We start from the raw sequence: 121,896 nt of genomic DNA, 5'->3' as shown, positions 1-121,896 counted from the left end.
AAAATAAAATAAAGATCTCTCTCCCTCTTTTCCCCCTCCCCCTCCCCCTCCACACCACACCACACTTTCATCAAGGACAAGATGTGTGAATTAGTGAATGTTTTGTGTGCATCGCCCACCTTTGTTGTGGGATATCCATTAGTTAGCAACCCAGCAGAACCATGTGGCATTCAATGTGAGCTGTCTGGCTTGCCTGTTCTGCTGTGAACTTCAGAGAGCTCATAGAATTATAGATGGCTGGGAAACTGACACTGTAAGAATCCTACCTCTGGCCTGCCAGAACTCAAAAGTGATAAATATAGCAACCCTCCAACTGCTAAAGAGATTTTGCAAGCTTTGTACATGGTACCCCCCTGACTGACAGGGACATATTGGCACACATATTCAATCTCTCTTTGCTTACGTTTTGCTGCTTCGTAATATTGAATTGATCCCCAGCCCCCACGGGCAGAGACAACAATGATTCTTTCCCCCGAGAGACTCTTGTTTTCCTGATATTTCTCTTAAAGTGTTATTCAAGTCTCCAATTCTGCTTTTGAAGAGGGTCTTCATGTCTATCTGGACTCCTATTGCATGATCTCATCTGCCTAATGAAAGCAATTCCCTTTCTGGCGTTCCGCTTGAAGCTTACCTCTTCCTTGCAACTTTGAAAAAGCAACACTTTTCACCTGCTGCTGGAGGTCTAAGAAAGAGGTCTCTTCTTGGTCATTTGTATTTGATTTCACTTCTCAGCCTGTTTCCCATAAATCTAAGCGTGCGATTGGAGTTATGGGATTATTCCAAAGAAAGGGTTTAGTTTAAGAATTCTCCAGGGTTGGCAGACGTGGTGGAGAGAGCAGCATGCACCGTTAGCCTGAGATGTAGTTTCATCAGTACTAATTACTCCATTTTTTCTGCATTTTGTACAAAGCCAGGGAAATGAATGCCACCTCCAGAGATGCTGAGGACTACCAGGGGAACTATAAGCCAAAGATGGTAAGTAAGTGATTCTCAACAGCAACAAGGAGGGAGAGTCAAAGATAGCTAATTGCCTTTCATGCCCAACTGCATACGGTAGATTCATATGTGGGACTGAATCATCCTTGCTTATGGTTAGTCCTTGCCACCTTCTGAACGGAAGAAATCAAGAAGATGTATCAGGGAAAATACAAAAATGCAGAATGCAGAGCTTGATTTTCTGGTTGTTGATAAGAAAATGCTGGCTGGCTGGAAATGACTAAGTAAGAAGAAATTTAGCATGATTTTAATCAAGCAATTCTGATGAAAAAGTGCTCCATCCAGATAGTTCTTATGCATATATAACATCTATGTGAGCTTAGCTTAGCTGGAGTCTTCAATCTGCTCCCACACAGGTGCATGGGCAATCTGAGTCTAGCTTGGCCATGTGTCAACCAGTTGTACAGATCTTGTTGTGGCTGTGTTGTGGCTTCCAGAGATGTATCAGTGCTGATTTGCATAACTGGCATACAAGTGGAACAATGCATGGACCATATCTAATGTGATTGATTCCTCTTGTGGAAGGCAACAATGAAAAAGTTTTTTTCATAGAGGAGGCCTAAATTGCCCTGGAACTATCAAAATGGTGGGGAAAACTCCATACTATTTAGCATTCTATCTCTGGGTCACAGTAATCACGTGATTCCAAAGTGCTGGAAGGGGAGTCTGAGGTCACATGAAGGAGTGAAGAGGAATCAATTCTTACACCAAAGGGCAATAACTGGGATGCAGTGGTTGTGTTTTGATGATTGCCATATATCTGGAGGAATGCTTCATCCAGATCATATCAACTAGAAGCTACAGGAGATTTAGATTTCTGATGGGACATCTTTTTATTTCCTATGGTTGATCTGTGGATGAGTTTGCCTCCTGTACAGGTTTGGCTAGATAGCTTCCTGATTCTTCTGCACATGCATATATGTACCTCTCTTTGGTTGCTCATCAACTGATGACTCACTGCTAAAAGTGCGAGCTGACTCCACTGAGAAGCGTTGTCACTAGGGGTGATACAAGGTGATATGATCTTCCCATCAGTGTTACCCAAAATGCTGGGGTCTACTGTTTTTAGAGTTGAAAATTATCAGGGTCAGACTTTGCTTAGCAAGAGAGGGCAACCAAGATCTTTCTTACCTGTTTTTACAGTAGGTTTTTTTTTCCAGAGTCAGGAATAAAGTTTAAAGTTTTATTAAAGAAGTAAAATAATAAAAATTACACACACAAATGGCAAAAATACAGGCACACACAGAGTGTTCACATAGTCCTTGGATTTAGAAAGAGGTGAGGGGAAAGATCTGGAATAATCAGGCCACTGTGGGGAAAAGTGATAATTACCTTATCTTGAAGAGGAATGGTCCTGAGAGGCAGAGTTCAATGCCCTCATTGAGCTCTGAAGAGTCAGGGTGAAAGCAGCTGGCAAGCAATGCAACTGAACTAAAAGACAGTCCAAAAAACACTGGGCACTAACTGCAAGGTGTGCAGCCGATTTATAGGAAAATGTGACCATCTACCCTGTTCAAGATACAGAAGACAGGAGATTTGTGAATTCATCCACCATTTCCTGGACTATCTTTGTTCTAGAATGCTTCTTAGGTCTCACTGCCTACCTAGTTCTGTCCCCAAGGCACTAGGTCCCAAGTGAAGCATTCTAAAACAAAGATGGTCCAGGAAATGGCAGATGAATTCACAAATCTCCTGCCATCTTTATCCTGAACAGGGTATAGCAACATTAAGAGAGCTTAAACTTCCTGGACAAAGACAGCACTTATCCTCTGAAAGAGAACAGTGAGACAAACACTTGGCTTAATGTCCCAAGCCTGGGGAGCATCTGAGGATTATTAGATTTTAGGGTGAGCTGATTGAATCACAGCTCTGTGGCTTTTCCAATTCAAATGGAGATGGTCTTTTCCTAGTGGTTAGTCAGGAAAAGGAAGATAGGATTAGTGTATTGAAGAACAACTGAAAGGAAGTCTTGATGATATCAGCATATCCTTTGCTGAACCGAAGGCAGCTGCATTGCAGTCCCTGGTGAGGACTGGTTTCTCAGGCATAGGCTTTTGTCTTTCCTGATTGCTTTAGAAAAGATGAGGCTGGTTGTTGTGCATTTCAATGTCTGGCAGGGAGATATGCCCAGGCAGGTTTGATCCTAGGGGTACCACTGAGTCTGCATAGGAGATAATGCTCAACTTTGGCCTTTATGTTTAGTACACCCTATAGGGGAGACGTGACAAGTAGAGACACTGTTTTTCTGAAAACAGCCCCCCCCCACCCCCATCCTCCATCCCGCCTCAGGTCTGACTGGTAACATCAGGGGTAATTCATTCACATTAAGTGGCGAATATGCATGTATGAACCAGCTCTATGAATCAAATACTTTCTGTCCTTTGTGAAATAAGAAGCTTTCACACTCGGATTCAGTTGGGTGGGTGGGAGTAAAAAATACTGCACCTGAGCTTCATACTTATCTCTACTGTTGTAGCAGATTCTGATTTTCTACACCAGGGGTCTGCAGTCATTGGATCTAGAGTCAGTATGGGAACCAAATGTGGCATTGTAAGAAAGAAAATTAAATCTTTGAGTTACAGCATGTTGGAGAGGAGGTGGGATGTGAGAATAGCTGATATGTGAAGGGAACAGCAGGCAACTAGTTTTATAGAATCAAAAAGCTTTTCAACAGTGCCCTGAAAAATTGTGCAGGGTACGCCAGTGTGTATTTGTTTTCTTTTTGTGAGACCTTGGTATGCAGCTTCCTAATAACAGATTTGCAATATCTGGTGTTTGGGCTGCAGGGATTTCTTGGCTTATTTCAATATGCTAATTGTCAGTAATGTTAAGTTATTTTCAATCATCCAAACAAGTTTCCATGTGCAGGTTCTTTGTTGCTCCCTTGCTCTGACTTTTCATGTCATTTTCAAAAGCTGTAATTGTGAAAGGTTGCAGAAACTTGTCCCGTGTGGTCCTTTAGCAGTGAGGAAATGATACAGAAGTGAATGATCATTTTTGTGTCTATTTCAGTGTGAAATCAGATTCCACGCAAGCAGAAGGGAAGTTCAGTCTGTTCCCCTTGCAAATGTCACGAGGAACTGACATGACAGCCTTCCTGAAAGATAGTGATAAGATATGCCAGTGGCCAAGAGAAGAGGCAACTATGAAAAAAGAAACGTTCCTCAAATTTTTTGACCCTGTGGGCATTTTTGGGATTCCAGCACAGGCTAAGGGACACACTTGCAAAATGGTTGCTGCAAGAGAAGGAGCCAGCCACATAGAAGAAGGCCCAGTGCAGGGGAGGAGAGGTGTAAATTAAAAAAAATGCTAGGAAAGTGGGGTGAGAGACAAAACAAAGTATGGTAACAGCTGTCACTGGAACAAGATGCTGCTTGACTTGACTCTTCTTACTCTTCTACTGCAAAGCAACACATTTATCCTCTGAAACTATCTTCAGTGTGTATTGTGCCTGGTTTAACAACACTCCCAAGATAATTCTGCTCTCCTCTTCTTTAATTCCCACATAAGCATTTAAAATGATTAAAGATGCACTTTAAAACTTTGCAAATACATACACTGGCTTCTGTCTTGGTTGTCATGAATTTTGAACGGTCGCTTGAATTGCAACAAATACATTTTCTAAATAAATATGCAGGGATGTAAGAATAGACAGGGAAGGATCTTAGAGAATGATCTTGAGGATGTTCCAAAGAGATGTAGTGGTTAAGAGTGGAGTACTGGGTTTGATTCCATGCTCCTACACATGAGTGGCAGACTTTTATCTGGTGAACTAGGGTCATTTTCCCATTCCAACATATGAAGGCTATTGGGTGATCTTGGGCTAGTCACATTTCTCTCCATTCTCAGCCCCACCTACCTCAACAAGGTGTCTGCTGTAGGGAGAGGAAAGGGGAGGAGTTTGGAGCTGCTTTGAGACTCCTTACAGGAGAGAAAGACAGGGTATAAATCCAAACTATTCTCCTAATTTATCTGGTACTTTCAGCATTCAAATCAGTTCAAGTATATGACCAGAATAACCCTTACATCAGTGTTTTAAGCTAGGCCAGTTCTATCATCCCTACTGTGTAACAGGACACTGAGAGGGCATAGATGACTTAGGGTCACCTAGAAGGGAATGACCAAATTCAGAAGGTATTGTTTTAAATATTCCTAACGCTCCCTCACAGAAATATAATTCCTAGGATTTTCTGGAACGAGGAAATAACTGAACCAAATTAAATCTGCAAATTCGGTATGCTTTTTTATGCATCAGAAATGTTAAGACAAAAGACAAATAAAATACATTATTAAGTGGCTGAATAAATTGTTTGGATTGAGTCATGATTTCCTAGGATGCACATAGACATTTAAAATTTCTTGTGATAAGAATGCGTCCCAGTCGTTGACTTTGCATCCTTCCCCTCCCCCCCAGTATACCACACTGGCATTACAAACTGGGAAGTTTTCAGCAAATTGCAATTTGTTGTGATATCTGAAGTAAGGTGCGTGCAGTTTGATTCTTAGCAACAAACCAGGATTTCTAAACCGTATTTTAATAACTCTGGTTCAGAATTCTGATTTGTAAACACGTGAACGCTTCCAGTATCACAAGAAACGTGATGTCACAACAGAACTGCGATTTACCGAAAACTTACTGAAGACTCTTACCACCGAGAATAAGGAGAGGAAAGGGAAAGAGAATAGAAATAAATTTTATTTGTTTAAAACGTTTGTATCCTTTCTTCAATTTAAGCAGTTCAGGATGATGTCCATAGTTTCCCTTCACAATTATCCAGTGAGGCAGATTAAACTGAGAGGCAGTGATTAGCCCAGGATCATTCCATGAACTTCCATGGCAGAGCGAAGGTTCAGTAGCTCACAAAATAGTCCACCTGGTAGAGTAAAGCTGCAAACCCAAAACATTTGGGGTGGTTCTCTTACAATAATCCTTGGCAGATTGCATCCAGCTACAGTTGTTCATGTGTACTCAACAATTAATTAACCCAGATGGGCAGGGGTTGTGAATTTTGCCTTATTTTGCTACTTCCCTCATTTCCTGAGGCATCTGTTGCCATAGCAACAGATCCACTTCTTCCATAGCCGCCTCCCAGCTGCTCCTGGATGCAATATAAATACCCATCCAGGGTGACTTAAGGGTTGCCAATTTCCATATGGAGGTCTCCTGAAATTACAATTGATCTTCAGACAATTGAAATCTCTTTCCCTGGAGCAGATGGCTGCTTTAGAAGATGAGTGCTATGCCATTATTATACTACTTCCAGACTCCACCCGCTCCCCAAATCTCCAGGAGTTAGCAACCCTAGGTCTTATGCTGTCCTTACAAAGTAAAATACAATATTGTTGTCATCCCCGCCCTCCCCAAATATGATTTGCTACCACAAGTCCCTGATAGGGACAAAATAGGGACAGCAACCAGATAATGGAGTTGATTAAATAGCGATCGTTGAAGCATATGGGAGAGCAGGAACAGATACCATTAGTATTTGCCTCAAAACATCTTGGACTTGCTCTGTTTGCTAGCACATTTATAGAGAAGTTTCCCACTAGAATAAATTCTTCCCTTTTGGTTCAAAAGAACTGGAAATAAAATGGTGTCACAAGTAAATGGGATGTCAGGATGGGAAGTGAAGGTTAGAAAAATCATGGGAGAGCTACCATGGTGAACAAAAAGAAAATAATTGGGGGTGGGGGAGAAAGTTTCTGTAGTACAATGAGCAACACTGAGAAAATGGAAAATGGAATTACCTCCAGATTGTAAGTTTGGTGACATTTATTTTTGGACTGATGGAGTATTCATTCTGGAGGGGGAAAAACTGCATGCTGGGGAGTTTGCTTTGTCGTCATTCCAGGATGAAGAGAGAGCTCAGCACCCAGAAGAAGAAAACAGAGAGGAAAGGAAATCACCAGAGATGGCCAAGAAAACGCATGGTGACAGAATGAAAGCGATTAAAATCTTCATGTGGAATCCAGAGACAAGGGAATTTATGGGCAGGACAGCTCACAGCTGGGGTAGGTGAAACATTTCTTTCTAGTCTGGGGGTGAGATTTGCATTCAGCCTGATGTCTGTTTTCCGTGATGCATGCACTATCCCTCCGCACTTCTGAAAGAAAAACCTGGACAATCTCTGAGTGGCCAAAAGCCACTTCAAATGTGAGCCTGTTATAGTTTCCAAGCCCAAACGCAACTAATACAAGGGGACCACCTCAAACTCAAACTGTGGGTTCGTGGTGGCTTGTGCTTGTGGCCCCAATGTGACAAGAGTGGTTCATCACTGGCTATTCAAAATAAAGCAATACTCCAGCTTAGAAGTGTTGGTCTTCATATGCAGCTGAACCAGGGATAACAGTGGAACATTTAAGGAGTTAGAACATTTTTCCCCTGAGGTTTTCCAGATGTTCATGGGTAAAAAATATTCTCAGAGACAGGAAAGCTTGTTAACAACTGCTTAGAAAAAGACAGGACAGCTGTGGATGTCTGAAGTCTATTCATATTACCTAGGACAGAGCTACACATTACACATGACATGTGACTGCAGTGGGAACTTACAATCAGACATGTTCTCCACTGTGAAGAGTATCCCTACAGTAGTCGTGTGTCAAACATAAAATGTTGTTCAGCCATTAGAGGGGTTTCATATAACCATCAGGAAAGACTGTCTAATGCAGAAAAATAATATGTGGTGCAAGAATGCTGTAAAGATAAAAGGAAGGTTCAGTGCAGAGATTATTCTTGACAGTCAGGAATATTAGAGTGGTACTGAAAGTTCTTGCTGGCGAATGATTAAACATAGCAAAGGCAATACTGTCAATAATCAATATACTGATTCTCACCTGAGGGAAAGAGTGGAGTTGGAAATGTATAGACAAGTGGGTTTTGGAATTTATGAAACCTGTCACACTTGTTTGCCTCTTCTTCTAAGGGACACAGTGTGATGCATCTGTTTCACTATTTTATTCACTCAACAAATCTGTGAGGCAGGTTAGAGCCTGCCTGTTGTACTGGTGTGGTGGTTAAGAGCGGATGGACTCGAATCTGGAGAACCGGGTTTGATTCCCACTTCTCCGCATGAGCGGTGGACTCTTATTTGGTAAACTGGATTTGTTTCCCCACTCTTTCACAGGAAGCCTTCTGGGTGACCTTGGGCCAGTCACAGTTTGTTGGAACTCTCTCAGCCCCAGATGCTCCCCTTACAGGATGAGCCAATGCAAATGCAGTGCAATCCTAGACAGGCTTGCACTCTTCTAGTTCCACTGTTGTCAATTGGCTTAAAAGGATGTAACTCTGGTTTGGACTGTCACAGATTTATTTGCTTTCCCAGATTGTTCTCAGGACTAAAAATTCCTTTCAGTGTAAACACCTCAAGAATGCAGAGGGTGAAAGTGCACATCTGGGTTCTCAAAGCTTGTTCTGAAACTGGATTTAGACTCATCCTGGGAAATAAAAACAAGTTATGTTTTGGGCTTTTTTATGATTATCATCACTACTTCAAGCATTGGACTTCATTCCCCTCAGACTGGCCAGATGCCTTCTCTTGCCTCTGTCTGCGACAGAATCAAAGACAACACACACTTATTAATGTCTTTATTTAATTCTGCGTACCTTCTCACAGGGCACTTGGGGCGGTTTACACTGTTAAAAATATATTTGACATACAATAAATACAAATAAAATGGAAAATGCAGTTTTGTGCTACTGTGCTTCCCATTAGCAGTTGTGACATCACAGAAGGGTTATTTAATTTTATGCCCCTAGTATTTCCCCCTCCCTCTACATACCTTTGATATGCTTTGAACACCACCTGGCCCAATTTTTTTTAAACAACCCTCCAGCCATACCACTGATTCTTACAAGACAGAGACATTGAGGTGCCAGGAACAGCATAAGCAATTTCCTAATGCAAGGCACCTCACACTCAAATGGGTTCAAGGGCCAGATTTGCAGGTTAGTAGTTGTTGGTCAGTCATTGCTCCCACTAGCTGGGAGGGAAGAAGGCATGGTAGAGCCTGATCTCATCAGCTCTCTGAAGCTAAGCAGGGCCATTACAGGGATGGAAGGCCATCAAGGAAGACTCTGCAGGGGAAAGCAATGGCAGACTATCTCACTTGTCTTGAAAGTCTCTTGTGGGGGTCACCAGGGGCATACCAGCATAAAAAGGCATCCAGGGACAAGGTCTTGTTTTGTGCCCCTGCCCCTGATAGAGGTGGGGGGTGAGCAAAAACAAGGCCCAGCTCCAGCGGCTGTCGCCCTCCCCCCCACCTACCTCTATCAGAGGCTGCACCCAGAGTCATGGCCGGGCGCCAGGCTGGTCCAGAAGCCAATGGGATGGGCACCCCCTGGCAGGCTGGCCAGTGGTCGCAGCACTCCTGCCGCCAGCCCAGCTCCTCCTGACACTTGGCGGGCGCGCCCTGACCTCAGACATGGATGGGGCTGAGTTGGGATGTTGGGAGGCGAACCGTGCTCGGCAGGACTGCTGGTGCGCCCTCTGAAAGGGGCTGGTCTTTTCTTCCCTCTGGCTGGCGGGAGGCAGCTGTCACGTGGTTCCCCATGTCAGAGGGACCACAGTGAGAAGCCGATCACCCACTTTGGCCTCTCCCTATGGGGCCGAGCCAATGGGCACCCGCCAGGCCCGCACAGGCTTTGGTATATAGGGGTGATTTCGCACCGCCCACATGACCAGATAGGTGGCACCTGGGGACATGGATGACCCCATGTCCTTCTGGCAGGTACGCCACTGGAGGTTACCATAACTTTAGCTGTGACTTGATGGCACTTATATATGTAGTTAATTACCCAGGGATCATGCTCATAAGAGTTCCTTAAATAAGATAAAATCCATGCAGATTTGACAGCAAAATTTCAACTATACTAAAGTTGGGGGGAAATGTTCTACATACTGTTATTGCAGTCCTAGCAAGTTTTCTTTGCAGAATGGATCTAACCCAAGTTATTATACATGAACACATTTCCCTTGCTGGTCCCAGATATCCAAAGAGAAAGCATCCTTCCTCTCAAAAAGGCAATCCAAACCAAAGCAAGGCATCCAAACCCACCAGTGGCTGCTACCACAAGCAAATAGAAGCAGGTCCTAGTTAATTAATTTGCTTTGTCTTCAAAGAACATCAGTTTCTTAACCCTATTAGTGTCCCAGGATTTTGTGGAAAGAGTGAGCCACACTGTTATTTGCCATAAAGAATGTACATCAAAAAGTAAATTTATGTAATGTATTTTAAAAGTTTTATTTAAAACATAACAAAGAAATTGTTCAGCTCCACTGTCCTACCAGCCATGATATAGGGAACTAAAAATTAGTCAACAACAAAAATGGAGGAGGAAAAACTCCAAGAGTGATCAAATCGTACATGTCCAAAATGTTGCTTAAGGTAAACAAAGAAATCCTGAAATGTGTGGGAATAATACAGATGGTGTGTAATGCAAAGCAGAGATGGGTGTGTGTGTGTGTCTGTGCAATTTGTTGTCAAGACCATGTGTAAACAGACTCACCTTACTGACTGGATCCCCAGAGACCACAAGCAGGCCACTAGACTGGTCAAAATGTGCTCAGCTGGCCCAATAACTAAACTTTTCATCCAGAAATGGGGGAAAATGTGCTCACATTTGAGCATAATGGCGTGATGACAAAGACAGTGGAACGAAAGGATTTAAAACGTCTGTATCCTGCATAAACTCTCAGTACCAGGACTCCTGAGGCAACATCAATAATAAAGCAGTAGTAGCTAGCCGGAAAAAATATTGAAATATTTAGTTATTTTTACTAAAATATTTATAGTGGTGTAGTGGTTAGGAGCGGCGGACTCTAATCTGGAGAACCAGGTTTATTTCTGCTCTCCTCCACATGAAGCCTGCTGGGTGACCTTGGGCTAGTCATAGTTCTCTCTGAACTCTCTCAGCTCCACCTACCTCAAGATGTCTGTCTATTGTGGGGAGGGGAAGGGAAGGAGTTTGTAAACTGCTTTGAGACTCCTTACAGGAAAGAAAAGTGAGATATAAATCCAAACTTTCCTTCTGTTGTCTCAAGACAGCTTTCACTAAGAAAATATAGCCAACCTGAGAAATCAGCAACAAGTAAAAGCCAGCAACACATAATGAAACTAATTTTTGAAATCCCTGACTCCCACCCACCCAAACAAATTAACTATTAGAATAACATTGCTTGGATATTCCACTATGCCTCCCTGTTCATTGTTCTGTGTACCGTCTTTGCAGAATCTTTCAAGGAATCTTGGTGTGCACAGGTTGCAGATAAGCAGAACAGATGAACAGATTCATTGCTGCATGAGCCCATAATTGCCCATGTGGAATTAGATGCAGTAGCAATACAATGCAAATTGTTAGCCTACCCTCCCTGGCTGGCTATTCCCACATAGCACAGGAGCAAATGTGTATATACATATCAAAGGACAACAGATGATATCAGACCTGCCTATCTCTTTCGTGTGGGAATATTTCTGGGCTGATCCTAGCTGTGTTTGCTCTGTGATTCTATAGAACCAATAAGGTTGTGATTCCTTGGCATCTCATATAATTTTATATAGTTGTTGTACCCCAGCTCATCAACAATGTTTGTGTGCTTTCTGTCTTGCAGGCCTAATATTCCTATTTTATCTAGTTTTTTACCTTTTCTTGGCTGGAATGTTTGCAGTTTGTCTGTATGTAATGCTGCTTACCCTGAGCCCATACACACCTCGGTACAGGGACAGAGTCGCTCCACCAGGTGAGTGTTTGAGCTGAACAGATTTACCTTTCCATCTGTCTGTCTTAGTCCAAAGTCCAAAGAGGTGTACAATGAAAAGGTTAAAAATAAACAAAAGAATATATGGAAAAGCAACAAAACAGAAACAGCCACAAGAGCAGATGAAACCAGGAAAGAATCAAGTACATAGTAAAGCAGAAACAGAAATCAGTTCTCAATCTCTCTGGGGAGATGACTGCATAATGGGGCATTACCCTTGAAAAAGGCAACCTTTCTCTGGCTGTCATCTGCTTGATTTCCAAGGGTGAAGAGATCCAAGGAAGGGTATATCATTCAGATTTCAAAGGCTGGGTGTGCGGTCTGTATGGAGAAGGCAGCCTTTCAAATCATGCAGGACCTGAAAGTTCAAAGACAACCCTTGAAGTGTGGCCAATAGTGCATCCCGTTTCATGATAGGGAAACACGTTTAAATTGGTCCATTCAAGTTAGTCATCAGGTTGCTGTAGTTTGAAGTTTCCAGTTGTAATTTACATGGAGCCCTCCAAGTGTGTAGTTTGTAATTACACCAAAACGAAACCAAACAAAAGCCTCTTCCCCCCTATTCTGAATGTAATGCTGAACTCAGTCTTGCAAGGAACCTGTCCCAGAATTATTTACTCACAAATGGCTTCACTAGGGGAAAGTTACAGGGGAAAATCTGTAAAACCTTTTTGTCTTGAAGGTGGTTCTCACTCAGCATCCCTGTCTGGGAAAGTGGCTATTTCCAAACTTTATTAAACCCCCCTTGCCCTATGCTCAGAATGTGAATCCTTATCAATGCCACTCTATGTTGCTTTGGTACTACTGTGTAATCCAGAACCAACAGGCTTTTCAATATCAAGTTCATAACTAATTTTCCCTTTGGTATTACAGGAGTTATGATTAGACCACACATCAATCATTCATTCCTCATTTCTTTCAAGATGTCAGATCCCCAAACATGGCATCGTTATGTGGAAAACTTAAAGAAGTTCTTAGAAGGTAGCTTCAGATCTTATTCTTTGTCACTTTGAATCAGTTACCTTTGGAGTGATGCAATCTTGGGGGTTACATGATTAAAAATGCCTCCTGGTACGCTTTGCAGGAAATCATGCTCATAAGTTGATAGATACTTTATTTGTGGTCAGTGAACAATAATAACAAATAGTGACAATTGGCACAAAAAGGAATAAAATACAAATAACCACACCTGTGTCATTACAAAATTAATTAAAATGAGTGAATTGATTAAGTCTTAAAAATCATAAAATGTAGAAAGAGGCATTACCAGACATACATTGTCCTTATATTCTTCAAATAATTCTGCTGCTGTTCATGAGCTTGTTGTATATTATTCCAGAACATTTCCAAATCATATATCAAAAAGCCATCAACATACATTATGGCAGTCCTTAATATTGTATGATGAATTCTTTATTTTGATCAATGACAAATAATAACAAATAATGACGACTGGCATAAAAAGCAACACATTCTTAAAGAAAAGTCTCAACTATTGTTGATTTCTTTCGGCTTTTCCTTGTGATTGTATAATCACAATCTTCTGTTTCAGTACAAAACCAGAAAGATGATCTCTCTGTATTTTAGACTGATGAAGATAGGCTGTGAACAAAAAAAATCCTATACCAACACTATTGTTGAAGGCTTTCACGGCCAGAATCACATACAGCCTGGAAACCCCACAACACTCCTAAACCAACACTTTTTGAAGCATGTCAAGCATTACAGGATATCCCAGTGGTGGCAAACCTTTGGCACTCCAGATGTTATGAATTACAATTCCCATGCTGGCAAGGACTGATGGGAATTGTAGTCCATAACATCTGGAGTGCCAAAGGTTTGCCACCACGGGGATATCCCCTCTAGTCCAGCTAAGGGTCACCCACTTAACTATATGGATGCCTAAATGGAATCATCCCCTCAATCAACTTGCCAGGACTTCATGCACAAATCTCTATTAGAAAATGACTGGCACAAACATTTTAGCTGTTCAAAAAAAGGTGGCAGGTATGAGGATCCACAGCCTATTCTGCCATCCCTGATGAATATCTAATAGGTACAATTTAGGTTGCCAACTCCAGTTTGGGAACTTCCTGTAGATTGGGATAGTGTCTGGGGAGCTATGTGATGCCATGAAGCCTGCCCTCCAAAGCTATCATTTCCTCCGAGGAACAGATATCCGGAGATCAGTTTTAATTCCCAGAGAACTCCAGACCCTCCCTTGAGGTTGGTAACCTTAGGTACAACGGCTGCTTTCCTAACAGGGCTCCACATGCACCATTCAGGCTGCTGGGCAAGAAAACGTTGGCTCAGAGTTATCATGTTTAAGATACCAACCTGACCAAGTATCTGTATAATGGATGCCTGTGTGAACAGAGGTTTGATCCTTAACTTTGGTACCCAATCTAACAAAGATAGCAATCTAGACTGATTGGGTAAACTTACCTTTCTCTGTCCAGCTTTCAAACTTGTTTCATAGTAACAATATAAGAGGGAGAAGATACATGGGTGTCATAGAATAGTTTAATTTTGCTAACACCATAACTGCAAAGCAAAAGACCCATTAACTATCTCTATTACTTTTAGCTTATGATGACAATGTTCAAGAAGCCAAAAATGCAGTGTGCACACCTGGTGATTATTTCATTCAAAATACTGAAGAATCTGCCATGAAACGTGCTTGCCAATTCAAGCGATCCATGTTAAAGAACTGCTCAGGGCTGGTGGATGAGACTTTTGGCTACTCTGCGGGACAGCCGTGCATCTTGCTGAAGATGAACCGAGTATGGGAAATTCTAATTTACTTTATTCTCATATGATGTGTCTTGGAATTGCAAATTATCTCCCTGGGACTGAAGGACTGGATCAGTCCAGGGCAAAGGTGCTGGACTGAGGGTGCTGGATTGGTCCAGGACTAAGTTTGCTGCTGTGGCCAGGTTGCTCCCATTAGAAGACTGAAAGCAGGTCATGAAGATGACAGCCCTCTTTTATGTTTATTCCCAACTTCTGTGAGCCAGATGATACTGACTTTGACCATGCAGGTTCCATTTAGCTCTTAAGGCTAACATCCTCTGTGCCTGGCATCCTTTTCTTTTAGCTGTTCAAAAAGCCCACTGTATAGTGTCCGTTTCCCACAGCAAAACGGGAATTGATAGCAACTCTGTTGCTGGATGGTGTCTTGGGTTATGGGGCATCATTAAATGTCATTATTCGATCACTTCATGTGCATACCAAAATAATAACTACTTAGTTTTACATCTAAATCAAACACAAGCACTAAAGCTAAATCAATTGCTCATCTCTGTAGCAGTTTAAGCCAAGCCACTGGACTCTTGGTGTACCAGCAGCAGGAAGTATTCCTTTTTAACTTGGACAGGTATCCAGCACTTTCATTCCTACATACAAAGGTTAAAATATTAGGATAATATTTGACACTAACATAAAATGTCTGTGTTTTCTGATGCTTTACAGCTGACTTATCCTATTTTGTGAGATTATTTGTGTTCTTGTAGTTTTTTAAACAAAGCAAATAAAAAGCCCTCCTTTTTCACAGATCATTGGCTATCGGCCTGGTTATGAGACTCCAGTGACAGTGGATTGCAAAATGCAGGTAATTTCCCACTCCAAAATGGGGCACATAACAGTTAAAAGAAAGTGCCTGGAAACAGTTATGTTGTAGGAAGGGGAGGGGGCTATCTCATCCAAAGCAAAAGGTCTGTGTGATCTACCAGACCATGGCCACACAGCCTGGAAAACCCACAACAACCAGTCTCTGTGTGTCTTTGTGGAGAAGGGGGAGATAGCAGACTGTCTTTTATTATTTAAACTGCATGCTGTTACAGAAAACATATTTGGCTCATTTCAAACATTTAAAGCAGTTTCTGTTCATTGCCTTGTAATTCTTTATTTATTATGTGATTTCTATACCGTCCTTCCCCTTTTTGGCTCTGGACAGTTTCCAACTTGTAGAAAACATTGCAATAAATACAATATAAATATAATTTCATGCTTAGATTAAGGTTAAGATTAAAACCCAATTAAGAAATTAAGCAGTACACTTTGGCCACATATAAAGTCAGCAGTCCCATTTTCTAATAACGTTTGTAGTTGGGGTTGGATGGGAACAACAATGAAACCCAGTGGGAGTAAAAAGAAAGTAGGGAAGAGAAGCAGGAAAGAAGAGGAGGAGGGGACCTAATGATAGTACCACCATAGCTACCTCAACTATATGCTTGGTGGAACAGCTCTATCTGGCATATCATTAACAACTGCTTTGGGCTCTCTTTAGGAAGAGAAGAGCTGTGGTTCATCAGTACAGCATCTGCTTTGCATGCAGACAGACTCAGGTTTCAAAACCTAGTATCCCCAGTTAAAGGTTCCTCAGTAACAGATGCTGGGAAAGGCCCTTGTTGCATCTGATTAGTGAAAGTTCATTTAAGAATAAATGCTATTCATCTTTAAGGTGCCACCAGATTTATTTTTGCTATGACAAACTAATACAGCTGGGCTGGACAATACTGGCCCCAAGAGGAGGTGGTGTAGTGGAAAAAGTCAAATACTATAGCAACCCTACTACACTTAGGCTACAAGTAACATGCATTTAAACAGTACAGCTGACAATAGATCTTGACAAATTCTCCAGGTAAACACATAAAATATAGTCCAAGTCCACTGTGGTGTACAAAATAGCCTAAACAGGGACAGTAGCTTGGCATAACAGATGCTTGAAATGGACCTTCAAATAGAGGGCAAGTGACAATGATGTCTTACTGATGAAGTGGGCAACCCACCCAACAGGCTGAGTACCGTAAACCCTTTCTTAACTCAGTTCTAAGCATCAGTCCCCTCCCGTCTTAAGCTACTGTCTCTGCCTAGGCTGTTTTGAACACCACAGTGGACTTGGACTATATTTTATGTGTTTACCTGGAGAATTTGTCAAGATCTATTGTCAGCTGTACTGTTTAAATGCATGTTACCTGTAGCCTATGTGTAGTAGGGTTGCTGTAGTATTTTACTTTTTCCACTACACCACCTCCTCTTGGGGCCAGTATTGTCCATCCCAGCTGTATTAGTTTACCTGGAGAATTCATCTAGCTCCAGTGTCTGTTGTTTGTTTACATGCATATGGACAGTACTGAGCCAGGTGATTCTCACTTGGCATAAGGCAGTTTCATATGCTGTGAAATAACACAGTCATTGTGTTCTACAGTAAGTGTCCTTGAACTGGAGCATGTGTAGAGAGCAAAAGGTAAAGACTTCCTACCCATGACCCTCTTGCTCTTGTTCAAATGCCCCCAGATCCTTCTCAATCTGCATCAGTGTCACATATCTAATGATAGTTTAGACAGGGATGCCGTTGTTCAAAACCTTAACCATCTGTAATTACACGTGTGCAAACTTGGGCCAGCACTTGTCAAATCTTCACAGGTCGCTGTTGTGAAGGATCCACTCAGCGCTGTAACAGCACTGAGGGAAGCCGACCACTTCTGTTTTCCCCGTTGTTCCTGCCTTTATCCATTTAACATCCAAGGAAGACATACCTGTGCATTGTGCTGAAGCTTTATGTGCATTGATAGGTTTTTGATGTTACTTCAGGCCTGGGTCAATGGCTTTAGGTGCCTGGTGGAATGAAGCACGTCTCGGATGCATTTTGATGCCTCAATTGAAACAGAGCGATAGTTGGCCAACATGAAGCAATTGGGTATGAATTTGTAGTCAAGTGGTTGAATCCTTTCTAGACGTACCTTGCCAAAACTAACATTTCAGCAGGAAGGCTTTTGTACCTTTTACACACCCTCCCACTCATGCCTGTATTTTTATTTTGCAGAAAGGTAATGAAAGTGCTATCGAAGCAATAGATTTTTATCCAAACAACACATTTGATCCAATGTACTTTCCTTACTATGGCAAACTAACACATGTAAGTAGAACTACAGCTGTTGAGTTAATACACCATGCATTTTCTTGGCTGTTTTTTTAAATGTAAAGGTAAGCGAGTCATTAAAGACAGACACAGCAATAGCTGTTGTGGCAATGTTATATGCTGGACAAAAACTTCACAGGACTTTGCTTTGCTCACCAATTGAGGGTTGGTTTTTTGGCCATCCAGTCATAGTTGACTTATGGTGATCCCATAGGGTTTTCAAGGCAAGAGATGTTTGGAGGTGGTTTGCCATTGCCTGCCTCCCTATCACCCCCCTGGTATTCCTTGGAGGTCTCCCAATCATTTACTAGCTGAGGTCAGGGGTGAAGGTGCTTCCATTGTATGAGTGGATATTCAAACCTAGTTTTCTCAGGTCCTAGTAGGACACCTTAACCACTGTAGCGTGCTGATTCTCAGCTGAGGGTTATCACTCCTTGAAAAGCTCTGTAGCTGTATGTTGAACAGTTTTAGAAGGCATTTTTTTCCTACATGTTGTTCGCTATGGTGTTTTAAATTCAGAATCAGAATCCTTATTACGGTCATAGCCCAGTATAAACCAGCATAAGGTAAATATAGTATACACAATTTTTTAAAAAGCAAAAGGCTTAAAGCTAAAAAAGAATAGGCACAAAGAGACAATGAAATTAACAGATAAAATCACACTGTACTTGCAGTTGCAGCTGAAAGTACAACTAGTGCAGAACTATGGCAGGGGACTTCATTATGAGCCTACTTGGGGCAGGGTTGGGGGAATTTCTCCAGCAATGTATCCCTTTCCTGACTTCCAATTTGTTTCAAGGGAGGCCTGATTTATAGGCCTGGTGGTGGCCTATGAAGCCCCAAGGGCTTTGAAAGGCTCATTCACCCTTGTTAACCTCTTGGGGCCTCTACGGTAGGCAAGCGTGTGGGACAGAAGTTTTTTAGGTGTAGTACTCAGTTTCCAGAAGTGCCTACCCAAGAACTGCCTTTTGTCTTCTGGTCTCATAAAGCCCATACATTTTTACTTGGACGGGCATTTGGAAGTTGCTATTTTCCCCCTAACTCTCCAATGCTGTCATTTTGGCCTATTTTTTGCTCACTAGTTTCACTGCAATGGATTTATTGTTAAAAATTTGTGATTTTTTAAGGTTAACATATCCTGATAATTGTTTTAAATGCTTAAAATGCAGGATACAGCAATTCCAAGGAAATAAGGAGAGAGCCCATGGTGACTTCCTCCAAGTTCTAATCTACTACATGTATATGGAGCTATTCTGAATGGGACATTCCTGTTTGACTGGCTTACACCTTCTTCTCTTTTCCCAGGAGAACTACACATCCCCACTGGTGGCCATGCAGTTTACTGTCAGAAAGAACCTCTCCGTTCCCATTCAGTGTCGACTGAATGGGTTCGGCATCATCAACAATGCACAGAATGATCGATTTTTAGGACGAATTACTTTCACATTGACAGTCACTGACTAAACCAGAGAAGCCCCTATTAGTGGAAAATGGCCATTAACAAATGACTGGAAAGTTCAAGCTTGTTCTAGAGGACTATTTACATTTTCTTTTCTTTTTTTAAGCCCTAAAATAATAACATTTCCTAAATTTTAGTGTATCTAAAAGTCTGCCTCCATGTCCACATTCCCCAAAAGTGGCAATGGCCTCTCTAAGTACAACTTCTCAGGACTGCTTTGGTGCACAGAAAGGCAGTCAAAGTGGTTCCTTATTTCCCTCTGCAGACTCACCATAGCCCAAGTCAGGGGTTTCTTGGGAATTTTGCAATATCCTTTACTTTCCTATTGGCTTCTGGTAACCCAAGAGAGGCAAGATGGGGCTTAATCAACGCAACTGGGAGGTTTGTCAACATGCTTTTACTTGCTGCATATGCTTTGGATGAGTTGGCCCATAAATAAAAATAAATAAATCTCTATTAATGCACACATCTTTCTTGATACAGCAACTTACTGCAGGAGATCGGAACAGGCTTGTGACCCACTAGGAAAAGGGGATGAGGAAATATGCCAGAAAATAACTTAGTATTGTAGTGAACCTGCTGCTTCTTGTGTGTAAATGCAAATAAGTTTTGGGGATCATGGAGGCATTCTTATGACTTGCACATGATATAGCACAAGAGTGCCACACAAGATTTGCTGGCAGCTTAGACTGAGCAAGAATAAGACAGAATAAGACAGTTGAGTTGTGACCCTCAGGAGCCTATTTAAATGTGGGGGTCTATAAGGGATTTTACTGTGGCTCAAGACACCAAAGCTGCACAAATTAGTGAACCATCTTCTGGACTAGGAAACTAGAGGGAGAAGAAAGACTATGGAGTCCTGCAAAAAACAGCTGTAGGCATTTGACGTATTCTGGGTTTGAACTACCCTCTGCTAGAAACATGAAAACAGATGAATCTATTTTTTTTCTTAAATGGAAACTTCAGGATTTTCAGGGAATGGCATTTAGCCCCCCCCCCCCCTTCTGTGTTTTACTTCCTGAGAACTGAAACATCCATCACTCAAGAAGACTTGCTCTTCATATTTGCACTTCGACACCATCGTTCTTGAACTACAAATGGCTCAATGGGGTAGTTTAGAGGGAAAACATCTGTGTATGTAGTCGCACATGGCTTCTGCTTTTCCCATAATCAAACCTTGCTGATCTAGGTCATGATTGTCTTTAAAAATCAGGATTTGGAGATAAGGTCATGTGAACTGATCTGAAAGAAAAACTTGAATTTGCTCTAGATCTCTGTGGAGGTAAACTTGGATTGAAGGCTAGGTGAACATTTGAAGGTGATGTCAAAAATCGCCGTGAAAAGAGCAGCATCAGTAATGTCTACCCTAATGAGAGAAGGTTCTTCAAGAGGTTTTGCTTGATAAATATCCAGCTTTGCTGGGCCATCGCCCAAAATGATGTAACAAGACACAATGTCCCTTGAAACTCTGGTGGGTCCTACCTGCTCAACCAGGGCATTGTGAGAAGACTGTGTCCTGGGTGGATTCTTGAAATCCTGCTTCAACATGCATCTGGAAAAGAAAGTATCTGGCCCTGTCTGGTACCTAGGCTCCTGCACTATTATATTACCAGGACTGACATTATTCCTGTTCAGTGGTTTCTTTTTAAAAAAATAAAGGGAACAGTAAAGAGCTGCTTAGAATTTCTAAGAACTCAGGAGCAACTGGTGACCTTGCTTTTTCTTGGAATACACTTCCACCCTCATTTCAAAACCCACTGATGTATCATGTGCTATTCTGGTAAACCCCAGTCAGTTTCAGAAACTATTTGCCAGGGGCAAGGTCAGAAAATAGTAGGGACACGCTTGCTCCAGGAACTCAAGTCCCAAAGCTTCTTCAAAAGGACTCAGCTAGTAGCAGTCCAGCAGATTCTGGCTGAACCACTAAATAGTCAAAGCAAGGAGTAAGTGCATGTTTAGGTAAAGCACTGCAGAAGTTCCGTGGATTTTCTGGAATCTAACCTCCTTCATTCAGGCCCTCAGCTACAAGCCAACACAAACTGTTATAACGCTATGGCATTATAGCTGTAATAATACTGATAGCAGGATATGTTTCTTCAGCACAAAAAAACAAAAACTTTCCCATGTGGAAAAGCAGTCGAGGTCAGCAATTGCTCTCCCAATCATAAGCACAGATGCAAACAACTTGAACTTTTTTTTTTACTGTTATAAAAACTTTTTTTTACTGTTATAGCATACATTAAAAGATGTGGGGGACAGCGGGGAAACAGCAGCAGAAGCAGAAAAGGTCATACAGATTGATAGTTAGAACTCTTTTTCCGTCTTGCAATCATGTAAAAGACACCACCGAGAATGACCAGGAGGCCAAGCACCACACCCACCGCCAGAGGGATGACAAAAGTCACGTCAGAATTGCTACATTCTTCAGCTGCAGAAAGGAAGATGTTTAAAAAGGAAGCAAAGAAGACTGAGTTAATGAAAATCAGCACCAGACAGGACGAATTTGGCTAACATGGGTATATAGCTGCTTAAAAAGTTAACTTTTCCCCAACTCACTTTATTCCTACTCCAGCAACTCATCTTTGGGAATGAACAGAATTATAGAAGAGCAAGAGTCTCAATTGAGCTTTGGGTCCCCAAACAGTCTTTAAAATAAGAAACCCCCAACCATTCAGAAAATTTATCATTTAAACCTCAGGGCTTTGCCGCTGTTTCTTCTGTTGTAGCCCACAGACCTGATGCTAGTGCCTTCAGCTTGAGCCAACCAGGGTGTCAAAGAGATCACTGTCCCATCTATCAGAGCACAACATTAGGAAAAAAAAATCTGCGTTACAGAAAGTAGCATCATTGTTAAGATCTGCCAAAGGAGAATTTAGTATCCTCTTTAAGATATAATGAAAGGGCTCTGTTGAAAACATCTCTTTGCAACAACTGTGCGGCTGGTAAACATCAGGAGATGATCCAGCTGTGAACTGGTCAGTTGCTCCTTTGGATCTGCATAGGAACTCAGAGGCTGGGAAGGTTTCAGGATTTGGTTTTTGTGTGTGTGTGTGTGGGGGGGGGGATAAGATGCCACTGGGGAATTCTTCATCTAGTGAGAAGTGGAGGTGGGGTGTGAACACTGAAGAGGCACCTTACGGTCCCCATCCCAAATGACTTGCACAAGCTATTCTCACATCACACAAACACAACATTGTTCTGGAAGTTTCTATATACACATGAGGCAACAATTGCTTTCAACCAGGGCCAAAAACCAAGCCTAATTAAGACGACAGGGAAAGCAAAACCATATTATGTCTCTGAAGATTTCTGTCCAGTTACCTCAGACTCCCAGTGTGTGTGTGCCTTGTTGACCTCAAAGTCCCATTCTAACTGCCCCATCTTGCATCTGTCCAAGTTGGCTGTGGGTGATGCATCTGGGGTTGTGTTGGGTGCTCTGAGCTATGATAACTCATCCACAGAAAGCAAAAATTTCCCCCTAGCAAAGAAATCTAGCCAGAGAACCAGTATTGTACAGGGGTTAGAGTGTTGGAAAATTCATGTTCCACCTTCCCATCCATAAATCTTATTGGGAGACCTTTGGTAGTTACTTTCCCAGCCTAATCTATGTTACAGTGTTATTGCAAGGACAAAATGGAGGCACAAAGAATAAAGTACACTGCCATGAGATCCTTAGGGAGATGCTTGTGGACTAAATAAGGAATCAAATGAAATGGTTTCTTTCTATGCCAGCAATACTAAATAAACAAGTCTGTTGGACCACAGCAAACGTTGGTGGTCTAATATCTATGGGTATATTTGCAAAGCTGTGCTAACTGCCCTCTTCCCCTCCACAAGCTGTTCTTCACTAAGGTAACTCAAAGTTTGCAAAAAAAAAAAAATCACAATGTCCCAAAACAATGCAAATCAATTTAGACTCTAGTGTTAGCTGTGGGCTGGAGAAACAGTCACCCCCAAATAGCAGTGTTTAATTCTCCACCAGCAATTCACTTCTATCTCCACAGACAAGGCAGAAGAAAAACTGGCAACTTAAGTCACCATTCTGCACACAGTTTGTCTGACTTGCTGCCGGCAGTCTCCTCCACATCAAAGAAATGCCAGTGCGTGATCTATGCCACGTCAACCTTTGGCCTTCACATCGGACTGGCAAACAGACACAGATGCTCTTCTGTGGTGAAATGAATGCTAGCCAATGCTTCAAAATAGCCAGGGGTTGCAGCTCCAGAAGGCAAGTTCAGGGCAGAGTCTCAAAGAGGCAAGTGGAAAAAAGTACCACCAAACATCCTACTCCAGAGGTTCAACTTGATTCCCAAGCCAAGTGCATAAGTGAGGAGGTTTGTTTCAGCATTATCAGCTTTTAAAGCATGACTGGAGACATACGCTCCGAAGGGCAACCCAGTATTTGCAATGCCACCCATTTCTTTAGAAGCGTTTTCTGCACAGATGCTCATGGTAGAAGGCAACGTTTACAAGCTTATGTTAAAACAATGTGTTGTAACTGTAACACAGCTTCTAGAGTTTAACCAAAGACGTCAGAGAACTAAGGGTTGCTTTGCAGAATGGTGACTCCTGTCAAAAAGGATAATAGTTGTCCTAAAGGACTAATTGCTATTGCTGTTTTAATTGTAATTTAAAACTTCTGTTCTGCTTTTTAGCCTCTCCTAGCAGCTCTCAAAGCAAGTATTTCAGTAAGAGTGTATACTCCAAGTGTGTGGAATTAGACCGAGCAAAAACCAAATAAAAACAAAAACCAAATAAATCACACAGGCAATAACAGGGTATGCATAATAATTAGAGACATTTTGTAATAAGGCACAACACTGGCTGTTGTTCACAAACATCAGAACAAAGTTACAGTGCTCTTTATATAATGGCAGCAGGTACAACATTCTGCAGAAATGAGGACTTCAGATATTCACATTGGTAATCTCTACGCTTAGCTCCACATTTGAAGAATGAAGCCTTCACATAATCAAGGGTGTTGGGTTACAGTGGGAAAGTACCCATTTGCTACACCCACCGCCTCCACCCATTGAAACAGCATACATACACGTACACATCTGCTCCACAAATCTGTTAAAATGTTCATACATTTTGAGTGCAAAGCTCATTTCCTATGGAAGGCAAGGATGAACAGAGCTTATCTGACAATGTCCCAATTGTCAGAATAAACTTTTAGCTCAAAGCAGTTGAAGAGAACCCCAAACTAGCCCTTCACTGCACATCTGATTCAAACAAGGTGAAGACCCATTTGCTTATTTGGGTTTTAAGCTGGTGCAGTCTTTCAACAGGCCACGGTTTGCAAATTGGGACATGACTTTGGGAACACGTGCTCTGTTCTGCTCTTTGGAGCACCTTCCCAGTCCCTTCACCAACCGCATATTACACATGTGCCAATGTAAACAATGGTTGGAATAAAACAGATTCCAAAATAATCATGACTAAGGGTGCTAAGTGAAAGCCAAGGTCAACACTTGGAGGTCAAAGGGGTGGAACTACATTCCAGGGGACTGGAGGGAAGCAAGCATTCACAAAGCTGGGTTCCAAATGCCTGAGCCGTGGTTTGCAAGGAGCCAGCATGAATTCTGTACCAGGCTTCAAAGAGCAGGGACACCTGTGGGAGCCCTTCCCACCACGGTGTTCAGCCACTGCAGTGATGTTCTTTTGAAAAAAGTGTGTTTGGCTTAAGATCAGCCTCTAGCAATTCAACATAAAATTAGTTCAAACTTATTCATATGACAACTCAATAAGCAACCATTGTTTTCTCTTTGAATCCCCACATGTCCACATGCATCTTTTTAAAAAATCCATACATAAGGCCTAAAAACTCTGCAGGTGCAAAACACTTCTCAGGTGGTTGAAAGGGGAAAGCGTTCCGCCCGAAGAATATTCTGTTTTTAAAGCTGCTGATAGCTAGAGCCACGACGTTTTCGGAGACCAAAAAAATAAGCCATGAAAATCAGAGACACTAATCCTGCCAAGGATGCTCCCACCACAATAGGCACAAAGAAGTTGTCCACCTCTGGGCTGCAGTCTTCAGCTGAATAGAAAAAGGGTAACGAGTAAAGTTAAACCATTGAGTGTCCCTCATAGAGGATGAAACAGTTCCGCCCGCCTCCCACTTAAAATCTCAAGGTTGGTTCACGATAGGAGGCTGCTCACCCTGGGTATCAGAATATGCTACCCTCCAAAAAAACTCAGCTGGTTAACTCTGTAACACCAGGAATCTCTAGATCAGGGGTAGGGAACCTGCGGCTCTCCAGATGTTCAGGAACTACAATTCCCATCAGCCCCTACCAGCATGGCCAATTGGCCATGCTGACAGAGGCTTATGGGAATTGTAGTTCCTGAACATCTGGAGAGCCGCAGGTTCCCTACCCCTGATCTAGATACCTGAAGGCAATGTCTGTGAAAGGCTCTGGCCTCTGGAGCCTGTTGGTTAGCCCTTCAAGGCAACTCATTGGCTACTTTCTGAAACAAAATGCTGGACCACTGGTCCTACCCAGCACGGTTCTGCAATGGCACATTTTAAGTGGAGCCGCTCACTTCTGCAACTATGGAACATTCACAAGCCTACAGCTGTGGTGGCCAGATCATATGAAAGGCAACCATCCCCCTTTTTTTATATTTGACAAAAGAAAAATACTAATTTTACCGTTAAGGCTGAAGTACTGTTTGTGCTTCCACAACTTGCAGCTTGATTCCCACTTGCTAGTTTGAAAGCCACTTCTTTCTGAGCAAGAGACCTCCTCACTTGGGACTGGTGCAGAGAAGTTTTTGTAGAAAGCCCACCCCCCCCTCCATTAAGCAATGTGACCAAGCTTCCTTATGAATAGAAGAGTCTTTATTAAAGCATTTTTGTGCAGATAGACAATTACATCCACAAGTAGAAATATACTGTACAAATAACGTCAACAGATTAGAGTGGAAAGTGATGTTGGAGAGGTTTACATGAGCCAGTTAGTGCTTAGTGCTTGGTGAGTGGCGTCAGAAAATAAGCCTTTGCTACCAAGCAGTTCAGCTTATGCTTCCCTCCTAAGAAGCAGGTGAAGAGACAATGACTACAACAGTATGCGGATAGATGGTCCTCTTTGTGTCTGCAAGCCAAGAAGCAGGTATCTAGGAGAGTTAACTACAAGCCAACTATTTGTTGAAGAATGCAAGGAGAAAGAGTTGCCATAAGCAGCCATCTTGTTGTCTGATCAAGCCACAAAAGGATGATTATGTAAAGGCTGAAAAGCAGCCTAATTTTAAGTGGAATTTAATACCTACAGAGTATAAAAAACACAGTTTAAGATAGAGCCAAGTTCTCAGCTAAATGTAAACAATTACTGGTGCAGCAAAACACAAAATGGTCAGGTTTAAGGTCCCTTTGCTGAAATTGTCCTCCTTAGAGTTCATTCTAAGCCACAGCAGTTTGTCAAACTCCCAAGAAAATTCTTTAATAGGCAACTCCCTCACATGTTAGTCACAAAAACTATACATTTAATGCAGCTTGTACAGCATAATTCCTACTTGAACAAATACAAATTCAGCAGTAGATCTGCACTCTCACAAACTGTAACAATGTAAGGTGGAATTTACCATTGCTCAAGCTCTACCCCCCACCACTGCTACATACTTCAAGTTTACCCCAAGTAACAAAACTGCAGTAATCAGCAAAATGAAGACGTTTAAATGCACACCCAAGCACACAAACCAACTAATATCTGCTCTGTAACAGATACACTATAGACACTCATGCTGATCAGCTGTTTTTAACAGATGCTGAATTGGACAGAAGTGTTTAATTAGGAATCCAGTTACTCTGCAACTTAAGGGCACTTCAAGGAATATGACCTGTCAGTTTTGGTTCTGTTATTTTAAAAAGAGGGCTAGCAAGATGAAAGGTTTTGCCTGCCGCTGTGGATAGTGAATAGTTACACCCACGAGATTGGATTCTGCAGTTTTCTAGCATACCAAATTTCTGCATACCAAATGCAGGTATTCTGGATACAGGAACGGTAACAGTTACTACTGCAGCACTACTAGTAAAGGAAGCTAGTGCGCACTTGTCTAGCAAGCTTATTGATATTGAAGGGCTGTTGAGTTTTTCAGTGCATGATGCCATTAGCAGGAAGAACACCACATGCACTGCACAGTGCACTTGACAAGTTCTGGGATTTCAAGCGGTAGTCACCAAGGCAGCCAGGTTATCACTCAGTTGTAAACAACGGAATGTACCAATTCCAATTCTCCATTGCTTTCTCCAATATTCTGATTTCACTTAGGATAATTTCCTTTTTGAGACTTCTGCCTGTTTAACTGGTACATTTTTTATGTGACATTTTTACATCAAAAGATCTTGTTTAAACTTGTCGCCTAGATTTCACCATGCCCATACTCCAGTTTCATACATCTTTCGAAATCTTAACAGGTTTAGAAGACACATTCTGGATTGTTGTAGGGTCTCTGTGCACACATCTTTATGTTTTTTCAGAACTGTTAATCTGGATAGCTGGGCTTCGTTTTTAGAGTTTACCCTTGCTTGAATCACAATCGAGAGAGAAGAGTCACAAGATTTACAGTGTCTGATATCCAGCATAGCCTTTTCTTCTGCCAATCACGTAAGCTAACACTATAAAGACAATCAAGATTACAAGAGCAGTGCCAACTGCGATCGGGATTAAAATGGTGTCGTCATCCAGTGAACACTCCTGCGCTGTAAGCAAGAAGGTGGTGACAAAAGGGAAAAAAATGTTTGCCAAGAATAATTCAAAAAAAGACTCTGACTTAAAGTGGTTAGCAGTAAGACTAAATCCTGCAACATAAAAAGCCTACTACCACACCCCTCCATGGATTAGAATACAAATAGTCAGATGTCTTCTAGGCAACCAAATTATTAACGCTTTATATCTCTTGGAAATCCTTGCAAGATTACTAGGAAATAGCTGAAGTATTTGATGTATAATTGTAGCATGTCCATTAACTGGATCAATGCCAGACTCCACATAAAGCACAGATCTGGACAGCCTCTCTGTACTAGGATGCTAGGTGACACAATATCCTGGGAGTAGCAAGGATTGTGGACCACAGAAAAGACTTTTTAAGGAGGAAGCTCGTTTAAAGCATGGGAAAGCTCAGACAGTCCAGCACTACATGCTGAAGATCCTTCATCCTGGGCATGCTAAGTGATGATGTGACTAGTGAAATTCATATATTCGTATTACATTCCATGATCAACCCCCCACAGTCAGAATTAGACATGTTTGCAGCAAAATCTGCTTTCACTGTGTAGCTTATTAAAGGAAGTCTGAAAAGAAGACTAATGGTCCTATGCAAAGGGGAGGGGAGGGCATATCTGCTGCTAGAAGCAGTGGGGGCCACACCAGTGGATTTGCCCTCCCCATTGGGGAGCCATCGTGGTCCTCCTTGGTGGTGGGACACAGTGCTGAACACCATCAGTGTCCCTACAATGGGGGCGGTCTGGGGGAGAAGCCAATGCTAGCCAGCTTCCACCCAGCTGTTGCCCCTGTTGCGCTGGTATTCAGGGCTTGGGACACAGCTTTTTGGTGGCAGACGTCCATTCAACCCAATGGGGGATTTCCGGTGGCGGGAGGCTTTTTTCTGATTTTTTCCCCCAGTCCTTTGAAAGAAGCTGGGCAGCCATATCCAAAATGCTAGGTGCCCAGATGCGGCGCTGGGACCACACAGGCCCACTGCTTCTGAGGAGGCTTTCCAGTTAGAACACAACAGATCTCAATGCAAAACGAATACTAAAATTTAGTCTGACAAGCTGCTTGGAAAATTGTCAAAGGCTTTCACAGCTGGAATCAAGTAGTTGCTGTGGGTTTTCCAGGCTGTGTGGCCATGGTCTGGTGCTTTTAGCTCTGATTGTGTCGCCCACATCTATTGCTGGTATCCTCAGAGGTATGTCACCATAAGATGAGTTTCTGTGGCCCACATCTTACAGTGACATGTCTCTGAAGGTAGCCTGGAGAACCCACAGTAGGTTGCCTGAACATTTCCTTTAAAGGATGGTGTGTGGGATGATGCCTTTTGAAGGACTGTAAGGCTGGGCTGGTAGGAATTTCTGGTATCGAGTGGGTTTGCTCTTCTGTATCTCTTTTGTTGAGAGCTAATGGCATAGATTGCTTACTAAAATCATAACTAGCGTTTTGGATAGCACCTGCACCTCTAGTTCAATCACAATTTGAATTCCACTTAAAATCCCAATATTCTGTACATACATAAGGCTGGTCACTTGGGTGCAGAAGCTAACCACTGGCCAAAAGATTCAGTGGGCATCTTTATTTTGTTCCTACGAGAGAGCGTAAGGATTCATAGCAACCCTCCTCAAGCCTGCTTGGCTGGAGATTCATTCTTACCTGTAGAGAACTTGTTTTCTTTTACATTGAATGGCTCAACTCTCAGATCAAAGGTCATTATTCGATATCCCTCCGTCACGACAAGAGTTTCTTCTTTCCTGCACATGTACGAACTACCCAAGGAGGCTTCCCAGGAACTGAGATTGTTGTTGGCAGCGAAAAGAGAACCTGTAAAACAATTTAATATAATCGTACCAATGATAGGTTTGGGATTGTAAAACCCAATTATGATTTTAAAGCATCCTGAAGCTAGGAAAGTTTACCTTCTGTTAAGTGCTTGGAAAAATGCACAACATGATATTCCAGGCTGAATTTCTAGACAGTCAGGTAAACCCAATTCAAGATGAACTGAGAAGTCAGGAAAGTTATTTGCTAGGTCATATTTGATTGTTTCAAACCAACTAGCATCTTACCATTGGCAGGACGAACGAGAGTGATGTTCACGCCTTTCAGGTAGAACTTATCCGAGCTTGTGTTCTTCTGTTTAAAAAACAGACCCAACCAAATTTAAGTTACAAGTAGTGGAGACAGCTTTACGACTATTTGTATGAATGTTGAATTGCCGGTTAATGCCACAATTATGAATGTAGAATTGCTAGATAATGCCCCAATTGTGTTCCTACACATGGCCTGAGGACTTTGCCCTTTATCAGTTCATGATACTTCCCCTCACGTTCAAGTTGAGTGCTCACTGGAATGTTACTGAGCTCAGACAAGTTCAACAGGAGCTGGATATATGAGGAGGTATTTACATAAGAAACTTGAATAGCAGGCAGAAGGGTTTTCCCACCGGCACTGTCAGCCCATTTCTATGCCACTTCCAATTGTTTCAAGCACACGGAGAGGCAGGGTCAAGTTTTTTTAAAAACAAAATATTTGTGTTCCCCATACTCTGCGGGCCAACCAACTCACCCATTGCTTTAAACCAAGTGAAACAGATGTCAAACAGGAATAACAACACACAAAGCTGCCTTTTACCAGAGCAGATGATTTGCATACTTTGCCCAATAATGTTTATCCTAGCAGAGGCTATCTATGATCTTGGATAAATGGTTCCCATCATCTGCCACTCAATCCTTTTACACAGAGGAACTGAGCCTGACATTTGCAATATGTCAAGCGTACTCAGTACTATTGAGATATGGTTCCCTTCCAGTAATCCTACCTTAGCATTAAAAGGGCCAAAGGAAAAGGTAATTCAATGCACATTAAAAGAAAAAAACTGAAGGCATCTCATATGCACCCAACAGTTTACTTACAATTGCAAATAAGAAATCAATAATTGTGTTGTTGTTATCATTCAGCCTGAGGTCTGCTGTTCTTTCACCACATTTACCAGTAGCCACAGTAGAATTTGGATCAATATTAATCAACCAATGGCCCTAAAAAAATTAGAAACAAGTTTTAATAGCCTTTCTCACAAGTTTGTGCTGCCCAACAACCATCATGACAAGCTGTGGAACTCCCCAACTGCAGCAGGTCAGTATTACCTTATTTCTACCGACTTTTCCTAGCTACAAGGGCAACCTCGTGGTTGCCCAGCTAACAGGCCTCATTACTGTATCTCAGAAGCTTTGGGCTCCCTCTACTGGAGAACAGTGCTTCAGCAGCCAAGACAGCACTTCAAGCATAGCAGAGTAATAGAATATAGTTGGAAGATTTTTGCCCCCTCCCACTGCCCTGAGGAGGTACTTTTAACCCTGCTAAGCCCATGTACTCTTCTCTATTCCTTTTGTGAGTAGCAAGTACACAATGTTCAAGTGATCCACAAACCCTAATATTACAAGGCTATAGCTAGAAGGTATGTTCAATATAAAACCTGTTCTTTAGAGATGTTCAGTTGCAGGCCCATGCTTGCCAGGAGACAGCTTGTGGTACCAACATTGACTGAGTAGTTTCCCGTGACAGGCTTCTCCCCTACTTTGACAACCGATAGAGGAACATGTGACCAAGCTGTTGTTTTAATAGTAGTAGCTGTAGTTATAGTGGTGGTGGTAGGGACGGTTGTAGTAGGTACAGTAGTAGTAGTGGTAGAGACTGTTGTAGTAGGTACAGTAGTAGTAGTGGTAGAAACCGTTGTAGTAGGTACAGTAGTAGTAGTGGTAGAAACAGTTGTAGTAGGTACAGTAGTAGTAGTGGTAGAAACAGTTGTAGTAGGTACAGTAGTAGTAGTGGTAGAAACAGTTGTAGTAGGTACAGTAGTAGTAGTGGTAGAGACTGTTGTAGTAGGTACAGTAGTAGTAGTGGTAGAGACTGTTGTAGTAGGTTCAGTAGTAGTGGAAGTGACTGTTGTAGTAGGTACAGTAGTGGTATCCGTAGACAGAAGAGAAGCTGCAGCATCTTTATCACAATGAGTATCTAAAAAGGAAAGATAAGTACATTCCAGTAACAGCAATAGTCTTGGACATTAATACTCAAATGGAGGCAAGCATAATTCTTTAAGATGAGGTCATTCATGAAAAGCTATACCTAGTGCAGTGGTTCTCAACCTGGGGGTCGGGACCCCTTTGGGGGTCGAACAACCCTTTCACAGGGGTCGCCTAAGACTCTTGGCATCAATGTTCTCCATCTGTAAAATGGATAAATGTTAGGGTTGGGGGTCACCACAACATGAGGAACTGTATTAAAGGGTCACGACATTAGGAAGGTTGAGAACCACTGACCTAGTGGATAACTAATTTAAAATATGCAATACCCACGGCTTTAGTTATTACTTTATTACTGCTTAAAATGGCAAAGGTCAGCCACCAACTTTAACCAGGTGAAGCAGCAGAAGCAGTCCAGGAATTTAGTCCATGTTTCCTACCAAACCTGTATTTGACAGTTACAGTTTTAAGCCGTATGTCTGGACTCAGACAGGGTAGACAAAGTGATTAAATGTTCAGAGACTGAACTAGGTAGCAGCTGTCATTCACTGCTCTGTATAGTGTTAGAGAAAATACTTGCACATGGCTGACTACTCACGTTTTGTACTTAAGGAGCCATTCTGAAGGAAAGCCTGAAGACTGATGTTCCAGAAGTCATTTGTGACATTGCCAGCTTGAACAGAATCCACCTGCCGACAGGTGAATACTGTATTTAATTGAACTGGATGCACAGGATAGTATGCAGAGGTAATGATTGGTCCTGAAGCGAAAGAACCATGCAAGGAGAGGTCATTTATGCATTCTGGGTACAAAGCAAAGAACCGCACACTTTATTCTTACACAGTACGCTGACAGGGCAGGACTTCTTTTTGTGGGTCTCCTTTTGGCATTGATAAATGAAGCTACCTTACACCAAGTCAGACCATTGTTCTATTACAATCAGAACTGTCTCCTCTGATTGGCAGCAGCTCCTCAGGGTTTTTCGTAACAGCTACGACACATTAATTGGAGAAGCCGCTGACTGAACTTGGGGATTTCCTGCTTGCAAATCAGATGTTCTACCACTTAACCACACCCCTCCCATTCTCCATGAAGCTGGAGGGGAAGGTTCACAGTTATCTGAAGAAGAGTTCAGATTTATACCCTACCTTTCTCCCCTGTAAGGAGTTTAAAAGCAGCTTACAAATTCCTTCCCTTCCTCTCCACCACATGTTGTGAAGTAGGTGGGGCTGAGAGAGTTCTGAGAGAACCGTGACAGGCCCAAGGTCACCCAGCAGGCTTCATGTGTAGGAGCCAGGAAGCAAATCCAGTTCACCAGATTGGAGTATGTGACTCATGTGGAGGAGTGGTGAATCAAACCTGGTTTTGTTACAGTCCACTGCTCTTAACCATCACACCACATTGGCTCTGCAAGTTATGCCAGGGTCAATAGAACTCAAGGTACAGGAAGGAAGCCCCAACTGTGCTGCAGGTAGACAACCAAGCTGATGCAGAACTCTAAGGCCCAATCCGATGGGATGCAAGAGATATACTACCAGCTTTGCCAATAGGTTATTTCAAAGCCGCTGCTTAAGGCACTGACTTGATTAGGCAGTTGTGTAGCAGAGTGTGTTCTGAAGCGTTTGTCATGTGCTTCCTCCCTTCCTTTGAACTAGATTAGCCTCTGAAGCCAGTACCCTGTATATCTCATTGTGGGGCTAACAGATTTGGAAGATCATCTAGTTCAAGGAAATGACACGGGGGAAGTGGAAATTAAATGCACATACCCCAGCTGTGCTTTCCCAATCTATTTAAGTAGTGCTACACAACTGCTTTGTAACTGAACTGGGACATCTGATCCTGATTTTCCAGCATTCGTTTTGGACCAAGGAACGCTAAGCCAATGAGCTTTTGTAGGCAATACTGCATTTTATGTGTAGCTGGGTGAAGGTATAGCCCAAAAAGGAACAGATGCGCCGCTTACTACATTCTAAACTGTTTCAATGGAAGATAGCTTAGTAGCTCATCATGATTTTCCAACTGCTAGACACAGAACATAAATATATCATCACTTCCAATATGCTGACTCGTGTTATTGAGAACAGTTCTGAGATTCTGTAATCTGCCAGTCAATCTAGAGATCACTTTGCTTACAGCAATTAGGATCACCCAGAGCAGAAAAGGTAACATGGTTGCTATACGTCCTTGAGAAAATCACATAAAACTTTACAGAACATTCCAGCTTGGGTGGCCAGGAAGATAATGCCTTCATCTCTAAGAACAAGATTATTTTACACAGAACAGTATATACTGCAGTTGTGAAAAAAGAAGTAGGAACAGAAATGTGATAGTAATCTTGAAGTTCTCCAAACAGGTTTTTTTTGGGAAAAAACTATTTCTTTCTCTTATTAATACAAAGACGATTGAAGTGGGAAGCACCTGCCAAAATCTTAAAATACATGGGAATTTTAAGATTTGGCAGAATGGGCTGCCCCTCTTGGGATTGCTATATCTGAATTAGGCAGAAGAGAAGGTACACAACATAGCACAATCCCTAGAACATTTTTACAGATTATAAAATTCAGACACTTGGGTGTACAATATGTACTACTGCGACTTAGCATTTTAGCAAAAGAAAGCAACAGTCTAGTGGCACCAAACAGATTATACACTTTTATTACTTAAGGTCCCGCTGGATTTTATTTTGCCATTACAGACTAACATGGCTATCCTTCTGCAATTACCAGAGTTTGAGTCCTGATTTCAGTCTTATCAGCAACTATGGCTGATTCCGCATGGGCCAAAAACAGCGGTGTGAAAACAGTATAAACCCTTTTACCCTGTTTTAAACTCCTTTACACCATTTTCACACTGCTGTTTTTGGCCCATGCGGAATCAGCCTATGAAAAGAAACACAGCAGCAAAATTACAGAACCACCTGGAATCCCATGCTTACCTTTCCTTTTAGCATCTGGAAATAATTCCACATCATCGGTATTGTAGATAAACGTGATGTTTCCTTGGTAAGTATCATGCGTTTTCGTAAAGTTGATGCTCCAGATGTTTCCAGTTCCAAACTCTACTGATAGCTGAGGGCCACTTGTTTCGTCACCACAACTGCTTCCATCATAGTTCACATTTTGTGGGAGCATAAAAGCTATGTTTTTCTGAAAGATAGCAGAAATAATAACTGACATTACCGACATTACCAGCAGAAGTACAACTAATCTCCTTCAGATAAGATCGACCAAAATGGCATACTTCAGTTTCTGTTCCAGTTCTGGGTTGTCACGCTCTGCACATGCGTTAAAGTGAGAGCGCAAGGTGGTTAGTTGGCAATAGGGAGTGACTGAGTAGAGTCTGTGTTGAACTGAGAGTTGAACTGGGGAGAGAGACAGCAGTCTGTGCTGGAGATTGACAGAGCGTCAATCTGAGCTAAACTGAGTCAGAGTGTGTGGAAACACTGAGAGACTAGAATTGGAGTCAAATCCTAATAGGGTCTCAGAGATGTACAGGAGTGAGAGTGGATTGATGTAAAGTGAAAGTTACCTACAGATGTTGTTACATCAGTTTATTTTATTTACTGTAAATTATTTCCTGAAACATGTAAGCTAAAGGACAAACGTAAATAAAATTTTAATTTATTCAATGTAGCCTGGAATTCCATACTAGTAATTTCCTCAGGACCGTGTAGCCTTTTGAAACTGCTTTAAAGCTTGGACACACTATTACAGGAGGAAGTATAAAGGAATTTGGAATTAGATTCCTGTGGCTGCAGAATATATATAGAGAAAGAAAGGAATAAATAGACATTTTGAACCTATTCTAATTATTTATTAAGAAATAAGAGTGGGTACTGCAAACTCTCTAATCAAAAGGAACATCTGCAACTTTAAGAGATGAGTGCCCACCAAGACCTTGTAGGACTGTGTTACAAAACCTTTGAGGTCTTGGAAGAAGGTTGCTCTGCAGCCACAGCAATACTGTTGAGCTTTCCAAGTTTTGGTTTCAGTCATTCAAAGGAGAAGGAAGAAGCAAAGAAATGGAAAAGAAGAAAGGCTGCCAGAGAGAGGGAAAGCTGACAATGGTGGGGATGGATAAAGGATGGTAGGAAGGAGAGCAGGAGTCAGTCAGGAAAAGGGAGAGGAAGAGGAAGCAGTGTGGGGAGGAGGATACAGGAGGAAATATTGTCCAGACTCCTTGCAGGTCCCCTGCCAATCAGCTATTAAGTTACCATATTGGTGTGTCTTCTTAATTTGAAAACAGCATCTTATTTTAAATAGTTTGCTTCAAATACATCATTTACTACTTTAGCCTTGGACATAACAGCTATTCACAGTACAGACTGTTCTATAACTTTGCATAAAAATATACTGAAACAGTACAAACAGCAAAGTGTATGAAGGTTTACTTACATATTCACTAATATTGGATTCATACGTTATTGAGAAGTTCATCATCCATTTTGCATAGAGACATGTGATGTTGGAAGCATCCTTCACTTCTACATCGACAGCATACGTCTCCGATGAAGCTAAAATATGATTTACTTGTTAACACAACGCTAATTTTCATTTGTACTACTTATAGCAACTAATTCCTTTTTAATACACATTTCTGCTTATATTTGCATGAAGTAAGATTAAGGTTTATGCTGTCACAAGTTTCATGTTTTACCGCTAGTTCCACAATAATTTTAAAGAAGCTCCTCAAATGCAAGGTACAAAACATTGCATGTCTTTTTCCAGACTTCACTAGAAAACAAACTGAATGATTTAAAAGCTTGAATTGGAACAAAATTAATGGTTTAAAAACACAGTGTGATACAGATAAAGTCTTAGTTCCCACCAGTAGTGCCCAAACTATATCCCTTCAGAAACCCCTTTGAATGTTGCTTATTCTGCCAAGGGATCGCTGTACATCTGTCACATGACCATGTGTATTGTAGAATATTCTGGAATGTGCACTATGGTGTGCACTCAAGTTCTTTCTAGCTCTTTCTAATTCTGCTTGGCTGTTTCATAGCTTGCTGGAACGATGGTTACCAATTAACCCCCCAACCGTTTACTGCAGTTACACATTTAGTTGTAAAAGGAACCTTTGCTATTTTATCAGACCCCTCCCTAAGCCCATGGATCTGAATATGGCTTTTTATGTACAGGAAAAGAGATTGCACCTAAACATTGAGAAGAACTTCCTGATGGTAAGGGCTGTTTGACAGTGGATTATACTGCCTTAGAGTGTGGTGGAATCTCCTTCTTTTGAGGTTTTTAAACAGATGCTGGATGGCCATCTGTCAGGAGTGCTTTGATTATGTAATCCTGCATGGCAGAACATTGGACTTGAGGGCCCTTGTGGTCTCTTTCAGCTCTATGATTCTCAGGCAGGTCATGAAAACAAGAGGGCAAAAGAAGTGTCTTGATAGCAGATTTGGTTCTGTTGTGTGAAAAAAAATCACCATCAAATTCTGTTTGCAACTCAGTAATACTATAAATGTATAAATACTAAGCATGAACAATTGTAAGTGAGCTCATTAACTAATATTCCTGTGTTTTACGTGTTTGTTGGATAGAAAAACTATTCTTTGCAACTGTATCCAGAGAAATTCAAGCACTAAGTCGACAAGTGGGCTCCACTAAGTTTGAGAACCAGTACCCTAAGCAACATTTGAAGGACTAGTGTGCTATAGAAAATCCTGGGGAATGCCTAGATATGTACACGTGAAAGATACTGACAGCCTCCAGAACAAATAATCCATTCATTTTGCACACTACTGAGGAATACCAGCAGTACTGAACAAACAGCCTCATTAGAGATTTTGTCACATAAAGACCCCCAATAAACCTAGGAGGAACCACAGGTTTTCTTGAACACAAGCTGAAAGCCACTGGATGACAGACTACTTGGGCCTAGACTCAGAGGCGTAGCTAGGTCAGAGTGCGCCCGGTGCACACTCTGGCTTTTTCGAACCCCCCCCACGGCCCCCCGCCACCCGCAGCACCCCATTCCACTTACTTTTAGGAAAGGAGCAGGCTGAAGAAGCCTGCCTGCGTTGCCTGAGCCTGGTGGGAACTACATTTCCCAGGAGCCCCTGGGAAATGTACTTCCCACCAGGCCCAGGCAACGTAGGCAGGCTTCTTCACTGGGATGTTCCATTCCTAAAAGTAAGTGGGGGGTGCGCCATGGGGTGCGGGGGGGGCGTACGGGGGGCCGTGTGGATTTTTCTGCCCCCCACGTGACCAGAATCGTGCGCCCAGTGCGTTGTGCACCCCCCGTCCCCTGGTGGCTTCGCCACTGTCTAGACTCTAGAGAATGCTTGAACCACATCCTCTGAGTTGCACCACTATTTGTTGCCTCGACCCTCAATGTATTTCATGACGCTCCTCTTTATCAGAACGCATGAAGAAGATACGAGCTGAGGAGGTGGGCGTGCTCATTTAAGGAACTAAAAGATCTATGCTTGGCTAGGGGAAGGAACAGTAGATAGCTCAAGGCAGTGCAACAACCAACCACACCTCTGTGCTCGCCTTCGACCTTCAGCAGTCAAGTCAAGCTTGGAACAGCCTTTCTGCAAGAGCAAGAGGAGGCTTGAATACTTCTGAGTCAGCAAAATGCAGCTAAGCCCAGAGATAATTAGAACCTATCAACCCATATGACTGAATGCCTCTGGTCAGCAACTAACACTGGCTATATTTTCAGCAAAGTGAGAGCTGGAAGGAAGGCAGTATCAGCTCGATGCACAAGCCAAAAGCACAACCTTTTAAACCCTTACCCACTTAAAATAAACTTGCTCGCATGGTGAAGTATGAACAGCAACAGTGTCTTCAGAGGTACCCTTAGACCTCCTCTGTACCTAATTACCATTTCCCCTTGCAGCTTGTGAGAAACAGAATTGTTGACCAAGTGAAGAACTTTGCTGTTTGTAGTTTACAAGAAGGAAGCTGAAGTCTACTGTCTGAAGACCGGTCCCTTTCTTGCAAGCTTTTTAGCGTGGAATCAAAAACAGCCTGGGGTGTTACAGCACTTCCAAACAGCAACTTTTATTTTTAAAATACCCAAAGCAAAACGCAAGTCACATAGGAACATATTAGAGCCATTGGAAATATCACAAGAGTGAGCAAGTTTTTGAGCTCCCCAGAGCTCTGTCATATTGGAGATTCAGTATGTAACACATTAAGAAGGCTGTTTAAGAATGTCTGAACGGGCACACCTCTCAAAGTGTGTAGGATCTTAAAAGGGAACATGTTGTATTACAAAATTAGTGATGGGTACAACATGTTTCAAAACCTAAAAGCCAGCAGCCAGAGTAAAAGAATGCTGTTTACCATTTCACCCAGTTTGAGAATAAATAACTCTTTTCATTTACAGCATGTATTTCTTAAGTTCCCGGAGACACTTCATGCTTTCAGTTTATACAAGCAGGAAAGATAGGCCAGTAGTAATCTCCATGGTACAGGCAGGAAACCATTCTGGGGTGGTAGCTTGAAGAGAGCCATATTCCTATTTACCTTTTTTTTAAAGGTAACGCGTGGAAGCAAACAGTTCTACTAGAAACATCATTTTTCAGCCAGCTGATCACCAGCATGTTTTTCCTAATGCCTCTAGAACAGGTCTGATGCAGACAAGATGAGACCGCAACCAGGACCACAACTGCCTATTGTTATTCTTACCCAACTGCAAGTTAAACATTTATTTTAAACGTGTTTTGACTCATGATTCCTTCCAGGCCTGCTGCTGAAATATGTTGAGAATCTCTGCTTTAGTCCTGAAGCTAGCCTCTTAAGTTTCATGGATTTGTTCCTAACAGGACATGTTTCAGATGTCTACAAAAGGAGGTCACTGAAACAGGAGCCACCTTCAAAAACCCAGCAACTCCCCCCCGCCCCACCAAACTTTCCAGTAGAAGTGGGAAAAAAAGAAACCAATTTCCACTTTCAAAAACCACACACTTAGTCATATTTTCTAATCTACTGTTAATTTAAAGCTTATGCAATAATGCACTTTCCTTCTTGGTTCCTAAAAGCATTCGAAGGACTTGAATCATAAAATCCCATGTCCATACTTGCAGAAGATATGCTCCCATTCCAATTGTTTTATTTCAGACCCTCAACTCTTACCTAAAGATCTTGAATTGAGCTTTTAATGCCCTTCTTAGAGCTGGAATCAGATGTGGGGCAGGATTATTTCCCCATGAAATTTTTCGTGTTTTATTTTTCTCATGGAAAAGTTCTCATTTCTAAAGACTCAGTATCATTACACAGAATATGCAATATGAGGAAAGCTTGGCAGTTTTAAAGTTGTAATTAATATCTTGGGCAATTATACCTAGTAACCATGCAAAAAGAATACATTAATGTTTTGCTGATTTTTAAACAGGACAAATTAAACCACCAATATATTTAATAATTCAAGAACAAAACTCATAAATTCACTGGTTTGGGTTTTTTTTTACTTGCATTCTTACATATCTCTTCTCACATGGGAGAGAGAGAACTCCATCTCAGATTGGTGATTAAACTAAGTATTGCCACAGAGAGTGACTGTGGAAGAGAGTTAAACCCTAATTGCTGTGGAAGAGAGTTAAAATCGATCAAAACAGTATCAGCATGTTGTTGGAACATGTTTCCATCATCACAGTGCAGTCTTACAAGGAGCATTACTCCAGTCTAAGTACTCTGAAATCAGTGGTCTTAGACTGGAATAATGCTGCACAGGTTATCACTGTAACAGGTCAATAATTTTCACTGAATTTACACTTTGGTTTTTCACTGAACTTTGAACAAATCACATTTAAAAGTTTCTTTTAAAAGTATTACACTAACAACTTTTACAAAGAACTTGCAATTTTGTTTCAATTTTGTTTAAGCAACATGGCTAATCACTTCCTAATCAGAGATTTCAGTTTACATATTGGTAAATACTAGGACACAGAACTAATAAGCTTTGTTTACTAAATGCAAGAAAAAACAAGTATATTACATCGGCTCATATTCTATTTAAAGAACAAGAAAATCCTCCCCCACCCCGCGAAAACCAACTAGACCAGAAGATCTGTGAACAAGCGTGGGGGAAGAGAACGTGTCCCCTCCTCCACTAAGGTAACAACCACTTTTGAAGGAGAAAATTCAGTTTAAGACCCCCATCCTTCAGCACAAATTTGCCTCATAGAGCTACTCTGCTATCTGGAAAACCCATAGCTCTCCTCTAGGCAGTAACAAGAAACGTTAACACAAACATGAGCTGTGTTCGAGTTACACCACTTCTCCCCACCTCCCAGTCTCAGCCGTAAACTGCCCTTTGGTCCAGTTGCCCAAGTAACATGTGTCAATACCCTTGATCAACTCTGGTCTTACAAATACCTCTTCCTCCACCTCTTGGCCAGGTCTCTTCCTTTTATGCAGCTGCCTAGTCAAGCACACAGAGGGGACCAACTACTTCCCAGCTGACCTCAATCAACCCCCACCCCTGCAATTGGTTACCTCGCTTTTAAATAGCTCAGTTACTGACAATCCAGCCTGTCATCACTGGGATTTCACTGGGGAAATGTTGTTAGAAGGCTTTACTGCACCTGCACTAGTCAGACTCTTACCCGCATTTAATTGCTTTATAGAGAGGAGGAAAAAATCAAGCAGCACTAATTGGTCTGCATTCAGTTTTCAGACCTGCTACATAAATGACAAAGGAGTTTCTTTTAAAACAGCCTAACTGTTCTTTGATGACTTCAGAAACTCCCCCACAACATTTTTTTAAATTAGTGTCAGAATAATTCTGTCATTACCCACCAAAGACAGCACTAACCAGGGAAATGACAATAAATATTCTGTTTGGTATTCTCCTTGAATATTCTTTTGGGAATATTCTCTTTGGGAAATAGCAACAGAAAAGGTGAACTATGAAACAAACTGGAGCTGTAACTTACGGGCAGAGCTTTCGAACGTCATCAACTTTATAGCTTGGGGAAGAGGTCTCTGTTGGGGCCTTAAAAAGGTAAAGGTAGTTCCCTGTGCAAACACTGGGTCATTACTGACCCATGGGGTGACTGCCCATCCCAACGTTTACAAGACAGACTATGCTTACAAGATAGTTTCCCACTGCCTTCCCCAATTGTATACACACCTCAAACCAAATGTTAATTCATGTCCAGATTAAAGATCTGTCCACTGTATTGATGTCGCTAGTTATTCCAAAACTATCAATGACTCAGGTGTTATTTTTTGCTCTCCTTTTTACTGGACTGAGAATCCTTCATCTTATGTCATGCTGAACTGCTTTTAATCACTCTTCAGGGATCAGACTCAAAGAAAACAAACCGTCATCCTTCTGAGACTTGTGGGATTCCACAGGGCTAATTCTATCTATGCTCTATGTAAAGCCCTGCCATCAAATCATTCATAGTTTGAGGGCTGCTTGACATCAATATGCTGACGATCCTCAGCTGTACAGATCCTTATCCAAAATCTGCTAATGATAAGGTAGAAGTTCTGATTCACTGCTTGGTCATGCTTAGTTAACGGACTAAGAACTGACGTTAAACACTGAAAAGACACCGTAACTAACGTAACGCGCTGTACATCAGCCTTCCCTCAAATCAGCTCTGAAACTCCAACTGGTCCAGAATGTTGCAGCTTGACTATTATCGGGAACTAGATGTAACGTATACATTATTCTCATTCTGCAGACTCTGTTGGTTGCCAATTTAATACCGAGCTCACCTTAAGGTATGGGTTATCACATACAAAGCCTGCCATGGTCTTGGCCCCTCTTATTTACAGAATTGCCTCTCTCTCTATGCTCCACCGCAAGTTAGGAGAGGCTTCTGCAGGTGCTAACCTGAAAAATGGCCGAAAATCAATAACTTTCTCGCCTTGCGGAATGGCCTGCCTGAGGAAGTCAGGAAAGCTGCCTGCCCCCTGGCCTCCCACAAACTATGCAAACAAGCTGAACTGTTCAAGAGGGTACAGCCAACACACTTTTCTGCGCAGATAATATGGCTGAACTGTACAAAATGGTTCACAAACCTGGACAAATTATTAGGATTTAGGGTCTATACTGGTATGTATAGCATATTCTAAGGTGGTTCCCAAAGAAATGCCTGTATCGCTTAATGTGTCATGTTAATACTCATTTCTAATGCATTAGTTCTTGAAAGATTTCTAATGCATTAGTTCTTGAAAGCCCAACTTTGTTGACTATACTAACTCAGTAAGTGTAATCTACCTGCCTGTGAGAAAGACAGACTATAACATAAACAAATGATAAATTCTAGTTCTTGATTACTAAAATTACACCGAGGAGTGTGACTGCATGCTGTAGGAGGTTGTGAGCACAGATAATGTGTTCTTTCTTAAGGGTAGCAGGAAGCTGAATATATCAAATGCAAGCCTCACCTAGCCAAATGAATCAAGTCAAGCTGCCAAGCGTTTTTGGGATTACAGCTTTGGCAAGACTTTTAAGAAGTGCTCGAAAGTCTGTGCTACTGCCTGGCAAGAAGGTAATTCATATTATATATCACTGGTGCTGTCCTAATAGGAAGCATTATATGGAATGTACAAATTTTGGTTTTGGACCAATATGACTCTAAACAACTTAATTTCCAGAAAATTAATTAATGTAGCATATTTATTTAAGCAGCGTACGCACAGGCAAGAAAAGATTAAACACTCTAAAGACCCCACAGACCAAGCCCTCTGAAAACAGGTACTTTCATAGCATCGGTAAAGACAACATAATGAACCAAGGAGAAATTATACATGCAGCAATTCATTTTGCTTCTTACGAGCCACATCGGGCTACTAGAACAGCCCGCCTGTTGCCTTCAGTGCAAGAAAAATCCCAATAATTTAGCTGGAAGGTACAGACAACACAATGACACACAGAGACACAACAGGCACCCTCATCTCCTGAAGAACTAGAAACTCTTTAAGAATTTCGCTCATCAAAGGGCAGCCTGCAAGAACGACTACCCAAACTTCACTCTGTAGTCAAGCCTTTTTGCTTTTTAACTTGCCCAAGTGTCGATGGATGGATGGAAATGATCCGAATTGCACCCCACCCTCCCCCGCAAGAACCCGCTTCCCTCCAAGGCGCCTCTCACCGGAGCTGTCGAGTAGGAGGAGGACGAAGAAAAGGAGACCGCAGCAAAGAGGACACAGGAGGCGGCCGAGGATGGAGCGACAAGTCTCCATGCCCGCGCCGCAACCGAGACGAGAGAACCGAACCAGCGCAGCCACAGCTCACCCGCATCAGCAGCCCGGCTAATCGCCGAAGCCAGTCATATGAGCTGAGCTTGGGCAGAGAAGGGGGAGGAGCCTTCTGGAGCCAGCCAATCACAAGGTCCGTCCCTCTAGGTAGTGGATTATGCGGTTCACGACCCCAGCTTCCTTCAAGATCAGGCGCGGGAGGGCATTAATCCTTAACGCACCGTTGTGATTCAGTACGGCATATTTATAACGATTGCAACACGTTAAAAATATGCCGAACGGAATCCACCGCGGTTAGTTTTATACACCGCTTTGTAAAAATTCCCGCGCGGGTTGTAAAGCTTTGATTGTCTTTTGTAAACTTTTTAGTTGTTTATTGTAATCTGGGGTTGTTGTTGGTTTTTGCTTTTTTTTTTTGCTAAAAGTTGCCTCGAGAACCAGAAAGATCAGGATAGAGAAGTTTGGACTAAATAGCAACCGTTTTGTATTATATGTGAATTTGTGATGCACAGCACGTGGGAATCACGCGTTGGTTTGGCTGCAAAGTGGGGTAAAACAGCTTTCTATCTATCCTCCCGATAGCCGTTTTTTTCGTTTTGCTTTGCTAACTGTTATGTATTCCCGCTATTCATCTTTACTCCGAAGGAAATCTCACTGAGCTCAATGAGAGTTTTAGAACAAACTTCTCCAAGAATGTATTGTCCAGAACCAGTTCCCCAAGAATGACAACTTTTCCCTCGGAAAGCATACTTCGTTGAAGGGAACGGATCTAGTAAAACTACTTAGACGGGGCTTGTTCCTTCTCAGTCGATGTGCATAAGACTGAAGCGCACAAGGGACCTGTTTAATTTCTCGGATGAAAGCAAATAAAAAGACGCAAAATCAGCCGCCGGACAACCCCGCGTGCGAGCCAGCGTTTGGAAAGGTAACTCTCGTGAAGGCGGCGGGGACGGCAAACCAAATAATTAAGTCGAGCCGGCCCGGGCAGAAAATGCTGGCAGAGGTTGTCCCGTAAGTCACGTGAGGGCTTGTAATAATTGCAAATAAAGGAGCTGATGTTTGTCGCGCAGGCAGGGATAGGAGGCGGTGCAACGTGTAGCCTCGCATATACCGGTACTGACATATGGCAGCGTGTTTTGCAGCTGTCTGTACAGGGGTGTGTTTAAAGATACACGTAATATTTAGATAGTCTATTATCTATACGTTTGAAATAGCTGGGTTTATTTTACATCTATCTATCCAGTGTATTTTATGTATAGTTAATGTGCGGCTGCATGTTATCTTCTATTTTTATTTATTTATATTTTACATTTGTACCCCGCCAATCTCCCAAGGGACTCGAGGCGGCTTACCTATCAATACATAATAAATACAATAATATAAAAACAATACAAAAATATAAACATTAAAACCAGTTAATTCTAGCTGCCTATTTGAAAATGTTGATGGGAGAGGCCTTTGGTGGCTTGGCACATGAGGGGCACATAATGAAGACCATCCCCTTTATTTGCTCATACCTTTTTGTGTTCCCAGTTTTCTTTTGCTGGTGGATTTTTTTTAGATCGATATTTACAGTTTTAATATATTTATCCTTTTAATTGTACCTTGTTTTTGCTATACTGGCCTCTGACCATAATAAAGATTGCTTGCTTGATGTAATGAAGACAGAGGGAAGCCCAGAAATGAAAGATTCTTGTGTTCTTCCAAGTTTGAGTCCTTTCAATGACTGACCTTTTCTACCCAAAATAGCTTTTTTAATTTTTGCATTCTAAGCCAACTTTATTTGAAACGTAAATTCAGGAATGTGTTTAGATATTCAAAAACACAGGGGATTGTTGCAAAATACATTCCTTGTTTTACAGGATGGGATTACAGATTAAAAACTTGTAATGACCACTTCAATAATTAATAGTTCAGTGCAGTGGTGGGATCCAAAATTTTTTAGTAACAGGTTCCCATGGTGGTGGGATTCAAACAGTGGCATAGCGCCAATGGGGCTGGGCGGGGCACGACGGGGGCGTGGCTGGGCATTCCAGGGGCAGGGCATTAATAATTTCTCTGTTACTGTAAAAAATTCTTACTGTAAAAAAAGTTCCTAATTTCCAGCTGGTATCTTTCTGTCCATAATTTAAACTCATTATAGCAAGTCCTATCGAGTGGAGCTGCCAACAGAAACAACTACTTCACCTCTAATTGAATGCCTGTCAAATACTTAATACTTTCAAATACTTAATTTTGTTTCTAGAAATCAAAAGAAGGATACTTTCCTTAAACAAGGAACTTTACCATATTTCTAAAACATGTTTTTAAAACAGCCCAACAGGGAGAATGATTCCGTTTTCTACCTTTGCTAACCAGCCACATAGGAAACAACAGGACTTTATGATTTTTGGACCTAATGGAATTTCTAATGGAAAATCAGACCCAATTAGTAACCCCCTCTCGGCACACACAAATAATTAGTAACCCACTCTCGGGAACTGGTGAGAACCTGCTGGATCCCACCTCTGGTTCAGTGCATTATTGAACTCTTCTCGTGTGCCTTACATGCCTTTAAGGTTGGTCACCATTCTGCTGGTTTTGCAGATGAGAAATGAAGAGAGGTGGCTTGCTTAATGACCCCCAATGAGTTTGAAGAAGGACAGAATTTGAACTAGGGTCTTCTTAAGTTATAGTCTACATTGCCATTCTAAGTGGCTTTGTTTCTAAACCCACTGACTTTAACATATTTAGAAAGATTGTCACTCTGTTTAGGATGGCATTGCAAGTTTCTTGGCTGCAATGGCACACCAACAGTAGAAAGGGGCTGTTACCCATGCCACTTTCTCAGAGGTACACTGGGGGGAAATGGTGCCTGGGGCAACACCTATGAAGCCTCCCCCGCACCCCACTTACCTTAGCCGGTGGCAACAGTCCCAGACAGCCTGGCGGGGCCCAGGCCGAGCCGAGGGGCGCCCTGTGGGCCTGTGGCAGGCTCTCAGCTGGGAGCTTGCGGGGGCCCACTGGGGCCCCCCGCGTGATCTAATTGGGAGCACCCGGGGTCAGTCGACCCCCCCATGTACCTTTGGTGGATACACCACTGCACTTTCTTAAACAGTCCCTTGTGCAAGATCCCAGTGTTTCCGTGCCAGGTGAACGATCCTCCTTTTGGGTGGCTGGACGTTTGTGATAGATTAAAAAAACCCTCCCAAAGTGCAACCCAGGGGCAGAGCAAGGGGGAGCAGCACCTGAGACATGTGTGCGCCCTGCACCCCTGCCACGCCCATGCCAGGTGCATCCCCCACCCCGTTGGTGCTATGCCACTACTGCAACCCTAAATACAATAATGACTAAAATCCACTTACTTAGCAGCAAAGAAGTTTAGGATTGCATTGTAAAAGTATAAAATATTCAGTATATGTACTGCCAAAGCAAAGTATACAGTATTATTTACAGTGAGGCTGGGGGAGTAGATTGTATTGATAAGATTTGGAACAAGTGAAAAGTGATTGCATCTCAGATTGTAAAGCAGCCTGTTAGCCAGGGTTTTAAAAAGTGATTGTGGTTGTCTGTACTCTGACTCAGATGAAGATGTTAGCACTGTCAGTTGAGGTTCATTGGTGGATAAAATTGTATGCTTCTGCATTAGAATATAGTCCCAAAATGAATATGAGGATGATCATTCATTTTTATGTGCTGCCTTTGTCAAAAACCATTATTTTGTGCATTATTGAACGTGATACTTTGATACAGGAGCATTCATAGTTTATTGAATGACTGTCACCAACACTTGCTTTTTGCAAACTGGTGGGCACTAGGATCCAGGCGGAGCATTCTAGAACAGAGAGGATCCAGCCAGTTGAGTTCTGTGGCAGGGGTACACAGTGCTACTTTCTGAATCAGAATACAGTCAACATTGATTTCCCCAGTTGTACAGCTCTGATTTATTGTCCTGTGCCAGTAGTAATCAGTCCTTGTATATACTTGCTTGTAGGTTGCCAGCACAGAGCTATTGAGTAATGGCCTGCTGTTGTCTCTAACAGTACCATCCTAACCAGTTGTATACCCTTATAAGACATTAAATGCAATGAGCTTACAGGGATGCAACTCTTAGGATAGCACTGTAAGCCTCCTGGAAAAGCTGATGTTCTATACAGCTCCTTAGAAAACACTAATTACTACATACTGAAAACATCCTAGTTTACAGTTGAAGCCTGTTTTGGTCTGCCTGGGTCTGCATTGAACAAGCAAACTCATGCAGGACTTCAGTACCTCTTCTATCCAAAGGAAAACAGCAAGCTGCAACTTTCCTCTTCATGGAAGAAGAGAATCTACACTTAAGAGTTAAACATTAAGAGGGCAGAATCTGATGGGAGAAGCTCATTGTAGGTAACTGCATAAAGTGCTAAGAAAATCAGGCGGCAGGTTGGGGTTGTAGCACTTAACACTGTTGCTGAACCTTCTCCAACATTAATACAAGTAAAATCCGGAACTAAACACTTTCAGGCTGACTTGATCCTCTTACGGGCAAGCTCAGCCTTTTGGGATAATTGTCTTTTGCTTGTTCTGAACTGCTGGGCTTTGCATAGCTCTGTGACCTCAAATCCTCTGCACTGGCCTGTGTCACAAAGGAGGGCAGCTGGTGGGCTCTGCTCATTTCCTCTCCCTACAGCTGTTGGAACATCACTAGAAGCTGAATGTGGGACATCCTTTGTGGCACGTGGGAGAGGAATCTTGAATTTCCCTCACAGAAACAGCTAGGTCTTCTGAGGTTAATGTTAGACTGGACTTGTTTTTAGTCCCACTGCTGTGATGAGAACAGGTCTGACATGACTATGTGCCGGTGAAGCTGCAGCTGCAACAAAGCCCATGTTAATTTTTTCCTGTATATATCAGAGAAATACAAGGCTCAAACCCTTCAGCGGCTCAAATAAATATGAGAAGTGCCTCCAAACCACGTTGCCGGTATACTTGTCCAGCCAGAACATTCTGCAATTCTAGACTTAGCTGAAAAGCCTTGTTCTGTCTTCAGCCTTGAGAGGAATCAACTGTGTCTAAATCAGCCCTGCCAGATGTTTACCCCATTTGTTTGCTGTCTTCCCAGAAGCCCTGTTTGTTGCCAGAGCAACTTCCTGAGTGACAGCCCTAAAGAATGTCATAGTGATAACACAGATTGAAGCACTGTTTCTTCCAGCTATGGAAACGTATCCATATTGCCACACTTGTTGGCATAGCACTCCTTACTGTCAGCAACCAGAAAAAAAAAAAGGGGGGGGGTTCCTAAAAAGTCATGGTTGCTGAAGAAAGGGTTAAACAGAGCTGATGTTATCACCTATTACAATCAGTAAGGTCACTGTATTAATCTTGTATGCCTTATAGTTTTGCATATTATTGTTAAAATCTCAATTTCACAATTATTGCTCCTTTTCCTTCTGCCTGTATATATTTTGCTGATTGGGAATGCATCAGAAAAAGCAAAGTAGGCCACCGAAGCTGATGTTCTGGTATAGGGGCCCCCAATCTTTTTTGAGCCAATGGGCACCTCTGCAGTTCTGATATGGAATGGTGGATGCAACTACAAAATGGCTGCCACTAGAGGCAGAACTACACACAGAGAGGAAGTGTAGGGGCAAATGGGGGGTAATGTTTGGAATACACTGGGAAAGATGAGTGAAAAAGAATAAAATCAACATGGTGCAGGCAGCTGCTACTGAAACAACATTATTTTGATCTGCCCAACCAGTCAGAAGCTCTGCTGGGCAAGTGCCCCATCAATTTGGTGGGCGCCATGAAAACGCTGACTTTGTTTTGCATTGTGATACAAAGCTGCGAGAAATTCACCCTTTCAAAAGATGTCGAGAATGACGATGACACACTCAACATACATGAAACACATTCCACAAACATTAACAAAATGAAGAGTTTAGCAACACAAAACTGTTTATTATTTATTAAATGACACAAAATACCTAGATAACAGACTCACTCTTTTTAAAGGACATGTATTTACATTATTTACCAAAGAAGAGACTTTTCTGTACCCATCACTGACTTCTTATGAAACATTAAAAAGATTTTTTCCTTTTGCATTAAAGGACGCAATGCTGACATGCCCCATTTGCAAGATCTGGGTGAAGTTGAACATTTCTATGCAGTGAACAAGCACAGCCTCGTATTCTAAATGGCCTTGTGAAAAGGCTTCTGAAAAGGAACAGGTTTATTTCCCCTCCCATGTCTGCCCCTCCCTCCCTCCCCCAAACTCCAAAGGTACTCTTCTGAAGAATTTACTTATACAAAAAGTATATTACATTTTTGAATGCTGCTGTACTCTTACAACTTTAAACTCTTCAAAAAGGAGATGCTCTTCCTATTATATGAAAGCACTAAAATTAAAGAGTGGTATTTTCAAATGCACAAACAAAAAAAGTTCTTTTAAAGAGAAAGCATTAGGACAGATGATATGCTCGGAAGAAGTTAAGGAGACCAGGACACACATATACACAAAACGCGCACATGCGCAAAAGACACGAAATGAGCATCTGTAAGATCAAAAAGATAAAACCACTGCTAAAGTAAACTTAACAATTTTCTACTTTTTTATTAACTATATGTACTTTGGCACCTTTGTGTAAGCTATAGAACAGAACAATCTTTACAACACATTTGCCATTAGTTTTGAAACAAAATGGTCACTTTTATTTGTTTAAACTAGCCAAGAAAGAAAGAAAAATAATCTGTTCTGGGTATAAAGATTTTTTTTAAAAAACCCAAAAAACTAAAATATTCATCAGAATAAATTGTAATTTCTTATAAATTAGGCTGCTATAAACTGCATGCAATAGAATGAAAGATTTAAAAATTTATGATCAGACAAGCTGTGTGGGTCACAATCTAAGCCCACTGGAAATAAAGGTATATACTATAAATATATTTATGGCTCAATAAAGCAGGCACATGATCTCAGCAAAAAGTTGCTGAACAGTATGGCTGAGAAGTTTTTTGTTTTGTTTTGCCATAGCTATCACCAGTCCAGGGTGGGGTGCAGGAGAACTTGTGATATTTGCTGGAAAATAAGGGAATGAGGGCAGAGGTGTTTGTTTGCTTCAGATCTAATCTGAACTTCTCCTAATGCCCTTGTTACAATACTAAGTGCTGCCTTGGGAAACCTTACACAGAGTGCAAGAATTCAATAGAACAGTCCAAATTGTTGATTTACTGTTGAGATGTCCCTGGACGCAACTCCAGGATCAAAATACTTTCTAGTCCAAAACTGCAGATTACAGTTGGAGTCTTATTTCGAAGTTTAGAATAGTTTCCAACAAATGTATTTAAATCATGTACTTTGTTTTACTGCGCTCATACACCAATTGTCTTTTTAATTTCCATCTGTCCCCCATGCATGACTTCTTTTTTCTGCTGAATTTCTTTGCCATACACAACATAAAATGTTATTCAAAGGGGAAAAGTATAGCATTATCACATACCATGGGGTAACAGAGAGCATGAAACTAGAACGTAAAGTTTTTAAATGCCCTTCCTGTGACAAATTCCTTGCTACTGTTGACTAAATGTTTCCACTGTGGGGGATAAGAGATAAATAAAACCTGAAGGTAAACTACTGAACACTCTTTGTTGCTGGTGCTGGTTGTGAAGACCTGTGGAAGGTCAGCACTGATGGGCGATAGCTATTATCGGTATTGCTTCATGCAGTGATAAACTGCTTCGCTTTTGTTCAACAAGAACCCTGATGTTGGAAGAGAATAGAGAAACATTTGGAATAGCACAGGTTTTAAAGCCACGTTGGGAAAGGATCTCCTGGACATAATGAATACAATACAGTACAGAGCACAGGGTCTTCTTTAGGATGCTGGATGAGATGATCTGAACAGCTAAACTAACACTGCTCAGTCTACAAGTTAAGGATTTAAAGAAAATAAAAAAAGAAAAGGGGAGGGGGTTGCTTTCAGATTAGAAGTTTTGAAAAAATTTCTTTTCATAATTCTCTAGAATACTTTGCAGGTACTTTTTGCTCTTCTAAATTAAGGAAGAATTGGGGGCCTAAACAGATACACCAGGCCTTAAAACTGTGCTATTGTCAAGCAAGGGTATAGTATCCAGGGCCAGCGTGATCATGGGCTAAAAACAAAGGATTTGGGTGATGGGGAGGATGAAGCATTGATCCCTAATGTTGGTTCTCTTGCAACGGCCGTGGAGGAACAAGAAATGCTGAACTAATACCAGAAGCATTGCCCACTGCTGTGTTCATTCAATGAGAACTTTTCTCTTTGGGAAAAAAATAAAGGGGATTGAGAGAGAAATTTCCCCATGGCAGCTTTTACAGTAATATTTATATATTTGCAAAGTATTTGGGAATGGAAGGAGTTTCAGCAGTCTACCCCTAGTTTTAATGGCAGTCTTTGCAGCACAAACCCAAGCTGTTCAGGATGCCAACAACAAACATGAATAAGCTACTTAAATCTCCCAAGTCCACTTGCAGGGGTGCAAATTCCCTTTCCAACAGTTGCAAAAAAGTTTTGGTATACTCTGAGAGTACGGTGGAGACTTTTGTTACTTTGAGTGACAGCCAAATCCATATATGCTTTTGTATTTTGATAAATGCATCCAATAATTCTTTATAGCAATTAAGAGATTTGCATGCAGTTTAAGCATTTCTTTTTTAAAAAATGACTACAGTTGTGTTAAATGTTTACCTTTTTATTGTTTTGAGATGAAAAAAAAGGGATGATAGCTTTGCACTAAAGAGAGACCCTCTTTAGATCTGGGGACCAATAGAAATCACAAAGACCAGGTACTTCCTTACAGTTTTCTGCACATCATACCAAATATCATGCAAAGAGTTCAACAGCATTCTTCTTAAAATGTAAATACTACTCTTTTAAATGGGCATATTAAGCCTCTGGAAAAGTCCATTCTACTATTCCCACCCCCCTCCGTTACGTTGCTTTCACTCAGTCATCTGTAGTAGAAAAAGTTAATTTAATGGGACCAACAGGCTTGTTTATCCACCAGCAACCAAGTAGAACATCAAGTGTGCAGAAAAGGAAAACAAAGGCCCATTGTGTGTGTTTTATGCAATGTAGTTGTACTGGTTGGGATTCTCCTTGTCTCTTTCCATGTAGTCTCTGTCAATTAACGACTCTATTCTCTTCTTAAGGTCAGCGGGCTGCAAAAGCAATTCAGATTATCAGCAGCTGTTTTAAACCTCTTTTAATAAAAAAACAATTGAGAGCTAGTGTGGAATAGAGGTTAAGAGTAGGTGGACTCTCATCTGGTGAACTGGATTTGTTTCCCCACTCGCTCCTACACATGAAGCCTGATGGGTGACCTTGGGCTAGTCACAGTTCTCTGGAACTCACTCAGCCCTGCCTACCCCACAAGGTGATTTTGTGGAGAGAGGAAGGAAAGGGGTTTGTAAGAAGCTTTGGGACTCCTTACTAGAGAGAAAGGCAGGGTATAAATCCAAACTCTTCTTCCTCCCTTGATTTTGCCAATGTACTCTTCAACCCAATTCCCTCAGGCGTGCAAATCTTTATAAATAGAGGGCAATTAGATTTGGTATCTTATCTTCATTAATAGAATAGGCAGTCGTAAACATGCACTTCTCTTGTCCACAGGATCTTTTCAAGGTTGGCTCTATAAACAATGGCCTTAGCTAGTGGATTGGAGGTGGGGTGGCTGGTCACCTCTGACACCCTGCTAGCACCACTTCCCTCTCATTCCTTACCCCTACCACGGGTGTGAAGCAGCTAATGCTTGTCCCCTCCATGCTCTGCTAGGCATGTTTAAACTCAGGGCAACAAACTGCACATACCTAACAGGGCTTCTTGAACTTGTATAACATTCCTCTCACAGGTAGAAGCAGCAAGCACCAATAGCTGAGCTGCTGCTGGATCTTTCTATGTACGAGGGAAACATTTGACTCCATGATGCACCAAAGTATCTACCTTGAGCATTCTGGTAGCACACCAACAGCAGCTCACTGCGACCCTAGTTGATCATCCATTGGAAATTATTTTCACTGTCTGGCTGAATAACCTGAAGCTCTGATATGCCGAACATTAAACTGAAACTTTTTCAAAAAGTGCTGAGTTAAAAGAGTATTAACGATATGTTGCTGAACACCGTTTACTCTCTTACCTTTACTGGGAATTTCAGCTGGTTATATACCTCTGACACAAGCAGATTGTGACTAAGCGTCTTGCGCATTTTCATGATTCTCACAATTGCGGCATCTATTTGGTATTGCCGATCCTGAAAGACTCTTTCTGTAGTGCTTGCTTGTTCCTCCACCTGAGCATGTATAAAAAAAGTGGAGAACAGGAAAAAAAGAAGCACGTCAGGAATCAGTCTATTATTGTCATCTCTAATGTGAATGGAGTAAATTCAACTGGCTGTACATTTTGGGTAGGGAATGTATTGATGCTTATCTGCATACTGTACTCTCAGACTAGGAGTCTCTCCCACATAACTCAAGATACATGAAACCACCTGTTTGAGTAGGAAGGGGACATTGTGTAGGAAGGGAAAACATTCTGTACATGCTCAGAGTCACTTCATACGCTTCAAGAGCCAGCATGGTGTAGGGGTGTGTGTTAGGCTAGGATCTGAGAGTCCCAGGTTCAAATCCCCATTTTGCTGTGGATGTTTGCTGGGTGAACTGGGGCTAGTCACATATTCTTAGCCTAACCTACCTCACAGGCTTGTTGTGAGGATAAAAAGCAGAATGAGGAAAGCTGCTTTGGACCCAGGGCCATATTAACCCACGGTCGGGCCCCAAGGCTTTCACGTACTTTGGGCCCACTCCGGAACTTCAATCTTTTATCCCACTCCAGCTGACAGCCTGACCCTGGCACAGCCTAATATCCGTTTCGAGTCCCCTGAAAAATTTTACTTACAATTTTAAAATACTTTTGTGTGACTAGAATTCTTCAGGGAAGTACATTCCGGGAGTATAATTGTTTAATACTTTAAAGTGAGTAAAGTAATATTTTACAGTGAATAAAATTTTTTATTATTTATGAAAATAGGTAATTTGGGGATAATCTTTAATATAAGAGACATTTTGTTTCACAGCAATAAGGAAGCAGATAATTATCTCTTTGTGCAAAGAGCACTTGTCAGGTCAGTGTCCATCTCTGTGTCAAATTTACAGGCAGACGATTGGGAAGCAGAGCTTATGCCATCATTTACCTTTTCAGTATTCATACAGGCATTGATGCCCAGTTGAAATGAAGTCTGCTGACCTCTTTTCTCACAGCACAATTGTTCTTCCTTTTCTCTTTTGAAATCCTGACTTGTGCTTGTACATGTTGGCTACCATTTGTTCTTTTTAGAAATGGATAAATAATTAACTGCTTTGGCAGGTCCCAACGGCTTGTGAGAACGTTCAAGCATATGAGATCAAGGTCATGACAGTATTACTCATGAAGGTGTAATAAGGGAGGCAGCGGCATGATGTCACAACCCTGACGCTAGCGCACTATTGGTTCACAGTTTCCCTCCGCTCCTCATTGGCCCAAAACAAACCTCAAATTTAATATTGCTGATTTCTCTCTTTCACCAGCAGGTACTGAAATCAACAGTGCGGTAAAGAAGACTGTAGCAACATTCAAGTAAATATTCTATTTGAACCATTTTGTGACTGTTTCTTGTGTAATAATATTTCAAAACTCAAAACTTTGCATCTGATATATACGCCTCTTACATTCAACCATGGGCATTTATAATTTCGCAGCAACATACAAATTAGTAATCTCTTTGGGCAATAAAACCTCTAGATAGGTTTGTATTATGTGTAAACTTCCTCAAGCCCAATACCTATAAATAATACAAAATGAAAGAATAATCAGACCTACAACAGTTTTATTGCCCAAAGAGATTATTAATTTTTTATGTTGCTATGAAATTTTAAATGCTCATGGTTGAATGGAAGAGGCATATAAACACAAATGCAAAGTTTTGAGTTTTGAAATATTGTTACACAAGAAACAAGCACAAAATGGTTCAAATAGAATGTTTATTTGAATACCATTATAGTCTTCTTTATTGCACTGTTGACTTCAGTAACCTATTGGCGAAAAAGAGAAATTGGCAATATTAGGATTGAGAAATTCTTTGAATTGATCTGGTTCTTACAAACTTAAAAACAATTTGGTGCAGAGTGGTGTTGCTTTGCCTTTGGGTGCATCTACCCATTTTTTAATGGTCAAAACAAACCTCAGGGACTGCAGGGATTCTATAACATTCCACAAGTAAATGGAGAAGTTTACAACAATAAACATTTAATAAAAACGGACTAAAATAGGTGGAAGAGTGAATGAAGCATCTCCTATCTTTTATTACTCTCGCCTGAATATTGGAATACAAATGTACAAATGAAGCATCTCCTATCTTTTATTACTCTCGCCTGAATATTGGAATAGAGATATTGACAAAAAAGGAACCGTAAGCAGTATGGCATTAAAATAGTATATGTATGTGGGTGTGCGCGTGTGTGAGAGAGTATATATATGACATGTATAGATACATATGGATACATACATTTGTACACATATTGCTATGGCACAGACTGCAAAGTGCGTTTAACCACTGGAGCCTCAGGGTGCTGGTAATAGTGCCTCAGCAAAACAACCTGATGGGCCCTTAGTCCCTGCAGACTCCGAGGCTTCAGCCTAGTCAGCCTTATCGATAATATGGCCCTGTTTGGATCCCTGTTGTGGAGAATGCCAGGGTATAATGAACTAAAATAAATAAGGTAAAACCCTTATTGTAAACATGAAGCCCATTCAAAAGAAGTAGGAAGGACATTAATCTTTATTATCAACTCAAAAACATGTCTAGAGACAGTGCACTATCAAGCTCCAACTTTGATGCCTGAAACATGAGCTTTCTTCCCAGGTTACTTAAAACAGGAAGAGAATTGAGGGGCGGGGGAAAAAGAAGATATTAACATAGAATAATTATATCTAACAAGCCAGCTGCCAGAAGATTCTAGCTCTGACTAGCATGTATGCAGTATAAACAGGTACCCAAACAAACGTTCAGAAATAACAGGTCCAATGTCTTTTAACCCACAACATAAGAACATAAGAACATAAGAACAAGCCAGCTTTGGATTCAGACCCGAGTGCATCCTGGTCCAGCTCTGCTACTTTCATGGTGGCCCACCAGGTGCCTTTGAAGTCCACAGTAGCCAGGATGTGAGCCTTAATGGCCTTCTGCGGCTGTTGCTCCCGATCACCTGGTCTGTTAAGGCATTTGCAATCTCAGATCAAGGGATCAAGATTGATAGCCATGGAGTGAGCTTCTCCTCCATGAAATCTGTCCAAGCCCTTTTTAAAGCTATAAGGGTTTGTGGCCTCACCACCTCCTGTGGTATATATTCCAAACACCAATCACACATTAGGTGAAAGTGTTTCCTTTTATTAGTCCTAGTGCTACAGCATTTTCAATAGAATGCCCCTAGTTCTAGTATTGTGAGAAGAGAAAATGTCTCTGTCAGCATTTCTACCAATACATAATTTGTAGGCTTCAATCCTTATCCCCCCTCAGCCGCCTCCCTCTCAAACTAAAAAAAAAGGTCCCAGCACTGGGAGGACGAACCAGTCCCTCAATCACATCCTTGTTTGCCCTTCTCTGCACTTTTCTATCTCCTGTATCCTTTTTTGGGATAAGTTAAGAACTGGACACAATTACTCAAGTGCCAGTCACTTCCCTTTCTTTATATAAAGAGACATGACAATCTTTGCGGTTTTCATTATCAATTCCTTTTCTAATGATCCCTAGCATAGAGTTTTGCCTTTTCACAGCTGCCATGCATTGAGTTGACATTCCCATGGAACTATCAACTAAGACGCCTAAATCCCTTTCCTGGTCTGTGACTGATAGCACTGACCCCTGTAGCGTGTATGTGAAGTTTGGATTTTTTGCCCCTATGTGCATCACTTTACAAAATGTGCTTTTCAAATATTTGGAAATGAGGCTCATCCCACCCCACCATATCAAATTGTTCCAGCTCACTCAAGCTCCATAGAATAGGCAGTCAGAGCCAACTGTTTTGCTACTGTGTTGCCTTTGGCTGATTTGGGACCTGCTGAAATATCTGGGCCCTGGCATCGATCACACTAAACTAAAAGGAAAAAAACCCAAAATAGTACCGTTTCTTTCATCTGGATTTGATTGATCTTTATCCGGAACAGCTTATGCCTGAAGTCATCATTACAAGTGAATTTGTCTCCATCTTCCACATCCTTGCCTTTGGGGCTTTTGGTTAGTACTCTTGCCTTGCCGCAAGCTAATGATTGGAGGGTTCGCCGTAGCTCTCCATCTTCTGCAACGCAGAGAGAGAGACAGCTTAGGAGGTTAGCTGACAGAATTCAAAAGCCATGAGCAGCTTCCCATACTAACCTATTCCGGTGGCTTGTTTTATCTCCTCTAAACTGAACTCTTCGCCTTCGTTAAACATGAGGAGCACTAGAGTCTGGAACAGGGAGACCTGTAGTTCCTTTTTGCCCTGTCAGGGAGAAAGTGATCGAACGTTACAGTGCCACTTTTGAAAATACAAGGTAGATCGCAGCATACTTCCACGTCTATTCACAGGGAACACGCAGCTTGTGGAAATATTGTTTTGATAACTGTAGAGCCAATCACTTTGGCTCTACATAAGCACAACGTTTAGCCGTGGTTTGTCTTCATCAGTATAAATGCTCTACTGGAACATAAACCATAGTTATGATGTGGCCACAAAATCAGGATGTGGAGCTATTGTCTACAGTGGGTTTAAGAACCATTGTTAGTATTCACCTTTTTTTAAAAAAAATCAGTGATTAATCCCCATTAAGACCCTTCCCCCAAACTCTTAATCCTTTCCGCTTGCAAAATGTCATCAGTCTCTGTGGCGCTTCTCTACATTCACCCTCTGCACATGGTTTGACTCAGCAAGCTGCAAACCATGGTTTCATTGTACGTTATAAATCTTAAATAGCTGTAAGGTGAGAAACTATGGCTAATTATGTTTACAACAGGCTTTAAAACTATACTGAATGTTTTCTGATGCATACGTATAATCCTCTTTGAAGGCTATGTCGCCGTAACTGCAGTGCAAAATTTTTGGGAAGATGACATCATTCAACTATCACGTTTCATGACGACCAGTGTGGTATAGCAGTTAGAGTGTCAGACTAGGATCTGGGACCCCCAGAGGTCACTCTGCTGGGTGACTAGAGCCAATCACACACACTCAGCTTAACCTACATCACAAGATTGTTGCAAGGTTAAACAGAGAACAGGAGAATGATGGAAACCACTTTGGGTCCCCACTGGGGAGAAAGGAGGGGTAAGAACAAAGCAAAACTGAATAAAATTGAAAAACTCCATGAATACTGAGCCAAAAAGAGAGAAGAGCATCATTTCTACAAGTATATCTGGCTTGGCCTGTGACATTTGCTCATTTCCTTCTGAAGCATGGGAAGTATTACACTTGCGACTATTCACACAGCAAAAGAACGCATGAGTAAGATGAAAAAAGAAGTTCAAGGGAGCTAGGAAAAAGCATGGAGATCTTTATGAGAGTTTTAGAACTGAAATGGCTTAAAAGCTCCAGTTGTGTTTCAAGTCTACATTATAGTTTTGAACAGTCATAAAGATACCAGAAAGAAAAAAAATTACCTCTTTAAATTCTGCTTTGAGTACACAGTGACCTAACGTTGACTGCCACTGAAGTTTCCTGCCACTGTGTTTTCCTAGGTAAAACGTCTTAAATATCTCTTGCAGTTTTACCATCTAAAAAGGAGAACATAAATTCTATGTAAATTGACCAACATTTTCTATCTAGGTTCTCTTCTTTTCTTCCTTTTAATTCACAAAAGCTGCATTAACACTGTAGTTGAATCCAAGGGAGCAATCTCAAGCAGGCCTACACGGCAGCCAATCATTGTATTCAGTGGGGCTTACTCTCAAGAAGGCATTCTTAGGACTGCAGCCTTAATTATGCAGTAGCTTCTCTTCGAGTACATCATTACTAGCAGTAATGTTGTGGCCAGCCCCCCACACCCAATGACTTATCGGACAGCGAGGGGACATTCTATGGCTTCCAGAGAAATGCCAGCTTCTTGTGCTTGGCCCTTGACCCCTTGTTGGACAGCAGAGACACATTTTATGGCTTTGAAAGCGAGGCCACCTCCCGTACCTAGTCCTCAACTTTTTAACCGACAGCAGGGAGACATTCCTTGGCTTTGAAAGTGAGGTGGAGGCAGAGCCAGAAGACGGTGGCAGCAGCCTGTACGAAGAGGAGGCAGCAGCTGCCAGTAAAGAAGCGTCAGGCCATTTAGATCTGCCAATGGAAGACCAGCTGGCCATGCAAGTGCACCAACTTGACCAGGAAATGTCACCCGGCAATGACAGCTCCAAGCCAGGACAGTCTTACGGGCCCTTCAGTAATCTTGCCCTCTCTCAGACTGGCCACTATTGCCCAAAGGAAGCCCCCCCCCCCCCCTCGCAGTCCGCCATCCTCACTGGAATGCCATCACTGGCTCTGCTCCAACCTGACTGAGTGCCAGCAGCCAGACCACAACAAGTAAAGCCCATTTTATGCTCAAATAAAATGGGCTGTAGATGGGGGAAGGGAAAGGGTGGGATAATGGGAGGCTGGTGCCACTGCCCTGACAGACCCCAGCTTGGTGTTTGGGGTGTGGGGAGGCTGGACAAGGAAATGAGAGGGGGAGGCTAGGCAGAGGAATAGGAGGCTTGTGCCAGGGGGGGTGGGGAAGTGGGCGGTAAGCCGTCGCTGCCCCAGTGGGCTCAATTTGGTGTCTGTGATGGTGGGCCAATTGCTGCACAGGATTCAGTTCCACACATGGCTGAGTTCTGCATGGCAATTGGCTAGGAGTGTGTTGTTGCAACATTAGGCAACTGTATGTTTAGACATATATTCAACTGTCATAATTATTTCTTTTGTAAACTTTAGAAAAGGAGCATTAAAAATCAAATCAATTTTTGTCACTGAATCTTTTAAACTACAGAAGCATGCCAAGAAACTGACATTATCTCAGACATTCTTGGAACTTGAACACACAGAGTTTTGAAAAACATTAACTAATTAAATTTTAACTTCTAACCACTTGTATTGATCAAAGTCAGGGAAAAAGAATAACAGTTTTTCATGCTGGCAACATAGGTAGCCTTACCTCTGATGGTAGATGGACTTCCATAGGCACATAGGTTGGCCAATAGCCCATAGTCAAGATATTCACGGTGAGTTCAATGTTACCAGGTACATTCTGATTTTGCATATACTGCAAGCATAACAGAAGGAACAACCCTGTGAGGATTTGTGTCAGGCATGAAGACAGTGTGTCATGGTGCTCCCTCCCCCACAATGAACATGGAGTATCAGAGAAACCTTTCTGGTTTTGGAAGCCTTCAATCAAATTAGTTTGCAATGACATCTAGATGTGGGCATCTGACAACCAGTTGCGTTTGTGCTTGCAATGAATAAAATAGCTCTACACAATTCAATGCCGCTTGTAATGGAGTTTCATAGCCAAGTAGAATTTAAAACCAGGTCTCTTCAGTCATTCAATTCACCCATTACACCTCCACACAAGCTCCACCCCACCCCCCCAAAAAAGGGAAGAAAAGAAAAAAGAAAAAGCAGTACTGCGCAGGCATACAGAATGCAAATCAAAAGAATGAAAATGAGAGATAGATACTAAAATGAAATGCTTGGGAAGGCCCTCTCAAGTTTAATTACAAATGTTTGCTTGGCCAAAATACCAGAAGTGCCCAGACATCAGCCCACACCCAGAAAGTTATAAACTATGGCAAGTTTTGTATTCATACCTGTTTAAATTGTATCATGATGTCTTTAGAAAGTTCCATGTCCTTAAACATTCCTTCAAGTTTGCTAGTGAAAGCAGCTCCACATTCTATGAAAGGATATTTTAATTGACATTGCAGTTAGGTTTATTTTGTGGCTTCCAGCAGAAAGTTTAAAAACATGTAATTAACCAGATGTCACAAGGAGGTTCCTTTACAGCATAAAGGGAAGACTGTGCAATTACAACAATGCTGACTGAAAACAGGGCATGGAGGGTCAATTTGCAGCTATCAGAGTGGTTCTAGAAGACAATTATTTACTGTATATACTCGTGTATAAGTCGAGGCACTTAATTTCACCACAAAAAACTGGGAAAACTTATTGACTCGCGTATAAGTCGAGGGTGGGAAATGCAGCAGCTACTGGTAAATTGCAAAAATAAAAATAGATACCAATAAAATTACATTAATTGAGACATCAGTAGGTTAAATGTTTTTGAATATTTATTTCAACGAAAAACAGTAAACTAGCTCTGTAAGCCCTGATTCTCCCTTTAAATCCACTCAGAAGGGGTGGGGGGTGATTTAAAGGGAGAATCTGGGGAAAATGTCAGGGTGCCTGTCAGGGGAGGAATGTTTATGTTAGCAGTACCAACATTTCAGAGTATCTTTAGGAGACCCTCCTGATGATACCACCCAAGTTTGGTGAAGTTTTGTTCAGGGGGTCCAAAGTTATGGATCCTCAAAAGGGTAGCTCCATCTACTATTAGCTTCCTTTGGAAACAATGGGGGATGGGAGCACCCACTTTGGGGATCCATAACTTTGGATCCCCTGAACCAAACATCACCAAACCTGGCTGGTATCAGCAGGAGATTATCCTGATAATACCACCCAGGTTTAGCGAAGTTTGGTTCAAGGTGTCCAAAGTTATCGACCCCCAAAATGTAGCCCCATCTACTACTAGCTCCCATTGGAAACAATGGGGACACCCCCTTTGGGGATCCATAACTTTGGACCCCCTGAATCAAACTTCACCAAACCTGGCTGGTATCATCAGGAGTGTCACCTGATGATACCCTGATATTTTGGTGCTGCTAGCCTAAAAACTGCGCCCCCTGGCGGCCAACAAAGTAAAAACCCTAAAATATTTTTTAAAATAAACCTCACTCTCGTATAAGTTGAGGGGGGCTGAAAAATTCGACTTATATGTGAGTATATACGGTAAAAGCACTGCATCAAACACAGAGTCCTGTAGCACTTTAGAACATTCATAATTACAGCAGTGAGAACTTCCCTCAGTCATAACCTAAGAAGGCCCACTAAAATAACTGTTTCCGAGGACAGATCACAGAGTTAAAACCTGCCACCGGTATGTGCTGATATCAAATAAACTGTTTTTGCATCAACCTTATATAAGCATGTGCGCTTTAATGCAGACAGTATTGGGAAGGAACTTTGGTGAAAACTTCTCATTAAGCGCAATGTCCCCATTCAGGGCAACAGTCAGAACCGCTCCTTACCCCAAAAAGGAGATATTCTGCTGGAGATGCCTGTGCCTAAACCGACACTGCACAGGAAAACTCTAGCACAAACGGGAGCACCACATATTCCTCAGAACTTCTATATACAGGGTGTTGTGGGGTTTCTGGGCTGTATGGCTGTGTTCCATGGCCATACAGCCCAGAAACCCCACAACTCCCCGGTGATTCTGCCCGTGAAAGCCTTTGACAATACTTCTATATAACAGTTTGTTTTCCCACCCATACTCGCTCTACTCCACAAAGCCATCTTTCTTGATTCAACATTTTTCTAAAAGGTTTTAGGTTACCTACATTCACTATTTCCTTCTTTCTGAATTTAGCTGCTTGTTAACGTAAAACCCTTTAAGCAGAACATTTTAAAAGTCATTCAGGGCTGCTTCATATGACACTTTTTCATATGACACTTTTTCTTGCAATCTCTGCATTGGAAACATACACCAAGGCCTGTGAAGAATTATTTAGTGACCCTCCCCTACTATTACGGATGCTGAGCAGCTTCAACTGTGTGCTCTACCCCTGCAATGAAAAATGCCAGTATAGACACAGTGTGAGGGAAACTGTTCTCAGACCATTTGGTTAAAATACTGCTTCTTTGCAAATACACCCATGCACATACCATTCATAACAGGTGAGAAACATGGAAGCAACCTGAACAAGGAGAATTTAGAGAACAAAAAAAAATCTTACCATGTTTGAGTTTAGAAAGCATAGATTTCTCGGCATCTACTGATGCACTTTTGCCCACTAATAGCCGCTTAGCTAGATCTTTTTTGTAAAAGGCCTCAAAGACATCCTTGCCTGTAGAAGACAGAAGACACATTTTTTAAAAGCCCCCATGGAATTTTAACCGAAACCCTCTCACCATTAGCAACTTGCAGAAGAGGACTGAGAACTTGCCAGGGAGACATAAAGCCTGCCAATATCTAACTTCAGAAGACAACAGGCAATATCCATGTGCGTACTGGGGGTAGTGCATTTGAAAGTGGAGGAAAATAATTTCTTCAAAAGTCTTTAGACTATACTGGGGATGCATACAGAGGGACTCAAATCTGTTCAGGGTGATGAATATACCTGATTTTTATTTACCCTTTACTTGGACTTTACTCTAGCCTTTGAGACCCCCTCAAGAAAGCAATCATCCACAATCAATTGAAAGGATAGCAGCTACACAAGTGTGCATTCTTTAAATCTTATGCAAAAACTACAGCCAAGGTTGCTCACTTGTGTAGCTGCTCAATGCTAGAGAAAAGTTCAGCTCTTACCGTATATGAACCTAAATATAATCATAATTTTATCCAGCATCTTTTCTAGCTCTTCATCAGTAGCCTCTTTGTTGCCCGCACGAAGCTTTGAATCTACATACTTAGCTGAAACAAACCAGAACAAAGGGTATGACAGGATCTTAGCATGCAGTTTACTCTAGAACAGTTTACTCTAGAACAAGCTATATAATCTCCACCAGACTGCTACTGCTTATAATCAAAAGGAATGCCCTGCAGGAATGTTCAACTCTGGCTCTGACAACATGAATATCTCTGTAGAAAGAATACGCTGAACCTAATACTCAGATCCTAAGAACACCCAGAAACATTTCTCTCTCCAGCCTACCTATTTACTCACCAAAGTATAGCTGAAGTGTTTATCTGGTCTGATTGGAGCTGGGCCCTAGTTTTATTTTACATTAAGCCAAGGGTGCAAAGCCCCCTAGAGAAACTGAACTGAACGAAAACCAGAAAAAAGGCTTTAGTAGTTATGATACAGATTAACTGATTTTGCAAATGCAGTCTACAAAAGTGAATACAGGCAGTGGACTCATTATTAGGCAACAGCCTATTTTGAGAATGACAAGTCATTATGACCTGTCAAATTGTTCTTGCCATTAGTTTTAATTATTCATTGATATTTCTGCTTTTGGATACATTGGCTGTTTCAGAATTGCACTATTGCTTTTTTGGTTTTACTAGTTCTTCTAGGAACTATGGGAAATTGTCTGTTTGTAAGCGTAAATGCTTTCAGTACAACAATCAAATGCACACAACCTTGAACAGCAAGGGTAATGCCACAGAAATTAGACAGAGTTCCACCAGGAATAAACAGATCCCAATGCTGAAGAATTTACTACAAACCAAACAAACTGTCTTTCTCCCAAGCTCCAGCGACTGATAGACGTTCTGAAATCCGTCAACAGACCATGATTTTGACTTTCAGTCATGAAAGCCATAACATGGCTTTGACTGAGAAATCGTAACACAAGATTAAGTATTCATGACAATTTCGAGTATACCTGTGTGGTAAAGGTTGGCACTCAGTAAACTTAATATTTTCAAATATTCACATATTTGAATATTTTCAAATATTCACATATTTGTTTCAGTTTTATTAAATGTGAAGCATAAGGTGCTTTCTGGTTGTAAAAAGGAAACCTAAAGCAGCATAATCAGCATTCTTCATACAGGAGATGCACCAACAGCACACTTGTTATAGGGCTGGAAGCCATCATTTTCAGGACTGAGAACTAATGGTGCTTGTTGACATCCTAGATCAGGGGTCTGCAACCTGCGGCTCTTCAGGTGGTGGGGGGGGGGGGGGGGGGGGGGGGGGGGGGGAGGGGGGGGGGGGGGGGGGGGGGGGGGGGGGGGAGGGGGGGGGGGGGGCTTTAAGGGGGAGGGAGGGTGGTATGCAACCGATTTGTCTGGTAATTGGTTTCGGATAGGTCTGTGAAGCATCAGGGACATGTGAGGAGAAAGAGAATGTATTAACTATCTGTAAGGCTGGACACAATCGGACAAAGTCAGCTTTAATAAAAGGAACGTACTTTACTGAGTTGCGTTGCCCTAGATCAGGGGTCTGCAACCTGCGGCTCTTCACATGTTCATGGACTACAAATCCCATCAGCCCCTGCCAGCATGACCAATTGGCCATGCTGGCAGGGGCTGATGGGATGGGGGTGGGGGGGGGGGGGGGGGGGGGGGGGGGGGGTTGGGGGGGGGGGGGGGGGGGGGGGGGGGGGTGGTGGGGGGGGGGGGGGGTGGGGGGGGGGGGGGGGGGGGGGGGGGGGGGGGGGTTGGGGGGGGGGTGGGGGGGGGGGGGGGGGATGGGAGGGGGGGGGGGTGGGGGGGGGGGGGGGTGGGGGGGGGGGGGGGTGGGGGGGGGGGGGGGTGGGGGGGGGGGGGGGTGGGGGGGGGGGGGGGTGGGGGGGGGGGGGGGTGGGGGGGGGGGGGGGTGGGGGGGGGGGGGGGTGGGGGGGGGGGGGGGTGGGGGGGGGGGGGGGTGGGGGGGGGGGGGGGTGGGGGGGGGGGGGGGTGGGGGGGGGGGGGGGTGGGGGGGGGGGGGGGTGGGGGGGGGGGGGGGTGGGGGGGGGGGGGGGTGGGGGGGGGGGGGGGTGGGGGGGGGGGGGGGTGGGGGGGGGGGGGGGTGGGGGGGGGGGGGGGTGGGGGGGGGGGGGGGTGGGGGGGGGGGGGGGTGGGGGGGGGGGGGGGTGGGGGGGGGGGGGGGTGGGGGGGGGGGGGGGTGGGGGGGGGGGGGGGTGGGGGGGGGGGGGGGTGGGGGGGGGGGGGGGTGGGGGGGGGGGGGGGTGGGGGGGGGGGGGGGTGGGGGGGGGGGGGGGTGGGGGGGGGGGGGGGTGGGGGGGGGGGGGGGTGGGGGGGGGGGGGGGTGGGGGGGGGGGGGGGTGGGGGGGGGGGGGGGTGGGGGGGGGGGGGGGTGGGGGGGGGGGGGGGTGGGGGGGGGGGGGGGTGGGGGGGGGGGGGGGTGGGGGGGGGGGGGGGTGGGGGGGGGGGGGGGTGGGGGGGGGGGGGGGTGGGGGGGGGGGGGGGTGGGGGGGGGGGGGGGTGGGGGGGGGGGGGGGTGGGGGGGGGGGGGGGTGGGGGGGGGGGGGGGTGGGGGGGGGGGGGGGTGGGGGGGGGGGGGGGTGGGGGGGGGGGGGGGTGGGGGGGGGGGGGGGTGGGGGGGGGGGGGGGTGGGGGGGGGGGGGGGTGGGGGGGGGGGGGGGTGGGGGGGGGGGGGGGTGGGGGGGGGGGGGGGTGGGGGGGGGGGGGGGTGGGGGGGGGGGGGGGTGGGGGGGGGGGGGGGTGGGGGGGGGGGGGGGTGGGGGGGGGGGGGGGTGGGGGGGGGGGGGGGTGGGGGGGGGGGGGGGTGGGGGGGGGGGGGGGTGGGGGGGGGGGGGGGTGGGGGGGGGGGGGGGTGGGGGGGGGGGGGGGTGGGGGGGGGGGGGGGTGGGGGGGGGGGGGGGTGGGGGGGGGGGGGGGTGGGGGGGGGGGGGGGTGGGGGGGGGGGGGGGTGGGGGGGGGGGGGGGTGGGGGGGGGGGGGGGTGGGGGGGGGGGGGGGTGGGGGGGGGGGGGGGTGGGGGGGGGGGGGGGTGGGGGGGGGGGGGGGTGGGGGGGGGGGGGGGTGGGGGGGGGGGGGGGTGGGGGGGGGGGGGGGTGGGGGGGGGGGGGGGTGGGGGGGGGGGGGGGTGGGGGGGGGGGGGGGTGGGGGGGGGGGGGGGTGGGGGGGGGGGGGGGTGGGGGGGGGGGGGGGTGGGGGGGGGGGGGGGTGGGGGGGGGGGGGGGTGGGGGGGGGGGGGGGTGGGGGGGGGGGGGGGTGGGGGGGGGGGGGGGTGGGGGGGGGGGGGGGTGGGGGGGGGGGGGGGTGGGGGGGGGGGGGGGTGGGGGGGGGGGGGGGTGGGGGGGGGGGGGGGTGGGGGGGGGGGGGGGTGGGGGGGGGGGGGGGTGGGGGGGGGGGGGGGTGGGGGGGGGGGGGGGTGGGGGGGGGGGGGGGTGGGGGGGGGGGGGGGTGGGGGGGGGGGGGGGTGGGGGGGGGGGGGGGTGGGGGGGGGGGGGGGTGGGGGGGGGGGGGGGTGGGGGGGGGGGGGGGTGGGGGGGGGGGGGGGTGGGGGGGGGGGGGGGTGGGGGGGGGGGGGGGTGGGGGGGGGGGGGGGTGGGGGGGGGGGGGGGTGGGGGGGGGGGGGGGTGGGGGGGGGGGGGGGTGGGGGGGGGGGGGGGTGGGGGGGGGGGGGGGTGGGGGGGGGGGGGGGTGGGGGGGGGGGGGGGTGGGGGGGGGGGGGGGTGGGGGGGGGGGGGGGTGGGGGGGGGGGGGGGTGGGGGGGGGGGGGGGTGGGGGGGGGGGGGGGTGGGGGGGGGGGGGGGTGGGGGGGGGGGGGGGTGGGGGGGGGGGGGGGTGGGGGGGGGGGGGGGTGGGGGGGGGGGGGGGTGGGGGGGGGGGGGGGTGGGGGGGGGGGGGGGTGGGGGGGGGGGGGGGTGGGGGGGGGGGGGGGTGGGGGGGGGGGGGGGTGGGGGGGGGGGGGGGTGGGGGGGGGGGGGGGTGGGGGGGGGGGGGGGTGGGGGGGGGGGGGGGTGGGGGGGGGGGGGGGTGGGGGGGGGGGGGGGTGGGGGGGGGGGGGGGTGGGGGGGGGGGGGGGTGGGGGGGGGGGGGGGTGGGGGGGGGGGGGGGTGGGGGGGGGGGGGGGTGGGGGGGGGGGGGGGTGGGGGGGGGGGGGGGTGGGGGGGGGGGGGGGTGGGGGGGGGGGGGGGTGGGGGGGGGGGGGGGTGGGGGGGGGGGGGGGTGGGGGGGGGGGGGGGTGGGGGGGGGGGGGGGTGGGGGGGGGGGGGGGTGGGGGGGGGGGGGGGTGGGGGGGGGGGGGGGTGGGGGGGGGGGGGGGTGGGGGGGGGGGGGGGTGGGGGGGGGGGGGGGTGGGGGGGGGGGGGGGTGGGGGGGGGGGGGGGTGGGGGGGGGGGGGGGTGGGGGGGGGGGGGGGTGGGGGGGGGGGGGGGTGGGGGGGGGGGGGGGTGGGGGGGGGGGGGGGTGGGGGGGGGGGGGGGTGGGGGGGGGGGGGGGTGGGGGGGGGGGGGGGTGGGGGGGGGGGGGGGTGGGGGGGGGGGGGGGTGGGGGGGGGGGGGGGTGGGGGGGGGGGGGGGTGGGGGGGGGGGGGGGTGGGGGGGGGGGGGGGTGGGGGGGGGGGGGGGTGGGGGGGGGGGGGGGTGGGGGGGGGGGGGGGTGGGGGGGGGGGGGGGTGGGGGGGGGGGGGGGTGGGGGGGGGGGGGGGTGGGGGGGGGGGGGGGTGGGGGGGGGGGGGGGTGGGGGGGGGGGGGGGTGGGGGGGGGGGGGGGTGGGGGGGGGGGGGGGTGGGGGGGGGGGGGGGTGGGGGGGGGGGGGGGTGGGGGGGGGGGGGGGTGGGGGGGGGGGGGGGTGGGGGGGGGGGGGGGTGGGGGGGGGGGGGGGTGGGGGGGGGGGGGGGTGGGGGGGGGGGGGGGTGGGGGGGGGGGGGGGTGGGGGGGGGGGGGGGTGGGGGGGGGGGGGGGTGGGGGGGGGGGGGGGTGGGGGGGGGGGGGGGTGGGGGGGGGGGGGGGTGGGGGGGGGGGGGGGTGGGGGGGGGGGGGGGTGGGGGGGGGGGGGGGTGGGGGGGGGGGGGGGTGGGGGGGGGGGGGGGTGGGGGGGGGGGGGGGTGGGGGGGGGGGGGGGTGGGGGGGGGGGGGGGTGGGGGGGGGGGGGGGTGGGGGGGGGGGGGGGTGGGGGGGGGGGGGGGTGGGGGGGGGGGGGGGTGGGGGGGGGGGGGGGTGGGGGGGGGGGGGGGTGGGGGGGGGGGGGGGTGGGGGGGGGGGGGGGTGGGGGGGGGGGGGGGTGGGGGGGGGGGGGGGTGGGGGGGGGGGGGGGTGGGGGGGGGGGGGGGTGGGGGGGGGGGGGGGTGGGGGGGGGGGGGGGTGGGGGGGGGGGGGGGTGGGGGGGGGGGGGGGTGGGGGGGGGGGGGGGTGGGGGGGGGGGGGGGTGGGGGGGGGGGGGGGTGGGGGGGGGGGGGGGTGGGGGGGGGGGGGGGTGGGGGGGGGGGGGGGTGGGGGGGGGGGGGGGTGGGGGGGGGGGGGGGTGGGGGGGGGGGGGGGTGGGGGGGGGGGGGGGTGGGGGGGGGGGGGGGTGGGGGGGGGGGGGGGTGGGGGGGGGGGGGGGTGGGGGGGGGGGGGGGTGGGGGGGGGGGGGGGTGGGGGGGGGGGGGGGTGGGGGGGGGGGGGGGTGGGGGGGGGGGGGGGTGGGGGGGGGGGGGGGTGGGGGGGGGGGGGGGTGGGGGGGGGGGGGGGTGGGGGGGGGGGGGGGTGGGGGGGGGGGGGGGTGGGGGGGGGGGGGGGTGGGGGGGGGGGGGGGTGGGGGGGGGGGGGGGTGGGGGGGGGGGGGGGTGGGGGGGGGGGGGGGTGGGGGGGGGGGGGGGTGGGGGGGGGGGGGGGTGGGGGGGGGGGGGGGTGGGGGGGGGGGGGGGTGGGGGGGGGGGGGGGTGGGGGGGGGGGGGGGTGGGGGGGGGGGGGGGTGGGGGGGGGGGGGGGTGGGGGGGGGGGGGGGTGGGGGGGGGGGGGGGTGGGGGGGGGGGGGGGTGGGGGGGGGGGGGGGTGGGGGGGGGGGGGGGTGGGGGGGGGGGGGGGTGGGGGGGGGGGGGGGTGGGGGGGGGGGGGGGTGGGGGGGGGGGGGGGTGGGGGGGGGGGGGGGTGGGGGGGGGGGGGGGTGGGGGGGGGGGGGGGTGGGGGGGGGGGGGGGTGGGGGGGGGGGGGGGTGGGGGGGGGGGGGGGTGGGGGGGGGGGGGGGTGGGGGGGGGGGGGGGTGGGGGGGGGGGGGGGTGGGGGGGGGGGGGGGTGGGGGGGGGGGGGGGTGGGGGGGGGGGGGGGTGGGGGGGGGGGGGGGTGGGGGGGGGGGGGGGTGGGGGGGGGGGGGGGTGGGGGGGGGGGGGGGTGGGGGGGGGGGGGGGTGGGGGGGGGGGGGGGTGGGGGGGGGGGGGGGTGGGGGGGGGGGGGGGTGGGGGGGGGGGGGGGTGGGGGGGGGGGGGGGTGGGGGGGGGGGGGGGTGGGGGGGGGGGGGGGTGGGGGGGGGGGGGGGTGGGGGGGGGGGGGGGTGGGGGGGGGGGGGGGGGGGGGGGGGGGGGGGGGGGGGGGGGGGGGGGTGGGGGGGGGGGGGGGTGGGGGGGGGGGGGGGTGGGGGGGGGGGGGGGTGGTGGCCATGCTGATAGAGGCTGATGGGAATTGTAGTTCCTGAACATCTGGAGAGCTGCAGGTTCCCTACCCCTGACTTAGAGGAATACTATTTTCATCTGGCCCTCTGCTGTTTGAACTGTATCCAGAGAGAAAAAAGTGAAGATGGACAAGCCTGATATTCACACTTCACATACAGAACTCAGAAATTTTTCATGCCTGATCAGGTTGTCAGGAACTGTCACTTATACAGGAGCTTTCCAGATTTCATACAGACTAAACTGATTTACATAGAAAACACATATGTTAGAACACTCAAGGTCACCACATTAGTTATGCAGCAACACCCATGGGTATATTTATGCACATGAATTATGTACACTTATATAGATGGAAATGTTGATAAATACTAAACATTGAGTATTCATTCAAACAGAAGGCATGCTTGGAGAAAAATTAAAGTAGGTCCGCCTAAAGTGTTCTGCCTCAGCTCAATAGGTTCAGTTGATTTCTCATATGTATTACAGGGCATGAATTAACACTGGACATTATCTAATCCCGCAACTGTTGTGCTGCTAAAACCAGCACACACAAATGAAAACATGCAAGAAGGGTTCTCAATTCACAGAAAAGCTGCAGCAATCAATCAGACAGAAGTGAAGAAGACCCGCAGATCTATATTTGACGGAGCATTTGGAAGTCCAAAAGGAATTAATACGACTATTTTCCATCCTCACCAAATTGATGGCAGCATGGAATTTTGAAGTACGTAAGTTCGATCCAGGAACAAAAAGATACTTCTAATCATTATCTGTAAGGGGGGAAAAACAAGCTGTCAGCACTGCAACTGATTAAGCACTATGTCCACCCTATGCAGGCATATAAGAGTTTATTCTTGTGGCCTAATGCTAAATGTGCTTATTGGGAAGGAAATGCTATCAGCTTCAAAGGGATATACCTCCAAATGAGCATGCTTACAACAGCAAGGTTATAAAGTCCAACATGCTAGTCAACCTTTTGCATTCCTTTACGAAGAATCAAGTGCATCCCCCTTTAATGGCCTTTTAATATCCCAAATTTCAACAGTGAAAACAGATGCTCGCACTAGTGGCTGCTAACTATGAAACTTAATTCTGCCCAGATACTCCCAAAAGCTGAGCCAGAGCTGTTCCAAAAGCCTCTCTTTTGACGAACTTTCAATAAACATGGTTTCAACTGCTGAGAGCTCATTTTAAATTTATTTTATATGAAGTATCTTAATGGAGCTTTTCCCCAGCTGTTGTTATTGTGCAACACTTGATATTGTTGTTATCCAACCCCAGACCTGGTGATGAAGCAGAAAAAAAATAGAAATAATCTCCACACAAGGAAGAGTATCTTAACAAGATTACTGAAGTATATCGTGTAACGATACAGCACAATGAGCTAAGCATAAAATGTAGAAACAACCCTAAGTGGAGCAAATCTGACAGAATTGTCAAAATCCAGATGAGCAGCCAGACAAAAATTACATTCTAAATATCATTAACTATTTTTTGACTCATAACAAGCAAAAAGGTTGTTTGTGTGAATATCAGATTGAGGGTTATTTACAAGATGAAAATTATTTGCAGGCAATGTGGACACACACAGAGATACACATACTAAGGTTCAGATCCAAAGATCCTGCTGTACAAGCATAATACGTTTGCATTTGCACAGGTGTACACACAGTCAATTGTCCATTCCCATCTACTGGCGCATCTACCTGCACTCCCAGAAATACTGCTTAAGGGTCCTGAACTTTCTAGGCAAGTTTTTAGGAAGCAGAAGGAAGAGGCCCTTGGATCACACTTACACAAATACTCTTTGAATTGAAAATAAACCTTACCATTTGTCTGCAATGATCTTGCCAACATTTGTCTATTTTCTTGAGAAAAAGAACACTGTCCAATGAATCCATGAGGAAGCAGTTAAGAATGTCACAACAAAAAGTTAATGACATGACAGTTCTACACCATTATTGATTTAAAAACCCGCTCAAAAATCCAAGCTAAACTTTAAAGTGTTTATATGTTTTAATTTTTGATACGACTCCTAAACCTGACATGTTTTTGCCTAAAGTCAGCTAAAAGCAGAACCACCAGAACAAATAGCTAATCCCCAGTGCTAATAAAAGGGAGTACAATTTTATCACGTATTTACTGAGTACAATTTTATCACGTATTTACACGTACAGCTCTAATGAAATCGATCAAAGTATAGCCATATAAGACACCAGCCTTCCAAGTCAGATGCCCAAATTTGATATCAACATCCACAGCTTATCCTATGATCTGGTGATGTCACAAGCTTGCACAGAATCTTGAATACACCCAAGATTTTCTTGTCATTTTCTTTTAAAAAGTTATAGACCTCAAACTACTCCCTTAGGGATTGATAAAGGAACAGCTCAGTCAGAAAGTGAAGAAAAATATTTAGCATCCACACATCGTTATATTGCAGTCTTTAGAAGTCACAGATCAAGAGATTCTTTAGGTACTGTTAATGACACATTTGAATACTTGATTTTTTAATCTGAACCTCCCCGCAATACAACCCCCCACCACTAAAATTTAGGTCTAAACCTAGAAGATGTCGAAATTTGCAATGAATATGGAGTGAGATGCTCTTGAGGGACTATAAATGCTTACAGTCCCATCCAAACTCAGTGGCAGTGGGCTGTGGCGCTGATGTGGCGCCGCCCCACAGTTTCCATGGCGGCTTCCTAGTGGCATGGGGAGGTTTAAACAGTAAAAAAGCCTCCCTGCTACTGAGAAGCCCCCATTGGGGTGAATATACTTATGCCACCTTTTGGGCGTCGTTAAGTCCAAGGCCACTGGCATAATGCCAGCAAAGGGTAGGAGGGAGCCAACTTATGTCGGCTCCTCCCCTGGCCTGCCCCCACTACGCTGGTGGTGGCTGGGGCCCTGGGATACTGGTGTGGTGTCCAGTGCAGTGTTCCACTGCCGGGGACAGCCACTGCAGCTGTAAATCAGAAGAATTGCCCCTCTGCTGGGGCCAAGAGCCCCAGGGAGGGCAAATCTGCTGGCATGGCTGCAAGCCACTCCCATGAGTGCATTCACCCCCCTCCCCCTTGGATAGAGCTGTTAGTTATGATTAGAACCCCTTTCAATTGCAGAGTGGCAAGTAAGCTCATCACCACTGAATAAATTTCTTCAATGAAAACATTCTATGAGAATTAAAAATTAACATTTTCATTCCTTCTGTCAAACTTGAACTTCTGTTCAAGTTTGTGATATGTACAATGGAGCTGCCAATATTTTAAATAGTTAGAATGATCAACTCTTCCTCTAGCCAACATTGTACTACTTTGATATGTTCCAAACTGGCATTCAATCATTAGGTTCTGCACTATCCCTTCACAAACAGCCTTAGCTTCATTACACAGTCTTGGTACAAATGATGATTCTGGATGCTTCTTAATCCATGAGATTATCAGAAGACTGTCTTCAGGATTCCAAAGTCATAGAAAAGCAGGTAAAATTCCTTTATATTATATTAATGGTTTATTAATCAAAAGGATATTCTCTAAACTGATGAATCTGTGCTTTGATGTGGTCTTCACAAATCTGTCTTAATTGTTTATACAAATTTGCAGAGATCTTGTAGGAGCAGAGATTTTCAACAGCCTATAAAGGAACAAAAAGAGAGTCAGATATACAGATAAAGAAAAAAGTCCAATAAAAAAATGTGCATGGCATAACTAGCTTTGGTTTTGCAATCCCATCTCTAATACAAAGCTCTTTAGTATTTTTGATTCAATAATTAGTTTTTACAACATTCGCCTCTAAAATGCTCACAGACCCAACACAAGGCAGTAATGAATAACAGTTTCCAACTGTATAGCACATCAACTGTCAGTGGCAATGACTTTGAAGGTTCTGAGCACATTACCAACTACGGAAATGAATTACAGTATAGGCTTGCTAAAAGAAACACATACAGTTTGTTTTCTATAGCAAAAATATAAGTTTTCCAAGATAGTGCCCTTTCCTGTTTAAGAGGCGTTTTATATATTCAAAGAGCCTCTGCAACAGAGCAAATTCACTAATGTTCTACTAGCATTTGCTCTATTCACCTTCTCAGCTACTGATACTGTTTAAAAGGACAAGACATCTTCCTCAATAATGCAAACAGACTTAACTAGGACACCAGAAAAAAATATTTCTAATGATACTGCCATCCTCTGGAAATAATCTATCTTAGTCTAGCACAATTTCTGCACGGGCACGACTGGAAAAAGAAAACATGGAAGGTGAAAAGGTGCCAGATGTACAATCCTTTCTTCAGCCAAAGCTTTTCTCACCTAGCTCAAGTTAGCAGGCATCACTCTGTCACATGTGATGGTCTTCAAGTAGCTGACCCATCCTCTGGTACAGAGGCCTTATCGTGCATGGACAGGGGAAGGATTCTTGGAATTTGTACAGAGAATGGACAGATGAACCTAGCAGATTTGTATCCATCAGCTATAATTGTCACTGTGAAGCTGTAATCAGCAGAAAGTAACTGCCTGGAACTTTTCTTACAGAGGCCCAAGTTGATAACAGCCTGACACTGGCTGATGTGTAAGCTTCCTTGATATAGACTTCCTTAGAGCTCAGTGTTTTGTCCAGAAAGGTCTGTTCAATCTGATCAGGACTAAGATGGGTTCCACATGTACCAAGGAGGCAGACTCACCCAGAATTGCTCCCAGGTTCTTTCATGATATCCTGTAAACTGGGCAATATAAAGAGAGTGCATTCGCTTTCTAATAGCATATGCCATTTCAAATCACTTGTGGTATTTGGATAACAATCTGCTATTTGTGGTATTTGGATGCTATCTGCCCACTCTCTATACATTCTCTGTGTAACTACTGTATTTCATTTATTCAGATGATTTAGAGACTGAGAGTAGAACAGACTGCAGTCCCCCTCCCCTCTTCACTGTGTACAAAAGCCTGGAGGCGACAGAAGCACTGAATAACCCTATGGTCATATCAACAAGCAGTATGTGGAAAGGAAGAACATCAAAAAGATCCTAGGCCTAGGAAATGAGCAATATTTGGACAAGAATGCTGCTACTTCCACCCTCAAAATTATGCTCAAACTTTGCTTGGCATAGATTTGTTGGAGATTATAATTCTAGCACAATTTACATGCTTGTTTGGGTCAAAAAGTGCACTGGACAGCACTTAACTCCTGCATGACAGCTACAAACTATAGAGGTGGTTCACAATAGTAGCTAAGTAACCAATCACAAGCTCCCTAGTTTAATTTTCACCTCGTTCACTATCAACCTCAACCAGAACATCTCTTATACAGGGTTAATAACAGTGCACCGAGAGCGCACGTGTGGGGCTGTAAAATCTTGAAGCATAATACAGAAATGCTAAGACAAAGCCTAAGTATACAGAATTGTTTTTGCTTATATTAATCCAATTATCCTATCAACTGTTGAAATTTAGTTTGGGACAAGGCCCTATATTTTCTTCATTTGTGCGTAACATTGAGTTCCTATAGCAAGTAGCATATATCTTAAGAATGAATTAACAGAGTTCTCAAAAGAACTGAGCAGACTTATAAGAGGGAGACTTCCAAGCCAGGTGAGCTGGGAAAAAGCAGGCTAGAACAAACAGCTGCGCCTCAAAGCTACATAACAAGCATCACAACAGGGGGAGACTCAAAATGCCTGCTGCTTTTTCATCACGATTTATTTATTTTTCACTGGTAAAGGAAGTAGCTGGCTAACAACCTTACTGCTGCTCAGAACAAGACTAAGACATTCTTTTGAGGTTTATGCAAGAAAAGGACCTCTCTGTTGTGGTTTAGATAATGGTGCCTGAAGAGGCACATTTGGAACTGGATCCATTTACCAGGCAGCTGCTCTTAAGCAGAACTAGTTTATTTAGCATTCACATCACCAGCAATTTATATGACTATTTTTAACCCAAGGTGCTTATTTTTAGATTCAAACAAATAGTCTCAATAGAAACAACCACCACTAAGCTTTTAGAATCTTTCATACTAACAGAGTTATAGTTTCGTACGCAGAGGGTTCATAAAGCCTTGTCCTTAGGAGGCTGATGGACTTCCAGAGAATGCACATAAGAACAGTTAATCCCTAGATGGCTGAATGAGCTGACTGAATAAACGCAGTTTACACCCAAGTACATGCCAAACAATCTTTGGGTAAACAGCATACCAAATAAAAAAGCTCCAAAACTCAGTCCACTGTAACTCTTATGTGTGAGCAAATATAAATTACAACTGCTTAATAAAGCTACTGGTCAACTCTCTTAGAATTGGGTTTTAAGTGGAGGGGTGCCTTGGGTAGTAACCGTGAGATCTTTTATATAGGGCACTCACCATTCTGTTGCTCATCACTTTTTCTGAAAGGCTTCCACAGAACAAGACAAGTATTTAAGAGTCTCTCTTTGGCCATGTAGCTTGGACAGCAAAACAAAGTTAACCAACACAATATCCAAGCTGATTAGAAAATGCAGTCTCAGAACCAAAGGCTCCCTTGTAAAGATTCTACTGACATTGAGTCTGGGGCTACAGAAATTGGTCTTTATTCAGCATGAGAGCCATGACAGACATACATGTCCAAGATTAGACAATCACAGCCAGATGATGATTTTATGGCTGGCCTCTAGATGAAAAACAGGTTCTCACTGTTATGCAAAACTGCTGGGAACTTTGATCACGACTACAACAGAAGAATAAAATGCACAACAGTTAGGCCTCATTTGAAATGTCAACAATTAAGTAGCAATAAAGTGCTGATTTTTTTGTCCAACCTTTATTCTATTTTAACAATGTCTCCTAAAAATGATAATTTAAGAAATAACTCAATTTCTGTTTTTATCACACAAGAAACAAACCCCTTTAAATACATGAATCTCCAATTAATTGTTTTCAAGATCCATACCCTGAAATCTCACACAGCTGCATTTGAACCAGGGGTGCTATTCAATATTCCAAAGTCAGAAGGCCCTGAATTAATCTGCTCTTCAGAAATCATTTGCATCACACTGAGTGAAAAATGAACCAAAAGTCTGGATTCCACATTCTCAAGATAAATAAATGGAACTTGAAAAAGCTGCAAAGCAACTTCACAGACATATCCTTAATTCAATCATAAAATTTAAAATAACGGTCTGTAGACAAGTGTAGCTCTATGGAACATTTTTTCAACTTAAGAGTTTATACTTAACTACAGATATACATAAAAAATAAGTATCGTTCTATTCAAAACCATACAATATTTTATCGTGTTATACTGACCATATTATCTAATTACAAAGAAAAAATGACATAACATTTAATATGGAGTCAAAAATAAGTCAGGGCTGCAGTCCTAACAAATATATGGAGCAGTATTAGCATATGGAAAGAAGCACTAATAGATCATTGAAACAACAAAAGTCCATTAAAACATCATGGATCTGTTTCATTAAATTAATCGAATGCCTGGGTTTTTGAGGCCTCTTTAAGGCAAGGGAAACCTGTAACTTCTCAGCCAGAAAATAATAGAATAACAATATTTAAGTGTGAAACAAAATATTTAAGTCTGAAACAAGAGCATAGCTGAATACATTCAAGTATTGGATCAAACTATGTTTTAACTCTGATGAGCGCAGATATATTGTGCGCCCAGACGTATTTGCCTCCGAATGGTATCAACTTCTTAAATCAAAAATCTACTCTCTAGGTTTAATAATTGAAGATCTCTGTATGCTGTCACCCAGAGAGATTCTGCAAACCTTAAAAAGCAGACTTCTAGAACAGGAATACCATATCTTGTTGGGCCAAGCAAATAAATCATGCTCACCCCTTTCTGTCGGAATAGTACCAGAACAGGGGCACATAGCCAAATATCTTGAACTATTAACTGAAGCACAACAGAGATGGATTATTACAAGTGCCAGATGCAATACTTTTCAATCGGCCATTACAAAGGGTCGTTACCTATCTATCCCTCTCCAGGATCGGGTCTGTCCACACTGTAAAAACCAAGTGGAGACTCTTGCTCACATTATACTTGACTGTCCGAGATATGTGGGTATTAAAAATTTCTTTCCTGGGCTGGTCTTAGACATATCTGAAAGAGACTCAGGCAACTCTGTTGTGGAACTTTTGTTAAATAATACAGAGGCTGTGCTCTTGGAAAAAGTAGCAAAATTTCTTTTACAAGTGACAGAACTTTCTAAGTAATGTCCAATGCTAGATACAGTTTATCTGTCTGTGTTTTGAATGTACTTTTGATTTGTACTTCAGAAATGTCTGTAATGCTCTGGAGCCTATTTTAATATGCCTAATAAAGGTTGTTGTATTGTAATATTTAAGTGAATGGATTATGTTACAAGGTGAGAAGTCACTAGTTAAACATCAAAAATTGATAGTTAAGGGCCTCTGACACTGAGATTATAAATTAGTATCCTGGGGCAAGGAATTATAAATGTATTGTTAAAATTCTTCTGTGATTTCCTAAGCATACTTTACATCAAAACTAGGAAAATCCAGGATGCTACAGTGTTTAAGGCTGATACTTAGCATTTAAAACATTGTTCCCTGCTTTTCCTGATGTAGGCAAAGATCACAAACTGGAAAAGCCCCACCCAAGCAAATAAAGACTGTGACCCACTGGCAGTTTAACAACATGTGTTCGATTCCAGTTTCAATAACTATTTCCTAGGGTGGTGGGGTTTTTTTTAGAAAAAAGATTAAATTGCACGCAAATCTTTAACTTTGCTAGAGTAGTGAACTGATCGTCACTTATTTTTAATCTCAAACAAAGGGAAATTATAAACACATAAGATGTTCTAGACAGATATTAATGGTATTATATCGCAACAAAACCAAGGGGGTCACATTTTAAAGACACAACAGCTTTATTGTAGCATTAGCTTTCTTGCAGGCATATTATACACACATCGGTAGAGAGAGAAATGTAAAAACTGCAATACAAAGAAAATGAAATTTCAGAGGTATAATTTGCGAGTGGCACTATATTGGAGACAAACAAAGCAAGACTTCCGACATATTACCGTACATAATTTTTTATGCTAATGTTAATTATTATAGGAAGGTTTGTCATGGATAATTATAACAATAAGAGATGGATTCAAGAAGCTGGAGAAGACATACAAAAGAAGAAAGGTGGAACAGGTGAGACAAGCAGTCCCGTACAGAAGGGAGGCACCGCTATGCTGGCCTGCTGTTCCCAAGGAGGCTTTCTGGTGGTGTGAGGAGGCTAAATACACACAAAAACCCCTCCCCGCCACCGGAAAGCCCCTATTGGGCTTAATACTTATGCCACCAAAAAGGTGGCTTAAGTCCAAAGTTCCAGACGCGGCACAACAGGGGCAACACCTGGGTGGAAGCTGACTGCCTTGGCTCCTCCTTCAGCCATGCCCCCACTATGCTGGCAGGAGTACAGGGATGCTCACGCAGCGTTCAGAGTTGCATCCCATCAGCATGGAGGGCCACAGCAGCTGCACACTGGGGAATTCACCCCTCCGCTGGGGTAAGTGCCTGGAAATGGTAAATCCGCTGGTGCAGCCTGGCACTGGTTCCAGTGATGGATTTCACACACACACACACACACACACACACCCTTTGGATGGGGCCATAACAGTGAAATAGAAGGAATCTGCTATAGCTAGGGTACAGTAAGCTATTTATTTTGAATTGAACTTTCCAATTGGTTACTCACAAGGAACTTCTGTGGAAGAGAAGTTACCTTCAATCATGAGACAATTCACCTCCAAACTGGATCACTGACTGAGAACTTAGCCTTGAAACAAACAGAGACAACCAAAGCAGGGGTGAACAGAGTCCTCACCTCCCTACCAAGTATCTCAGTTATGTACAGATATTGTCGGGGCAGACCAGGAATGCTCTCTGAAGCATATTTTTCTACCCCCAACTTCTCCAAACTTTGAGATTTCACAAAGTAATGAAGAGTCACCACAAATTATTTGGAAAGATTTCCACAATCCATTGTGTAGAAGCCTGGGCTTCAGTCAGCTTCTTGGGTAATTAATTCACTAACTAAATATTACTCATTTTTTTCGAAGGGGAAAGAGCAGACAACTGGGACAGAAAACAAGTCCAGAAATGAGTTGTGTGAACAGGTCCTCTAACCAATGAGAACCTGCTTTTAATCTAGAGAGGGATAACACCTACAAACCAACTAAGGACAGCCAGCAGGGTGTTGGGGGTAAGAGTAGTGGACTCTAATCTGGAGAACCGGGTTTAATTCCTCACTCCTCCACATGAGTGGTGAACTCTCATCTGATGAACTGGATTTGTTTCCCACTCCTGCACATGAAACATTTTAGATGACCTTGGGCTACTCACAGTTCTTTCAGAACTCTCTCATTCCCACCTACCTCACAAGGTGTCTGTTGTAGGGAGAGAAAGGGAATGTGTTTGTAAGACGCATTGAGACTCCTTACAGGAGAGAGGTGGGGTATAAATCCAAGCTCTTCTCTTCTAAATGAGGAGCTGACAGTACGTCTCCAGTGGATAAGCATAAAACAGGAATGTTTGTAGGTGTACGGGGATGCACCTGTCACTCTGAAGGCTATAATATTTTAATGCTTACCTGATAGAGCTCTTCTAAATTGTATTTTATTGAAGTACTGTTTTGAATTGCTTCTACAGCTTCCTTCAGTTTTTGCCAGGTTTCATCTGTATAATTTTCAGGCAGTTTAGGTTTGTCTGGAAGATATTTTAAAAATCAGAATGCTTTGACTGATGCAAATGCACAATTTATAAGAATACAAGAACTAGAAGTTCACATAGCGAGATTTTAACAGTGACCCTCAGATTTACATTAATGTCAAAACTTGGTCTAGAAATAATTTGGTTTTATGTCTACATGTAAGTAAGCATGGTCTCCAGTAGTGCACACCAGCCTTTACCATGCAAACATAATTGGTACACATGTATAACTGTAATTTTTTCCTATTTGTTGGTAAATGAAAAAAGAGCAAACACATTATTTCCTGAAGGCTCAGCCCTCTGTCTAAAAATGCTCCCATCAGAGTGCTAACTTCTAGAGTCATCCACAACTAAAGGATGTAGAATTCTGTGGTGTTTTCCATTAGCTGTTGACTATCCCTTTACAATTATGACTTAGCAAACAGCAGGATACTTTTCCTTTCTGACACCACCCTCAAAATTGTTCATGCTTTCTTGGGTGAACTGAAAAACAGTTTTCTTAAATATGCAGGGAACTGTCCCCCATGAAATGCTCTAAGCTCTGGAATTCCCCTTCTGCTGAGGTTCACCAAACTTGAGCATCCAGTTGGGATGCAAGACTTTTTTCTCTTAGGAAACTGTTAAATGAGGACAAATTTGTGTAACTGGAAGGCTATAAATATTTTATCATTTTCTGCTAACAATTTTTTGAAGCATGTGTCCACACTGAGTTTCTTTGGACATGTCAGAATCAGTAACCTAAATTTGAAACTCTAAATACACATGTGAAAATGCACAATAAATAAAATGCAGCTCTCCATACATTACGTATTTTCTTCAATGTCTTCAACAGTTTATACTGTACCAGGTGGTGTTCTGGTTTTGCAGCCACCAATTTAATCCAAAAACAATTATGTACACTCAAATAAGTATTCTCATCCTTAAGCATTTTGCACTTTTCAGTTTTGACCAGAACCAAATGCAGAGGAAGAAAGACCAAAGAGACTGACAAGAGGTATAAATCCAAAACATACTTATGTGTAGTCCTATTAATTTGATGTCATATATATCAAAGGCCCAGAGGAAAAAAATGGAAATGGCAGATCAGTGAGACCGAGACTTTTATCAAAGACCAAGAAATACATGTTGAAGGGAAGATGCACACATAATGATCTGAGGCAAACAAAAAGTCTATTGGAATGGGTTGAGGGGGAGAGATAAGAACCAGGGATTTTTCCTTACAAACTTGTCTTACAAGTGAACATGCATTGTTTTATACCGTTTTACCTCTATGTCCTCACTTGTATAGGAACTCCTGTTTGCCAAAGATCATCAGTTTGCAGACCTTTTATTTGCCAGGACTCTATTCAAAGACTTAAGTTTATTCAGGAATTTCTACCCTCACATCTAAGGAATGTCACCTGGCAGCATAATTGATGTCTCAGGCAAGATTTATTCAGGTCGTCCAGTTCACATTCTCCACACCATCACTGCCCGTCCCTATCTGTATAAAATCACTTCTGCCAATTTTAGGAACAAATCCAAGTACCTTATTCTGCGCCAAACAGTACAGGCAATATCTTCCAATCTAGCCTTCTGTTCACTTGAGAAACAGCTACTTTAATATATATGAATATAGAAATTTCGTGAACTGTGGTATTGATGTTTATATTCAACACATTTTTTATAGAGCTTAAGTGTAGACTGTTAGAATATAAAGGAGAAAGAGAAACAAACTTGTCATGTTGGCTAGACATGAACGCACTTGATGCTGCTTAATGTGGAATCAGACCATCAATCCATCAAGGTCAGTATTGCCTATGGAGATGAAGGGGAGGAGCTATTTATTTGTTGGTCTTGTATGCCACCCTTCCCCAGTGGGCTCAGAGTAGCTGACAACATTTCCATAATTCATGACCAAAATAATTTAAGACATAATCAATATAAATATATTTTAAAACAATATAAATACATTTTAAAACATTTAAAATATGTACACATTTTAAAACTTTTTAACTTTACAGCTCTGAGAAAGTAGTATCCAGGGTGGAAGGGAAGGACTGACTGATGGAAAACTGCAGTCGCCTCATTCACATGTCTGATGGAACAGCTCTTTCAGGCCCTGTGGAACTGCATCAAGTCCCACAGGGCTGGGTTTCACTGGATAGAGCATTCCACCAGGATGAGGCCAGGGCTGAAAAAGCCCTGGTTGAGGATAGCTGGACATCTTTCAGGCAGGGATCACGCCAGATTTTCATTTGCAGAGCTAAGTAAAAGACCTCCACTTGACATGCTGGAAAGCCACTGCCAGTATGAGTTGACATACTGACCTTGATAGACCAATGGTCTGATTCAGTAGTAGAAAGATTCATGTGTGAGGTGCCAGGGACTGAACTTAGAACCTTCAGCATGTGAAGCAGAGGCTCTTCCTCTGAGTCACAGCCCCTCCCCAAAAAGTGACTGGTCCAAGGTAGGTATTATAACAGTAGGTATTATAACAGAACAAGAATTTAAATGTGAATCTTTCCAAAGCTTCATTCAGCACTTAATACACCACACTGGCTCTACCCTGAAATGTCAGGGAAGAATAAGATCCTCCCCCATTGGACAAAATGAGGTGGCTCATAGCAAAGAGCCATCAATTTACATTATATTGGTAGGGCTGACTGAATATTCTCACCATCCTAATATGATTCAAGAAGTAGACAATACACAAAGAACTGGTGATTTGGTCTAATAAAAATGTCTCATATGGGATTTCATGGGGTGTGTGTGTTTCTATTTATTATTGGTGCACTGCTGGAATCCATTCACAGACAGCAGCAAAAAGTTGCACACAACTTAAGTAAGATTTTCCACATGATTGCCTGTGGGAGTCAGGTCTCTTGAATTGTTCTTAGAAAACATAAGATACATAAGTTGTTTTCCAGGTTACAATTTCTATCATCTTAAAAAGAGACACTTACAATTCCACTGCACTATAGCATTCCCACACTAGTGTCATACTAAGAACCTGAATACTGGCAGAGATATGGAGATGAAGAGGTGGAGCCATACAGGAAACTGGTTCAGCTGTCAACGGTCCTATTTAATTCCCTTGGACAAGGTGCAAAATAGACTGCAATCTAGGAAGCAGGTAATGGGACACATGTCTACTCTCAAGACAGTTTACAGGCTCAGCAATTAGAGGGAGCGTGTTTAATTCTACATTAGTGGAGTCCCTGTCCGCTCCCATTCACTCTTGTAGAAAAAATAAAATGCTTCACTTAGATGTAGTGAGGACACAATAGGCGGCCCAGCCTCTACTGATAGGATTTTAAAGGAGGACTGGATCTTTTCAAAGATTTTTACAACATAGGCCATCCCAACCACAAGCAGAGATGTCAGAGATAAGGAACAACAGCGGCTTGTTACCTTTAAAATTCTTGATCACTAACTTCTTGGCTGAGCCAGGTTTACTGTTGGCAAAACTGGAGACCGTGGAAGAGGCAGCTTTGGTCAGGCCATTTGCGTGGTGTCCCACAGCTACTGAGGAAATTAGAAGGCTTTTATTTTTGAGTTGTTGCTGGTGCTGCTGCTGTGAAGAGGCAGCAGGTGATGAAGAGGAAGAAGAGGAAGACTCTTCAGCCATCTTCACATCAAGTCCAATAAAATCCAATGAGTCCTCAAAGCGCAACTTCTTCTGTAGGTGATGGTTGGAAGAGACAACCCCTGAGGAGGAACAGGAGGAAGTAGAAGCAGTGGTGTTGACAGAGGAGGTCGTAGAGGAGGAAGAATTGGTTTTGGAAAGAAGGGAAGAGCAGGAGATAGCGTCAACCTCTTCTCTCTCACTGCTGTTACTATTACTATTTAATTTTCTCTTCTTGGAGGAGGACGAGGAGGAGGAGCTACTGCTACTACCATCAGTGGCAGGTCTGACCTCCTGAGCCGCTGCTGCTGAGGGGTTGGGGGAAGAGAAACCTGTGGGAAACATGAACACACAGAGATGAGCAGGCTGAAGGGCATCAAATCCTTCTGGTGTGACAGACACGCAGAAAGAGACCGAGATGGTAACGGAATAGCTCTCTCTCGTCGGCGGGATCCAAAGCTTGTGCCTCCTTGCCAAGCAGGTCCCCCTCTGTCAGAAGGGAAACACTCCTCGCCTGCTCTGCCCCTCAGGTTGGTTTCTTCTCTCAGGGAGTCCTGCCCGCCCCGTGGGAGCAAACGTCTCTTCCAGCTCCCGATTCTGGCAGGCCTCCGTCTCGGCTCTGCCCCCTTTTCCTTCCCAAGGAGCAGGCAGGCTCCCTCCTTCTCACTCTCGTCCCCCTGCCCGAGACCACCTCTCTCCTGAGGGGGGAGAGGGGAGTCGAGCTCCCTTCCCCTTCTCGAGCTTCCCCTCCACTGCCTCCTCCTCTGTCGTTGCCAAGAGAGGGAGGAGGGGGAGAGGGAGGCCGGCCTGGGACCGCGGCTTGTTTTTGTCAATACTAGAGCGGAGAGGCAGGGAGGCGAAAGATGGCGGCGCATCCGGTCGCTAGGCATGCCGGGAGGCCGCCCCGCCAGGAAGCATTGCCGGAACCAACCTCAAGCCCCCGCGGGGTTCAGCCAGACGAACGAGGGTGGTTGGGTTTTGTGGACGAGGCGATCGGCCCTTCGTCTCCCTCCTCGAGCCCCTTCCCTCCACCGCCTCAGCCTCCCCTCCCCCCTAGCGCCGCACCCGCCTCCCCCTGCCCTCTGACCTACCGGAAGTGATCATGTTGCCGTGTGGCGGCGGCTGCTGGCCTCTCGCGCGCCCGGCCATGGGGCGGCTGGTCCGTTGGACAATCCTGGAGCTTGAAGCTTCCTTATGGAAAGAGGCGGGGCCACCGCGCTTTTACTCCGGGGAAAGATGGGCGGGCACGCCGAGCCTTCGCGGCCCCCTGAACGGCTGTCCTGGTGGCCTGTCTTTCCCCCCTGCCCCGAGGGGGTTGGAACCCCATCGGATGGAGCTGCGAGGGCTTCCGGGGTGTGTGTGTGTGTGCTCTGTACGCGTGGAAACTTGAAAGGAAGGGGACGTGGGGATGTCGCGAAGGCCGCTTCTTTCCCTGGTCGTCTTCCTGCCCGTTTCAGGGGCAGGCTTAGGAGGCGTGTTCTCCCCTTCTTCCCTTGGCCAGGAATGGGTTGAGGGAAACGGGGAGGGGAATGCCTTGGTTCCTTGCCTGCTTTCGGTATGCATCTCAGCACCATGTTCAGAAAGTTGGCAGTGTGGTCCTATGCAGAGTTAAGCTTAACGGTGTTTAAAGATTAAGCCTGAACCCTGTACTTTTACATAAAAAGTACGTACGGGTAAGTTTAGTGAGGCAACTTATGAAAAAGTTTATGTAGGGCTGCAGCTTTGGTGTATGTTATTGCACCTTCCCTCCCCACCCACCCACACACTTTAGTTATTTATGCATCTAATGAAGAAAGCTTCTGCAATAATAAATTAATTTGAGCTATGGCACTTACAAGGACATTATTGTTTTGCGTGCAACTCATTGACATGGTTGCTTGTCTGGAATTTTGTGTATATACACGTCTGGAATACATTTTCCTAATGGTTATGACGTGTGAAATTTGTGTTTATGAAATTGTGTGTTCTTTTCACACAGCAATCAGCAGCTCTTTCAGTTTGATCTTCCTTTACAAAAACCAGTGTAACATCCTTTGTAGGAGTCATTTTGCTGTGGTGGTTTGTTTTGGGCTAGGATCTGGGAGACCTGAATGAAATCCCCACACTGCCGTGGAAGCTTACTTGGTCACACAATTTCCGCCTACTTCACAGAGCTGTTGTGATGAGAGAACAAAGTAAACCACTCTGCTTCTCTTGGGGAGAGAACCATGGTATAAATGAAAGCAATAATGAATACATCCCTTTGTTATATTATTTACATTCTTTTTTCAGTACTAAACATTCTGTCTCAACTTTTTATAACCATCTAAACATATTTTTATTTTATTCCTCTTTACTTTTTGTTTTGTAGTTTCTCCTGATACTTGAGTTTCTTGTGATTCATGCACTTATGTATTTTTGTGAATGGTTATCTTTGTGTTGAAAAAGCAACATTATAATTACATGCAGAGTCATACCCCTCTTGGATCTATAAAGACCTATATATCAGAGATGATGTTAGATACACTCTTTGAGGGACTATACATTTATATTTAGTTTGCCCTTTTCCTGGTAACAATGTGAAAGTCTTCCACACAAACATCTTTACAGAACCAGTTTCTTAAGCAGGAGCAGAATAGACTGCAAGCTTAAAGTGAACAAGATATTATGGACTTGGGTGAAATTTCATAGTTGAAATGGAAAGCAAAATTATGTATTGCACTTCCTGTTCGGGTGATATGGAAAGCTACTTATACTGGAGGAAGTGGAGGAGGAAAGGTTACTGCATTTTTTTTCTTCAGAGATTTCTGGCAAGATATTCAGATTTTCCTCTCTACATAGAAATATATCACTGCCCCTGCTCCTTACTTAACTTACCTGGATAACAAAGATTTAAGGAAAGCTTTTACTCTTATGCTGCAAGGATATGTTCTTGCTCTCTGAATTCTATAGAAACTATAGAACATATGTTATTAAAATGTCCCCTTTATGAGGAGGCAAGGGAAAATGCCTGTCACATCTGTTACATAATATGATAAATTGTTCTGATAAAAGTTGTGAAAAACTATTACAGGATAAGAAGGAGAATATTACTAAACTGGTAGCAAAATTCTGTTTATTCATTATGAAAAAGAAAAAATGATCTGAATATGGCATCCTGCTTAGCCACTTTTGTTTTGTTTAGTATTTTTGTGCTGTTTGGGATACTTACAGTGTATAATGATATATATATGGGTAGTGCTGTAGTACTGGAGAGGGATCTGCATTTCCTGTTTTGTTGTAGATATTTTTGCTATATTGGAGATTTGTATTATATTTAGTCTTCTATTTCCTAGTACATAAATTGCAGAACTGAATAACACAACCAGATTTAGTTCTTTACCCCGTCTGAAGAATTCTGTGCAACTCACCAATTGGTTTTATTAAATATATATTAAATATAATCAAACCATTTTTGATCTTTTTGTGTTGGTTTTGTTTAGATGGAAGGCTATTTTGGTTCAGAGTTCCAAATGGGAAAATCCAAGAGAATTTATCAATTAGCAATTTCACGCACTGTACCTTATATAACAGAAGTAGGTTAGGTGCTCTGCAGTGTCACAGTCCTCTTCTGTCTTTGCAGAAATAATATATTCAAGTGATATTTGGGATGAAATTCTGAAACCCAGCAACATTGTCCTGTGGTGAGTGGACAAGCCTTTCAACTTGTCTCTGAACTAGCCCTCCCTATTGCACCATTTTGTGAAACTTTGCTTTAACAAAATGATTCCTTGTAATTATCTGAAATTCAATGGAAATCAAAAAGGTGTGCAATATTGCTGATCTGTTGGCATCTCAGTGGTAACGCATCTGCTTGGCATGCAGAAGGTCCCAAGTTTAATGCCCAAGTTCAATTTCTGATTGAAAAGCTCAGGTAATATGAGAAATATCTACCTATGCTCTGCACAACTATTGTCAATCAAAGTAGGTGGTAAACTTTGGTTGATGAATAGTCTACTCTTTTCATTTAGGAGTCTGTTCTCCAACAAAACTTCACAAAAGGGCTCTATCTTAAAATTGATGAGTGAGTTTTCAATAACTGTGACATAATCTCTGAAGGAATTAACATGAATCAGGGTATTTCAGTCACAGTTTTTAACGTCACTATAGCTTTGTTAAGCCACAAGTTAAAAAACAAAGCCAGCTTGTGTGCTTTTCCTAATTGCTTACGCGTTTTACATAGCTATGCGACATTGTACTTTTTACAACAGTTCTAGTCAGCTGTGGCAAACACAGTGTTATTCCGGCGTGAATTGAGAAGGACAAAGTTTACAATAAAATAAAAAGACATTAAAGTGATCCGTAGCTTTATTTTCCCTGCTTCGGGGGAAAATGTTGGATGTCGGTCTTTTCTAGCAAGACAAAACAGAAGTCCTGTGCCCCGTTTTACAGAAATTGGGTACCATGAATATTCTGAGATTACTGCCATCATGTGACGTTGCTTCAAAAACAAGAAATGGCATTTGTCTTTCGGGGCGCTCCGGAGTGTAAATAGGGCACTTTAAATCGGTTTTCAGTCTGTGGGCCAACAGAAACGGATGAGGGTCTCCATGGCAACGGCTGTGCCGAGATTAGGCGGGGAAAAGGCTGGCTCAACCAGAGGGTTTAACGTTGCTTCGCGAATTGCATACTGGGAGTTGTAGTCCTTTGCCTTTCCTGCAAGTGACTCAGGGCGTTTCGTTCGCTCAGGAAAGGTGCGGAGGGACAGCGTTTTACGGCGGGACGACCGTAAAGTGAGGCGCGTTTTTCTTTCCGCCTGGTGCAGAAGAGAAGGAAGGGCCTGAAGGGCCGCGTGTGAGAGCGAGGAGGGACAAATCGGGAGCCAGTGGGTGCCAGCCGCCCCCACCCTCCCAGGTCCTCACTCCGCCCGGCCGTGCGGGGACCCAGCGCCCCCCAGGATGTTTAAGAAGTGAGTACGGAGTGAAGCAGGAAACTGGTGCACAGTGATGCTCTCTGAGGGCGTGGGGGAGGGGGTGGGGCGGGCCTCTGGCTGGTCTGGGTTGCTTTTATAAGTTAATATAGCTGAAAGTAACAACATTGTAGAAATGAAAGCACTCCCGAAGTGGTTGTGAAAATAACACGGGAGCGGGATTCACATCGCCACCCTGAGTTCCCTAGGAGAAACATTGCGACTAAATGCAATGTAATAACAGCTGATAGTAAAGTGGCTGGGGCCCGTGCTGATCACAGAAGCAGGTAAGGTAGCGGCTACTGCATGTGCAGGATATGCAGGAAGAGGTGACTTTGTAAATTAACAAAAAATAACTCTTCCCACCTCCACCCACTCTTTGGCCAGATCATGGGGACCAAGTATGCTGCAGAAGGCACAGTGTTGATAGTTAAAGGCAACAAAAAATGAAAAAGATAAAAAAGAGGGAGATGAGGATGTTGAAATGGCAAAGCCCTGAAATCTTGTCATGGGCCTCTGGGAGAAGATCTCTTTGCATTGTGTGTCAGAACTTTCAGATAGCTTATCCCACCCCCAGTGGTATGTAATAATATATTTGTGGCATACAAGAGGCAAGTCCTGTTGGTTGGATGGATTTACTTTCCAGTAAGTAAAGTGGGGTTGCCAGAGCTGGTGAAGGGAGTTCTTTGGGCAGTGAAGGGGAGGGGAGGAAAGTCTTTGCAGACATAGGTTTGGAAGAGCAAGGGAGTTAGCTTAAGGACTCTTTTAAGTAGAATCATACTGTTGGAAGAGACCACAAGGTCCACAAGAGACCACCTCGAATCCAACCCCCTGCCGTGCAGGCACACACTATCAAAGCACCTTTGACAGATGGCCATCCAATCTCAGTTTAAAAACCTCCAAAGAAGGAGACTCCACCAGCCTCTGAGGCAGCATATTCCACTGTTGAACAGCCCTTACTGTCAGGATGTTTTGGTGAAATGTCTTTTTCTGTGTCTTAAATCCATTGCTTTTTGTCCTAGTCTCTGGAGCAGCAGAAAACAAGCTTCAACATGACATCCCTTCAAATATTTAAATGTGGCTATTATGTCACCCTTTAAACTTCTCTTCTCCAGACTAAAAATACCCAGTTCCCTAAGCCACTCATCATAGGGCATGGAATCCAGACCTCTTACCATCTTGGTCACCCTCCTCTGGACCCATTTCAGCTTGGGCCCATAACTGCTCTTATGACTTACCTAGCATTGCCCTCTAGAAACTTTAGAGCAGGGATGGTCTCAAAATGGACTTTTGGGCACATAGCATTTAACATAGAGAGATTTTGTAAAATCTCAGACAACTGCAGATATTTAGTGCAAGCTAATTGCTGAGACTTCTTCACCAGAATGCTGGAATGGGTGGACTTTGGCCAGGCTCAACAAGGCACTTGTGATATTTCTAAACAAGAGCCTGTTCTCTTCTTCATCTTACACAGATGAACTATGCCTCAAGTATAAAGAAGGAGACTCTTGTTTTGGAGATTTAATACAAGCTTGTGGAGCTTGGAAACTCTTGTTTAAAAAAGTACACAATTGAAGTCATCTCATCCCTGACATGAACAGTAGACTTTTTAGGCTTTAAAATGTAGGATATACATTTTAATGTTAATTGTCATAAGAACATAAGAACATAAGAACTAGCCTGCTGGATCAGACTAGAGTCCATCTAGTCCAGCATTCTGCTACTCGCAGTGGCCCACCAGGTGCCTTTGGGAGCTCACATGCAGGATGTGAAAGCAATGGCCTTCTGCTGCTGCTGCTCCTGAGCACCTGGTCTGCTAAGGCATTAGCAATCTGAGATCAAGGAGGATCAAGATTGGTAGCCATAACTGTACAAAACTGACTAATCCTTATTTGATATTGAATTACTTAAAATGTTAGTTTGTCATTGTGGATAATGTCTGAGAAGGCACAATCACTTTTAAGGATGCTTTTACAAAAGGGAATAATGTTATTAAAATCAGAGTGGAAGACTATCTGAAAGTCACCATCAGTTATTTTGTTAGATACTTAAAGGTCCCCCCCCCCCCCGTCCAGTCCTGTTATGCCTCTCTGAAGTATATAGCTGACTTACAGTTAAACCAGGGGTGCCCAATTCTGGTGCCCCAGATGTACAAGGACTACGATTCCCATCAGACCCTGCCAGCATGGCCAGTTGGGGGGCTGATGGGAATCATAGTCCATGAACATCTGGGGCACCAGAGTTGGACACCCTGAGTTAAACTGATGAGGGTAGGAATGAGTTGTGAACCTGGAGAGGTTCACTTCTAATACACTTTCATTTATGTGACAGATTTGATGAAAAGGAAAATGTATCCAACTGCATCCAGTTAAAAACATCTGTTATTAAAGGCATTAAGAACCAACTGATAGATCAGTTTCCTGGTATTGAGCCATGGCTAAACCAAATTATGCCAAAGAAAGATCCTGTCAAGATAGTACGTTGGTGAGTATCTCCTTTTACCTCCTGTTTTTACCCGGGCCAGTGGTAATGGTGATACAGTATCAAAATTCATATTTTGCTTGGTCATATTTTAAAAGATTTTTGTGTACTTTGTAGACTGTTCCAAAGAACCAGAAGGCTGAACCTGACTCTTTGGGTAATAATCCCAGTGGGGGAGATCTCTCACGAGACTTGATTTTAATCTAGTTGAGTGGATATAAATATTGGATGATGTAGCAAAATACGCAAAATGCTGTAAACTTGCAAAGGATAAACTATTTCTCTTTTGTAGAAAATCCCAACTCTTTTCCAAACCACCTTTGTTAACATTGTGTCTTTCAGTCACGAACATATAGAAATCCTCACAGTAAATGGAGAATTACTGTTCTTCAGGCAAAGAGAAGGACCTTTTTATCCAACACTGAGATTACTTCATAAATGTAAGTGTGGAAGTAAAAATCGGAGGCACCGTGGGGAGAAGTCAGAGGTGTTGTATTGTTAAAACATGCTCCTTATCTGCACTTGAATGTATGTATCTGAGTTCCTGCCCAATTACAACTTAAAGAGCTGACTTGTTTGTGCTAAGATGCACTTTTTGTGCTATATTTCAGATTTCTTTTTTCTTTCTGTCCTTCATATTTGGAACTGTAGGAACCTCCTAATTTGTATTCCATAGATATTAAACTGATGTCTTACACAGTTTGCAAGATACCTAGAATGGTCAAGTACTACAAAATAACATTGTTGGGATCTCTAGAAAATCCTTGTGTTCTGTATCTGATGAGTGTAGAGAAAATAAAAGTTGAGCTACTTCTCTTGACCACTCCTTGTAGATCAGGAGGAAGGAATTAATAGGTCTGGTGTTGAAGGAAGTTCATGGGCTGATGAATTTAAATTTGATGCCTGTGGATACAGAGTAGACGATGTAAGAGAACTTGCTTCAGAAAATGAATTATTCAGGGAAATTGTTGAATTCTGTATTTTGAGGACCCGTAAGGGAGTGCCTTTATAAGAACGTCAGTGACATAGTTAATTCTTCTCAGTTCACTCATTTATCATAGTAAGTAGACTGTTGCTGACGTACACGAAATAACCCTTGTATTAGATGTTCAGGTGTATTACTAAGCCCAGTTGGTGCCATATCTGTTCTGATACTAACTTTCCCCCCTTTTCTTAGATCCATTCATTCTGCCACATCAACAGGTTGATAAAGGAGCCATTAAATTTGTACTTAGCGGAGCAAATATAATGTGTCCTGGTCTGACGTCTCCAGGAGCGAAACTTTACCCTGCTGCTGCAGATACAATTGTGGTATCCTTGGGTGGTTGCTCTGTTGGTCTCTGTTTAGCTTTCATTATTGCCCGTGGCAGAGATTACTTGTATGGAGAAGAGCGTAGCTTTGTATTAGTGTTACTTTTTTTTCTAGTCAGTTTGCAGTATGAGTCTAATGGGTTACAGGTCTGAGAACACTGATTCAAGGAACCGACTTAACAGTACAACTTTTTGCATCCTCTACTTTCTGAAGTGTCCTGCTTTTTACAAAGTGGACATTCAGTCCCTTGAATGAGTTCTTCAGCCTCTATTTCAAGAGCTGAACCAAGCCATTGGCAGACCCTCTTGTTTCTCTCTAAAAGCACTCGCTAAAAGTTGTGGCTTGTTTTTGTTTAGGTGTTTATATCCTGCCTTTCACACTATCTGTACAGGATCAAAGTGGTTGATGAGACTGCCAGAGGAAAAAGCCTGAGCCTTCATCAAATGCCTTTAACCGAAAGGTTGTCACAGTGCTTGGGATGCCAAGCCAGCATAGGAACTATCGTTGCCTTCTCAGGGAGGCTGCTCCAGATGACTGGCACTATGGGCGGAAATGGCTATATTTAAGTTACAGGAGACTTAAGTTGTAGGAGTGCTGTTCCACCAGACCTTTGGTTGGAGCAGCAGTGGTATTCCATCTAGGAATTAAGAATATAGATTTATTTGTTTTAACATGTAGAATTTTAATGATATCTGGGGGGAATTATTTAGATTGTTAAATGTTTTGTATGCTGTGGGATTGTATTGATTTTATTATTATTTTATGTTGGAAGCCACTCTGAGCCTGTAACGGAAAGGGCAGCCAGTAAATAGAATAAATAAATAATCTAAGTGAGGGGCCAGTCAGAAGAGAGCTCCCAAGAGTCTGCTTTAGTGCACAGGTTCATATCTGGACAGACCATCCTTCAGGTAGGTGAGTCTTGCATTATGTAGGACTTTTTTGGGTAAGATCCTAGGGGATCTCCTGCCCTGGTATTTAGTCATCGGATAGTCATTGTGAGTCACAATGAAAGTGAAGTTATGGTTTACTATGGTGTTCTGCTTTGTATTGGCTTTGTAGAATTTCAGCTTGAGGACGATCTGGTTAACCTTGGTTTTACAGTTCCGTGTAGTATTCCTTCCTCCTGGAAGTATAACAATTGACATGCATGGTGCATGATGACCCACTATGCCCTCAAAGTAGGGAGGCTAAAAAGATTGAAGGTACTATCAAGTGTTTGGAAAACCTGATAACTCCAGAGCTTCTGAGGCTATGCAGGCATGGGCAGACCTAATCAGTCTCTTGTGTAGGGGGACCATTGGGTGCCCATAGATATATCCTTTAGAATATTTAGAAATTATTTTTCTCCACACATAAACTGTTGAGTAGTGTACAAGCCAAACTACCTGTCGATCTAACAACTACATATCTAACCAGTTACTCCAGGATGTTCTCAATCCAGTGACCATCTTGTGAAGGGTTTTTTTGTTTACGAATATGTGAGATGTTTTCCTTAAGCTGACTGTTGAAGGCAATAATGGCAGAAGGAAAGCAACATGCGCTGTGCGTTGGAGTCATGAAGATGCCAGCAGAAGACATGTGAGTCTTAATTTAAAAAGGGAAATGCCATCCTTCTCTGTCACAGAGTGGAATAATGCAGACCCAAGATGTAGTTTCAATTATTCTTCAGAAATACGCTGTTGGGTCCCCCAGTTAATTCAGAAGTAGCCTGGCATTACTCCCTCCACCACGGATGCTGGAATCATACACAGTTTTCTATAACTGTTGCATATTGTCCATATCCTGGAGGGAGCTATGTCATACTCTCTAGGCTTGTGTAGTACCTTTATAAACTATTCAGTTTCCTTTCTTGTTTACTTACTGCTGGTTGGAATTGTATGCTTATTCCCCTTTCACGTTTTTTTGTGGATGGCAGCTGAATTTGCAGTTCTTACATTGCAAATGTTTATTTAAATTACATACCACCTTTCTCCCCAGCAATAGACCTCTAAGGCAGCTCATGTTAAAAGTAAATTGAGATGTACTAAAAGACCATGGTGTAAAATGAATGCATTTAAAGGGCAGCAGTATGTAATATCCTGTGCGGGGCTGAGATGTTCCTCCTGCTCCAGTTGCCTCTAATTGATGGTCTTCAGGGAAATGGCCTTTGCCTCTGAAGCATGCACCTTAGCAACCAAATGTTTTTGTCCATGAAGGGTGAAGCTTTTTTTACCCAGGCAATTGGGAGAGGTGTTAGTTCCTGGTTCTTCCCAACAGCAGTGGCGAACGATGGAACGTCCTTAATTCAGTTTCCTAAGCCATACATTTGTTCAAAGCAGGGAATATACCGGTAGTTTTACAAGCTGTTCCCTACAGAAATCAAACTGGCTTGCAAACGTTTTTTTGGGCAGGGGCTGCACTCCCCAGTCACTTTCTATCCCACTATTGCTTCCAAGATTCTTAGCAACTGTGTATATAAGTGAATTAATGTTAATAAAACAGTCAGAGGCTCCTCTGTCAAATGTTTGTGTGCCCCCTTGCCCAAGTAAACAACCAAGAAGCAAAAGTGCGGTGTGATGAGACAGTGTTTGTGGCATGAACATGAGAGTAGGCCAGTGGGGTTGGAGTGGGGATGAAACTAGTGGTTCACCAGGTACTCTAGAGAAAGTCATTGCTTGAGATCAAGACTTTTGTTCTAAGGGAGGATTGGTGTGCTGGAAGGATGGAAACAATTAGAATTTAGAACTGCAGCCTAGGAAGGCATCCCTTACAATGATTGCAGCTTCTCCCCGGCAGTAATCTACACAATGTTTTATTAGTTTGGATTCTACCTAATGTCAATGGAAGAGTTTCTTGCTGCTCTGAGCCAGTCCTGCAATGTTGGGCAATGTTCCAAAAAGTTTGTTGGAAACAAGCTTTTCTCTTTTCCTGTCCCCCACCCCTTGTATTCCACAGTGAGAAAGTCAACAAAGGAATTGGCATTGAAAATATCCATTATTTAAATGATGGGCTCTGGCATATGAAGACGTACAAGTGAAGCGGCTAAACGTGTGCAGCAACTGAGGGATGCACTTCCAGTAAACGTGGACTACTTTGTAATTCTTGTTTTTAACGTGTGACTGAATGTACAAATTTATTTTGTTCTGTGACTACGCCAAATAAATCAAGTGAATGCAGAGTTCCTATTAGCTGAGATGCCTTTTTTTAGCCATTCAGCCTTGAACGCAAAAAGTCGTTAGGGCTTTTGGTAAAAAGACTGACAAAAATAGTCAAGATTTTCTTGAGCTTGACTAATTACAGAAGAAAGGTTAGGAACGATATACAATAGTTTGTTTATGAGCCTTTATTCCCTTGGGGTGTGGGTGAGATGTGTATTGAGTAACTTGATCTGCAGCACTACCATTTGGACTGAGGTTTCAGAATCTAGTAGGTAAAACTACTCTTCAGGCAACGGGTTGACATTTTTAGGTAGTAAATAACTTGTGGATGTTTACAAAGTCCACTTTACAATGAGTGAAGTAATCAAACCATATCATGAGGTATATAAATGAAGAGCAACAGGGAAATTGCCTGTTGGAAAAAGGCTTAACACGGCAAAGGAGCCAATATGAAGCTGTTACAAAATTGTTTACAGAAGCCACCTCATTCAAAATATGGTGTTCTGGGTGAAATGCTATTGAAACATTGGGAGACACTTGTATTTCCAGTGGCCCAGCAAATCTATGGCCATTCATTCCCTTTTTAATCTGATTCAGCAGGATCCAAACCAAGCAGTGCAAGTAATTTAGCAAGGCTGGAGGGAGCACATGCCACTTATACATGACTCAGCCCATATGCTACACTTCCTGGAAAGTGAGCCAACTTCCAGAAGTAGTTTATGATGTGAATATTCAACTTTATTATGCCATTTGGCCTTTCTAGGTCCTTGGGTGTATCTAGAGTGATTCCCCAAATTCTTGCTGGGGCTGTAAGCAACTCTATCTACAATATCCCATACAGTATTAAGAGATTACAGCTTTAACCAACAGTATTAATTCCTTAATACTGTATGAGTTCTGACCTTGCATGCTTTCCACAATAATTCACTTACAGCATTTATACTCCTCCTATTAATATTCACTTATTTTAGTCCACCTTTCTTACTGGGACTCAAGGCAGATTTCTCAGCGCAAGTCAATGTAATCAGTACAGTGAGGCGTCTAATAAGCAATGCCTGCTAAAATGGTAAAAAATATTTTTAATTAGAATTTGAAGCAAAAAATGGGGCTACAATTAAGCTAAACTGTCTGTCTTGTGATGCTGATGAAGGACTCTGGGGGCTGGGTAGAAAACTGAGTTTAAGTCTTCATTCTAATTTCAGGTAGTCCTGCTGCCTGCAAGGATGTTCTTTAGAAGGTGTAGTAAACCCTCTGGATTTAGCCCCTTGCCCCCAGTACTCTTTATACTACATTCCCAGAAGTTATGGGAGGGAAGGTTTCATTTTAAAAAGGAATAAGACTAAGCAGTGGCTTAGTGGTTAAGAGCAGATGTACTCTAATCTTGGAGAACCGGGTTTGATTCCCTGCTCTGCCACCTGAGCTGTGGAGGCTTTTCTAGGGAATTCAGATTAGCCTGTACACTCCAACACACTCCAGCTGGGTAACCTTGGGCTAGTCACAGTTCTTCTGAGCTCTCTCAGCCCCACCTACCTCACTGGGGCCCCTTTCGCACATGCAGAACAATCCACTTTCAATGCACTTTGAAGCTATGCAGAATAGCAAAATCCAATTGCAAACAGTTGAGAAAATGGATTGAAAGTGCATTATTCTGCATGTGCGGAAGGGACCAGGGTGTTTGTTGTGAGGGGGGAAGGGAAAGGAGTTTGTAAGCCCCTTTGAGTCTCTTATAGGAGAGAGAGGGGGATATAAATACAACTCTTCTTGTAAGTTCTTTGTGCTCATCAGATGGAAAGAGTTGAAGACTATTTCAGTAGTAACTTTGCATTCTCCTTTGGCCATTTCAGAAAACCTGTATATATTAGTAAAACATCAAAACTCTGTAAAAATAGATTTAATTTAAAGTAGATCAAGGATATTTTCTTATATTAAATATTTACATAACTGTACATTGCACTGACAATGAAACCGTAAGTGGTTTTTCATAAGATCCTTGAATCAAGTCTGTATAAAAGCAAATGGTTTGTTTTTTTGTTTAAAAAGGGCCCCCTTTCCCAGTTGTAAAGATTACAAAAGCAGGTTGTGCAAAAGAGTAAATAATTACACCAAGACCATGAAATACAAAATTTGTACCAGCTTATGTACATGCTGTTTGTTGAAAGATGCTATACATTAAGACCACCTATTCATATGCTTTACCCAGTACTCTGGTGAAAGAATGATCAGTCATTATCAGAGTCTGGGGGAGGTAGGAAAACCAAGGCATCATTAAAACTGTGTCCGTATGCTCGAAGCCTGTAGACTCCATACATCATCACGTGCATATGGTTAGGAGCCATCCCACTGAACGTGATAGCCATGTCTGAACAACACCCTTCTACCACCTGTTGGGGGTGGCTCAACATTGCCTCCTTAATAAGAGAACCAACTGACTTGGTGTTGAAGATATCCTTTTTTTCAGAATCTTCTGCGTTCTCAGCCTGCACCCCAGTATACTTCAAGCAGACAGCTAACTGTTTATCTGCGGACAGTTTCCAAATCATGCCCCCCTGTTCCGGACACTTGTCTGGATCCTGAAAAACTTTATAAAGTCGCCTTAGCGATTCAATACTTAAGATGATTCCTCCATCGCCATTCACGTACTGCAGGTCTCCGGATATCTCTGTACGGCCAGTATAAAATGGCTGGGACGAGTCTTGCTTCAGGAGAAAAAATTTGAGGTTTTCTATTATGGCAAACGTGGTGGGATGGGCCAAGAAGAACCAGTTGTAGTCATTTTTGTAATTTTCATAGGCAAATTTATATGCTTTCCTCATCATTAACCACATGTCCTCTGTGTCAAGCACAGTGGAGTCAAATACTTTGACCTTTTCAGAACTGTAGAATTCTGCCTTGTCACAATGTTTGCTCCAAGTTTCTCTCACAGCTGCCCAGTAGTTAAGGTCTTTAGGTTTGACAAGGATGATGCAGTAGACGCGGATGCTGTGGCTAAGACCCAGGCGTTCATCCTCAGAGAGATTTAAAATGTCCTCCTTTTTGGGAGCCTGAAGGTGGCGATGCTCATGGGTTGTGGTGCTGTGGTCCATCTTAATGTGTCCAAGGAGAGTGACCAATACACAGAAGACCCCTCCGAGCATCATGCCCTTCACAAACGCACCGCTTTCAGAAATCATGGCTTCTAGAAGAAAGCTGCTAATGAAATTGAAAAGGGTGGGGGAGAGATGTGTCTTGTTAATGAGGGTAAAAACAACATCTAGATTGCATTTGTCACTGGCTGCATCTTGTTTCAGAATCCAAATTAAATAAATGCTGCAGCTTAATACTTTGCCACCAGCAAGGAGAAATAAACATGCACACCAAGAAGTAGGGCTAATTTCAGTGTGCAGAAATAGTGTATTTCTATAAAAGGAAAGTGCCTGGAAAAAGGGGCAGTGAATGTCCCATGCTGTCTTGACTGCCAATGCAAGTCTAGAATTGGCAAAGACGCTACTAAATGTAATAATTATTATTTTGATTTAGAAAGCAGTACTTACTGACTGTTACCTTTGTAATAACAGTTGAACAGTTGCTTAAGGATTCAGGGTTGTTTTGCTAATGCCTTAGAGCAGGGTTTTCACTTTCCCCAAAGGCTAGTTATTTCTTGGTCCCCTGTAAGTCAGAATGGCTGCCATTCTTCTGGTGATATTCAGGAAAATACATCCACTGTAGCTTTACTAAAATTTTCTCACTCCTGCAAGAACTCACAGTGACCAATGTATTCTTCACCATTCTGTCCTCACAACCACCCTGCATTATAGCTAAAGTTGGGAGAGTGTGATTGAAACACTGCCCCCGCCCCCCCCCTCCCCCCCCGTCACTTGCTGAACTTTATGACTAAGCAGAAATAAAATCCATATGGTGTAGTGGTTAAGATATTCTAATCTGGTGAATTCACTTCTCCACATGAAGCCTGCTGGATGACTTTAGGCCAGTCACAGTCCTCTCTGAAATCTCTCAGTCCCACTTACCTCACAAAGTTCTGTTGTGTGGGGTGGGGAGGATGGCTGGAGAAAGGAAGGTGATTGTAAGCTGCTTTGAGCCTGCTTTTGGTAGAGAAAAGTGGGATATAAAGATCAACTCTTCATGGTCCTCCTCACCCTTAAGTCCAACATAAAAAATTCAAACAGGGTTTCCTGTTTCACAGGTTGGACTCAACTATGATGTTAAATACTGTTATCTGCCTGAGATAATTCAACAATACACCTGAGCTGTATGTGTTTAAGTGGGTGTTAATCTTTTGGCCATGGAATTTAAAACTGATCTATGCATTACATGTTATGTGATGCTTATGACAGAATGAAAATCTGTTACAGTCCAATCCAGATAAGGGAAGGGAGGAGCTCTGCTGCAGCTGGGATGGCATGGCGAAGGTGGCACTGCACTACCTCCAAAGGAGCTTTGGACGGCACAGAAAGGAGGGAAACTGAAAAACACTTCTGCCATTGCAGAAAAAGACTTACCCCACACTTTCTGGAGCAGAGGAGGGTGTTCCCGGGCTGAAATCCAGGTTGAAGCCGACTAAAGTCAGCTCAATCCCTGGAAATGCCCTAGGTTCACCCCTCACTGCACTGGTGTGCTCTTGGACGCTGGTTTAACTCCTGGGCGGTAGGCACTCCTGGGTTTGGGTACCACAAAACTCTGTGGTGCCCACATGCTGGTGTCTTTGCTGTTTCCGCTTTGTAGGTACCCCTTATGCTGCTGGGGTGGGCAAAAGGTCCAGTGCTTCCCATAAACTGCCCCCCCCCCCCAATCTGGATTGGGCCTGGGCAGCCCCATTCATGAGCTGGGCACCAGACTGTGGCGCCGCAGCTACACCCAAAAAGTTCCTGGCAGCATGGTCTGAGAGAGCAGACTAATGTTGGCTCCTCCCACATCCCCACTATGGTGGCAGGGGTAGTAGGGATGCTGGTGCAGCACTCAAGAACTGTGGGGGGCAGTGGTAACCGCACGCTAGCAGGATTGCCCCTCTTGGATGCAGGACACCTGTTGATTTTGGAACCCGGCTTTATTAAGTACCCTCTGGTCTGGAGAACCATTGTTTTGTAAGTAACTAGGATTAGCTATTTAGCTTTTGTTATTTTCTTCACACTATTCCTGAGTCTTGTTTGTATATTCCTGCACAACCTTTCAATAAGCACATTCATTATATTTTGATGTGTTTTTGCATTCGGGAGGATTCAATTTGAATCCAGCACAGAGGCAATTGACCCTCCTCCCTTTAATTTCAACAGGATATCCACCACTGCCCTGTTCTGATGCTTCTTCTTTTTGTATAGCCAGCAATTGACAAACGTATGCAATTCCAATATTGTCAAGACTAATAATACCCTGTTTCCCCAAATATAAGACATCCCCTGAAAATAAGACGTAGTAGAGGTTTTGCTGAAGTGCAAAATATAAGGCATCCCACGAAAGTAAGACGTAGCAAAGTTTTTGTTTGGAAGCATGCCCGACCAACAGAACACAGAAAAATAAGACATCCCCTGAAAATAAGACATAGCACATCTTTGGGAGCAAAAATTAATATAAGACACTGTCTTATATTCAGGGAAACACGGTAGTAGAAGAAAAAGAATTGGCTTTTATATCCTGCTTTTCTCTACTTTAAAAAGTCTCAAAAGCAGCTTACAATCACAATCCCTTCCTCTCTCCACAACAGATATGAGGTAGGTGGGCTGAGAGTTTGGATAGAACTGTGAGTAGCCCAAGGTGCCGGTATTGATATTACTGATAATAATAATACTGATATTATTGACATAGCCAATATAATTCAGCATCAGATCCTGCTCTTTTTAGTTCTAGCCTGTTTTTAATAAATTTGTGTGATTCTTTCCTTCATGGTTTATCATTGTTAAAAGTTTTGCTGGGGTGCTCTTTGCTCTAAACTGCTGCTGTTTTTATTTTTTTGGCTTATTTAGTCGTTTTTGCCTTTTTCTGTTGCTGCTTCATATTAACACAAACTGTGTAAAACAGCATGGCTCTGGGATTGCTTTGAGTGTCCTGGACACTTCCTCCTGCAAATTTTGTATAAATAAGACAACATTACTACTACCATAATTTTATCGAGACGGCCAATATTAACAAGGCTCCCATGGACATTTTTAGTGCTGCCAATCGTATGCATTTTTTGCCGTCTCAATCTAATCAAAATCTTTGCTGCAAACCCCAGATATAGAGGGACTGGATCAGCACTATGGAAAAGACAGAACTCGAGTCCGGAATGAAAAGGTTCCTTATCTCCTCCTACGTGGTTGTGGCGAAGGGGAGGCCAGTTTATTCGAAAGGGGTTCAGCTAAACGAAGCCTCAGCGAGACCCACATAAATGAGGACTAGGGGTCTTGAGAGGTCCCCCCGGAGGATCCTGTCGCATAGACATGTCTGTCCACCCACCTGCCACCCTTTTTCTTCCTTCCCATGGACTCACCTGGGGCAGGCAGCAGCAGCAGAAGCGGCTCCCCAAATAGTCCTGCCAGAGTCAGCAACGTCCACTCCCTTCTCTAGGAAAAGGAAACGGATCCGCTTCCTTTTCTTATCTCTATGGTGAAAGACGACAACTCCGTCTCTTCTCTCCCTCCCCTCATTACGTATATCCTGAGGATGGGAGGAACAGGAGAAGGCAAGGCGACAGATATTACCGCCCTATCAGACCTAGAGGGAAACACGGGTTGTGCGCAAATCCTACTTCCGGTATGCCCCCACCCCCTTTTCGGGTCATTATTGTATAAAGCCAGAGAGGAATATACATAGATTTAGAAAGCAGATCGATGAGGGAAACATCCTCTATTTCTGCCTTCCCGTTGCCACTTTTCCTTTTCTTTGCATTGGGAGTCTTGTACGTTCAACTGGAAACTGGAAGTGTTGTTACAGTTACGATAAAGTTACAGTCTCTTTGGCAATACCTGGATGTTGCGAGGAGTCCCCGTTAGGCTGACGTTTTCTCTGGGTGTAAATGTCCGCGCCAACGTCGTTGTCATGGAAATACCTCCCGCGACCTTAGTGGGCCAAAGAGGGGCGGGAATGAGTTCCCTCTCGTTTCTTATATTAATCCGAAACAGTCTGAAAGCTGCGAGGAATTCCGGACAAAGCAGCCGTCTGAGGGTTGCTTTGGTAGGGTATTATGTGCCAAGGCTTGTTGCTTTTGTATTGATAAATTATTATTTTAATTATAAGTCCCCTCCAGTGGGACTCCAATGAAGCAGCGTGGAAACATCATAAATGAATAAAATCAAGCAGAAATTCATGTAGGGTTAAGCACATGCACTTCTTGTCTGCCAAGCATGTTCAGAGTTCTCCTTTGGGAAAAATAATACTTTCTTGCTTCTCCAGATGTTGGTGCTATAAATTTCCAGTGCCCGGGGTTTGACCCTCCTTACATAAGATGACTCCTGCTAAGTACTGTAGGCACAGATTATGTTCAAAGGGTTCTTTAAACCCTTATAGAAAAGATTGTTCTCTCTCTTATTTCTTTGTCCTTATAATTTTGTGCTCCAGCCATAAGCTGTTAAACAAAAGGCACGTAGGCCTTTTGCACTTTGCCCTTCTTTCTCTCACTAACCAGAAAAATTCATAGCCTTGATGAATACCCTTTGTTCTAACTTACCCTTTGGAATGTAAGAGATTTTAAATTATGTTGTCTTTTAGGTCTTGTTGTCCTCACTGGCACCATAAGTCTGTCCTTTTTCTGATACAAACCAGAACACAGCCAAATGTTTAGGCTCTTTGTTTAGATAAGTAGGGCAACTGAGAACAATACTGATAAGGTGATGCTAGGTCAGCGATGGCGAACCTATGGCACGGGTGCCAGAGGTGGCACTCGGGCCTTTCTGTGGGCATGCGTGCACAGAGTTCATCATGTGGGGGGGGGGGCAGAAAATCACCCCATACACACACCTAAGCTGGCCTGGGCATGATCCTTTACCCAGGAGTAAGCTCGGTTGCTGGCAATGGGGCTTGCTTCTGAGTAAACCCTCCTAGGGTCATGATTCACCCATTCAAAGCGTTGCATGATTGCTTCACCAAGCTTACTCCCGAGTAACATGCACCTCGGAGCCAACTGTTTTTTCTAAACTAAAACCTCAGTATTCAGGTTAAATTGCCGTGTTGGCACTTTGCGATAAATAAGTGGGTTTTGGGTTGCAATGTGGACACTCTGTCTCGAAAAGGTTCGCCATCACTGTGCTAGATCCTAGTTCACAGGACGTCAGAAGTGTGAATTATTGACATCCTCCAATGAGGGCATCTGTATGTCTAAAATGTTTTGGGTAGGGGGAAGATCTCCTCCCTCTTGAGTGATTGACTGCTAGTGGTTGTACTTTGGGTGTAATTCATTCCAATGGTACTCTTTTGATGTAACCTGTTTTTATCCTATAAAAATTGGAGACCGCAGCCATTTTGGGGTGGCTCCTCTGATTCTAACTTGCCCTTTGTTGGTCTGAATAAAATTATTTCTTTAATTTTATTCCTTGTAGGCTTGAGCTGTTTGGCTTAAAATTTCTAAAACGTTACCCCGCGGTAACAGTACTGTATTAAGTACTGTGTAAGATCTTTCCTAAGTACTACACTAACTGACAGGTTTCCTGAGGCAAAATAGGAGACAGGGATTCTCTGGTGCTCAGTCAAAATTAGGAAGCAAACTGAAGTCCATAACAACAATAAAAGAGAATACTATTTTGGTTTCTGTGTGTGTGTTTTGCCATCAAGTCTTATAGTGATTCCATAGAGTTTTTAAGGCAAGAGATGTTTGGGGGCGGTTTGCCATTGCCTGTGACCTTGCAAGGTTTTTGAGGCAAGAGTCATTAAGAAGTGCTTTGCAACTACCTGCCTCTGCATCCTGCCCCTGGTATTCCTTGGAGGCCTCTCATCCAAATACTCCCCAGGGTGGAGGATGAGAGTGTGTGACTAGGCCAAGGTTACCCAGGAAGTTTCCATGACAGAGTGGGGATTCGAATCTGTGTTTCCCAAATCCAAGTTTTAACACCTTAGCTACTACACCACACTGGCTCTAGGGGTTTCTGAGTAAAATCCTGTTTTGTGCGAAGCCCTACATTACAACAGTGCCCCCAAATGGTCAGTGTTCAAAACAGCCATTTTTTCATGAAATCTATGAAAAATAAAACAAAGCCTTAACAGATGAACTGAAGAGAAATACATCATGCAAGTTAGCCATAGTGTAGTGTCACTCCAGGATTAGATTTTAAGCTTTCTTGTCTTCCTTGTTTTGCATGAGTTTACACATCTTTGTACCACTCAGTATTATGCTTATTAGCTAGTTGCTTATGTATTAGGCTAGGCTATGCCTTATCTACTTTCTATACTCAATATATTGTATCTGTCACTTGTGTTAACGATTGTATCGGGAGTTTTTGATTCTGCTTTATATTATAAAGGTCTATCTGAGCCAGAAGTCTTGGACACTTTCTTCTGTCTGACCGGTTGGCCTTATGATAGCAAGGGGCCTGTTAGGTTAGCACAACTGAAATGAAGGTTCCTTCCCATGGACTCACCTGGGGCAGGCAGCAGAGTCTTCCATTCCTGTTATCCGCAATAAAGATGGTATCTGTTAACCCCTTGTTCAGTGATGAAGAAAGACCCTGGCCACATATCACTCCGCCTCCACATCCCTTTGATGTGCAGATTGTAACACCCCAACATATCTGTCTCCAAGCTGTCTCAATGCTTGGTATTTGTTATCTATTTCTCAAGGATGTTGTATGTGCATAAATACATTTGTTTATTATTCCAATACCCTTGTTTGACATGATTCTGTGACTCTGTTGCAACTTGTATTGATAATGGTATCTGCACATGGTGAGAGACAGGAACAACCTTGTTGGAAATAACTGTTTACTGCAAACTTATGACAAGCTTAGGAATGCTTTGAAATATAATCACTGATGCCACCCATATAGTGAAAAGCCTACATAAACTGCACCTTTTGTCTGTCATTTTGCCTCTGCCCTGGAAGGGATACCTTTGCTGCAGGAGGTATTTTAATAAACCACTGATATTTTATACTTAGATCTCTCACCTCAAACTCTTATTTGGCCTCTGAGTCTTTGAGCACATAAACTGTTACCCAACAGATGTAACAATAGTACTAGATAAACAATTCTTTAAAAATGTCAGGACTACAACTCCCAACATGCACTAGTTCCCGCCTTTTCTCCAAAAGTGCGGGAAAACAAACTGAGAAGCTACATTCCACCAGAGCTTCAGAGCCAATGGGAGACCAGGAGCTGGGAGGAGGGGAAGAGTTGATTGGTTGCTGTCTGTCTTTGTAAATATACTGGAACTGAGGACAAGAATCCTCAGTTCAAGCACCCTGTAGTTAGGGTGACATGAATCAATAAAGTTCCTTTTCTAAAGTTAGCTTTGTCTGAGTGTGTTCAGCCTTACAAAAAATGCCTCCAGACACTCTAGTGCTCAATACATTTATTACTAAATTAAAGAAGTCCAAAAGTTATTTCATTCAACATTTGTGATCACTATTTTATGTACTTTTTATTTTATTTATTCATCCCAGGATCCTTTAACTCAAGAAATGGGAAAAATAGCCCAGGAATACATAGCATGAAATAAACCAAAGTGCTTATGGAAACTGTCATGGCAGGGGTGGAAAATGAGAAATCAGTTACCAAAAGCACAAATGAACAGAACAGAATTCTGCCCACATTTACAGATGATAAAGTACTAGGAGTACTGGTCTCCCAGAAGAGAATTCCATAAATGGGGAGCAAAAACAGAAAAAGGCTATTTCTCTTAGCGGTTGGAAAGATTCAGTATATGCTATTGCTTTGTAAATTTAAAACACATTGATAGGATATAGGGACTCTTGTAAAAAAAGAAAAGAATAATCAAAACCCTGTACTCAGCTTGTGTTTGTATCAAGTGCCATCAAGCACACAAGACGTATGGTTGACCCCATAGGGTTTTCAGGGCAAGAAGTTTGCCATTGCCTTCCTCAGCATAGTCACCCTATCTTTCTTTGGGGATCTCTCATCTCAAGACTAATCAGGGCTGCACCGGCTGCCTTCTGGGATCTGATGAGATTGGGCTAGCCTGGGGGGCCATCCAGATCAGTGTATACTCAGTTTATCCCATCCTAACTATAAGAGATAGTGTGATATAGTGGTTAAGAGCAGTGGACTCTAATCTGGAGAACTGGTTTCGATTTCCCCCTTGTCCCCATGAAGCCTGCTGGGTGAGCTTAGGCTAGTCACAGTTCTCTCAGAACTCTCCCAGCCCACACACAGGCAGGCAATGACAAACGACCTCTGAACATCTCTTGCCTTAAAAAGGGTCACTATATGTCAGCTGTGACTTGGCATGACAGCACTTCACGCCACCAACTAGAAGTAGAAAATACGTAAAAGAAATAAAAAGGAAAGGCTGCCATCTTGTGGCAAACAATACTAACAGTTCCCTGCACCAATTCCCCAGCCCCAACAGTCAGCGGCAGACCTGTTTTGCACTAAGTGAAAGAAGGTGGATTGCTGCTACTCTGGTTTGTGAACCAATTAAAGTACAGATTGAAAGAGTAAAAGGGGGTAGTGTTCATACCATATGAAGCATGTTCTTGTCAGCAGTTAGTTCAGCAACATAACATAGTTCAACAACTGAACATAAGAAGGCTATGCCTTCCGTTTTTACATATTCCTCCCAAACATTTTCTTGACGGTATCTTGCCATAGACAATGTGTAAAACTTAAGGTGGTTTCAGTGTAGGAAACTGCCACATTATGAGAGAAAGAACTACTAGAGTGCAACCTAGTATAAGTAAATGAGTAATGAGAGGTTCTTAGAAACCTAAATTAGCTACCCACAGAGAGGAGTCTACCTGCTGTGACCGTGTCTCTTTCCAGTCAGCAGGGTCTGGCATGGGGAATTCTGTTTGTCTTTGGATCATTCAGTCACTCCTAGTGCAGCGGAATTATTTCCCTTAAAGGTTATTGCCCGTTGTGTTTCTGCTACGGCTCCAGGTTTGCCCTTTGTGCGATGAGGAAGCTTACTCAGAAGAGTGATTATTTTAATGTTAATTAAATTGGTGGCTTCTCTAAAAGTTTTTTTAAAAAAAGGGTTCCTTTCCCACTTTTTATTCACATAACCTCCAACATGTTTTACAAAAATAAGAGCAATAAAACAGGTAGGATGATAATACTAATGCTAATGCGGTAACGAAAAGAGTGCTAGGGTTGCTAACTGTGGCTTGGGCAATCTCTGGAGATTTGGAAGTGGTGCCTGGGGAACAGAGGGAGCTTAGCAGAGATGATATGCTGTAGATGTTGCCCTCAGAAGCTGCTATTTCTATGGAGATCAGTGGTAATTTCTGGAGAATTCCAGCCCCTGCTGGAGCCTGGCAACCCCAGTCTTGCCCCATCTGTAACTGAGGCCTTAAAAGGAAACATTTCTAAGTGTGAGATGTTTGTTTCAGCTGACAGTAGTATGGAGAGCTCTGGAGTTGACAAAAGTGTTAGTGAAACAAAGCAGATAAACCTGCACTGAGTAAACTGCAAGACAGAGCCACTGTGAGGTATAAACCTCCTATTTCCTCCTTTAAATGAGATGGTAAATCTGCCTGGACTATACCATGTCAGACTGAAGAGAAGGAGGAATTGTATGATAAAAGGTTCCCCATAGAAACAGTGCTCACCCACAGAAGGCTAGTGTGTCATGGTGAAGACTTGACTATCGGCCATCTAGTTTTCTCTGTACAAGGATTTGTTTTATACGCTTGCAGCATGTAAATCCTTATCTATTTTCAGCAAGAATCAAGACCTAAGAGCTGACAACCAATCTGGGTGGAAAAAAAACCCTTCCTGGGTTTAGTTAAAGTACAAGTGGAACAAGTTGATAAGTTCACTCACAACTGGGGCTATCAGATGCAGATAGCTCTTCAGATGTTGGTTATCACATTCCTCCAAGTGGAGGTCAATCCAAAGCATGGATTGTGTATCTTTCTGTTTTGCATCATGAAATCCATATTTCAAGTCCCACTTCAATGGTTGTTGATCATGTAGCAGGGTGCCTGGGATGGATTTCAATGAGTTGCAACTTACTGCTTCAGCTGCTTCGGCAAATTGTTTTCCTGCTGGTGTTCAGGCAGGTTCTCTCCATGTCCTTGGCAGAATGACGAATGTAGCTACAGATTTCAAGTGTCACTCCAATACATTTCAGCCCCCCTCCCCCTTAGTAGGGAGAAGATTAACAAAGAAAAGCTCTTAGAAGCTTGACATTATTCTGAATTTTTCTGTAAATGGATTGATGCTCCCATTTGATCGAAGAATAAACAAAGAACAATAGTTATAGGCTAACATTGTATTGTTGTGTCATGGTTTTACCTATATTGGGTGGGAACTGTTATTGTAATATTAAAATGTATAATATTTCTACCCAACAAAGGATAGGGACTGGCACGTCGCCAGACACCTCCAGTTGCACATCTTATCAAGTTAAGGCTAGAAAATGTATTCAGTAACTTATTTCCAAATAACAAAAGGTTTTTTAAAAAATACTCTTGTTAGTTTTAGAACAGAAAAGTTTAGTGTAAAGGCTTTCACAATACAAATACTGAACAATCAAACATTAACTGCAAACATTAAAACAGTATACATCACAAGTCTGAAAAATCAAATCAACGGGTTGGGTTGATGACTTCCTTCTAAAAGCTCTTTTGCTTGGATTTTCCGGGCTGCCAGGGCAAAAGCACCATTTTATAGGAGACCTAGGTCGAATCCCCACTACCGTCTTAGCCAGGTTTCAGAACACAAACTAACCAGGTTTGAGGGACGACCTCCGCATTGCTTGCGTGGCAGATTCCGTTTCTGGTGCTCGTTCTCCCCGTTAATCCGCGTTCCGGCAGGACCTGGTTGCAAGTGGCATAGACCCCATTAACACAGTTCAGAGCTGACCGAGGGGAGGGATGAGGGTTGAAACCCTGTCTTGTTTCCCGCCCTGGAGTGTGACGCGGAATTCAGGCAACCAATCAGTGCTGCAATGACACCACCTATTACAGGGGCAAAATGTTTTTTTTCTCCAGTTAGTTGTCAACCCAATAACTAATTGAAGTTATGGATTGATAGATTAATTCTGAATTGTGAAGTGAAGTTTTTAATTGTGTGGGGAATGTCTTAGATTCAATATTAACGCATACTGTTCTGTTCACCAGTATCAAATTTCATCAAAATCAAGCAGATGTAGAGCACACAGAACAGCATTCCATCTCTTATTTCAGTGAACTGTGAGCACTTTCCATTCCTACTAAGGCTAAACACTGGAGGTGGAGACATGTGTGACAGTTTAACTTTTAACTATCAGAAGTTCAAGGCTCGGGAGGAAAGCAATCAAGAACCTCTTACAGGTGAAGGTCTTCTGCACATTAATTGCAGAGCCCTGTCTTGTGGCACAGCACTTTCTTCAGTGTTTCTCACTTGCATGTATATTTTGCTTTGCTTGGAAACTAGCCTGAGTGAATCTTGGCATGGACAAAGAATCAGATAAAGGTATGTTTTCTTCAGTAGTTAACAAGCTGAGTTCAGTAGTTCAGTAGTTAACAAGCTGAATTGCAAAGCGACTCCTCCTCCTCCTCCTCTTCTTCTTCTTCAACAGGGCACATGTTTGATTTGCATAATTAGTAAACAGTTTGCATAATGAGCAAATTATGTTTGGGGAACTTGAATATGGCAGCTTTACTCCTCCCTCATTTTAGCTTCACAGCAATCTTGTGTGGTAGAGTAGGGTGAAATCACGTTTAAAGTCACACATCAAGAACTGGATCTTCCAGATTACAATCCAGCACTCTAACAACTGTTCAGTTCAGTTTTATTACGGCCATTAGGCCAGCAAAAAAGAGCAGAGAAGAACAAGAAAAAGGAGGAACAACAAACAAAAGAACAATCGAATTTGCACTGAAATCCACGAAACAGAAATCCACACAAAAAATATCATCAGCTTGTAGCATTCTTACGGTCACCCTCATGTGGTCTGGCTCTTGGTCCCAACATGGTTCTTCTCTTACTATATGCCAGCATACAAAATTTAGCTACCTGCTGAGATATAAGAGAAACTCGGTCTTCCAGCAAAATTCTCACAAGAACTGAGTCGGAATTAACTCTAGTTAAATTTCTGTACTGGATAAACAATGGATGAATTAACGCCTCCCTTTCCCCTTTATGGAGTTCACAATGCAATAAAATATGTAATACAGAGTCCACTTCCCCTGAGTTACAAACACATAGTCTCCTATGTCGTGGGATTTTTTGAAATCTGCCCATTAGATTGGCTGATGGAAAAGCGTCAAAACGGGCCCTTGAAAAGGCCCAGCGGCATTTCGTAGATGTTATATTGGACAGGTAAGGGGCAGCCGAGATACCTGTCCAAGATTTTAATGGTTTATATAACGCCGGTAACAAGGAGAAATCTGTTTGCATTTCAATATCATTGAGCCGTTGATAGACCAAGGCTGTTGCTCTGCAATGATCCAGTTCCAATAATTGTACAGGATCCAAACCACACTGTGTAAGTTTAAGTGTTATTTTTTTCTAGCCAGCTTGGATATGGTGTTGCTGCCAGAAGCAAAGGCAATAAACCCATGGGATGGGAGAGGACTTTAAGCCAGTATTTGATAATAAGCCTCCAAAAGGTTGTCTCAACTTTAACCAACCCTGCTTCTTGTCTTAAAACTACATTAGCTGTACATTTAGGAGTGTTAAAAAGAGCTCTGAGGAATGTGGATAGGACTCTCTCTCTAATAGAGTGAAATCGAAATTATTGCCAATGGGGCTCCATAGGTGAGGTTGTGCCAGGGATTTAGCTTCAAATAATCTAATTGCCGCTGGAATAAATCCACCTTGTGATCGAAAAATATCTTAGGATTGCCTGTGAGCTCCTTTGTGCTGTGTGTATGGCTGTTTGTATATGGGCTGAGGGTTTTCCGTTGTACTGGAAAACCACACCTAGGTATTTGAAACACTTTATTTGTTCAATCTGATGACCTAACAACTGCCATTTCAGTTTCTTAAATTTGGCATTAAAATGCACTATCTTGGTCTTTGTGTAGTTGATACTTAGCTGTTCCTCTGTGCATATCTGAGCAAATATCTTCAGCGCTCTTTTTAGCCCAGCCCTTGTCAATGATAATACAACAGCATCATCGGCATACATGAGAATGGCTATACTCTTATCAGCGGTAAGGATAGGTGCATGGGTATCTTTCTTACGAAACCCTGTTATTAATGTGTTAACATAAAAGTTAAACAAATGGGGTGCTAGAAGGCACCCTTGCCTTACACCTTTCTGAGTAGAGATGGGCGCCGTTAGATGACCTTTGTGTGAGAACCTTACCTGTATGGTCGTGTTCTCATGTAACTTGACAATTAAGTGGAGAAGGCGTCTATCGATATTAGTTTCTGCTAACTTTGACCAAAGCCGACTTTCACGAAGTTACATTGTCAAATGCAGCTTTAAGATCAACGAAAGCTGCGATAGTGATCCTTTTTTGACAAGCACATATTTCTCTACCAGGTAGTTTAGTATCAGGCAGTGATCCATAGTTGAACGGCCTTTCACGAAAGCCAGCCTGTTCATCCTCCAATAGTTTTCTCTATTCAGCCATTCAAGTAGTTTTATACTCAGATATTTAGTATATAGTTTGCTTGCAACACTAAGTAAGCTAATTGGTGCGGTAATGAGCTGGATTTGGAGGATAAGCCTTTTTTAAAAATAGGGACTATAATTGCAGCACTCCAATCAGATGGAATACAGGCGGTGCTATTGATATGAGTAAAAAGCTCAGCCAAAACTGGGGCCCACCATTCTACATTAGTTTTCAGTAATTCTGGTGGTATAAAGTCGTTTCGGGGCCTTGCCATCTTGCAATTGCAAGATCATGATTTTAATTTCATCCGTGGTCACTGGAGGCCATAGTGGGATATCAGACAAGACAGAGTGATGCCACGTTAGAGCCTGCTGATCTTTATAGAGGTCAGAGAAATAACTCTCCCAGACTTCTGCTGGGATTGTGTTTACCATGGTAAAGTTGTAAAATTGTTATTCTGTGCTATTAGTCTCCAAAAGTTCTGGAATCATTGGTTTTGCCGTCCTAATTAAGGCTTGCCATTTGGCATGACTGTCCAACTTTTCTTATGTTTTATTAGGGATTTGTATGATCTTTTCCCTTCAAGTACTTGAGATTGTGGGATCACACCAGCTTGAAAGCTGTGGAATAATTTTATAAGATTTTCCTTAGCTAATACACAATCATGGTCAAACCACTGTTTATGGAATGTTCCTGAATGAGAGATACCTCTGTTGTTCTTCTTTGAAAGGGGAGGGGTTTGAGGGTTTTGTACAAGTTCCTCGATACCTTTAGTATTGACCCTTTATTAACCTGTTTTAAAAGTTCAGCTTTTGTCAACCTACCTATGTCTGAGTTGAACCAGCTAATGAACTGTTGTTCAATATTAGTATTCCATTTTATTCTCAATCTGTTTGACTCTACTGAGAGTCCCAAGTGTGAGGCTCTAAGAGACCTCAAACGCCCAATTGTCAAATCCAGCACAAGGGGAAAGTGGTCACTTTCTACCCGTGGAACTACTGTAAAATGTCTGGTTCTATTTATGATTTCCTGAGAACCCAACAGGTAATCAATAGTTGATGCTTTAGTAACAGACCAGAAAGTGTATTGCCCTGGGTAATCTCCTGGCTGACTCCCATTCAGAATAACTAAATTAAATTTAATTGCTGTTTGGTACAAACACATTCCCGCATAATTAATTGCTATATCAAGATTGTTTCTCTGATTATAAATATATGGTGTGTCATTGTCCTCCAAGCATACCCCAAATCTAGCTAACAACTGTTCATCATTCTGTCCCATTTTTGCATTAAAGTCTCCACCAATAATTAGATGAGCTGTAGGGTAGTTCAGTGATAGATGGCATAACATTTCCTCTACCTTGTCCCACTTTGACTTAACCTGGTCCTTGGTTTGAGATGGAGGAAGATAAATATCAACACATAGAAAACAAACTGACTTGGAGTATAATAACACCACCAAAGCCCATGGGCATGGGCTATAAATTCTTTTAACATGCAGATTTAAGTTGGTTGAGATGAATATTCCCAGTCCCCCTGATGGTCTACCCCCTCTTATACTTGGAGTTGCCTCCAATACTACAGAACAAAAATTAGGGATATCAAAATTGTCAACCATCCATGTCTCTTGTAAAAGCAGGATATCAAATTGATTTAAGAAATTAATAAAATTGACATCCGTGGCTTTACAATCCAGCACTCTAACAACTGTCATACTAGCTGTCTGATATTTTGATTACTTCTATGTTTTCAAGACTGCTTGTGTTCCTGTTCAATGCATTTGCAGAAACATAATAATAAAATTCACAAATCTTTCATTTTTTAGCAATTTCCTTGACCTTTTCTTCTGTTCTCTCTCTCTGAATGCATGTGTATCTGTCTATATAAACTTAGGTATGTAGTTTATTGCCATTCTCTTGAATTAACATAACAGTCATTTCCTATGATTTACCCTTCCTGGATTTTATGAATAAGATAAGATGGGGATTTTACTTCAGTTAGTTCAAAATGTAGCCACTGACACTTCTACTGTCATCTTTTACAGTGACTGCTTTTTTCACTGAGCAGAATAACCATTCTATCCCTTACAAGCAAAGGCTGATCTGTTTTCTTGAGTCTGCTGATGGAGAGTTAGCATAGCAATCCTAGATGCAGGTAGAGTTAGCATAGCAATCTAGAGGCAGAAATTACAGTAATCTAGAGGCAGAAATTACAGTAATAAACCTTTAACACCATTTGTTCAGTCAGAGGTGCACACTATCTAAACTAGTATTAATTTTTATATCAAGATAGCATCAGCACAATTATTTTACTGAGTGCTCTAAATGAACCAAATTATGGATTCTTTCCCCAATCCCCCACTAATTAATTAAAAAAACCCCCCAGAATTCTGCACTGAAACTCTTCTCCCAGATTTATTGACTGGCAAACATCATATGAATCAGGAATGTATGTATAACTGCTTCTGTGCAAACAGAGAGATAATTTTTTCAGTACATGGTTTCCTGTAATCCTGAAAACCTTAATACGAAACGTAAACTGACCACGCATTGTTTTCTGTCGTGATAATCTATGTGAAAAAGGAAATATAAGGATTGCAGAAATGCATTAATCTAACAAATGAATCAAAAGTTTCAGACACTATGTTCAGATAACACTGAGGAAGTGAGGAGAAAATTTGCCTCATGGAAGACTGCCAGATCAAAGTAATACAAAAGTGGGTAACGTTACAAACTGATATAAAGCGTACTGTATATTTCCCAGGCCCCCACTTTCCCTCACCAATCTTGGTGCCAGATGGGGTGTTCCCTGGTAGTATTGCCAAAGCGGGGTGGGGGGTGGGTGGGTGGTTGGGTGAGGTGAAAGCACAGCCAGTGATCGATCTGCCTATATGGAATTTCCAATTAGTCCACAAAAAGCATTTGGTCCTATCCATCCGAAAGGCAGACATAGCTGCTTTGTAATCTCTTTACTATGCCCTGGCCATTTGCTATTGATTAATGACCCGCAGCTGAAAAGTCTCCCCTGTGCCGCTTTGAAAAAATTTCATCCAGCATTTTGAGTCCCACTCTACTTCTTAATGTCTATAATTAGTTAAAACCTACAAATAAGATTTAGGATTAGTGAACTGAAAGATTAATTAGATTGTAGATTAATTGGAACCTTTTAATTTTAGTTCCTTTTAGGGAAAGTAGGCATTAGAATATGATTTAGTTGACAGCACAATTCTAAGGAGAGTTACTCCAGGCTAAGACCATTGAAGTGAATGGGTGTAGACCTGAGTAACTCTCTTTAGGATTGCGCTGTGAGGTAAGATTACATAATCTAAAATAAGATTTAGATCAGAGGCCCCAACCTTTTTGAGCCTGAGGGCACTTTGGAATTATGTCATAGAGTGGTGGGCACAACCACAAAATGGCTACTGAAAGGAGCCAGTCACAAAACTTCAGGGAGTGAGGTTATGTATAAATCTAGCAACCACTCTTCTACACTACAGGCAGAAACACTGCTTAGCAGGATGCCTTTTAAAATGAACATATGGGCTGATTATGCGCAGCACAAATAAGATGTCTTGGGGATGTCTTAAAAAGATCTGTCTCTTCATCTTTGGCTTGGACAGCATGTGTCAGAGGAGAAAGAAGCTTTCCCCCCCACCCGCCATTTCCTCCCACCTGAGTTTAAAGCTCTCGCACCCGACACTTTGTGCTGCAGGGATTCTGCATGCCTTCAGCTTTTTGCTTAAGGTTTCCCCAGGATGTTTGCTCTGCAGGCTGGTTGTCTTTTCAGCCTGAAAAGTACATGAAAAGCTTGTCCTGCTAATTCTGGCAATATTTAGTTTCCCCACCCCCCGACCCCACCCCCTCTTTTTTGATAAGCTGTTTTCGAAGACACTGTTTCAGAATCCATGTGAGCCACAAAGTAGTGTTTGGAAATTGTATTTGTAAACTTCTGATGATTTCTAACCCTTAATGCAAGATAGATACAGGAGTCCCACTTTACATGTTACTAAATAGGTCACTTATGCTTCTATGTGCATAGTTTCTCTAATGCAGGACAACCCCGAATAAATCTGATCAACAGATCCTTTTTGGCACTATAAGCAATTGATTGTTTTTGGTAAAGATATGTCTGGAGTAGAGCTTTTGTAATTCAAAGTGTTTTATTCCTATAGGAAAACCATCTTAGGGAGACGTGGGATTGTAGCAATGGACTGTAGCCGCTGGAAATATCTTGCTTGATTTAACGTTGCTGAGGATTGCTGCTATAACTCAGCTCTGGGCGGCTGGGGTGAGAAAGTGTCAGCTGGCAAGGTGGATAGTGTGTCGAAGTCAATAAGTAGTAATATGTTCTCTTCAGAGAGTTAGGATGACAAGCTATAACCTGAAAAAGTAGGCATTTTTTTTAAAGCTTGCACGATGTGCCTCTCTTCTGGAGAAAGGCTGAGCTAAATTCATAGACAGGGTGACCAGATGCACAAGAGGACAGGACTCCTGTACCTGGGAACCTGCTCAGCAGGGGGTTGATTAATACTTATCAAGGAGTATTTGGAAAGCTGTCTGGCTTGTACCAGAGTGGAACAGGTGCAGCATCTACCCAGTACACTTTAGAGAAAGCAAAAGATAGGCAAGTCTGAGAGGCTGAAAATTTAATCCAGGGGTGTCAACTGTTAAACATGTGACCTGGGGGACAGATCCAGTCCCATGAGGGGGCTTATCAGGCTCATGAGCCAGCTGAGGCAACCTTCTCTTGCTCCCAGTTGGGAGAGTATTTTTTTCTTCCTCAGTTCGCTCACGGGCCTAGTAAGACCTTCCAAGGAGCTACCCCACCCTGCTGTGGGTTCACCATTCCAGGCACCCCAGTACTGTACTGGGCCAGCCAAGGTAGCCACGCTCTCCTCCCTGGGCCTGGTCTGACCACGTCACATTTAGGTCACATTTGACCCTCGTAAAAAAGTGAGTTTGACATCCCTGGTTTAAACTTTTAAACAAAATGCTGCTGTACTTTGTTCAAGATAAATATCAACAATAATATATTCAGGATGAGGAAAAGCTCTGCACAGTTTAAGTTAGGCAATTATAATTTCTTAGGCTGGCTGACCACTGGGTGAAATCAAGCCACTGTATTTAATTGTGCAGCGAGTGCAAAATTGTGTTGCCTTCTCATGCAGGGAGAGGGGCGGTATGGAGCCAAAATAACCAACCTCCAGGAATTCCAAGTTGACCTTGGTCACCTAATCAAATATAAGGCAGTACATTCTTAGCTGTTGCTATGCATTTTATTCATCTTTCTCCTCTGCCCCCGGTTCTCCACATCCTTGGATCTCAACATGCTTAAGTATGCCTTTCCTTTGCAGCTTTTACCCCAATCTTTAAACCAAATAGGCCTCCTTCCTGAAGCTCCTTGGAGTGAAAGAGAACTTCTTACCGTTGTGATTTTGTGCTTGTGTCTATCACAAAGGGTTTCAATAGATTTTCACAGACCGTAATCAGGACATAACCCCCCCCCCCCTTTCTAAAATCAGTTTCATTTTAACTTTTTCTTGGGAAACCATTTCATTATTTTACAAGTTTACATTGGCAGTTGATGTCTGCTGGCCCTTGCTGTAATGAATCACAGGAACACAAAACACTGTGTTGCAGCTGCAACACTACTGATTAGAACCCCATTCAGGGAAAAGGGCTTAGGCAGTAAATTTTCTTTCTAAGCCACCTGTACCGTTCCTCCTCCTTCCCACTTACGTAAGGAGAAGAAAGCAAGATACACAGAAAGCAATTCTGCAGTTTTGGGGGGAATTAGAATTTGCAAATATAGGCCAGGATCCAAAGTACTGTGTGTCTAGTACCATTTGCCAAAGGGATTTGGAATTTATGCAAATTGAGTTAAGCAAGTGAATAAACTAATATGAACAAATGAGTAAGGGGAGTAAAAAAGCAATATGAGTTTATGAGTAAATAAGAAAAAAAAAACGCACTGAAGCATTTACTATGCAATTGTATGCACACTAACTCCCATCTAAGCCTACTGAAATCAGCGTGCTTAGTCTGGATGGACTCTATGTCGGTTTGTACTGGAAATTGGTTAATTATATTAATCCCTTATGAAAGTTTTGAGTGGCTCAGTAGGTGCTCTTGAATTATCAAACAGATTAAAACTTAATTTAATGTAAGTACTTTGAAACTGTACCATTTTAGAAGAGGCACTCCCACCTTCTCTCTTATGTTGGAAGGAATGGTTCAACTGAGGTGACATCTGCAGTAATCTACATGCACGTCACTGGAAAACACTCACGTGCAAATATATACAGAGATAACTGATTAATGAAAACTCATACAGTAATTGACTAAGGTGTGTTCAGTTGGGTGACATCCCTAGAAAACTGCATACATAAATATTGTTTCTTCTCTTGTGACATAAGATCAAAAGACAAACCACCTTCAGGCTGTAGATACAACAATAAAAAAAATGACAGACCAATCTATAGTCTGAAATGGTATGGTTTGGAGTCTTGTTACCTCTGTTCATCTCCTTTTCTACATAGTGTGCAGGTCAGAACAAAAGTTGATTCACGTGAAATGCGGTGTTAGGGGAGTGCTTTATAGATTCTGTGTATTGCCGAAAAGACAAAAGAAGTGGGGTTTTAGATCAAATGAAGTCTAAACTTTCTCTAGAAGCTAAACTGACTAAATTGTTCTTTGGTCACTTTATAAGAAAATGAGAGTTACTGGAAAAGACAATAATGGTAGGAAGAGTTGAAGGCAGCCAGAAAAGAGGAACACCCAACAGGAGATGGATTGACTCAATAAAAAGAACCCTGCTTGCAATAAGGAAGCCTTCTGTTTGCAAGACCTGAGAAAGGCTGTTGATAAAATGTTTTGAAGGTAATTAATTGATAGGTTCACCATAAGCCAGAAGTGACTTGACAAAACTTAACACACATACTGGTAAAATGAATGTGTTTTTATTCAACAATTTCACCCCTATGTGTCTAGTCACATTCAGCTGCTGTCTTTGCAAAACAGACTTTTATGGTTGTTTGTTTCTTTGGGAGGTGCAGGGTCCCCCCCATAAAAGATATACAATAAGATGCTCAATGAAGAGTGAGGGGAACAATTTAAAATGAAATCTTTACCATCCTCCTGTGAAAAGACCGCCCCCCCCCCCTCAGAAGTATAGATTATATTGATTAATCTGCACTCTCCTTACCTCTTTTTTTTCTTCTGGCTTCAGTTACCTGATTTCTGGCAGCAAATGATATACAATTGCAATGAAATGGGGAAGCCTTGTGGAAAAAGTAATCCACACACATAAACCAGGGGATGAGATAATAGCTACAGCAAAGCAACAAAAAAGTCATTTTCTTTACAAATGGTGATGTGTGAGTTGGGCTGGGAAAATGATGGGGTGATGACCGTAGGACTTGCTGGCATTTCATGCTTCTCGACTCTTGAGCTGTTGGGTGGGGGGGGGGGGGGGGTGAGATTGGTTACATTAAGATGAAAGCTTGGAAAAATCTTCCCCAAACTTGGTAGAAATGTGATAAGCCCTTTTTGTGAACCAAAAACTGAAGGCACACTTCATTCTGAGGTTCAAGAATTTGATATAAGGATTGCCTTCTGCAACAGACCATGCATCTAGTCCAATAACTTGTTCTTCAAAGTGACCGACTGGATTCCTCTGGGAAGCCTGCAAGCGTGCCATGAAGGCAATATCCCTTTTCTGTTGCCTGTCA

The 121,896-nt window shown here is 43.7% G+C and overlaps 5 protein-coding genes across 7 annotated transcripts; 2 read left to right on the top strand and 3 right to left on the bottom strand.

The window, feature by feature from the left end:
• The first annotated feature begins 381 nt into the window (after positions 1-381).
• ATP1B4 (ATPase Na+/K+ transporting family member beta 4) lies at positions 382-19,588 on the top strand. Its single transcript, XM_048515032.1, has 9 exons — positions 382-693; positions 911-975; positions 6,849-7,008; positions 11,604-11,732; positions 12,624-12,731; positions 14,337-14,533; positions 15,304-15,360; positions 17,578-17,670; positions 18,979-19,588. Exons 2-9 carry the CDS (start codon positions 919-921, stop codon positions 19,135-19,137), a joined length of 960 nt encoding a protein of 319 aa, XP_048370989.1. The 5' UTR covers positions 382-693; positions 911-918; the 3' UTR covers positions 19,138-19,588.
• Positions 19,589-23,910: 4,322 nt separating this feature from the next.
• On the bottom strand, positions 23,911-44,121 carry LAMP2 (lysosomal associated membrane protein 2). Its single transcript, XM_048513812.1, has 9 exons — positions 43,939-44,121; positions 36,260-36,378; positions 34,801-35,011; positions 32,464-32,625; positions 31,319-31,857; positions 30,759-30,881; positions 29,913-29,979; positions 29,500-29,667; positions 23,911-25,172 (listed from the first exon to the last, which is right to left on the bottom strand). The coding sequence occupies exons 1-9, from the start codon at positions 44,027-44,029 to the stop codon at positions 25,030-25,032; spliced, it is 1,623 nt and encodes a 540-aa protein (XP_048369769.1). The 5' UTR covers positions 44,030-44,121; the 3' UTR covers positions 23,911-25,029.
• Positions 44,122-49,945: 5,824 nt separating this feature from the next.
• CUL4B (cullin 4B) lies at positions 49,946-87,148 on the bottom strand. The gene is made up of 16 exons (XM_048513811.1): positions 86,776-87,148; positions 85,471-86,016; positions 81,959-82,074; positions 74,891-74,994; positions 73,194-73,263; positions 72,061-72,134; positions 65,591-65,634; positions 64,663-64,767; positions 64,088-64,198; positions 61,883-61,968; positions 61,228-61,335; positions 59,711-59,824; positions 58,451-58,556; positions 58,201-58,373; positions 54,182-54,334; positions 49,946-53,207 (listed from the first exon to the last, which is right to left on the bottom strand). The coding sequence occupies exons 1-16, from the start codon at positions 86,831-86,833 to the stop codon at positions 53,112-53,114; spliced, it is 2,064 nt and encodes a 687-aa protein (XP_048369768.1). The 5' UTR covers positions 86,834-87,148; the 3' UTR covers positions 49,946-53,111.
• Positions 87,149-90,381: 3,233 nt separating this feature from the next.
• Positions 90,382-97,564, top strand: MCTS1 (MCTS1 re-initiation and release factor). Its single transcript, XM_048513724.1, has 6 exons — positions 90,382-90,611; positions 92,943-93,095; positions 93,435-93,532; positions 94,270-94,403; positions 95,915-95,982; positions 97,339-97,564. The coding sequence occupies exons 1-6, from the start codon at positions 90,601-90,603 to the stop codon at positions 97,418-97,420; spliced, it is 546 nt and encodes a 181-aa protein (XP_048369681.1). The 5' UTR covers positions 90,382-90,600; the 3' UTR covers positions 97,421-97,564.
• Positions 97,565-99,417: 1,853 nt separating this feature from the next.
• C1GALT1C1 (C1GALT1 specific chaperone 1) lies at positions 99,418-104,198 on the bottom strand. Of its 3 annotated transcripts, none has more exons than XM_048514935.1 (2): positions 104,002-104,198; positions 99,418-100,727 (listed from the first exon to the last, which is right to left on the bottom strand). In XM_048514935.1, the coding sequence occupies exon 2, from the start codon at positions 100,709-100,711 to the stop codon at positions 99,761-99,763; it is 951 nt and encodes a 316-aa protein (XP_048370892.1). In that variant the 5' UTR covers positions 100,712-100,727; positions 104,002-104,198; the 3' UTR covers positions 99,418-99,760. The 3 variants fall into 3 exon arrangements, with proteins under 3 accessions (XP_048370892.1, XP_048370891.1, XP_048370894.1); XM_048514934.1 differs by having other exon boundaries at positions 99,418-100,730; positions 104,002-104,197; XM_048514937.1 differs by lacking the exon at positions 104,002-104,198 and adding an exon at positions 101,546-102,973.
• Positions 104,199-121,896: the final 17,698 nt, after the last annotated feature.

Source organism: Sphaerodactylus townsendi, linkage group LG13 (genome assembly GCF_021028975.2).
Source record: "Sphaerodactylus townsendi isolate TG3544 linkage group LG13, MPM_Stown_v2.3, whole genome shotgun sequence".
In the NCBI taxonomy this organism is placed as follows: Eukaryota; Metazoa; Chordata; class Lepidosauria; order Squamata; family Sphaerodactylidae; genus Sphaerodactylus; species Sphaerodactylus townsendi.
This window is presented reverse-complemented; position numbering and strand designations above follow the sequence as displayed.

Excerpts from the sequence above, each read along its gene's own strand:
- ATP1B4 (XM_048515032.1), top strand. The coding sequence starts at position 919 with ATGAATGCCACCTCCAGAGATGCTGAGGACTACCAGGGGAACTATAAG. Across the intron at positions 7,009-11,603 it reads CAGGACAGCTCACAGCTGGG|GCCTAATATTCCTATTTTAT; the intron begins GTAGGTGAAACA and ends TCTGTCTTGCAG. Across the intron at positions 17,671-18,978 it reads ACTATGGCAAACTAACACAT|GAGAACTACACATCCCCACT; the intron begins GTAAGTAGAACT and ends CTCTTTTCCCAG.
- LAMP2 (XM_048513812.1), bottom strand. The coding sequence starts at position 44,029 with ATGGAGACTTGTCGCTCCATCCTCGGCCGCCTCCTGTGTCCTCTTTGC. Across the intron at positions 30,882-31,318 it reads TGAACATCTCTAAAGAACAG|GGCCATTGGTTGATTAATAT; the intron begins GTTTTATATTGA and ends TAATTTTTTTAG. Across the intron at positions 29,668-29,912 it reads TCTCGTTCGTCCTGCCAATG|GTTCTCTTTTCGCTGCCAAC; the intron begins GTAAGATGCTAG and ends ATTGTTTTACAG.
- CUL4B (XM_048513811.1), bottom strand. The coding sequence starts at position 86,833 with ATGGCCGGGCGCGCGAGAGGCCAGCAGCCGCCGCCACACGGCAACATG. Across the intron at positions 86,017-86,775 it reads CGGCAACATGATCACTTCCG|GTTTCTCTTCCCCCAACCCC; the intron begins GTAGGTCAGAGG and ends TGTTTCCCACAG. Across the intron at positions 82,075-85,470 it reads AGTGATCAAGAATTTTAAAG|ACAAACCTAAACTGCCTGAA; the intron begins GTAACAAGCCGC and ends AATATCTTCCAG.
- MCTS1 (XM_048513724.1), top strand. Across the intron at positions 93,096-93,434 it reads CCTGTCAAGATAGTACGTTG|TCACGAACATATAGAAATCC; the intron begins GTGAGTATCTCC and ends TGTGTCTTTCAG. Across the intron at positions 95,983-97,338 it reads AAGATGCCAGCAGAAGACAT|TGAGAAAGTCAACAAAGGAA; the intron begins GTGAGTCTTAAT and ends TGTATTCCACAG.
- C1GALT1C1 (XM_048514935.1), bottom strand. The coding sequence starts at position 100,711 with ATGATTTCTGAAAGCGGTGCGTTTGTGAAGGGCATGATGCTCGGAGGG.